This window comes from Choristoneura fumiferana, chromosome 8, assembly GCF_025370935.1.
Source record: "Choristoneura fumiferana chromosome 8, NRCan_CFum_1, whole genome shotgun sequence".
Lineage (NCBI taxonomy): Eukaryota > Metazoa > Arthropoda > Insecta > Lepidoptera > Tortricidae > Choristoneura > Choristoneura fumiferana.
The window spans coordinates 3,729,492-3,873,670 of NC_133479.1; the positions used below are offsets into that span (position 1 = coordinate 3,729,492).

The 144,179-nt window shown below is 38.8% G+C and overlaps 2 pseudogenes; one reads left to right on the plus strand and one right to left on the minus strand.

Annotated features, from left to right (window-relative positions):
- The first annotated feature begins 59,534 nt into the window (after nt 1–59,534).
- Nucleotides 59,535–120,049, plus strand: LOC141429990 (uncharacterized; annotated as a pseudogene).
- Nucleotides 120,050–123,586: 3,537 nt separating this feature from the next.
- On the minus strand, nt 123,587–140,261 carry LOC141430323 (senecionine N-oxygenase-like; annotated as a pseudogene).
- Nucleotides 140,262–144,179: the final 3,918 nt, after the last annotated feature.

Below are 144,179 nucleotides of genomic sequence, written 5' to 3' on the forward strand. Positions count from 1 at the left end.
TGTCCGTTTATACCTCATACTTTTTGCATATGTCTCAATCTACAAATTTATTATTTCTAATTTCTATGAGGAAATTATTTGTTTTTTCTTAAAATATTTAAACAAATAGATATATTACTTAACATTGGTTTCATACACTTGTTAGTTTTTTTTATTTAGACAGCAAATGAATTAAAATTCTTAACCTAAGTAAGTACTTAAGTTTCTATTGCTTGCAGCTTACCGCTTTTTGGAAACGACACGCCTGAACAGATTTTGACTGATGACGAGCAATCTGTTTTTTTCCTAATAGGTATATAAGTAGTAGGTAGAATATCGATTATACTATTCATCATCAGCCAATAGCAGTCCGGACATAGGCCTCCCCATAGACCGCCATTGCGCCCTGTCTTTGGCTAGACACATCCAGCTTTTACCACCAGCCTTTCGCAGATCGTCCCTCTACCTGAACGGAGGGCGTCTTGGACTACGTTTGCCGAGACGCGGTCTCCACTCAATATCTTCAGCGGTTGTCGGTGCTTCAACAGATATGACCCAGCCCACTGCCACTTCAAGTTGTTAATTCTATGAACTATGTCGATGACCTTAGTTCTGTGTCGGATAGTCTCGTTGCGGATTTTATCCTTCAGAAAAACTCCGAGCATAGCTCGTTCCATAGCTGGCAGAGCCGCGTTTCAGCTCCGTATGTCATGACGGGTAGGACGCACTGGTTAAAAAATTTCGTTTTCAGACATTACGGTATAATTGACGAAAAAACTCGACATAATTTTCCGAATGCTGCCCAGCCCAGCTGAATCCTTCTCTTGGCCTCCTTCTCAAAGTTGTGTTCTACCTAAGGCTACTGTTACATTATGCTCGTTATTAGCATGCTAATAAGCATGCTAGTACCTGCTGTACCTGTATGACACAGAAAAAGCATGCTTAATAGTAGCAAGCCGTGGTGGCCGAGTGGTTTGACCTATGGCCTCTCAAGCAGAGGATCGTGGGTTCAAACCCCGCTCGCACCTCTGAGTTTTTCGGAATTCATGTGCGTAATTACATTTGAAATTTACCACGAGCTTTACGGTGAAGAAAACATCGTGAGGAAACCTGCACAAACCTGCACAAACCTGCGAAGCGATTCAATGGTGTGTGTGAAGTTCCCAATCCGCACTGGGCCCGCGTGGGAACTACAGCCCAAGCCCTCTCATTCTGAGAGTAGGCCTGTGCCCAGCAGTGGGACGTATATAGGCTGGGATTATTATTATTATAATAGTAGCACGTCCCTATGCACACATTTCGTGCTAGTAACTAGCATGTGTTGGCTACCTTAACTGCAAAATCAGGCCGAGGTATGTGTACTCCGAAACAACATCAAGAAGATTTCCACTAACGATGACGGGCCTCTGATCCATGTGGCCATTGATGACAATTTTGGTATTATCCACATTCATTATAGCATTATATTGTTTATACTATTATAGTACATACATACTGTTTTATTTTACAGTTTATATTGTTTTGTTTTGGATATTTTGTACGTAATTTTATTACTTGTACCTACTGTTGATTTATTTAATTTATTAGTGTAAAACTATAAAAAATAACTTAGTTTTTGAGTACGTAAAAACAATTATGAGTAAACAAAAATAAAATAAAAAAATATTTTTTTTATTTAACACATATTTTGGGGGTTTTTAACGAAATAAATGAATTTATATGATAGACAGCGATGAGGTTGAGTGGTAGATAACTCATTTAATAATATGAATAAAATGATTAATGCAAAGTAAATAAAGACATCTACAACATTTTATCAAAAAAAGGGTGAATACTCGTTACATGTTGTTTAGATTATCTCTAAACACTCCTCTAAGTTTTACCGGAGATTCTTACCTTAGCTTATTCGTTTTTTATAACGGAAAAGGCGTTTGTTTCATTACAACGCATAAACGGATATCAGGCAGATGTCTTCCTCTACGTTTAAGCTCTTTCAAAGTAAAAAAAGACATCTACAATTTTTCATTAAAATAATGTTACAGAAATAAAATCTGTTGAACAATCACCAAAGAACATTATTTTAATGCATCATAGAAAATTTCATGGTAATCAGTCCATTAATCTCAAAGTAGTCATTATTTTTTACTAAATACGCTCTCCTGTAAAATAGCTATTTTGTAGATGTCTTCTTTTACTTTGCTGCCATCGATACTTACTTCGTTTTTAGCATTAAAAAAAAAACTTTATTTCAGACCAACAAAAGTCCATATTTTTTTGTTAGTGGAATTGTGATTAGAAAGAAGGTAAGCGATCTTGACGTGTCTTCTTATTGAAAAACACTTTTGATTATTTATATGCTTTTGATATCATAAGTATAATAGTTACTGTTTTTTACATAAAAACGGTTTTCAATAAAAATAATTATCAACATTGTTAACCCTTTTTCTAATGCTAAAAAGAACGAAGTTTATGCATGGCTATTTATTTATTAGGCAAGCGTGGTCCATCTTCGTCCACATCTTCGCTTTCCACCAGGCGTGATTGTGGTCAAACGCAAGCCTATAAGTATCTGTGAAAAAAAAATGTTTTGATTGTGAGTTAGAAATGAGGGCTACCGTTTTCGCGCTCACCAGTTGGCGCCACTGTAGACAAAGGTCCTGCCTGAAGTATAGTGGTTATATTGTTATTACGGGCGTACATTTAAATCATATTTATTACCTTAAAACCGTACCATAAAAATATCGAGCATGCCACAGTGTTGCGTAGTCCAGTTTTATTCGGAAAAAAGGGAGAACAAAGGTTTCCGAAAGACAAAACTGTCTCAAAACACAGACATTCATTGCCCCATAACGCATACAATTAATTTCAGGTATTCGGTACAAAATATTCACAATTTTTTTCTAATTATGAATAAACCCGCGTAGCTCACCCGAAAACAGTGACATTTGACATTTGGAGACCTCACGCTACACTAGCGCCTCTAGCGGCGAATTATCCATAACTTGTGAGTACCTAAGCGCTTCGCATCGGCAAAGCCACATGTTTTCAAAGAGACAAAAACTAGATCGATTGTTGTTGTAGGTACATCTATTTGCGATAACAATAACCGTGTTGGCGACTGATTGGCTACTCGTACCAACGCGCTTTCTGATTGGTTGAGCCCGTCTGCGCTCACGCAGGACGTAGTACGCGACGCGAAAACTAATTTCAAACTCCAAATTATCATTAACTTCCCTTTCTTACTTCAACTTAAATGTTAATTTTGCAAGTACAGTCAGCATCAAAAGTAGCTGGTTACTTTTCTACTCTGTCACATTAACACATTTGTCAATCTTGTATCGCGCTAAGTACGTGTCTGTAAAACGACAAAGTACAAAAGTAACGAGATACTTTTGACTGTACATGATCCGAATTTATGCTCTTCTATATTTTTTGCTCGTATCATGACCTCTAGTTTTTAAAGCAGTAAAAAGACTTTTGAAAACTTATGTAGGTACTTAATGCCCGATATATGTTATAGTTTCTGATGAAGATTATAATACTAAGGTCTAAGAAAAATCGGACAAGTGTGAATTAAACGCGCGTGAAGAGTATTCTATATTTTCCAGTGGTGGGTAAACTTTCTTCATTGTTGGCCAGAAAGTTAACGGAGAGCCAAAATTAGGTACTTATGCCAAAAGTCATTACGATTTTCATTGTAAATTAATGCGATGTCACTATGACGTTTACTGTGAAAAGGTTCCGTGGTGGCTCATGGATTAAAGTCCTTAACTGAGTCCGTACGGAGTCCACTCCGCTTGCAGTGAAAACTGGGCTTTTATCCCATCGCGGCCCAACTTTGCCCATCATTGATTTACGTCCTTCTTCCACGGTGCGATTTCTAACTGTCATTTTTGTCTTAAAATAAAAAAGACTCTAATGTAGACTATAATATTAGGTACAGTTTGAAATAAAGGTCCATAGCCACACTGACGCCATCGACTGACATCGTAATAGCGCTAATAACTACTTTCAAAAAATACTCGAATAGCGAGATGGCGCTGCACATTTAGTGCTACTCCTAGCTAGATTAATATACATATTCATCTAGGGAATAAATGTATTTTTTCACACCTCTCCTTCAGAAAAGTAACTTTTCCTCCCTGTCGAGAGGGAGCAAAGTGCAACTTTTCTGTTCAAGGCTTTTCTAAGTGTTTTATTGCAAATGGCATTTTTTGAAGTTGATAATTGTAAAGGCACGCCATTTTCTATGCTGGTTGTTTTTCAATTCTATTTAAAATTATTTTATTTTCAAGTTTCTTAATGCTCGGTGTGAAAAGTAGTATGAGCCACTCGGGAGCAAAATTATTTTCATCTTGGGCGTTAACACTTGAATCCCTCATTACGCTCAGGATTCTACTTTAGAATCCCTCGCTACGCTCAGGATTCTATTGTAGAATCCTTCGCTACATTCTGGATTCAATGTACGCCCTCGCCGTAAATACACCATTTTGCTCCCTTGTGACACAAATAACTATTCACTGTCATAACTCAGTGTACCCACTTTTACTGTTAGATTAGTCGCCATTAAATATATTGGATCTGCCAAGCAGTTTTATATTTATTTTATATTCATACTTTAAATATAAACAAACATTCATGCCAGTTTGATCATGTTATTCATGTTATAATTAAACAATGTATAAATACAAAACTGAAATGTCCTTGTTACTTGTCGTTATAAAGAATTGTCTATGCCGTGTATAAATAAATTATCTTAACAACATCACTACTAATAAAATTATAGGCTTTTACACATTATTTTTTGTCTGTTTGAAATAAATACAAATGGAAGTTGTGGTTTATTTTTCTTTACTTGTTTTGTGCTTGGAATGCATGTTATGTGTGTGTTTGAAATTCTTGTTTTCAGGTTACTTTTTGTTATGACCCCCGACGTAAAAGAGGGGTGTAATAACTTTGGCACAATGTCTGTTCTTCTATCTGTGGCATCGTAGCTCTCAAACTGATAAAGTGAAAGCGAGTTTCCTTACGGTAGTTTTAGCTTTGTTTGGCAAAAATCGGCTCAGCCATTTTTGAGCTATCGAACTTTGAAATGACAATGCCGAGTTTTATTCAATTTATCTTTTATTTTTTTATTTTTTAACTAGCGGGCCCGGCAGATGTTGTCCTACCCGAAAAAACACTACATCTAAATTATGATAACCAACAACAGTGCCATCTAGCGGGTCCAATTGCGTTTCCAAACCATCAACCAACGTTGTTTTGCCATATCAATTACTAACTTTTGCCCGTGGCTTCGCCCGCGTGAAATTCGGTTATCGCGCGCTGTTCCCTCGGGAACTGTCCATTTTTACGGGATAAAAAGTAGCCTATGTCACTCTCTGGCCCATAAACTATCTCTATGCCAAAAATCACGTCGATCCATTGCTCCGTTTCGACGTGAAAGACGGATACAAACATACAAACACACTCTTTCGCATTTATTATATTACCTAGTATGGATTGTAAGTGAATATTTTTCTAGGCAAATATAAAATAACTAACTTATTGTAGATAAGTGTCTGTAGGGATTGTATAACTGTCAGTTACGAAACCCATGAACATTTTGCATGGGAAAATGTTTTTCTTTTATTTTATTTTTTCGTCTATTTTCCAATGTTTTTAATAGTTATTGTGCTCTTCGGGACGAAGACAAATACAACAAATCAAAAATCATGAAAATTGGTCCAGCCGTTCTCGAGTTATAAGTGTTCGAACAAACCCGACTTTGTTTTATATATTAAGATTATCGTTTTATTCGCTTTATTACAATCACGTATTCGTATTAAAGTAACATATTAACCTTTATACCAGCGATATTAATAGTATATAAAAAGACAAGAGAATCCAGCGCCAATCACTAGTATTAAAACTAAATCACGTCAGTCACTGGCCATCAAGACAACCGTTACTCTCGGACGGCTTTTTAGGCGTTCCTTATTTGAAAATTCGTTCTGCTACAGTTCTATTTAAAAAAAAAACACCAACAGCTTTTTGTCTCCATGTCTACGGTCTGACATTTTGTGGGCGGTTGCACAGATTCGCTAGATTTCAAAAAAAAGTTTCGATCTACAATTTCTAACTTTCTGTTTGTCAAGCCTCTTCAATAGAAGAACATTAAACAAAAACTTAAAACCTATAATAAATATCTTTAGTGTCTGCACAGTGAGAGTAAATCGGCATTATCTTTACCACAAAACTAATAAAAAGAGAACAAAAAGAGAAGACCGACTTACTAATTCATCAACGCGCAGCCTAAACATTTGGGCCTTGAAAGTGTGTTTTTCACAGGAGTTGTTTTTAAGACGTAGGAATAAACCTCAAGGAAGTGAAAAGGGTGTTGAAAGTTTGTATGGAAGTCCGACATTTTTGAAGCTGGAAGCGTAAAACATTGTTTTAAAACTAGATATAAAGAAAACATGTATTTTAACATTTTCTAAAATTCCATCTCTGTAAGAGTGAAATACTAGCATATTAGGTATGAAACGGATGGACAGAATCCGGAACACCACGCTGCGCTCAAAAACACGCATAACCGACGTTGGGAAAAAGACTGCTAAGCTAAAATGGGACTGGGCTGGACACGTCTGTCGCATGCACCCAGAAAGGTGGGCTCGCACAGTTACTTGGTGGGTGCCGGAGAACGGCCAGCGACATCGAGGCAGACCGAGAAGGAGATGGCGGGACGATCTGGACACGTACGCAAAGGACTGGCCTGACATTGCGTCAGAACGAGAGTTGTGGAGGTCAAGAGGGGAGGCTTTTGCCCAGCAGTGGGACACTATACAGGCTACTTAAAAAAAAAAAAAGAGTGAAGTAGGGGTTCCAAGTTTGTACGGATTATGATCCGGTTGATTTTGGAATTTGATAATTCGCACCATCTATCTGTCTAAAACAATGTCTGTCTGTATCTGTATTTACATAATTATAAATCTGTTACCTACTCCAAATTAAACGCGAGCAAAGTTGCGATTAAAAACTAGTTTATATAGGTATATTATAAAAAATAAAAACCGGCCAAGAGCGTGTCGGACACCCCCAAAATAGGGTTCCGTAGCCATTACGAAAAAATAAAGTAATATTATTCTAATGATTTCGTATTTTATACGGAATCATCCAAGTTTAGGTAAATTTTATACCTTAGGCTGCTATTTACTTTTAAACTACTAATAATTTTCAAGAAAACTTAAGTTAACCGTTATAGTTTTCCTTGAAAGTTTGATATACGTAAACTATCATCCTGAATTTTTTCAATTTTTTCCACCCACCGGTTTAGATTTTAGAGGGGGGAGGGGGACGCTCGATTTTAATGAAAATTAGCACTTTAAAGTTGAATATTTTGCAAACACTTAAATGAATCAGTAGATGGTGGCAGCTTTATTGGTTTATGTAAATTGTAATTTGTTTATTTTTAAGAACCTGTACCGATTGTGCCCAAATAAACATTAAAACAAAACAAATCACTGAATCAAAAAATCGTCATAGCAACCCCTAATGGTTTTAAAAGACCTATCCAACGATACCCCACACTATAGGGTTGGATGAGAGAAAAAAATCACCCCCACTTTACGTCTATGGGAGGTACCCTAAAAAAATTTTTTTTTAATTTTTTATTGTACCATTTTGTCGGCATAGTTTTCATATGAAAAATTACAGCTTAATAGCATTGATAGTCCCTGAACAAAGCCGCGGACGGACAGACAGACAGACAGACAGACATGGCGAAACTATAAGGGTTCCATTTTTGCCATTTGGCTACGGAACTCTAAAAACGCAGTGTAACATTAAAAACCAAGCATTGTGAGACTAAGATTAGTTAATTTAATTCATTGTTGTCATGATAGAACATAGAATAGGTAGTTAGAAAGAAGTTTCAGGCCCTACACTACTTGTACTATTTTATTTTAGTTTAGCAAGTTACCTAACGTGATACAGTAACTTTGGGTTAGCTTACCTGTATACCTAGCCTAAAGATAAATCATGATTAATTACCAACTTATGGTTATGTGAGTGAATTCAACGGCAGTTAAACCTTAGTATGGTTTTGCTAGTTGCATTATTGTAAAATGTTAAATTGTTTTTCTATTTAGTAAATAAATGTAAAAAAAAAATCTATTCTGTACATAGGTAGAGACTACGAAGTGCAAAATTTGAACATCGTATCTTGCCGTCCTTAACGCTAATATTATTTAATATACAAGAGTAAAAAAAGCCGTGGTGGCCTAGTGGTTTGACCTATCGCCTCTCAAACAGAGGGTCGTGGGTTCAAACCCCGGCTCGCACCTCTGAGTTTTTTCAAATTCATGTGCGGAATTACATTTGAAATTTACCACGAGCTTTGCGGTGAAGGAAAACATCGTGAGGAAACCTGCACAAACCTGCGAAGCAATTCAATGGTGCGTGTGAAGTTCCCAATCCGCACTGGGCCCGCGTGGGAACTATAGCCCAAGCCCTCTTGTTCTGAGAGGAGGCCTGTGCCCAGCAGTGGGACGTATATAGGCTGGGATGATGATGATGAGAGGGACTGCACAATACAAACTTCGATCTTCGAATTTCGTAGTAGCCCCCCAGTTGTGGTACATGTAGTGGCCGTTTGAGCAATGGCGCGCAACTCTGGCGCAGCGCCAGCGTCGCTGACGAATTTATTCACTTATCCTGGAGCGGGGCTTTTTCACATGTCAATGTGCTAGGAGGCCGCGAACTGGACGCTTGCGGGCAGCGGGGGCGGAGAGCGGGGAGGGTAGCGGAGTCTCTTACACTACCAACGGAGAGGAATGTGCCTACCTACAAAGTCCTTTATATCCTTATCCTGTATGCCCTTTGGCGCAGCATAGTGATACAAGTCTATGATTATTGTACCAGTTTAATTTATGTTTGACATATAAATAATTTGTATTATTTTTTCGTCCCACTTTGTGGTCTTCCACACCGCGCTGCTTGAAAAACGGTGACGGTACGGAATCGCAGCGACGTCACATTTTTTTGGAACCTTGAACGCTTGCCTTTATTTGTCATAATATATCGGTAGATAGTAAAATAGGCTTGTACTAGTGTACATTCGGAGGAAGAGTAGCGGCATACATAATTGTTGAATTTTAAAACGAGTCGATGATAATGTCAGGTTTTGTTGGAACTAGAAATGTCACCGACCAAGGGTAATTAGTTATGGCATGCAAAAAGTTACATCATTTTGTAAGATTAACATGGATACATCTCTTTGTAGTTGACTGTACATCGCGAAACTATAACACAAGTGTTCTGTTTTTGGCATTATTCGGAATACTAAAAAGCCATTCATCCCTTTGTTTTGCATCATTGTCACTAATGCTTTGTTAGGCACGATCTGACAATAGCTGCTTACTCAGCCCCGTAAATCTGTCATGCGCTGGCGCACAGCCAGGGCGTGCTTAGCTCGGTTTATAAGGGATAGAGACAGGACATTGATTTTCTAGATTTCTAGATTTTTTGATTGATAGTCCAGTGTGTATTACACATACATACATATAATCACGCCTCTTTCCCGTAGGGGTAGGGGTATTAAGAACAGATAGCCGTTGGGGAAATAAAGTTCACGAGTGGCGACTACGAATCGGAAGACGAAGCGTTGGCAGGCCTCCCACCAGGTGTACTGACGACATCGTGGGAGTTACGGGAAACTGATGGATGGAAGTGGCGAGTTGTCGTTCATTGACACTTGCTTAATACTTGTTCATTTTGTGGTATCTAATTTGCGAAGTGCGAATAAACATTTCTATTTCTATTTCATTGTGGCGTTCTAAGGGGGAGGCTTTTGTTCAGCAGTGGACGTCTTCCGGCTGATGATGATGATGATGATGATGAGTCCAGTGTTGTTTTTTGGGTTGATTCGTCACGGCAAAAATATGGAAACAGCTTCCTGGGCCAGCATTCCTGGAGCGGTACAATTAAGAGATCATAGAAGAACGATCAGTCTCTCAAAGGGCAATGCAGCTGTGATACTCCTCTTGTTGCGGGTGTCCATGGTCATCGGTGATTGCTTCCCATCAGGTGACCACATGCTTGTTGCCCCTTTTTATATAAAAGGGGCAAAAAAGACACTAGATCCTTGCTTTATTTGCTTGTTTTTTGTTTATAGGATTTTGTATATGAGTATGAGGTGTTTTGAATAGGAGATGACGTCATGCAATCGGGAATTGTCCATTATGGACAATGAGGGCTATCGCGTATGAATTCGCCGCTAGAGGTCTCACAAATGTCACTGTTTTTGGGTAGCTACGCGGATTTATTTATAATTAGAATAATTTTGTGAATATTTTGCAGTACCTGAAATTGATATGGCAAATATGCGTTACGGGGCAATGAGTGTAGGTTTTGAGACAGTTTTGTCTTTCGGAAACCTTTGTCCTCCTTTTTTTCGAACAAATCGGTACTACGCGATACTGTGGCATGCTCGATATTTTTATGGCACGGTTTTAAGGTACTACCTAATATGATTTAACTGTAAATTTTGTTTTCCATCCGCCATCTAGCGGTCCAATTTATTTAAATACGTTCTTTAATTTGAGGGGAGAGTTTGCCGTATCGACGGGATGAACGTTAAATGTCAAACATTTACGAAACCAATGAACATTTTGTATGGGAAAATGTTTTTTCTTGAATTTTTTCGTCAATTTTCCAATGTTTTTAATACTTGTTATCTTATTCCCGACGAAGACAAATCCAAAAACACAAAAATCATAAAAATTGGTCCAGCCGTTCTTGAGTTATACGGTGTAACTAACACGACTTTGTTTTATACTATAAAAAATATAAAAGAAGGTAAGCAACCCTCCTCTTTTTGCGTCGTGGGTTAAAAAGCGCTTCTAAAATCAAACATAATGCCAAATAGTCCCTCCCAAACCATTTTCTTCTGCTTTCCACCCTAACTGTGTGTGAGTAATCATTGAGGTGTTGGATGTAAGAAGTATGGAGTGCATATATCTTGGATGGGACCTAGCGCCGTCTGGCCGGCTGCCAGTGACGAATTTATGGACGCTGGGGGATCCATGCTGGCTGTGCGGTGTGGGACAGTCCCTTAAGATGCGTTTCCACCAATAAAGTGCGAGGATGTGTTGCGAGGAATGTGTTTTTCACTAACCAATAGAAATGCTTCATTAACCTTGCCTCGCTCCGCTCAGCTGTTTCCACCAGAGATGTGCTGTGCGAAGCGAGGTTAATGAAGCGTTTCTATTGGTTAACAAAGAATACATTCCTCGCAAATTATTGGTGGAAACGCATCTTTAGGCTATATACGCACTATGTGGCTAACCATGTGGTTTTATCTCTACTTTGAAGAGGCTCTTGAAGAGGGACAGAGCGCCAAACGCGGGCTCACCGCATAGTGCAAACATAGCCTTAAGCCCAGTTTGAAACAGCAAGAAAGATCATGCAAGTTGTGTTTTTACTGTGTCTTTGTTGTGATGTAGTGTGTTTTATTATGTCAATAAATGTTGTGAGTTTGAGTTAGTAAAAATAATTATTTTGTGTTTTGTGTTGCCAAAGCAATAGGTATGATCAAAGTAAGTATGCGTGTATGTTCCGTTCAATATACTTTTGTCCTCAGTTTCCGCACCCCATGGTCACAGCGATGCGTGCTCGCCGCGTGCTAGGATTAGGTCGTAAACAGCACTGAAAGAAAATTCGCGTCGTGACGGACATTGGACTTATTTATTAGTACCTAAATAATAATAGTGGTAGTAGTCGTAATTAAAATAATTTTTAGCTAATTATTACCGCCCGTGTGACGTATATACAATGTCACATTTGTGAGTGAGTAAATATTTTAAATTATAATTTATGAGACAAAACATATTATTTTTATTTTACGAAAGTTGTCAATAGACACCATCAGCCAAATATGTGGTCTGCCACCTTAAAGTTAATAATCGTTTGGATGCCATAAAACAATAATGCCAATAGACGTGTCTGTCAACTTGAAAGTTCGACTTTAGCGACATATTCATTTGATAGGAATTTGTTTGAAAATTGATAGACTATCTACTATTATTTGGCTGATGGTACCTATCGTTGTTTTTTTATTGTTCCATAGTAGGTACACTGGTCACTGACATAGCTGGAAAAATATGCAAATTGAAGTGGCAATGGGCAGGCCACATCGCTCGAAGAACAGATAACCGTTGGGGGAGAAAAGTCCTCGAGTGGCGACCACGAACCGGAAGACGAAGCGTTCGCAGGCCTCCCAGCAGGTGGACTGACGACATCGTGAGATTAGCGGGAAACCGGTGGATGCAAGTGGCGAGTTGTCGTTCATTGTGGCGTTCTAAGGGGGAGGCCTTTGTCCAGATATGGACGTCTTCCGGCTGATGATGATGATGATAGTAGGTATGATACAAATGTTTCGTTTATAAACATACAACGCATCGCTGCATCATTAGTTATTCTTGTTTCCCCCACACTTTTAGAAATCTGTAGAATTTACAGTCACTATTTTTGTTAGCGTTTTACAATTCATACAATAACAACATAGGTATCTTGTTAGGGCCTGCAACACCATACATCTGACAGCTCATGCCAGGTTTCATTTTCGGCCGCAGCGAGCGCTGTGATCATTTCGGCTCCCACCCCTCCACTACCCGCTTTGCACGTTATCACCTAAGCATCAGCATGTCAAGCATGGCAAGCTATGCTCGGAGTTTCTCCGATTTATAGCATCTGCTACGAGACTATCCGCCACAAAACTAAAGTCAAGATTGGTTTTCAAATTTCAACTCCAAATTTTGTTACTTTTACGGTCATCCCGTAAAATCCATATCGAAAATAGCATTCCGTGCTGCGTGCTATACCCCACCAGTCCAGTCCAGTGTCCAGTGGTAGTGTAGGGGTATAGCACGCAGCACGGAATGCTGAGGACCTGGGTTCGATTCCCAGCGTTGGTCTCTTTTTCTGGTTTTTCTGTGCATCTATGTTTCAGTTTGTATTTTCGATAGAACTAAAGTCATCGACATAGCTCAGAGGATTAGCAAGTTAAAGTGGCATTGGGCTGGCTATGTCTGCCGAAGAACCACAACCGTATTTGATGCCCTGAGCAATCCAATCCTGTGGCAACAGCAGTGGACTATTGATGATAATGATGTCGAGCACTGGGACAACCTTACTCTCAGATGTTGTTAGTACTAAGTAGCGCCAGGAAATGCCTATAGCAGTGCTATAGTGGTCCCAGGTGAGCACTGGACAGCGATCGATCGAGTAATGTGTGAGTGTGCGTGTGCGACACAGCGCGGGCGGGGAAAAATGCGCGCGTCAAAATGGGCGCAAGTATAGTGCGGTCACAGAAACTTGGCTCGCAGTTAAGTTTTTTTATGTAGCCCGTAATATGGGCATGCACCTGCCAATTGAGCTGTAATGCGCTCAGGTCTTCCCGCCATCTTTTCTTGGGTCTGCTCCTTTGGCCATTCCTCGGATCTCGTTTGGTGGGGATTTGTGCCCATCGGTCCGGATGCATGCAGCAGACATGTCCAGCTCAGTCCCACCTCAGCTTGCAGTTAGAAAAAAAATACGCAATATAACTCAGGCTCAAGGCGGCAGGCCGCTTTCAAACGAAGCAACTGGAGGTTTAGTTCTAGGTCTATGTCCAACAGGGGACGTCTTACGGCTCATATGATGGTGGTGATGAACTTAGCCTCTGTGACAGTTATTGTTAAATATATGTAAATCAATATCTCGCTCTATCCCTCTCTGTCTAATTTAGATAAATGTCCTAGTGTTGGACAAGCCAGAGCCCACCCTGCTATACCTCTATTGCTAATGACCTAAAATAAAACATGACAACTACTGGGACAGTGACGAGCACACGGACGTCTACACTAATAATTTAATTTTAAAATCCTAGCATCAACCAAAGCACGCCGGCCGTGCTGTATCGGTGCAACCGTCACCCAAACAGTCTGCCCGGGAGTTGCCCCCTTAAAAAAACTGCACCTCCCCCGACATTGACGAGTTTCTGTTTACCCTTGTTTAAGGGTAATTGGGTCCGAGTGCGACATTTGATTCGGGATTAAGGCATTAGACGAGTGATTAGCTTAGGTTTGTGGTTATTTTTGAGGTTTTCACAATTCTCGAAGTACCTACAAAAAATTGGAGTACCTACTTATATAAAAACTAGCTTTTGCCCGCGGCTTCGCCCGCGTGAAATTCGGTTATCGCGCTCTGTTTCGTCGGGAAATGTGAATTTTTCCGGGGTAAAAAGTAGGCTATGTTATGTCACTCTCTGGCCCATAAACTATCTCCATGCCAAAAAGCACATCGATCCGTCGCTCCGTTTCCACGTGAAAGACGGACAAACATACAAACACACACACTTTCGCATTTATGATATTAGTATGGATTCCTTTGTAATGGTATGTATATCACCTTATTGATTCTAGGGCCGGTGTCCATACAAATCTGAATCCTGCTTTTCTTGCGCCGCACCTGCGTGGCAACGGCGGTTTTTCCGAAAGCGCTGGTACTTAGTAAAAAGTGACACTTAAAAGAGCCATTTGCGACATACTTACAGAATAACTTTTTTTTTACCCCCGACGCAAAAAGAGGGGTGTTAAAAATGTGTCACCAATGTCTGTCTAGCATAGTAGCTCAATTGATAGATCGATTCTTAATCATGTTCGATTAGCGATTGGTTCTTATGTTAGTCATGTTTCACTGAAATCAGTTCAGCCGTTTATGAGATTGATTAGAAACAACAAGTCTCTCAATCAAGTTGGTTAAGTTATTACTAGAAGTGGGCCAAAAACTAGCAATATAAAAAAAACTAGCAGGAAGACTACGAAATGTTAACAAAAAGCTTGTAAAAGCCATGCATATTCCCTTATAACTGAATAAATGATTGGACTGAGGACGCATCTCATAAAACACCCATACATCTGACCCGTGGACTGTAAATTAGCAATTAATGAATGCAGCAGGTCCTGCCCCCCCGTGGGGGGGATTTTTTGTTGCTCTATAGGTAGCCTGCACTGGACTAACGGGGGACGGCAAGATCTGACGGATATATCTGGAGATATCTGCTTTCGTTTCAATGGTGAAAATTTTTCTTAACTGAAATGGACCCACAATGCAATACAATACAATAAAATATGATAATACTTATTAATCAAAATAAGAGAGCTATTATCACTGAAATAACGGTTAATTTTATATAAGCGCAAAATTGTGGAGCTGTTTTCTGTTGCCCGGGCCTCACCTCTGAATTTTACGGAATTCATGTGAGAATTTACATTTAAAATTTAGATCACAAGACATTATGAGGAAACCTGCAAATTCAATGTTGTACGTGAACTTCACCATCCGCACTGAGCCTGCGATGGAACTAGTTACGAACATTTTTATTTTTATTATTTTACAACAAATATTTTTTTATTATATTATTATTATTTGTGATTACTTTGTATTGTTATTATGTCTATGTTATTATTTTCATGTTTCTTAATTTACCTACTTACAGCGCATTGGTATAAACTTTAATTTTGTGAAATATCCGCTCTATTGCTAATGACATAAGATTAAAGATGCCATCTATTGGGACAGTGACGAGCATTCGTACATTTACCTTATCCTGAGTGTGTGAGTTCCTGGCTTATAATCGTGAGTTGAACCGTTTAATCACAGATAATGATATTTTTTCATAGCTATAAAAGCGATTGCAACATTAATTTTTTCACCGAATTCGGAGAAAAACCGGTAAATCCCAGATAAACCTAAAAAACTGCAGCTATATCTTCAGAATGCATCTCCGCATCCCAACCACCCCCACGCCCGTAATTTTCAGCTTTTTTCGCAGCGAGCCCGCAGCACCCCCTCTCCCCCTTAACCCCCCGATAACCCCGCACGGAATTTGATTAATGCAATGTTCGCGATAATTATTCCTGTTACTATTTTTTGACAGGAAAAAAGTTTTTTTTTAATTCCTCTTTTTTGGCGCGATTGTTGATGGACGTGGAAATACAGGTTTAATGCTTTTTAGAGGGGTTTTGCGAGTCATGTTATAGCATTGTGCGTTTATTGGATACTTGCGTATACCCGCGGCATTGCTTGCGTAAACCAGAAAAATCAGGATATTAACAAATTTCCAAAATGTCATATGAAAAATATAAAACACTGCACTAAAAATTCAGGACTCTATATTTAGCGAATAGCTAACAACTCAATCGGGACTTATCACGCTAAACACACGAGTATATTACCTTGACGTTTCGACAACATTGCAGCGCGTATAGTGTAAAATACAATAAATTAAAAAAACGGGCAATTTAACCCTTGTCAGTAAAAAACATAAATCTAACCTATTTCAATTTAAACCTTCTTAAACTCGTTAAACCTTCTAGTTTAAGGTACACGTACGAGTGCTCGTCACTGACCCAATAGTTGGCATCTCATTACTTTAATCTTATGTCATTAGCAATAGAGATGACAGCAGGGTGTCGTCTATTGGGCATTAGCGTGTCGAGCACTCGGACGTTTACCTTATATTTTCAATATTAAACAACCTGGTAATTTTTGATACTTACTGTGTTTATTTTATATATTTGAATGATTATTCTCTGTTCTTTCTCACTTCATTCTTGTATATGTACCTACGTACAGTCGAAGGCATAAATATCTACACAGCCATAGCGTGAAAGATAAACCTCGACCTTATGGTAAATGGCATAAATGTGTACCTATAGATATTTTTGAAGCCTTGGTATTTATATTTATGACCTTGACTATACCTATCCGTTAACTCAGCAGTTACTTTTTCCCAGCAAGGCTCTAGTTTCCTTCAAGTCATTGAAATAGCCAACTCCATCTCGGCCTCAAAAATCACACAGACGCTAGTTAATTATTTTTAAGTAGGTAGTCCATTTAAATGGTAAACCAAAGAAACAAATTTCCTGCGCCAACCTAGCTAGCATTCAAAAAGAACCATCGCATGCAAAACGGAACCAAATCGAAATTCTTCAAATAAAACCGAAGGTGAATCAAAGTGCTATCTAAAACAATCTCCGTCGACAATATCCGGGATCTTCACTCTTGCATACACCGCTTCGAGCGGTTGCGATCTGCAACTCGAATAGCAAACCTAAGTTTAATATTACAGGGTTTAGTTTCATTTGAAACAGTAATACAATTGCACTAATAGATGCTTAAAACAAAAATAATAGTAAAAAGAAGAAACTAGTCGCTCTGTGGGCTGTAGACCCTGTGAAACGGCCCCATGGCTCCGCCATTTAGACAAATTTAAAATAACTGAATCTGCAATAAAAACAAAGTAATTATAGTATGATTGTCGCACCTCACAATATTTCACGAGAATTGGTTAAGAAAAAGTAACCTAAAAGGAGAACAACCGCACATCTTAGGCATTTTTGCACAAGCTTAAACGGAGACACTTCGCACGGGCATCGCGAAAAAGTTGAATAATAAATAAATAAATATCACAGTGCACTTAACCCCAATTGACCTAGTCCCAAAGTAACGATCCCCGGTCGGGACTGTGTCTCTATGAAAAATACGAATGTTTGGTCCCGAGTCTTGGTTATTTAATATGTATATAATTTAAGTATCTGTCTATATAAATATTAAAGCTTACCTTTGCCTAGTACAGTCGAATGCAAATATATATACAGCCATAGCGTTAAAATATGTATACATCGACCTTATTTTTAGTGGCATAGAAGTGTATAGATATTTTAGACGTCTTGGTTACGTATATATATTTATGACGCTGACTGTAACATAACACAAAATGAAATTCGAAAATCGAAGTTCATATCGTGCCATCCCTCTCACTCTCGTTTTAAATAATATAAGTGCCAGCGGGACAGCAAAACAGTGTTCGAAATTTGCACTTCGTAGTAAAGGGCCAGGTGCTCTAACCACTGGGCTATTCGTACGTCAAAGAATGTACGTGCGATGTCGTTCTACTTATTTTCGCCCTGGATCCTTCTTTTGAAGCTAGATCTATACGAGTATGTATAGGGTAGAGCCACGAGTGTTGAAGTGAATGATTAGATTATACACACAGCTACAAAAATAACTGATTGCATAAAAGGAGAATGAATGAATGTAATGAGTTAATGTCAAAATCCTGCTGTATTCACATGACATGTTCTCGTGTGCGTAGTGTGTGCGTGACCTCAACTCTGGCGGCACTACCTATATAATTTATAACAAAAGACAAACACACAATTATTAGTACCTTAATAAATTAAAAAACAAATATTCCTTTTTTAAAACGTGAAACAGCGGCCATTATCCGAGTGCAATAGGAAACAAAGTACCAGGCGAGCAGAGCGGGCGAGGCGCTGCACAAGATTGATGCGCCTCGTGATGGATGGGGCGAGGCGCTGTTACAACCAGTGCCACTGCAGCCCTTTTTAGGGCTCCGGAGCCAAAATGGCAAAAACGGAACCCTTATAGTTTCGTCAAGTCCGTCCGTCTGTCTGTCTGTCGGTACGTCCGTCCGTATGTCACAGGCATTTTACTCGAAAACTACAAGATGTTATTTCAATGAAATTTGGAGTACAGATGTCTTGTCAAAGCCGCTATATATTTTTTTAGTTAAATTACAAAAATAAATACTTATAGGGGGCACTCCATACACGTAACAGAAATTGAAAACATTTTTTAACTCGGATCAACGTGTGGCACATAGTTCGACAGCTCTTTTGAAAAGATAGTAAGGTTTCTCAAAAACTTTTTGATTAAGTGAAGATTTCCGGAAATAATCGCTCCCAAAGTAGCAAAAATTGTGTCCCACCCTCTATCTTGTAAACCGTTTGTTCAAAAAATATGCAAACAATATGGAAAGGTAACGCTTAATAAATACTTTCAACGATAATTGGTTTCAACATGATCGGATATACCGTTTTTGAGTTATTGCCGAAAAACTGCGCTTCTCAACAGAAGTAGTAAGTGTTTTAATTGTGCTATAACGCACATATTTAATATTACTTGTTTTTTTCGTAATGGCAACGGAACCGTATCTTGTGCGTGTCCGACACGCTCTTAGCCAATTTTTTAAACCTTTTCAATCCACAATTAGTAAACCAATAAATATTTACACACGAAAGTTGCAACTTGCAAGTTACAAGTTCATAGAAGAAAGCGTAGCCTAAAAAGAGGCGAAAAGTAGAAGTCTGCGTGACAAGTTCAAGGAAACTTGTAATATTATGTACAAATGTGTAAAATTACCTACACTGCATATATTTTGCTCTAATTTTTTTGGCGCTCAGTACTAACACAGTTTACCAATTTTTTTATATTTGAGGAAAAAAATATTCCGTTATCGGTATTCTAATTTCTTTTTTATCTCGCTACCAATAAGAGATCTCCCCCAAGCGCTTCTCCCACATCTTTTGCGTCGACTACAACCAAAGTTAACCAAATCGTGATTCGATCTTATAGGGGGTCGACCGCTTCCAGAGTCAAAGTCAAAGTCAAAATATATTTGTTCAATTTAAACTAAGTATAACAAGCACTTATGAATGTATGATGAATGTCAAAAAATCTACCGCCGGTTCGGAAAAACATGTGTTGAGGAAACTCCGGCAAAAAACTCGACGAGGCACGTATATATTTCTTTAAGCAGGTTTACAATGTTGTTTAATGATTTACATCACAAGTTCTTTATATTCAGGCTCAACCCCTACCGGCCTCGCTAATGCCTTTTATCGAACGTATTGGTCTGAACAGAGCTTCAACGCCACATGCTTGATATGGAATGTTGGAAAAAGCTTTAATTAGTCTAATATAATGTACTTAGAGTTGCATCAGTTATTCTAACGATAACCTACCTAAAATAGAACCAACAGAATATAATTAAAATCGTAAGGCTAGAATGCAACACAAATGTACCACTCATCCATACATGGGTCAGCAAGAATGCCTGCCCCCTGTACCACAAAAGTTACAAGTGCTACAATTCTACAATAGTTATTTGTGTCACAAGGGAGCAAATTGGTGTATTTACGGCGAGGGCGTACATTGAATCCAGAATGTAGCGAAGGATTCTATAGTAATGAGGGATTCAAGTGTTAAAGCCCAAGATGAAAATAATTTTGCTCCCGAGTGGCTCATACAACTTTTCACACCGAGCATTAAGAAACTTGAAAAAAAAATCTAATTATTATTAAAGAACAACCAGCATGGAAAATGGCGTGGCTTTACAATTATCAACTTAAAAAAATGGCATTTGCAATAAAACACTTAGAAAAGCCTTGAACAGAAAAGTTGCACTTTGCTCCCTCTCGTCAGAGAGGAAAAGTTACTTTTCTGAAGGAGAGGTGTGAAAAATAAATTGCTACATTTTACTATGAGAAACTTGTCAATTTTGTAGAATTGTAGCACTTGTAACTTTTGTGGTATGTACAGGGGGCTGGTCAGTACGGAAGTACAGCATCGCCGATTAGAACGTTCTGGCTGGTTACTGTGTGTGACTACGACGTGTGTAATGTGGTTCGTTACGTTCTTGTAAAAGAGAACAGAGTCGGCCAGACTTGAACCAACTGTACAACGAAGTGCAAAAATTGGAACTTCGTATGTTGCCGTCCCGTTGGCGCTTACGAGTAGGTATATTATTTAGCTGCTGAGCTGGCAACGTTGCATTTTTGTTAGTTATTCTCGATTATTCCATAAAAATTTAATGAAAATTAAAAATGTGGTCTGATAGAACTTTTCTTAATAATAATTATATAAGTTAATGTGTCTGCTCCAATAATTATTCGTTATAGACTTTTATTTTCTGTAAAAATCGTTAATAAACATTAATGCGTTTACATATTAAGAAGTGTTCTATCAGACCACATTTTTAATTTTCATTAATTTTTTATGGAATAATAGAGAAAAAATAATAAAAATGCAACGTTGCCAGCTCAGCAGGTACAAACGCTATAATAAGATTTAATACAAGAGTGAGAGGAACGGTACGACACGAACTTCGATTTTCGGATTTCGTGGTAGCCCCTCATGCCCTTGCATAGGGCAGCACAGTGCAAGAGGCCATATTGTTTAGCGACGCTGACGTTCGCAATTGCATTCAAAATCTCTTTTCGCTTCTCATGCTCTGAAAGTAGGTCAATATAGCCTTATGAGGGAGTAAAGTGAGTAATTTAGCCCCTAGGGAGTAAAAGTATTTGTTTTTTTTAATTTACTTCGAGTGACTTAGATTAACTTAAACAGGCAGTACTTGCTTAGTTTCTGGCATAATAAGATTGTGTGTGGACCATTTTCATGACGAAAATGTTACGTTCTTTGTCTACGTGGTCTTAGTTTCTATGCTTTTTCCGCATAGAAGGTGGGGCCATTCTATTTGTTCCAGTTTGTGTTTAACCATTTCGCCGATGCGATTTTGTTATATATCTGTCTGGTTGGAAAAAAATACTTACCGCGAAAATCTAGAAAGATTTATTTAAAAACCTATGAAAGTTTTATGGACCGGAGGAATAAGAAACGCATTAATTCTTTCACAGAAATGACTATTTTTTTCTCGCAATCGAAGTGAAAAATAGTGTTTTCACATCGAGACTAAAAGTCAATATAAACCCTCGGATAAATAGACACCCTCGCTAAAGCTCGGGTGGCTAACCACCTCGGTTATATATTGGCTTATTTTAGTCCCTCGATAAAAAAATACTATACTACCCTCGTCTTAAACCGTGTGACACAAAGAAGTGATGAAAACGAATCCAAGCGTGTTAGACAATAAGCCGAGTTTAGACTTGCAAGAAAAATCGTGCATGTTGCATTACATTGCGAGGCCGTAAAGCCGACGAGTTTGTAGTGGTCAATCGAGCACCGCAATGTAATGCAACTTGCACGATTTTTCCCAGGATGGCTGGCTATCCAAGTCGAAGTCGCGGGTAGCGAATTTTTACAAGTTTTTAACTTGCTCTGTTTGTGGGGTCAAATTTTGCAAGTTTATTTTGACCGACTTCCAGTTGTCAGATTGACTTAAAATTTGGTACGTTTGTAAGTTAAATGACAATGTAAGTGCAGTGAACAAAAAGTACAGCCAGCAAAAAAAGCTTGTATTAAAATTTTAATTTTTAACACAAAATTATTAATAATAAATAACAAAACAAACCTGACATTGTATAATCCGGCAAATAACAATTTTATCGCCTCCCGAACATTCTCAGGACATTAGACATGATGGGTCAAGTGGACGATTAAAATCAAAGAATTTATTTTATTCGCCCACAAAGCAAGAACAACCCAAACTGAATTAAAACAGAATACAATATTACTCAATATTATTGAACATCCTTACAATATCCTTGCTCTGAGATCGTGACTTAGAGCAGTTATTGAATAATAAACACTATGATTATTACTTATAGGGCTGGTTTTGTTAGCCAGGTGGTTGTGTGAGGGAGGAATCCAGCAAAAAGCCGTCCAACCGGTTTACCGTGCGGCGATTCCGAGAGTCATTCTGCTCTAAACGAATCAAATGCCCTAATAACATATTCATATTTTTTAGAGATTGATTTGAAATGAAATTTTGTGGTACACCCTCCTGGGAATGTAGCTACGGAATCAAAGAAGTTATATTATAGTATAGGGAACAAAAATGTTATCGTTATAAACGTATTTCTTTCAGAAATGATGATGTCTATTCCCCCTTTTCTTTTCTATTAATGAGCATACTTTACTGTGCTTTCATAATTTATAATTTTTTAATAACTTTGGAGCTTTCAGTCCATTTGATTACCTACGAAGCTACCGTATAGAACTTATTATCCTTAATAATAATAGCATACTAATGTCACTCTCTGGCCCTTAAACTATCTCTATGCCAAAAATCACGTCGATCGACCGCTTCGTTTCGACGTAAAAGACGGACAAACATACAAACACACTTTCGAATTTATAATATTACTAGATCAGAATATTATAATAGGATACCAGGTTTTGTGCTGGGTGGAAATATGGAAGCTTGGCGGGCCACATGCGGCCCGCAGTTCACTAAAGCTATTTTACAGAATCTTTCGTTATGTTCCTTACTTCAAACCCTTTTCCTTCAACACGATTTTATGGTTGAACTAAACAAAAAAACATTTAAAGCGACAAACTGGCTTGAAATAATGGATTTTTAATATGATTTCTAGCTTTGTAAGCATTTCGAATGGCAACATTCTGAAATAAAATAACTAAAAAAAAGTTCCAAATTTGTCTCAAGGCCAAATTTACACTGGTCGTGAGAGTGGTAAAATAAGAAATAAGTATAATGATTTTGTGTAAGTAAAAAAACTTCTTGGTCTGTTGTAAGTTTTAACAAAAGAAATAGATAAGTATTCTGTTTTAACTAACTTCAAAAAAGAAGAAAGTTATCAATTCGGTTGATAAGCATGTTTGTTTCTTCAGAATTCCATAATTTATGAATCGATTTGATTTTTTTTCCGATGGAATGAGAATACTTTCAATTAGCCCCGTGTTATCTTAAAATTAAGAAAGTAAGATTTGATTTTGTTTGTAAACTAATTACTTTAATGTTGTTGTAAATTCACTTGCATGATTTGAGGGAAATAAATAAAGCAAAGTTTATAAAAACCTAAACTGGACTGAAATTAACTAAAATAAAACTAATATTTGATGAAACGTCTGACGCGTCTCATGTGTTATAGTTTATGTTCAATCATTTTCACATTAGTATCGAAATTACAAATTAGCTCGAGACAGATGGAGGTCGAAATCACAAGTAAACCGTTAGTAAGTTTAATATAAATATAAGTAGGTATAACAACAAACTGTAAATGTTCGATCAAGTTCCTACAATTCGATATCGGTAGCTATTTCAAGACGTTATTTTAAGGAAGAGATCAACAACGCTCACAACAACGTAGTAAAGTTAAAAATATCTCTTGATTTTTTTGTCTGGAGTCTAAAAACGTACAATTAGTGAGTTCGTCGGTTAAATTTTCAACAAATAGGATCAGAAACGTATTTCTTCTTTTATCAATAAACAAAAAAATTATGGACATTATTACCATTATTACGAGTTTAATTCCGTGTGACGTAGCATTTACACTTTTTGCTGGTGACGTCACAGGCACCCACTCCGAAACTTTGGCGCGCTGCTTTTTCATTTTTTGTTCGATTGACAAAAGAAAAAATACCTGTCCTATCATGATCATCATCATCATCAGCCAACAGCAGTCCACTGCTAGACTGCGCCACAACACTCTGTCTTCAGCCTCTCGCATCCATCCGCCGCCAGCGACCCTCTTAAGGTCGTCCGTCCACCGTACCTCAGGACGCCCTACACTACGTTTTCCCGTCCGTGGTCTCCATTCGAGGACTCGTCTGCTCCACCGTTCACCATCCATTGATTAAATTTATTTGACGGATAAATATGATGCCGTCTCTGTTTGCTTTGTTAGAATAGACGGAGACGGCATCACATTTATCCGTTGACTAAAATTAATCCATGGAAGGTGAAACAGCCCCTAAACAGATTTCTTTTAGCTAGGAATCTACACAGTTGTTTCTAGCATGCCTACGCGCCGACGTCAACGGCCAGGGGCGACCTTCGCGCGTTCAATATCAATATCGCGGAAGTTCAGCCAGAGAACGTACGCGCATACCGAAACCGAACACGAGTAAAACAACGCACAACACGCTCATTAAGGTTCCATCCAATCGAAGACAGGAGCTTTTTAACACGCTTGTATAAGCTTCAGTCATCTATCTCTGTCTAACGGAATCTTTGAATTAGATTTTCACTCACTTCTTATTGCTGTATTGACACGAAACTTTGCAAATTGAGCTAGACTACAGTGCCCGGCCGCTAAGGGAAGTCCCGTCTGTCCCACAAGTCCCCCGTCTGTCCCACTAGTCCCATTGAGTTGTCCCATCATGGGACAACTGAGACGATTTACTCCCAGTAGTCCCATGGGACAAGTGGCACTGTCAAACCTGACACATGTTGCACAACTATGAAGTTCTTGATTATTGTTAATGTCAACCATCCCAGCCTATATACGTCCCACTGCTGGGCACAGGCCTCCTCTCAGAACAAGAGGGCTTGGGCCATAGTTCCCACGCGGGCCCAGTGCGGATTGGGAACCTCACATGCACCATTGAATTGCTTCGCAGGTTTGTACAGGTTTCCTCACGATGTTTTCCTCACCGCAAAGCTCATGGTAAATTTCAAATGTAATTCCGCACATGAATTTCGAAAAACTCAGAGGTGCGAGCCGGGGTTTGAACCCACGACCCTCTGCTTGAGAGGCAATAGGTCAAACCACTAGGCCACCACGGCTTTGTCAACCATTCATGTCAACCATTGAAAAAAAAAATGCTGTACTTGCTACTATGTCACACCGAGTCTCACGCAACAAATAAGCATTGTATTTATGTCTAGATATATTAAATGATATTGTACCGGATAACTCACATCTTAAATCGAGTTTAGCTCGACATGTTTCGGGCTAATTCGTAGCCTTTCTTCCTAGGAGCAACGCGAATCGGCGGCAGCCGCAACGCGCGCACCGCGTGGTCCCGGGTCGACCCCTGGCCGGGGCAGATATTTGTATGAATAACACGAATGTTTGTTCTCGCGTCTTGGATGTTTAATATGTATGTATTTATCTATATAAGTATGTTTATCCGTTGTCTAGTATCCATAGTACAAGCTTTGCTTGGTTTGTGACTAGGTCAATACGTGTCAAGTGTCCCATGATAATTATTATTATTATTATAATTAATTATGTTGTGTAGTCGCCTTAAGTTGCTAAAACAGTGAAGGGAACAATAAAACAGTTAAATACTCAATTAAAGTACTAGCTGTAAATAAAATATATCAGAACCCTTTCAAATGTGCTGACTATTTCCGTAATAAACACCAGTGTTCTTACTCGACACAAGAATACAATATGTACAATGACGTGGTAGCCTAGTAGTTTGGCCTTTGGTATTTCAAGTAGAGGGCCGTAGGTTCCAGCCTAGGCATGCTTAAGCTTTGCTTCCTTTGGGACAGGATCAACTAGGTAGATTCCTGCGGTTAAAAAAAAAACTACATAGATCGTTTATACTTGCTAAACGATCGTTACCAACGATGCATTTTTGTTAGTTTTTCTCGATTATTCCATAAAAATGAATGAAAATCAAAAATGTGGTCTGATAGAAACGAACAAAATGTTTACTAACGGTTTTTAAAGAAAACAAAAGAGTAGACACATTAACTTATACGAGTAAGAACAGTTCTATCAGACCACATTTTTAATTTTCATTCAATTTTTATGGAATAATCGAGAAACACTAAGAAAAATGCATCGTTGCCAGCTCAGCCGGTATTTAAACGCTCTTAAGGCCACTGATGGAAAAAAAATATTTGACAGATAAATGTGATGCCGTCTCCGTCTATTCGGACAAAACAAACAGAGACGGCACCACAGTTAATCTGTCACATAAAATTAATCAATGGATGGTGAAACAGGGGGTTAGTCCGTCAGTTAGATTATCAGCTAATATCGGACATGTACTTTTTCTGTGTCAATCAAACAAAAAATGACAGGGAAGAAGCGCGCCAAAGTCCGGGAGTGGTGACCCGTGACGTCACTGCTAAGTAAAAAGTGTACGCAGGTGTGACGTCACACGGAACATAACCGGCTATATGTCCATTTTTTATTTAATTGACAAAGGAAAAAATACAGTGTCCGATATTCTTTGAGACTAATTAAGTATAAGGTAAACGTCCGAGTGCTAATGCGAAATCGACGACACCCTGCTGTCATCTCTATTGCTAATCATCATCATCATCATCATCCCAGCCTATATACGTCCCACTGCTGGGCACAGGCCTCCTCTCAGAACAAGAGGGCTTGCTATTGCTAATGACATAAGATTAAAGATGTCAACTATTGGGTCAGTGACGAGCACTCGTACGTTTACTTTAGGAATATAACCTATTGGTGTCAAGGTCAAGTTGTCCCGTTGTGTATATTTATTACAGGGCGCGCAATGTAATTGACCACTATCATTAACGTGTAAGTGTAGGATGGGTTTTTACAATAAGACGTCTGGCATCCAGGCCCTATACCACGAATTCGTGTGTTGCCGTCCCGCTGACGCTTACGTCATTTAATACGCGAGTGAAAGGGACGGTGCTATACGAACTTCGATTTGCGAGTTTTGTAGCAGCCCATCTGGTGTTCCAAGCGATTCGTCTCAAAATTTACAACAGTCTTATTTAGAGAGCTGCGCCATTCCAGTCTGCTTCGCGAGGTCTTCCCAACTCTCGCATGGGATGTTACATGCGGCAAGGACAAGGTGGCGCTTTAGGACGGCCTTGTAACGCAAGAACTGGCCTCCCGGAGTCCGGTTTCCTTCTTTTAATTGAGAGTAAAAGACGGCCTCCCTAGAGTCTTTCATGTAATACTTAGGACCTTTAAGACTAAGTTTGGCTTTGCCAGCCATATTTGGGCATATAAAAAAGAAGCCTAAATAGGTTCGCCTTTGTCGGACATTATTATTATTATTATTATAGCTATTTACTTAAAATTGCATTTGAATCTTATTCGACCATTTTTCGTTTGTTTTGTAAGCATTTGACGTAATTTTGATGAAATCATCTATACCAACCGCGCTCGCGCGCTCGCCCACATCTAGTATTATTAGTGATCATTTAAAATCTAAAATGTCAGACCAATTTACGATTTATTTATCAGTGTTATCGACTAGTCCGGCAAGCTCGGCCTTAAAGACGACACAGACTAGCCAAGGTCATCCGGTGCATTCAGATGCACTGTAATTTGCATGATTAATTTTATACGTTAAAAAACTACCTCCAATTTGATTTTCAATCGTAGTTTTCAATATTGTCTCATGGACAGATTTGTCAGGTATTCAATAATTTATAGGACTATACATCGGCGTACCGATAGTGTCTTTTTCAAACTCGACATTGGCGGAATCATTGATACTAATGACGGAGCTAGTATATATATTTCGCCTTTGTTCTCCTCTCTGTGTATTTGTATTTTTATTTTTATGTGCAATAAAGAGTTTACATACATACATAGGTACATATATTTTTAAATTGAATAAGACCACCTTGAAAGATTATTTTGATGTACCTACTTAAGCGTCCGATTTCATTGCAACAGAGTGAGGATGTGCCGCGTAGGATAAAATAATGCGATTACCCGTTTCTGCACATCTCTTATACCTAATAACTTCAATGGGAGCATATCCTAATACATATTTTATAAATAATAAAAACTTATAAATAATAGAATGAAATTAAAATTGAATCGTAATTTTTAATCTAAAAAATCTTGGATATCTGGTAGATGGGCATTTCCATTTCTATCTACCGTTGTATTGTACCCTGAGTTTATCTCTCCGATTTCAACAAAATTTGGGAGCTAGACTCAGTAAATGATTCCGAGCTGGAAAAACAGGGTCTTCAGATGAGTCGGATCGGATAAATGGCGTCTTTGTTTACACTTTTCATAAATTGGATCGAAATACAATATAGCAACATTACGATACAGTGCTGTTATGGGGAATAGACAATATACTTTTCCAAAATCTTGTTAAGTATGCTGTTATATTACTGTTCGTGATTAAGTAAAACACAGATTACAGTATAGGAGTAGAAAAAAATATTTACACGGCGCCAACCTTTTATACTGTAGATACTTGTTAAAACACGAGCTAACGAGTTGCATGTTCCGACCTAATTATCTGACATCCTCAGGAGCCGAAACTGTGTCAAGCACTCCGCGGACTCGGCCCTTAGGGTCTGTGTGTTTAGGCCTTATTAATAAACACACAGCAGACTAAAGACAGTATTTGATAGTTGAATGACAAAAGAGACACTGAGTTCAGTGAATTAATGTGGGCTTGAAGGTGTGCTTATTATCAAAGCAAGACAAGCAGAATTCGACAAATGATGTTTATATAGAAATCCACATCAGTACCCTTAGTGTAAGTTTTCGGTTACAAAATACGTCTCGATGCGTTCGCGTTAAAATCTCAATTTGTATGGAAACACGAAAATCGCAAACGTTCCGCTAGAGGCGCTGTTCGTGTTTACATACAAATTGAGATTTTATAACGCGAACGCGATCGAGACGTATTTTGTAACCGAAAACTTACACTAAGGGCACAGAGGCCGTATATTATCTTAAAGTTTCTGACGCTCGCAATCGCAATCAAATGACAGATTTCGCATACAAAAACTGTCATTTGTTAGGCAATACGGCCTCTGGTCACATTACAAGGCAATTTTACCGATCTCTTTTCTTCTTAGCCCATATACGTTCCACTACAGGGCACAGGCCTCCTTTCAGAATGAGAGGGCTTAAGCTGTAGTTCCCACGCGGGCCTAGTGCGAATTAGGAACTTCACACAAGACAACAATAGGCACGCAGACAGAAAAAGCACGAATGCCACTCCATTGAGCCAGCGGCCGACGGAGTCGGGTGAGCTTCGCCATTGGCTGTGCCAAATGCGATCCGAAATTACAACGTTGTAAGTTTCGGGACGACCGAAATTTCGGTAGTTTTTTGGCCAAAACGGAAATTTCAGCCAAAACCAGCCGAATTCGGAAATTAGGTCGGTCACTAGTTCGAATGCAGTTCGTCTATACCGGTCCTTAGAATCACACATAATGTCCTTTAACTTCAAAACCTGAAACTGCACATGGCCAGGCTCGCTCTTAGCATATCTTAGAATATAATGCAGCAGACGGCCTTGCAAAATGGAAACGTCTGGCTTTTATAATAATTCATTTTAGCCAACGGGGAAGAGATTTTTCCGTTGCTTACGTCATTTTGTATTACGTCCACATTGAATAAATGCAAAAGGGTGTAACCGCCAGGTGCGCAAGGTGACTTGTGAACTGTCACTTCTAGAAGTTCTATAGGGTTCCCTATAGGGCCTATACAAACTCTCCCCAGACCTCTCTAATTTCAAATATAAAGTATATCGTGTGATCAAATGAATGAGCTTTTTGCGGTAAAATATATTAATTTAAAAATAAAAAGCTTGGAGATAACTTAACAAAATAGATGAAAATTTAACATCTCCATCTTAAATCATCATCGGAAAATACCTAAAATCTTTAGTATTTAAATTAACATCCGTAATGTTAAGGATAGTAGAGATAGTGCAAATCTGCGGAACCCTTCGTACTTATCCAGTTTTTCCAACATATTTTGTTAGATCTTTGGCAAGTGGCTCTACACAGCGGTACCGAAACTTAAGTGTGTAGTCTGACTAGGGCTTGGCTGTTTTTTAATATAGGTACCTGGAAATTAACTGTCTATTGGGATAGACTTGTATGTATCTGAGAACTGAATCTGTCAGGGAATTCCGCGTCTAGCTCTAGTTCATTGGACTGCCGACCTCACGAAGGTCGCAAACGCGATACTAGTCCCCGAATAAGGGCAGCGCTATACTTAGCGAGATCACTGAAACTTAACATTAATTAATATCGTAAAAGTTAGTTGTAAGTTAAAGGGTCATACTGAAAACCAGCGCTGGAGCTTGCCGTGGCAACATGCTGAGTATGGCCCTTTTTGCTTCTTTCGGCACAATGTCTTTTTTTTTCTTTTTTAGTATTTAAGAGCATGTAAAAGGTTGTCTTATTTTTAATTGTGATTTTTGTTTGCTGTGCCGAAGTTTGGCAAATAAATTTATTCTTTCTCTCTTTCTAAAAGATAGAGAAAATCTGCGTATGTACCCTATAAGAGTGAGCAAATGAGAATGCCGTGATAGACCACCCGAATGGTAGCAAGTCGAGCCCATGAATACCCGTGGTATTACGACGTGAGTGTTGTCGATCCTTTGAGAGGCTGATAAGCCCGATTTTAAAGATCCTTAAGTTGTCCCGGAAATGCTGTCCCAGGAAGAAGGGATATTTTTGTCGTGCGTGGGAAAAAGTTCCGCAAACTGCGACCCCAACCTATCCTAACTTTAGGCTGCGTTCCCATCAGAGATGTGGAAGAATGCATTGCAAGTAATGTGTTTGTAAGGAACCGACAGAAATGCTTCATTTACGCATCCTCGCTCAATGCGGCTCTAGTAGAAACAGCAGAGCGAGTTTTTGAATGCACAAAACAAGGGTAGGATGTGTGCAAGGAACGCGTTGTGAGGGAATGTGTTGCGAGGTACACAGTCCGCAAGATCCGAATATCGGATCAGATAATCTGAAAATGCTCTTACCGCACCTCGCTTGCTTATTTGAAAAGAGCCTTAAAATGAACTAAACTAATTTATTTGCTCACCCGCGACCTTATGATAGCTAAGTTTATGCAAGAACTATGCTAAGTGTTCAAGCAGTTCCTCCACCGTCACACTGTAAGAACACACACACACAAATTAATCTATCACCACCACCACAATACTCTGATGCATTTCGAACTCAACCAGAGCTCATCTTCTGAGCAACACAACCGTACACCATACTACCAGATTTTTTAATGTTTTAATGTTTATTTGGGTACAAACGGTACAATATGGCTGATTACAAATGAAAACTTAGCTAATACACCAACCAGTAAAGTTACCACAGGTTAATATTACATATTACTAACCTTAGGAATAAAGTAATAACTAATAAAGTAAAGTAATAATTTAAAACCACGAAACCACGACATCGTGTCGTGTAGACATCTGGTAGTATGGTGTACGGTTCTGTTGCTCTGGAGATGAGCTCTGGCCAGTTCATTGATATGGACCTCCGCAAAGTAACGCCTGATTCAATAAATTATTGAAAAGAGTCTGCTACCCGCCCTCGCTACGCGTCCTCGCAACGCTCAGCTACCCCGCACATTTCTGATGGAAACAGGCCCTATACTACGAAGTGCAAAACTCGAACTTCGTATATTGCCGTCCCGTTGACGCTTATGTCATTTAATACGCGAGTGAAAGGGACGGTGCGATACGAACTTCGAGTATCGAGTTTCGTAGTAGCCCCTCAGTCACAACGTTCCACATCCTAGCTACAAATCCTCACGCCGCTCGGCTACCTTCTACGTCTCTGGTGGAAACGCAACCATATCCCTAATAATTTTCTTTTAAGCTTGTCAAAATCCTTAAAAAACTACCCCAGTGTACACCGGCTTAAGCCCCACGTGATAGTTGACGTAAATGTTGTTGCGAGACACGGCAAGTTCGTATCCATATTAATGGTGAAGGGCACAGACTGCCGCGGCTGCCTCATTGTGAAAAAAATAGACCGAAGGTAAGATGTTAATTAGATAACTGACCAATGAACTAAAAAGAATTTCTTTGCTCACATGCGACCTTATGATAGCTAAGTTTACGCAGATATGCGTGTTTATGCAGTTCCTCCGCCTCCACACTGTAAGAATACACACAAATTACACAAACCCATTTATCGCCACTACCACCACACTACGCTGACGTTTCGAAGTTAACCAGAGCTCATCTTAAGAGCAACACAATTCTTTTTAGTTAATTGATATGGACCTCCGCAAAGTAACGCCTGATTCAATAAATTATTTAAATAACTGACAACCTCAGACACCTCAACTGTTTTTTATTTTATTTTAAGTTAATTCAATGCATATGTTAATAAACACGTTAACTATGTTAAAAATATTTATGTGCGTTTTTGTAAGTCCGCAATTTATACTTGATTTCTAACTCTACTCTCGAAATAAGGAGCGCCTTGACGTATTTAAACGAAAGAAAAAGTTACAGAAAAGTGGCCAGTATTAAATAATTAAAAATTATCTAAATAATAATATATGCAACCTCGATAAGACGAGGGTAGGTCAAGGAAGAATCCAATGGGAATATCAACATAAAAAGTCTAACATTCATAAACGAGTTAAAATGCCGCTAAAATTCGTTTGTCCTTATCTGTCACTTCGACATTTGTACAAAGCCATAGGCTTGTTAAGTTTTATGAATAAGGGGGTAACACTATGACTACCCTTTGACATGACCATCATGTCATATGACGTCATAGTCTAAGTCGGCTCTGTATTGACAATTTAAAACGTTCGTATCTTCGAATTTCTTCAATATATTTCAAAAATCCTTCCGCAACTCGGTTACAACACTAACGCAAAAGCAAATTTCAACTTTTAGAAATAAACTCAAAAAAACATTTTTGCTTCTATTTCTGACCGTTCACTATTATTTTTTTGGAAAGAGTTGCAAATACGTAATTTTTTGGGTTCCACGTTTATTTTTTATTGTTAGCTTTAGTCTTATTACTGTAAAGTGGTGGTGCTGATGGAACCAAATACTTCTTATTCTTCTTAAATCGCTTTCCTTCTTTCTTTTCATTCGATGTTTGAGTAAGTGGACTCCCTAATGTGACAGGATTTGTGAGCCATCTGCGCCGCCGTCTGCGCCTGCGTCGTAACTGACCTTGCCCAACTCTCTTCGCGTTGCCTAGCCGCCACGCATTTATATTCTACGCGCTCGCCGACTTCCTCTTACGTGTTGGACTCCGGCTGAAACATATGAAACTTGCAAAATTCGCAAAATTGAAACAAAGAACCCGCGCTTTGATCATCATCATTATAACTGTATCAGCCGTAGGACGTCCACTGTTGGACATAGGCCTCCCCCGTAAACCTGTCCAGTTGCTTCGCTTGGAGTGACCTGCATCCACCATTAACCCGTGGCTTTAACCAGGTCATCCATCCATCTCGTTGGTGGACGTCCTTCCTGATCCGCAGTCTCCATTCGTGAACTTTCTGGCCCAACGGCCAGTTGTTCTCCATGCTATATGGTCTGCCGACTGCCACTTAACGAGTTAATTACCCAATCACGAGTTGATGGTGACGTATTTTAGAAGATGTACAAAAATAAGTGGATGCAAGTGGCGAGTTGTCGTTCATTGTGGCGTTCTAAGGGGGAGGCCTTTGTCCAGCAGTGGACGTCTTCGGGCTGATGATGATGATGATGATGATGACAAAAATAAGTTCGTAAAAAGAAAGGAAATCTTTATTCGTGACACTATGGAAAAAATACGCATATCACGAAATGCGTTACACAAAACTGGACAGTAAAATGAATGGCGTAAAATCATCAATATCTGTTGAAAAATAAAAAAGACATGAGCGAATGCAGTTTACGATCCATTTCATTCTATAATAAAAACCGGCCAAGAGCGTGTCGGACACGCCCGAAATAGGGTTCCGTAGCCATTACGAAAAAAATAAGTAATATTTTTCTAAGGATTTCGTATTTTGCACGGAATATTCCAAGTTTAGGTATATTTTATACCTTAGGCTGCTATTTACCTACTCTTAAAGTACTAATAAATATATTATTACTATTAATTGTGTTTTGTTTCTTTTCTTTTGTACAATAAAGAGTTTACATACATACGTACATACAATTCTCAAGAAACCTTAACCGTTATAGTTTTCCTTTTTTTCCACATTTTTCCACCCACCGGTTTAGATTTTAGAGGGGGGGGGGCGCTCGATTTTAATGAAAATTTGCACTTTAAAGTTGAATATTTTGCAAACACATCACTGAATCGAAAAATCGTTTTAGCGACCAGCTAATGGTTTTAAAAGACCTATCCAACGACACCCCACACTACAAGATTTGATGAGAAAAAAATTCAACCCCACTTTACGTCTATGGGAGATACTCTAAAAAAATATATTTTTGAAGTTTTTATTGTACTATTTTGTCGGCATAGCTTACATACATATATATTCGTGCAGAATTACAGCTTTCTAGCATTGATAGTCCCTGAGCAAAGCCGCGGACGGACAGACAGACAGACAGACATGGCGAAACTATAAGGGTTCCGTTTTTGCCATTTTGGCCAGGGAACCCTAATAATTTAGTAGAATTTTCTATGATCATCATGGCACGTGACGTCATAGTCTATATCGGATCGCTTTTTCGCGACAATTTAAAACGTCCATAATATAAATATATTCCTATTTTTTTAAGATATTTAAATAATCCTTCCACAACTCTGTTTGTCAAACAATAAAGATATTAGTTAAAAAAAGGCATATTTCCCATTCGTCTTTACGTCTTTATTACGTTGAAACCTTATTGAATTGTCCGTAAGTGTACCGCTTAGTTTTCTTTCCCCGATGCGCTGTCGGCACCTGCAAGTTCGGCTCAGTTGCGGCTCTCCATAAATTAGCTGGTGGCGTGCAGTCGCCGCTGGGTACACTGGCGTGCAAATTGTGGCTCTATAACAAATTTAATAAAAAATGAAAAAAAAATCTTTGCAGCAATGTGGTTATTTTTTGGATTACTGATGCTATAAATTCGGTTTAGTTTCAATTTCAATATAAATAAAATCAGCCAAGTGAAGTGAAAACTCGTGCACCGATGGTCCAGTGCAAATGTGTAGGTGTCTTAAAATATAGTGTTAGTAGAGTCCCCCTCCTAAGTAAAATGTAGGCAGTGTGACTGTGACGTCATTTTAGATGGTTACTGACATAAACGTACAGATATAAAAAATAAAGATTTTCAGACTTTTCTAATTGGTTGTGCTAAGACCAAATTTCAAGTTCCAAGGACAACTGGAAGTACCTACCCTATAGGTTTAGATTAGTAGGCAACTTGTATGGAAACATATTTTTTAATGGTGACATTGACTTAGCAGTTTAATTTTTTCACTGCTCCAAAGGTAGCAGATCTAAATATTTGGTACTGGCTGTTACCCGCTACTCCGTCCGCGTACCTCTATGCATCCCTGGGAAAAAGGGTATCGACAGACGGACATAAAATGGGCAACAGTTTGGTCCTGATTTCGTTTTTGCCGATTGAATCACAAAACCCTAAAGCTAGTGCAACCTCTGTAATGTGATATTTTTCATGTATTTTTCGCACTGTCCCGCAGTGCACCGATCCGTCAGTAACTTTTCCCATGCATCCCTCGAAGACGGATGACGGAAGTTGGGAGCCGAGCAAAAACTGCACCCCCCTTACTTCCACTCTCTGATGCAAACCGCAAAAATTCTGGAGCACTGCCTTTTCTTTTTCAGAAGCTGATTTGTTGCTTTTGGGATGTTGATTACAACTAACAAGCTACAAGAGACAAAGGACGACCTAGTGAAGAGAGAAAAAGAAAAATGGAACTCACTCGCGTGTCTGTCTGTCTCTGTCACAGAAAATTTACTCTGAAATCGAAACACTTACATAAGTCGGTCGCCCAAAGATGGACGCGTAACGTAAATTCAATCCTAAACATGGGGGCTAATTTGAGAGGTGAAGTATAAAATTAAAGGGTTTCTTGTGAGAATCTCAAACATATGTTTTTGACGAAAATACAAACTGAAATATAGATGCACAGAAAAACCAGAAAAATAAGACCAGCGCTGGGAATCGAACCGAGGTCCTCGTCATTCCGTGCCGTGTGCTATAACCGCTACACCACCGCTGGACAACGATACAGACACGAATTTCTCCTATACACCTCATATCTCAGCTTGTGTTGTTCCTTATTTAGCCACTTAAGCAGAGACACTAGCGACATCTATGCCGTAGCCCTCATCGAGAAACTTTTCGGCACTCCATCGGAACTAACCGCTCACCCGGACAAGAGATATCTTTATTAAGCAATCATATTAAGATTGTTTTTTTGGAATCTCTTTGTATTTTTTTATTTCAATTGCAATTTTAATATGTTTTTTGTGTTTTGTAGTCATTTCAAAAATAAGCGGAAATTGATTATCCCCCAATAAGTAGTTTTTACTCTTAAAGATTACCTATAAGAAAATCTATAAGAAGTCTATGATATTTAAGGTTACAGTAATATTCCGTACCTATCTATTCAAAGCGAATATTCCGTATATCTAAATCGGTTTTTTTGTGTAACGAGATAACCAATTTTGGTAGCCATTGCTCTGTGCTGTCTACAGTTTTATATTTTACTAGCAGTTTTCGGGATAAAACGTATCCCATTATTCATTCTGGTCCTCTAATACGATGCGGGTACTTATATAAAATTTCGTGGCAATCGGTTCAGTATTTAAGAACGTGAAAACGGAACATACTCACTTTCACGTTTATAATAACAGTAAGGATAATACAATTGATTTGTTTTTTTACAACACTAAACACTACACTAGCTAATAATTGACAATTAACAGTAACTAACGTCCCTGATGTGTTCCCAAAATATATGCAGAAACATATGCAGTACATGAACAGAGGAAATAAATTGGGAAAAGCTCATCCCAAATTCAATTCAACTTCATTTGCTTTATTTGGGAGAGCCAATCAATTGCCGAAAAAAATAGGCAAGCGGTGAAACAGCGGAAGCAAGTGGGGCCCGTACAATAATTCTTTCGTTGGCACGTATTTTCGGGTTCATTTTTTTTAGAAGGAAAAAAACCCTTAAAGAATGTCTTCGTCGTATGTTTGTTTGACAAAACCTTTTTTCAGGGAGTCATGGAGGTATTGAGTTGAAATCTATGTGAAATACTTACTTAGGTTGTATCCCTTGGAGCGTAAAGAAATGAAGTTTGTAAGTATTCGCGTATTTTTATAAATATACAACAAATACAAGTTCGGAATTAAATGTATCTTTGCCTGTTTTAAAATTTCGCGCAAATCTAACATTCACGGGGCTGATTATTTATGTAGTAACCAATAACTTCAACAATTATGTATGTATATCTATAACGCGCAGACACAGGCCTCCTCTTAGAATCAGAGCTTGCGAGCTATAAATCCCACGCGTTCTTGTACGGATTGGAAATTTAACACACAAAATAAATATAAATCTTATCTTATTTTATATAAATAAAACAAAAACAATAATTTTACTTTCGTAGGTCGCTGATGAGCTAAGTAATTGTTTTTTCACCTCAGCACCTCAAACAGGCAGGTTTTGCTATGAGAAATCAGTGAGCAAAATCGCATTTTGCTCACTCCGTGAGACAAAGTAACTTTCTAATTATTTTTTTAAATGCTGAGTACAGTGTTGGGTCTACTCACTGAATTCCAAATATTTGAACTTTACTTTGATCTGTCATTTCACTTCAACTCGAAAAAAGCAAGAGATAGGATCAAATTTGTCGATTACAAACTTAAATTAAAAATACCAAACCAAGGTATTAAAAATATATCGAAATATTTCCAAAATGTAAATTTTCCCGATCTTTTAATAAAGTATGCAACCTCGTTCTACGAAAGCCGCTTCTCTTGTTTTTTTTTTATAAAAGAATTCCGTATACTGCCTCTACAGTATAATTATTATTTGTTAAATTGAATGATTTTTTAAACAAATCTATTTATGTTTATGTAATAGAAATCTTAATAAAAAATCATATTTAAAGGTTCAAGGTTCAAAGGTTTCAAGGTTGTTCAACCTTTTCAATTACCCCGAGATGAGGCTTTTTGCAGTATTAAAAAATAAGTGTGACATTAGTACAAGAAGTTAAGATTGCATGTTATGAGTATGCGATTTGTATTGTAGCTACTGGACTCTTTTTATGGTTTTAAATGTAATTATTATATATGATAATAATCGGATTCCATTTTAAAAAAATGTGTTTGTTTTGTAAACACAACATACCTAATGTGGTTTTATTCTTATGTTACATTTAAATTATTTTCTCGCTGCTGAGGTGAAAAATTGTATGTGTCACACGAGACCAAAGTTTTTTTGCATCTCGTGTATTTCAATCCCTTGCTGATCTCAGGATTCTAACCTAGAATCACTCGCTAACGCTCGTGATTCAATTATAGAATCCTTCGCTTACTCGGGATTCAAAATCAACACTCGCAACAAAAAACAACTTTGCTCTCTTGTTGCACAAATAACTATTAATTCATTGATATATGAACCTCCGCAAAGTAACGCCTGATTCAATAAATTGTTTTATGTCCTAACGGCACCTTAAGCAGTTTCCCCAGAATTTGGGTTCTCACCCCGCTGCCTACGGAACCCAGCCCGTACAATAGTCAGACGGTCCGCATTGCGCTTAATCTGAAAAATCAACATGGACTCCCAACAGCAATAATGTCTGTCTGTCCGTTCGAGTTAATTGGACACTCACATAGGCTCACTAATTATCAGTGATTGGTAAATTAATGATCAGATTTTTATACTTTACAATACCTACAATAACTCTTTATTGCACACCAATACAGTAAGCAGTTCAGAAACATAGGTAGAGATATACATAGAGATTTTTCTAAGGTAAGCAATAGGCGGCCTTATCGCTTCAGAGCGATCTCTTCCAACCTTTACAATGGACAAAAGTACGGAATAAATTTTATCAGGTGGTGCAATTTACAGTACATTAGAGCAATATCAAGAATACATAAAACTAACACATACAATACGCATACGTAGATAGATACCATAACAACATATAAATTAGCTAATTATAACTAACATTCATATGCAAGATGACTGATAGTGCTCTCTAAGCATAGACACACACTTTACTACAGGCCTAACGCTTAACTGAGTCTTTTCATACTCACTCACTCACAAACTTTTGCATTTATAATATTAGTAGTATTACACGCTCATGTAAACAATCAAATAACTGTGACTCATCTACGGTTTTGTACATTAACTACCGCACATAAATAGACAATTTGAAAGGTGAGGCAGGTCGGGGCGCCAGAAGGTCGGCCATATACGGCGACAAACTCGTTTGCGGAGTGTTTAAGTATACAAAATTAAAGTGTAAATTAATACGAGCAAGGATTTAAAATATTTTTATGAGGGGCACGCGATACAGTGCTTTATAATGTACAGTCACCAGCACCAATATCTGAAACAACAAGCGTGCATAAATATCTGATACGACTCTATTTCTGGGGCCGGAAGGACGTGTCAGATATTTATGCACGCTTCGCTGTGGCAGATATTAATGCTAGTGACTGTACTACCAACTCTTATTATACTCTTTTTGGATAGGTATAGGTATTTAACTAAATGTAAACAAAACAACGTCAATTGGTGTCTTAAATTAACATATGAATACAACTATCTAAACATTTACATTTCTGTATTAAAATACCTACACTAGTCTAGTTTGTATTACAATGATAGATAAGTAAAATGTTTTTTCATCACACTTGCTCGTAAACAGTGTCATAACATGCAGGCTACCTTGGTTGCAACCCCCCAAATAAAACCCTCGACCTTAATGTGCTTGTCATGAAACCCTTGGTCGGCAAATGAGTCATTGCGCGTACACATTTTCTTGCCATGAAGCCCAAGGTCGGTAAATGAGTCCGTGCCCGTACTGATGGCGCTGCGCCGTGCGCGCGCTGCTGCTGCAGTACTACATGGTCTACATGCACACGCACGGTGCGGCGCATGCTGCGGGAGGGGGAGGTTGAGGGCGACGCTGCCAAGAGCACAGCCTAAGGTATCGCTAATATTTGGAAGAACTATATTTTTTCTTTTACAAATATAAAATTTTACTTGCAAATGTGATGAAAAACATTGTATGTCGCATGGGCGGTACTAGAATTACGAACATCGACTCATTAAAGCCCTCAGTCTTCGACTTCGGGCTTCTAATAGACTCTCGTTCGTAATTCCTTATTTACCGCCCTTAAGACACAATGTACTAAAAATCCTTGAATGTACCAACTCTGGCAGCTGAAGTTTGTTTACATTTACCTAGTTAAATAAATACCTATCCGAACCAAGTATAGGTAGATAGCAGAACCACTTCAACACTACAGTTCGTTTCTTGCGGAACTTTTTGTCAAGCAAGGTGAAAATTTGGAATCAGCTTGCAGCGGCAGTATTTCCGGACCGGTACAGTCGAGTTCATAAACTTGTGAGCAAAAATTTGATCAAAAATATCTGAACACGACTCTATTGTTAACGGCGTAGAAGCGTGTTCAGATATTTTTGATCAAATTTTTGCTTACAAGTTATGAACTCGACTGTACAACTTGGGGTTCTTCAAAAAACGAGCTTCTCAAAGGGCCGGCAATGCATCCGTAACTAAGCTTATGTTATGGATGTCCGTGGACGGCGATAATTGCTTTCCATCAGGTGACCCGCCTGCTCGTTTGTTCCGTATCACGGCTTAACCGATTTTTGTGATTTTTATGTGTATATTCGGTAGGTCTGAGAATAGGATTTAAACCACATATTTATTCATACTTCTACGCGAACGGAGTCGCGGGCAACAGCTAGTCTTCTTATAATAGGTATAAGAAACTGGTGTCATGCTGTTTGTGATCGTATTCTTCTGAAAATTGTATATATACCTCTATTAGGTATGAGAATAGTTCCTGGAGTATTTTTCACCTACCCGTCTGTTATTTCACGCTTAAACCGCTGAATCGATTAAGATAAAATTTGGTATAGAAGTAGTTTAAGACTCTAAAAAGGGAAGACAATATTTGTACCCGACTGCCCGAAGGAGGGTTATGTTTTTCGAGCGTATGTGAGCATGTATGTATGTAAGTATATATGTATGTAAGTATGTATGTATGTATGTATGTATGTATGTATGTATGTCCTCGCTGCAGCCTAAACGCCAGGACGGATTGTAACATATGAGGTATCATTGGATTCGTCATAATTGTCGGAGTGATATAGGGTATATAATATTTCAATATGGCGTCTGCGAAAAAAAAAATGGCGAAGGAATAAAAATATATAATTAGTATTGTAACAATATGGGAATCAAATGAAAGCTAATAATTAGCTCATTCAAAATATGTATGGGTTATAATACTTTTAATCTACTATTTTCACATAAATATCAAAGAAGTATAAAATAAAAAACATTAAATTTAAAAAATCAAAAAACCCGACTGCCTTAAAAACTAAAAGGAAGAAAATAAGTCTAGTGGTCTAGAACTCTGACAAGAAGTTCATTTAAGGTTCAACAGTCGGGACCCATTCAAATCGTAACCAGCTCAAAAAATCTTGGTAAACAATGGGTCCCGACTGTTGAACCTTAAATAAACTTCTTGACAGAGTTCTAGACCACTAGACTATTATTTTCTTCCTTTTAGTTTTTAAGGCAGTCGGGTTTTTTGATTTTTTAAATTTAATGTTCTTTTATTGCACATTTTCCACGTGAAAGCGACAAACAAATTCTTCCCAGACGGAATCGCGGGCAAAAGTTAGCAATAATGTCCAAAGAACCCATGTCCCTTCTTTCCTATGCTAACCCTTCCATGGGCGAGGAAATTCAAAAGAGTGAAGTTGTGACCCAGCCCGGACCGAACCCGCGACCATTTGTTAAGCATCCGTCCGCCGCAAGCAAGGATTAATGCATCATGCAGCCTGCGCGCGCAAGTGACAGACTTATACCTACTTTTAACTAATAACCGAACCAAAAAAAAGTTGCAAAACAACAACAAGTTGCAACTTTGTCACTTCAAAGTTCGATATCTCAAAAACGGCTAAACCGTACCCGTTCAAGAGCCACGGTGCCACAGACAGACACATGGACATACAGACACACATAGCGGTCAAACTTATAACACCCCTCTTTTTGCGTGGGGGGTTAAAAATAGAACGGACTGAGTGACCGAAGTACCAAGCTTATAATCCTACCTACTTCCTAATTATTATAAGTATTAAAACAAGAGCGTTTTAGCGAGTATTCTAGTGAGCGTTCTAGCGAACCATTTAAGCTAAATTCAATTAATATATGACTGTATATGTTCCTCTATAACAAAAATCTACACAGTAGATAACTACTCGTTAGTAGCCAAGTAACCCATAACGGCAAGTAATGTAAATCTCAACGGCTCCCAAAGCTCAACGGATCTCAAGATCAATTTTTTTTTAATCCCAGGAACACCTCACAACCTCGTATCTTACCGAAATAAAAAATAACGCGTTGTATACTAGTCCGCTGTCTGCTCGTGACCTGGCCGGCCGTCGCGCTGCACGGTCGTGAAGTAGATGGATTAGTCTCCTCCGTTACGGCTGGTATCTATACGATCCACTAACAACCCGCATTACAATATCCACGGACAACCCGCCGCCATTACGGTCTTACGAACTCTTATTAAGAGTTAAGTACCTGGGAGAAGATTCGTATTTAAATAAGCTTTGAAATTAAACGTAAGAAAATATATTTAAATAAAGATAAATAACTTTACCAACAAAAAGTTGGAAAACTCCCGACTTTGTCACTTGAAAGTTCAATATCTCAAAAACGGCTATACCGTGATAAAACATGTTTAAAAACCATCGCTAGAAAACCTGCTATCAAATAAAAAACCGCATTCAAATCGGTCCACCCGTTTAAGAGCTACGGTGCCACCGACAGACAGACACACACACAGACACAGACACTTAGACACACAGACACATATAGCGGTTAAACTTATAACACCCCTCTTTTTGCGTCGGGGGTTAAAAATAAAAATAAAACCGGCCAAGAGCGTGTCGGACACGCCCAAGATAGGTTCCGTAGTAATATTATGTGCGTTATAACACAATTAAAACACTTATTTACAGTCTTAAAATCTATTACCAGAAAAAGAGCGTATCTTCACGGCACTTACGTCCTTTTGTTGAGAAGCGCAGTTTTTCGGCAATAACTCAAAAACGGTATATCCGATCATGTTGAAACCAATTTTAAGCGTTACCTTTCCAATTATGATCATCTCTTTTTCTGGTTTTTCTGCGCATCCATGTCTCAGTTTGTATTTTCGATAATTATATAATAATGCATGAAAAATAAAAGGTAGGTACATAGAAAGTGAAAAATTGTTTCCACTGTTGCTATTTAATTTCCTCGCAATCGAAATGAAAAGCAAAGTGTAAAACTCGAGCGTTAAACCCATTTTCCCCTCGACGTGTCTATCCACCCTCGCCTTTCCGGCTCGGGTGGCTATATGAACGTCTCGGGTAAAATGGCTCGTTTTATGCTCTTGTTGTACAACTACTATTTATGATGTCGAAAAGGAACTTGACAACATTATGCTGGTAGGTAGCAGACCTGAGTATTTTGACAATTTTAGCTTGTTACCTCCACGAGTTAATGAGACAATAGGACTTGACAGATGGACAGATAGACGGACAACAAAGTAATCCTATGAAAGTCCTAAAAAGTAAAAAAAAAAAAAAAAAAAAAAAAAACACTAAATCTCAACGCTCAAATGAAGTTACTTGCGTTGGGATCCCACTACAATGGTTAGATTAGGCAATAATCTAAATAAACCAAATATATCGACATAATGTTTTTAAACAACAATGTAAAAACCAACAACAATAACAAGTAAAGATAATACAAGCAAACGCAATTCCACAGGCTAATAAGAAATGTGAAACGACATTATACACTTATTAATAACATGTGACGATATAAATGAACACAAACCAATTGCTGATGGTACAAAAAGCATGCAAGGAAGATTGCTGCACTCTCTATTAACACTTGCTTCGTAAATTCAATTCATTTCTACGAACATTCAATATAAAACCTTTCGATTACACAGTTACAATTCAAAATGCCGTAGTCTGTTTTGAAGTTACGCCGTTCGGAAAGCTAAAAATCGCTGAATCATTTCACTGTCAAACAAAGACAGACTCGTACAAGAACTAATAGTTTTCTTTGTGGTAGAGCGAGATGAGAGTAGTTGGTCAGTTAGGTCTGCTATAGTCTCGCTAATGCAGTGTGTCTGGCTGGTGACGAAGATGGATGGGACTCCTGCTTAGCAGTTGAATGAGTAACCGACAGAATTAAAAAGAACATTGTTTCGAAATTCGAACGCACGCGCGATTTTAGAAGTGATTCGTTTGGACAAGGCTCTTTGCGTTCTTACATGCCTGGTACTTTTTTGTGCAGTTTCTTAACCTCCTGGAAAAAGAGGGATTTTAAGTTTGACGCCAACGTCTGTTTGTCTACCCATTGATTTCGATATGTTTTTTTACATAAAAGCGAATTTTCTTGCCGTTCTTCTTAGTTATGTTTGATAAAAATCGGTTCGTTTGTTTTTGAGATGTTGAACTTTGAAATGAAAATGTCGGTGAATTTCAACTTTTTTTAGTTGGTTACGTGGTAATCATTTGGCGCGCTAATAACATATCTACCTATTTTTATATGTATGTATAATATCGTCGGAGAATGGAAATCAACTTGCGTTTTGATAAAGAAAAATGGCCTTTTTTGCGTCGTATCTCGCCGTCTCGCTGACTCTAATATATTTAATACGAGAGTGAGAGGGACGGTACGATACGAATTTCGATTTTCGAATTTCGTAGTAGCCCAATGGACTGAACTTTAAACAAAGGAGCTTGAACAGGCTCATTCTTCGCAAGTAAACTCTATATTTACGTGCATCTCACTTTCCTCAGAAGAAAACTAGTTTCGGAGAAGAATGTATGCAAACGATGCATCGGCCGCAGAACGCGGCCGGCACAAATCCTAAAGAACCTGATGCCGGCGCCGGTGCAAGGCACAAGCTACGGAAGCTCATCTATACTGCGTTTAATTTAAGGTTTGAATTAACGGTCAAATTGTAACACACATTTCTCGGTATTTCGAACACAAATGGAGTAAAATTACTTACATGTAGGTACATTTATTAGCGGTATTTATTATGTTTTTACTATAGAAGTTAACACAATTTTAAATAGTTTCGTTGTCTCAATTAAAAACGTGTGCAAATTTTACCGTTAAATTTCAAATGTTAAAATAAATGGAGTATAGGTTAGGGTTGCCATAAGTGTGGGGACTCAGACCGGAATATTTAAAGAAAAATAACCTAGTACCTACAGGTTTTAAAAAAAAGATCTTTTATTACAACAATAAGTAACTTAAAAGGTTTAGTCCTTGCCTAAACACAAAACAACTTTTAATACAGTCATTTAATGCCAGCAATCCGCCAGTCAGGTTCTCTGGTCGTAGGTGCTTTTCGCTACAAAGCACAAAATGCACGTTATCAGCTATATTATAGCTTAGCAATTTAGTCGTGTCTATTGTAGCTATATTGTTTTCTACCAAGTCCAGCCCCCTAATAAATAACTATGATTTTTAAACCGGGACAATTTGCTTATCGGCGGGGACGCCGGGACACCATGCTTCAAACCGGGACATATCCCGGCGTACCGGGACGTATGGCAACCCTAATCTAGGTACATGCTGTTAAAAAAATTCTGTACGATAGTTTAACCCACATTAAGGCTACTGATTACTAATTTAAATGAAAAAATACACATATTAATTTGGAAAAAAGTTTTGTGTATGAATTGGGTCACAAGAAGACTGTATCATAGTACAATTTTATTTTTTTTCGAATTTGGATGTTCCACTTGTATCGTATTAGTAATATAATATGGGTTAAATTATCGTGCAGGATTTTTTTTAACACCATGTATTAGGTACAATAATTTTTTTTGGCTGACTATACAATGCGACCACTGGAAGTGGGTCAAAATGAACTTCCAAGATTGGATCCAATAACGATATCAAAGTCAAGTAACAAAGTCGCGTTGCTCTTAGGAAGAAGGGCTACGAATTAGCCAGAAACATGTCGAGCTAAACTCGATTTAAGACGTGAGTTATCCGTTACAATGTCATTTAATAAGTCTGTAACCATTCCACTTCCGAGTTTATCCCGGGTAATGTGTTTCTTCGAGTTAAAATTGCAGTTTAGCCATATACAATATTCATTATTTTTCAAACCGCTTCAGCCTATGTTTTGCGCAGCTTGTAGTGTAGGCTCTAGCGAGGGACACCGGTCGTCCTTGCGGCGACCACTTTCCGTTTCTACAGCTACGGGCGGCTCCGCCAGGGTTCCGTAGGCAGGGTTAAGTTCAACTACAATTTTACGGTCCGTAAACTCACGTGCAAGACAACTATAACTACGCGACATATATTTTCTATGACATGCCCAGATGCACCTGTCTTACACGTTGTAATAATACGGAAATAAACCTTTTACATAAAGCTAGGCTTTATTCAATTAGAAATTATACATGACACAACTTGACAGTTTGACAATTCATAGTAGTAATAATATAAAGTACATAGAGTTCAACGATGAGCATAAGGACTCTTTGAATCAGCAAAGAGTCGATATCATATCATTCTCCGCGGCTCTGAGAAGATTCCTCCACAATTACCAGAACAGCACACGCTCATGCTGTAATCCTTGAGATAGTGCGGCAGTTTTCGAGCCCTGGCAGGTCTCCTCAACGTTTCTGGCTCTGGCAGTGGAGCCACTTCAGACTGTGTCTGTTCAACATCTTGAGGAGGTGTAAAGCTGTCTTTTCCGGACACAGATTGGTGCTCGGGGCTGATATCTTGGGTAATTATTGGGGATTCTCGCGTATTAGAATCAGGTTCTGTTTCTTGGGCAATAATTTCTCCCTGACCTCCAATCGGGGCTAGGTGCCTATTTGACACGGTTGTTTCACGGCCATCAGGGAGCCGAATATATGAATAATCTGCGTTTGCTTCTAGCAGATCCACTTCTTCCACTAGGGGCTGATATTTGCTGGCTCGGTCACAGCGGCGTAGAAGAACCTGCCCTGTTCCAGTCAACCATGTAGGCATCGAGGTTCCGTTAGGAGAGCGTCTGCTGTGCCGGAACATCCTCTCGTGTGGTGAACAATTAATTGCCGTACACAGCAGTGAGCGTATGGAATGTAGAGCGAATGGAAGGACTTTCTCCCACTCTTCCTTCGGCAAATTGTGGGTCCGTAGAGCCAATTGAACTGTTTTCCATAGTGTTGAATTTAATTTTTCCACCTGGCCATTCCCTTGGGGGTTGTAGGCGGTAGTGCGGCTCGTAGCGATACCTCGTGAGTGAAGAAATTCTTTAACTTCTGAGGACATAAACGACGATCCCCGGTCGGAGTGTATATACGCCGGCATACCAAATATCATGAAAAGCGAATTCAGATGCATGGTTACAGTCCTCGCACTTACATCAGTACATGGAAAGGCGAATGGAAAACGTGAATATTCGTCGATGACAGTAAGTATAAACCGATTCTTGGTATTTGTTGGGACCGGGCCCTTAAAATCTATACTAAGACGCTCAAAAGGTGAAGTGGCCTTTATAAGCTCAGGGAGCGGGTCTTGATTTCTGAAAAAGTTTGGCTTTATCTCTGCGCAAGTTCGGCAATTGCTTGTCATGGCCCTTATCTCTTCGATCGTATAAACCAGATTTTTAGTTTTGAGCCAATGATGCATTCTTGTCACACCGGGGTGACAGAGATGATTGTGCAACTCCTTTAGTTTAAGACTTCGTGATTGTAGACTCATGCTAGCAGAGACTCTGGACAGTGCATCAGCGACGTGGTTTTCTCGCCCAGGCCTGTAAATTATGTCGTACTTGAACGGAGCCAGTTCAAGTCGCCATCTCTGAATTTTCTCATTCTTTATCTTGCTTGGCAGCTTAGCATTGAACATGAAACTGACAGACCTTTGATCAGTAATAAGATTGAAAGATTTTCCGATCAGGAAATGTCGCCATTTTTTTAAAGACTCAACGATGGCGTAGGCCTCTTTTTCTATGGCAGAGTGTTTTTGTTCGCAGTGATTTAATGTTCTAGAATAGAAAGCAACTGGCCTAGAGTTTTGAGATAGAGTAGCCGCGATCGAATGTTCAGAGGCATCTGTTTCGACTGTGAAACCCACGTTGTTATCAATAGTATTTACGGAAGACTTGGCGATTATCGATTTCAAGATTTCAAAAGCTTTTACCGCTTCTTCGCTTAAAGGAAACTGCGAGGCGTGAGCTAGAGCATGAATTCTCTCAGAAAAATTGGGTATCCATTTGGAGTAATGTGCGAACATTCCCAAAGTTCTGCGGAGTGATGCAATATCATTGGGCGGAGGTAAGTCGAGCAGAGGTTGCAATCTATTGTTATCAGGCTTGATAATGTGGTTGTCAATAGAGTATCCCAGTATGTTGATCGATTTGAGGCTGAACTTACTTTTCTCCTTATTTATTGTAAGCCCGTACTTATTGAGTGCATTGAGAGACTTTTCGAGATTTGCATCATGATCTTCTTGTGTTTTACCGCAAACGGTAATATCGTCGAGGTAGGCGTACGTCCCTGTTAATCCTTCTTTCCGGATCACCCAGTCGATAGTTCTTTGGAACGCAGATACGCCGTTTGTGACGCCGAAAGGAATTCTAGTAAATTGGTAAAGATTTCCTGCAGCTTCGAATGCAGTGTAGATTTTCTCCTGAGGAAGTATCGGCACTTGGTGATAAGCACTTTGAAGATCGATAGCACTGAATATATTGTAATTAGAGATCTTAGTAACAGTTTCTTCTATATTTGGCAGAGGGTAAGCGTCTAACTGTGTATATCGATTAATAGTCTGCGAGTAATCAATCACCATTCTTTTCTTGTGATTGGCGTTCTTAGTAATCAAGACCTGCGCTCTCCACGGCGATTGGCTCTCTTCGATTATACCGTCTCGTAACAATTTTTCTACTTCGGACGTGATAAACTGTTGATCTTCAGATGAGTACTTGCGAGATCTTATGGCGATCGGTTTGCAGTCTAGAGTAAGGTTCGGAAACAACGGCACCGCAGGTACGGTTGCTTCAGCTACAGAGCAAACTTTGAGCGCTTGCTTCGATCCACCAAATTCAAACTCCAGGGTCGAGTGCAGTTTCAATATGTCGTGACCGATAATCATGTCAGCGCACAAATTCTTTACGATTAGGAGTTCAATATTTTCGTAAGAGTACTTCCCTATGCGAATAGTTTGGCGGGTGAGGCCATTTACTTGTGATGTCAAAGACAGTGAAGCCATCGTCACTGTTTGTTGACAGTTAAGCTTTCTTAGCTTTAGCAGATTTGCGAATTCTTCGTTTATGAAACTTATGCTGCTTCCCGTGTCAATTAAAGCGTCAGCACGAACACCTTTGATGTAAGCTTCAGCCATAGCTTTTTGAAGTGAAGTAGGTGAAGCAGCTGTTATGCAAGCGGTGCAGTGCTTACAGCCATCATCAGTACTTGAGGTGGCGGCGCTGTTTTGACCTTTGCTACGACAAACAGTCGAAAAATGACCCTTCTTACCACAAGCATGGCATTCAACATCAACTGCCGGGCAGGTTTTGCGAGCATGAAGAGGGCCGCCACAGAAAAAGCACTTGCGCCGATAAGATTTTGTTTCCGTGGATCTAGGTGCTGCAGCTACTGTTTCAAGAGATCTAGAAGTAGATGGAGTGGTAGTTTCATTGATTTTTGAAGAATGAGATATAGAGTTGACAATTGGAGATTGGCTATTAAATAGCACCGAGTTAGCTTCAGCTGTTTCCATAGATAGCGCTAGATTGTAGGCTTGCTCTAAGGTCAGCGTCAAATTTTCTAACAGTCTCTGACGAATGTTAGATGAATTGATCCCGGCTATAAAAGCTCCACGTATGCTATCACTTCTATTCGTTTCAGCGTCCACGGAATTGAATTGGCATTCTTTAGATAGTTGTCTGAGTGCCTGAAGATATGTGTCGATAGATTCTCCTGACTGCTGGCGCCTCGTCGCGAGTACATGTCTAGCGTATATTATATTCTTAGGTTTTACATACAAGGCATCCAGGATGGCGATGGCATCAGCATACGTTGTGCAATCACTGATGTATGCAAAAACTCGCGGCGAAACATAGTTCACTAGCAGTTGTAGCTTGACGGCGTCAAGAAGACGAGCAGGAGCAGCAGGTGCGCCAGCATCCGTTGCAGCGGGGGCGGACGCGGCTTCACGAGCGGTCAAAAAGTTTCCGAAGGTCCGCTTCCAGTGTTCCCACTCAGGCGCGGTGGTATTTAATGATGGGTCACCATCAAAACGTTCGGGTCGTAAGAATCTATCCATTTTACTAATTGAATAAATTGTAATAATACGGAAATAAACCTTTTACATAAAGCTAGGCTTTATTCAATTAGAAATTATACATGACACAACTTGACAGTTTGACAATTCATAGTAGTAATAATATAAAGTACATAGAGTTCAACGATGAGCATATGGACTCTTTGAATCAGCAAAGAGTCGATATCATATCACACGTGTAGCTTGGTTAATAATGAAGTATGTTAAAAAAGAGCTTGACAGTGATATCATCATCCCAGCCTATATACGTCCCACTGCTGGGCACAGGCCTCCTCTCAGAACAAGAGGGCTTGGGCCATAGTTCCCACGCGGGCCCAGTGCGGATTGGGAACTTCACACGCACCATTGAATTGCTTCGCAGGTTTGTGCAGGTTTCCTCTCGACGTTTTCCTTCACCGCAAAGCTCGTGGTAAATTTCAAATGTAATTCCGCACATGAATTTAGAAAAACTCAGAGGTGCGAGCCGGGGTTTGAACCCACGACCCTCTGTTTGAGAGGCGATAGGTCAAACCACTAGGCCACCACGGCTTTTTTTTTTGACAGTGATATAATGAGGAGCAAATAAGGTCACTTTGTATGAAACTGACAGTTATTTTTGCTAATAACGGTTAAAAGTATTGCTCTAATTTGTTGTAAATTGTACCTGCTAAAATCTATTCCTTACTATTTTCTATTGTAGATTGCCTGGAAGAGATCGCTCTGTGTGTTATAAGGCCGCCGATTGCTATTTTTTTCTGTTTAGCTCTGTTTTCTGTACTGCTTAACTATGATGATGATGATGATGATGTGATCCTGTTATCCCTCACTAGGGACATAGGGCTCGTAGAAGAGTTTTCCATTTGGCTCGATCTTGCGCGGCTTCTTCCAGCTCTTCCCAGCCGAGACCAATTGAGCCAGCCTCCTTCTCAACTGATCGCCTCCACGTGGTCCGAGGACGTCCTGGCCGTCTTCTGCCAGTAGATTGCCAACGGAGACCCTGCTTGGGCAGGTGATCATTCGACCCTCGAAGCCAAACAAAATTATAATTGCCAAAAATGTATAAAAAAATCGACAAGTAATAACTTTTTACACTTGTCAATTTACTTTGCAGTACATTGCTGGCAATTATAATTTTGTTAGAAAGTTAACAGTCTGAATTTTAGTTTATTAATTGAATTAATGTCATGGTTAAGTTACAGAAATACGTTACCTCAACCTGCCTTAAAAAAAGCTTGGATGCCGGTAACACACTGTATATTGTAGTGTTCAATATAGAGTCGAATTGTCAATTGCATACATACGAGTATGTATGTAAACTCTTTATTGTACAATAATAAAGATGCAAACACTATTTACAAATGTGGATATACATACGCAAAGGCGAAATCTCTACCTTTTTTAATTGTCTCAGGGAAGTCTATCTATGAACTGAAATAGATTTTAAACTCATGTTCAACGCGCGAGTAATTTTTCATACAAACGGGTTATATTCAACTTGTATTTAACTGAACCCTAATAATATTCCTTTCTTATTCTTACATTATAATTACGATCCAAGATTTCTATCTCAGTAATGGAGAAATTGTTGAGGAAACTACTGATTCTAGTTTATAGCTATACAAGTTATACTTAGGGGCTGTTTCACCACCCATTGATTTGTGTTAACCGACGGTTAAATGTGATGCCGTCTCCGTCTATTCGAACAAAACAAATAGAGACGGCATCACACCTAACCGCCAGTTAACACTAATCAATGGATGGTGAGACAACCCCTTAGTATTCTTTTATAACGAGAATAATTATCTGGAGTCACCCTGAAGCCACGGCCAGATTGTAGCGATCATCCCACTCCTTAGCTGTCCGGGTAATAAAGGACGAGCGAAAACGCTTTGACGCCAATGTCTGTCTGTCCATCTTTCTGTTTGTCTGTTGCATCGTAGCTTTCAAACGAATGGACCGATTTCAATGCGGTTTTTTACATGAAAATAAGTTTACTTGCGGGAGTTTTTAACAATGTTTCATTAAAATCAGTTTGGCTGTATTTGAGATATTAAACTTTGAAATTACAATGTCGAATTTAATGGGTACTTTTGCGTCAGGGACAACTCGAGGGGGCATTTTTGATTGCGCTTAAGCTCTTCTTAAATTAAGAACGTTTTTTATATGTGTATTGTTTTCTTGACATTAATAAGTTAAAGGATTTTTCGTCGAGGGGATTTGCAGTTTCGAAGTTTTTTAAGTTATATTCTGATAATTTATAGGCAGAATAAAGTTTGCCAAGTCAGCTAGTTCCTTTAAGATGACTCGGGAGGACGAAAGTCCGCCTTTGTACTTAGTACTTTTTTGTAACCATTTTTGGAACCGTTTTGTTACCATTATGCATAAGTATCTTGTTTAGGATTTCTTACAAAGTGTACTTAAAGATTTTAGTACTGGTGTGCAATCGAACAAAGTGATTCATTTATTTATTTATTTGCCACAAAAAAATGCAGCATTACAGAAAAACCAATGCGCTGTAAAAATTTAAATTATACAAAAAAGACATCAAAAACACAAATAAGACGTACAAAAATCATCATGGCCATGTACCAGGGTGGAACCTTTTAATAATCAATCAACACTACGACTTCCTTAACAAAAGTATGGTGTGTCAACATGACATTAGTAGCGCAAAGGTTTCATGTAAATGATTCAGTTAATCCGACAGTACGAGTTAAGTATCCAACAGGTGCTCAACGACTCACTGTAAAGAGTTAGTTGAGTGCACTAATTGAACTAATTGAGCCGGTAGTCAATAATGACGCTTTTTGGGAGCTGCGTCGACGATGTAATTACAACGCTGGCTTTGGAAACAGGGAGATACGACGAGTGCAGTTTGTGAAACAGGAAAGTAGGCGAAAGGGAAGTTTTTGCTGATTTAAGACCATTTCGTGACATGCACATACCTAATGTATGTACTTATTTTGAATTTTAATTTCTTTTTTTTCCATGTCTGGCACAATATCTAAGATAATCCCTCAAATCCTCGGCATACGCGACCAATCGTCGTTAATTGATACCTATTTAAAGTAATTTTAATTAAGTACATAAGATAATACCACAACAAAATGAGCCAATCGCAAGCAAGACTAACATCAAATGGATCTCTCACACTAACGCCATCTAGTGATGTTTCGCTTGTCTTGAAACTTTATGCATCGCCGTAGATGAACAAGACGCACGCGAAAGACGAAATACTTCCAATTTCAAACTTTATAAGTAAACTATGATGTAATTTTATACTGAATGAATAAATAATCTAATCTAAGCTCAAACAAATAGATTACAGTCGGTTTAACTTTTTAACTTACTTTTTATTTAAATTAAATTAAATAATTCGTTTTTATATAACCTATCTACAATACCATACAATGACTCTTTATTGAACACCATAAAAAGTAAGCGGAAGGTATATAAAATAGAGATTAACATAATAATATCCATATACATACCTTTTAGTTTAATTACAGTCGAGTTCATATACTTCTGAGCAAAAATTTGATCAAAAATTTGTGAACGCGACTCATTGTCAACAGTATAGAAATGTCCGGGTATTCTGATTGAATTTTTGCTCAAAAAAGTATAACTCGACTGTAATGTAGGCTTAGAAAGCTTAATTCTAAAATGCTTAGTTTTAAGTTAGTCTTATCCTCACTAATATAGCGGGCCCGGCCGGCGTCTTGATCGCACACTATTTACAGATGTGAGTGAGCTAAGTACGCGCACATGCGCAAGAGCCGCTGGCTACAGACGACACGTAACACAATTTTGAACATGAAACTACCGTGAGACTCGCTCATATTAAATACTAGCTTAAGCCCGCGACTTCGTCTGCGCGGATCTAGGTTATCGCGCGGTGGCGCCCTCTACCGGAATAAAAGGTATCCTATGTTGATCCTTGGGGTTCAAAATATCTATATACCAAATTTCATCAAAATCGGTTCAGTGGTTTCGACGTGAAAGCGTAACAGACAGACAGACAGACAGAGTTACTTTCGCATTTATAATATTAGTAGGGAAGTAGGGATATTGACCCAGATAACTCACGTCTTATATCGAGTTTAGCTCGACATGTTTCGGGCTAATCCGTGGCCCTTCATCTTCGGAGCAACGCGACTCGGCGGCTGCTGCGACACTCGATTTAAGACGTGAGTTATCCGGGTCAATATATTTAATACGTAACACAATGTTTAATATAATACAAAAAATGTGTACTGTACACTAAAAAGAACGTAGTAGTAGGTACTTAGGTACCCACTACTGACGGACATGGTAAAAACCCTGAAATCGTAAAACTATGAGAGTTAAGGAACCGTTATAGGTAATCCCTAAAAGGGTTAACTTTCGTTCGTTTCAGGGCTACGGAACCCTAAAAATGTGAATTTGTGTGTGTTACAAAGTAAAACGAACGAGTTACCCTCGCCGCGTGCTTCTGTACCTCCAAGCTCGTACTCTCGATCCAGTTAGTGACCTCTTTCACTTCTTTTTGTCCATTTCTCTAATAACGTAGTATTTGGAAGATTAATACACCATCGCCTAATGCATATCATTATTATGAGTGGTTTTTCATAAATGTGTTTTGATGTATGTGTATTTGGATGGAGAAGACTAGCATGATTTGATTCATGGCAATTTTACTTTAAGCTGGTTTAGTTAATTTCGGTTTTATATTCTAATTAATTTATTCCTCTTTCATGCCCAGCAGTGCGAGACGTAAAAAGTCATTCGAAATGGGGCTTAGGTAACCCATATAGGCTGTAATAAAGTATATAGCGGTTTTATTTTATATAAATTCTTGTTTTATAGGGTCGTTAATTAATATTTAATCAATCGCTAGTAACGACATAAGAATCTAATACTATGTTTGACAAATAATCCCATATCTGTTCATATTGTAAAACCCTAACCGCTGTCAAGTGACAGTTTTAATTTTACAAACAGTTGCTAGTAGGTAAATGAAATAAGTGCTAGGTATAAAAGACTATCTATAAAAGCCTATAAAAAAAACCTTAATGTCAGACCAACTCATCCGTATAATTGTTAGTACATAAGTAATAATTGTAAGTACTTACACGTTCATTACTACCCTCCTGTGACTGCCCTTAAAATAAAGAGATACGTCATCAACTTAGACCTCTCAAAAGGAAGAAAGGAAGGAAAAGAAGAAAAGAAGGAAGAAAGGGAAAGGAAGAGAGGAGGAGGGAAGGGGGGGGAAAGGAAGTTTGTCAGTTGTATTTTATTAATTTTCTTTTGTACAATAAAGAGTTTACATACATACATACATACCTCTAGGTTGGCAACTCATTTGCAATCCCCCTGGTGTTGCAGGTGTCTATGGGCGGTGGTGATCTCTTACTATCAGGAGTGAGGAGGAAGTGGGTAGTTGCTCGTTTGCCATCCAGTTGAATAAAAAAAATACAATGAAGAATAGTAGAGCCATGATCACAGCAGTTGTGACAAATGAAAAAAAAAAGAATAAAAAACTCTCTCACGTTTTATTTTATTTCAATAAAAATCGTATCGTGCTAGCAATTTTGCATTTCTTTCATTTCAATCTGGGTGAAACTGGATACTTTGCATAAGTATTGAAATGGAATTAGAATCGGTGAATGTGTTAAGTGCAATGCGTTCTTCCTTCCGTAAGTTCGTATTAGAAATTTACGTATGTTCTATGTTTTGCACAAATCATTTCTAAGGGGCTGTTTCACCACCCATTTATTAATTTTATTTGACAGATAAATGTGATGCCGTCTCCGTCTATTCGAACAAAACAAACAGAGACGGCATCACATTCATCCGTCAAATAAATTTCAACAATGGATGGCGAAACAGGGGGTAAATTTATTACAAACTTTTATTTAACTTGCAACGTTCGTATATTTGAACGTGCTTTCAAATATTGCAAACCAATTTTCCACCTCTTTCTGTTATCTGAAAAAGCTGGAACATGGCATCTTTCGGTAACTTATACAATAATCTGGTGGTCCAGCCAGGATCGTCTCCGCAGGAGGGAACTCTTCATCGGTTTATGGTATCGAATTGAAACTTCTGTTATACGTAGTTTGGACGGCAACACAAGTATAGTACAGTAAGCAAAATTTGCAGCCAGCAAAAGTTTGAAGAATGAAAGTTTTTACAAATAGTACATTGTACAACAAGAGCATAAAACGCGTCGTTTTACGCAGGCGAGGGTGCGTTGGGTGAATGCAAGTGGCCTTTGTTCTGCCTGATGATGATGAATGACGATGATGTAATTAGTTGTTTGTTTTTAATTTATGAAATAAAATCTCGATCAACTGCGTAATTTAATAAAATTAATTATTGAAGCAATTTTTCCCATAGAACGTCTATGAAGATTAAAAAGTAATTTGTGGAAATTCCCATGGGAATTTAAAAAAAGTACTGAAATTTCAATTCAACTTTTAGCTGACGTAATGGTTCACACGAGCAAACTCACTTAATGTTACACAATTGTAGGCATTTTTTTACAAATAATAAAAAAAAACCATACAATTACAAATGCCCAAAAACGTACTCGTTACTTGACCTGAAATGTATATTTCAGATTTTTTTTTTATTCATGACGGTGGAAGCATTCTACACTTCCACTGAACGTAGATATAGTTAGTGTTTAGTTTTGTAACTAAGGGACCCCATTCATCCCTGTATTATTATTATTATTTTGTATTTTTTTCTTTAATTGTATACTGTAGTTTTTAAGTATTTTAATTGTAATTATTTTATTTTGAAAAAATGATTTTCTGCCAAGTTTCTTCTGGCGCATTCTTTTTGGCAATGATGGTCTTTCCGAAAGAGCTGGTAGTTTAAAAAATGACGTGTAAAAGTGCCCATTGAGGCCTATTTATTGAATAAAAGATTTTGATTTTTAATATAAGCATTGAAAAGTTTAAATTTTAAATTGTACGAAACATTACGATTTTACTGTACAAGTAAATTAAAATCGCCGTCAAACTAAAACCAACAAAATTTGTGGCAAAAAAACATGTACCAGTCTGATTTTTCGTATTCGTTTTCGTTTCCTCAAAACACTGGTTTCCGATGCATTCGAAAATTCATCACAAATCATAAATCGAACTAAAAGAGGGAATATGCAAATCCCGTGTCATTAGAACGTACGTAGCTTGAAGCCTTCGTATCTATCATTCATTAGCACAGCTAGAACTAACGTAACCAACAAAAACGACGTAACTCCCTTCACTTACATGTGCACTTACGCCCTTTTTGCATACCCCAGTGGAATCGAACACGACATTTTTTACAATCCCCGGCACAAAGAACGCCCCACAAGCAAACCGTACAAACACGCTCTATGTGTGAGTGAAAAAATCCGACTGACCTGCACACATTCACAGCGCCGCGAAAAAATCACCGACACAAAGAAAGTCTACCGAAAACTTCCATACGAACTTTTACACGCACACTCGCAACAAACCCACATGCATGCAATATCTACAAGGACGCTGCGCTAGTGGGTGTAGATGCAACGTGTCGCGACGCGGGCTAAACTTAGATGCGGATGTGTGTGTGCTCACAGTTGCAAGATCCGAAAACTTGCTTCGGACGCAGTTGCATACAAGATTCGACTTTTGCATCAACGCAAACCCAACTCTATAGTAATGCTTATACAGTAACGATTGTTTTATTAGAGGAGGGAGGTTACGTCTTTTTAGGTTAGGTGCAGGCTGCGCGAGCGGGTAGTTTTCATATAAAACTTGGTGGCGCGAGATGCAATGAGTGAAACGGCAATGCAGCTTGCCCGCTCCCTCCGCCCCCGCCCGCGGCGCAGGGGGAGGGGGGCAGTGTCGCGTTGATGAACATTTCTCCCATTTTTTCTTTTTACGCGAATCGTTTTTAAAGGGTTTCGTCATAATTGCGAAGGCATTATGTTGACAGGGTGATGAGGACGTGTTATACTTAAACAAATAATAGGATTCTGCCACAGATTTTACTTTTTGGACATTTTTTTAATAAAATAGCTTTGAGAATTGTGACATATTAGATTTAGAGATTTATATTCAAGCTCTGAATTCCATGTAGAGGTTATTTCCGAAAAAGTATACTCGTCGAAGTTCAATTTTTTTTCTACAAACTTGTATATATTTTTTTGTAAAACAACGCCATAATCTTTGTCATAATCATCTATCCATTTAATTAAGAATAGATTTCCAATCAGCAATATACATGAAAAGCCACGCCATTTTCATAAATTTTAATTAAAAAAAAAGCTTACGTAACTCGACGCACATTTATGAAATAACAAAACGGAACAAAAAAGTGAAGTAAACAAAAACCCCACCTACGTTGCGGAAGGCGGGAAAATGTTTCCCGCCTTTTCTCTGAGACGTTTTGCGCGCGATTTCTAATGCGAATCTTATAAGAAATAGAAAATATTCCATAAAAACTTAAGTTCACATATTCCTGTTAGAAAGTAATGCAAATTATTTAAAGGAAATAAAACTGTTGAAAGAAACTAACTTTATCAATAAAAAAAATAGGCTGCGATGTGTTTTGTAATTGTTCTTAAAAATTCAGAATCACCGTTAAAATTCAAAACTTTTTTTAAAGCATGACTTTTTAAATACGGAGAATATTTTTGTTTTGCTTATACAATGATTGCATTCAGCCAGCACTTCAAATTCGGAAAACCTATGTGCTTAGGCATATTTCAGGCGCATCCATGGCGCGGGGAAGCAAAAAAAAAGCATCGCCGGACGCCAGTCAGCCAGTTGTCGCGGCGCGCGCCGGCCGCGTCCAATCTTCATATTATTTTACATTACGTGTTTGATTTCGCGTAGCCTTTGGACAGCGCTTCTTGCGGCGCAACGTGAAAATTGTGACTTTGGACCCTAAAAAAATGGAACCGCACTCGAAAAACAAAAATTATTCACCCTCGGCAAAATTGTTAAAAACCGCAAATAAACGCAGTTCAAACTAGGTTTTCGTTTCTATATTTTATTTTGACACAAACTACAGTTAACAAAGTTTTTTGTTGTTTTTTTTTTACAAACTGAAGAGATGATACTGTAATACACGGACAAGCGTTGAGAAGATGGCACTCGCTTCATCTGTGAGCCTCTACTACTCGATCGTGCAGCGGGCGGCAAGGCACTACTTAGAAGACTACTGTCATACAGGTAAGGTTATACTTCATTCAGGTTAAAAAAAAACGACGCAGCTGAATTTTTTTAAGCTTTTTTTTATGAAAAAAAGCCTGCTATACGTACGCACGCATTGCAAGTGCACTGAATCAGGTGCTGCCTTTTCCTTCTGCTGTATGTACCTACGTCGCGCGTCTTTTGTAAAGTTGTTGAAAAAATCTTTTGATTTTTTTGTAAACGTATATCTAATTTTTTTGTTTGGAAATCTTATTTACAGTTTTTTTATTGAATGCTCAAAAAAAATATAACATAATTACTTATTAGAAAAATATTATTTTTTTTAATTGAAATTGTCCAAACAGAACACGAACACTGACAAATAAAAAAAGTAACAAAATTTTATTATTTTTAAATAACACATTCAGATAATATTTGAAACAATATAACAAGCTTGAATTTATTCAAACATAATAACCAACAAGTAAAAAAGTGACCTAGACTAAAACTAGAACTTAACCTGCCGTCGGTTCGGTACTCTTAATTAACTGTATTTAGTTACGATAACTATATAACGTAATATATCATACTTGTATGAATATGTATGAGAGCTCCGGACCGACAGCTCATGCTGATGGATTAAAAGTAAAACTAGCTGTTCAATGTTAAGCGTTAAAGAGGCCAATCATCTTTAAATAAATATATAAATGATCCCAATGCCGCCGGTTCCGGTTACGCTACGGTAATGCTGCAACAAGTATGCTATACAAGTTTAGCTATTGGACATTTTTTTTAAAAGTACATACAGTCGAACATAGAACCTCCTCCTTTTTTGAAGACTGTTAAAACTGATCTTCAGTAGGGAATGAAAATTTGTCAAATATTAGGTAAAATGTACAAACAATAATAACGCTGCAACAAGTATGCTACACAAGTTTAGCTATTGGACATTTAAAAAAAAAGTAGGTACATACAGTCGAACATACTATATTACTTGCATTCAGAAGTCGTAGTCAGTAAGTAAATACTTAGGTACTTAAAAACATGAGATGACGTCATGTTGCATTAATTCATATTATTCAAAAACTTCCAAGTAAATTAGATAAATAATAACCCTACCTTTGTGTTTAATATTTTCAACAGAGAGCAACAAAGATCAAAGCATAAAAATGTCTAATTGTCTACTTGAAGAAAAGTTTATTTAAGTACTTACTTCAACTTTTAAGATTGCATTGTTTAGTGCATGTTGTACTTCGTGCCGCGTCCAATATATATGTATGACAATGAACAGCGGGCTTTATAATAAATAATATATTATAACGTGATTCTTGAAAAAGTCTTATCCGAGACACAGACAATAAAGGTAAAAGTAATTGCTTTTTATATCAAGCTATTTTACCACCGAAAATATAGTTAATTTTCTATACTGCCTACTGAAAGAAATTCAATAGGTGATTTTTTTTCGTCTACGCTTAATTTTAAATTGAAGGTACTTGCGTCTTGCACCCTCGTGATTTAATAACTATTTATTCCCCGTTTTCAACATACTGTGGCACCACAATTTTCATAAGTAGAAAAAAATTGACTGTCTATGACATCTGTCATCTCCGGTTTCAAATTCATTTCTGGTACGTGCATGATATTGCTACCGCCTTTTTAAAGGAGGAGGTTCGATGTTTGACTGTATTTATGTTTTTTTTTGTTTGGTTCAAATTTTTTCATCGTTTGTTTTAACTGCCAGTTGGAGCTGGCTGGCATGTTCATTGGTCTAAGTTCTAAATAAATGAAAACATTAAAACTACGTAAGAAGTTGACTTCAGATGAAATCCGAACTCGTTGTTGACCCTTATAACAAGAAAAAGTAACTAGGAATAATAAGATAATTATACTATCATCTTGTTTAATTCGTTTGTAAGTTTTTCTTTCAAATTTCTAATAATTTACCTACTTATTTCCCTAGACGTGAAAAATATTATTGTAGAATCAATGTGACATTGTATTCAACTTTAGCCTCTTACTCTATTATTCATAAACGCTTGTCAATGTTAAATAAATATTCATTCTGTCACTTTGACATTTGCCTTTGTCAGATAGAGGCAAAAACGTAAATTTAGTTGTAACAGGTTTACTGCTTTTATAAATAAGGGGTATTTACCTAAGTCATATGCCTTTCTGATTTTAAATACCATAAATAACGTATTTTCAATTAGCTTATCGATTAAATAAAAAATCCATTAAATGGCAAAAATACTAAAACATTTTCTTCATTCTATATATATATATATATATATATATATATACATATATATATATATATATATATATATATATATATATATATATATATATATATATATATATATATATATATATATATATATATACATATACTATGCTCAAAACATTCACTCTTAAAGAAATATCCTTACCGATATTTTAAATGCGAAAGTGTTTAAGTAATTGTACGAGTGCCTGTCACTGACCCAATAGTTTTCATTTTTAATCTTGTCATTAGCAATAAAGATGACAGCTCGGTGTCGTCTATTGGGCATTAGCGTGTCGAGCATTGGGACTACTTACCTAATGATTGTTTATTACGCTTTGACTTTGATTATTGTGATGACATTTGGTATGGAGATAATTTGAAACCTAAAGGAGCGGCCACACCGCTGCTAAAAAAACGGTGACGGTATGGAATCGCAGTGACGCGTCGTATGCGCACCGTTTTTATCGCGCATGCTCTTCAAACCGCTGCTTAAAATACGCAATCGCATTGACGTGCCGTAAACGTCAGTACCCTTAGTGTAAGTTTTCGGTTACAAAATACGTCTCGATCGCGTTCGCGTTAAAATCTCAATTTGTATGGAAACACGAACATCGCAAACGTTCCGCTAGAGGCGCTGTTCGTGTTTGCATACAAATTAAGATTATAACGCGAACGCGATCGAGACGTATTTTGTAACCGAAAACTTACACTAAGGGCACAGGACTTTACCGAACAAAAGTCGTGACATTTACGGCACGTCACTGCGATTCCGCACCGTTTGCGTATTTTAAGCAGCGGTGTGGATAGCATGCAATAAAAACGGTGCGCATACGATGCGTCACTGCGATTCCGTACCGTCACCGTTTTTAAGCAGCGGTGTGGCGGCTCCTTAAAAACTCCCCAACGTTGTCACTTTGAAGTGACAAAGTCGGGGGTTTCCAACTTTTTGTTGGTTAGGTTATTTTCGATATTTTGAACATTCACATTTTACCCGTAGGCATTTTAATTTTCGATATTCAAATATGTAACCTTAAGAAGGACATCGGATAGTTTTATTCCGGAAAATTTCATAGCTCCCTCGGACGCGACGAACGAATTATTCGCATACAGAGTCGCAGGCAACAGCCAGTTGTAAAATAAATTTTAATTGCAAAAAAAATCGCTCTCTGTAAAGCAAAAAACTAGCCCTTCTTCTTCCCTTCTTAAAATATGAGAAGCTGGGTATTGATTGTACAAATTTTCATGGTGTTAACTTGTGTAAAAAAATATTATCGGTCCCTTTAATTTAAAAAAAAACTTTTAAAAATCTGTTTTTCATATATTTTTCATGATAAAAAAAACAGTATAAGGTTCACATCTTGTGGTTGTTTAAACTCGTGGGCTCGACAAGCCAAGCACGCTAGATTCCATCATAAAAACATACATTCGTCATTATTTCTGGCTTCTATATATCTCACTGTTGGATACAGGCCTTCGCTCAGAAGAAAATGGTTTAGACCGAAGTCTTCACGCGAGCCTAATCTAGATTAGTACTATAGAATTGGTTTGTAGGTCTATATACGTTTACTTGCAATGTTTTTCTTCAACTAACTAAAACTCTAGCGTGCTTTTGGACTAAATCGTACAACCCGTCCTTTTCTAACCAGAAGAAGTATGCATTTCTAAGCAGAGCGCAGATGTTTTTAATCGACTAAACCAATTTTATCCAATCTGAATGTCTCGATGAAAGTGTACCCTAAAACGCCATGTTTTTGTGTCCACAAAGCACTTATTTTTCTTTGTATAATTCGATCTTATTCTACTTTTTAAAATATTTGATACTTAAACATAAATATCAATAACACAAATAAACAATCATGTAGCGTCGGGACGCCAATATTTTAAATATATTAAAGGCTAAATTAACATTTTATTCTAAGCTTACGATAATGCCTCTTCGCCACCAAAAGTACGCATAAGCCCAAAAGTGCTAAAACTTTCGAATATTTGAACATAAAAACCCATCCGGCAATCCTTAAATCTTTGTCGTTTTTCATACATACATTTTAGATAGAGTGAGAGAACTCACATAAATCCTATTTTATCCAAATTATGAGAATCTTTTTCAGAACTGTGATCATTCAAATAAACAACAGATTTTTTGACAAGGAACAAAAATAATTATAACTATTTGTATTGTTATTTTTAATTACCTATTATTATTGTACAAAATAATTATAACTTTGTACTCGTAGGCGCCTCAATTTAAAATTTTAGTTCATCTTTATTTTTATACTTAAGTTTTGTTGAAACTAATGCAAACCAAAAGAAATACAAAATATATACTTTAAATTGATGTGTTGACGGAAGATCGATTTTAATGCAATATTAATTGCATCACGTACAATATTGAATAAATTAATGAAGTTAATAGAAGCTTAGAATGGCTGACCTTAAAAAAGCACAATGCGAGATCGTGGTTACACGAAATAGAGTCGCATAAAACTATTTTGTCGAACAAATGTTTATTTCTTTTTCGTTTTCACCACACTTTAAAACGAATTTTAACTAAAGGTTGTAAATATAGATAACAAAATATAGAAGTTACAAAGTTTTTGAATGTTTATTTACGTATTAAAAACACATTGCCTTACTCAATTGATCCTTTAATACATAGCTTTAGACAAATAAAATTATTTAATTTTATAAGGTTCCATGCTGGCATAGGAATCAAATTGGTTGACTTCACCTCATGTAACATCGTCAGAGGCCCAAAACCACTTTTTTGGTTATTAAGTTAAAACCCTAATTCACTACTTTTTTTACCCACTTTCTATCAGCACGCACCGTGTTTATCCAAGTTTAAAGTGTACTTCCAAACTTACAATTTCTAACTATGAATGTCTTAATTAAAGAACTTTCGAGCGCGATACTCCCGCCGTGCGTTAATATGCTAATGCAGTGCATCTCCAAATGTCAAGGTCGCTTGTGCGGGCGACTGTACACCGGGCGGGTGGTGCTCCGAAGATTTCATTATTGTTGATCATTTTGTTTTGACAAGATGTTTATAGTGTAATAGTGTCTTGGCTTCATAGGTTCTATAGGGGATAATGACTTTTAAGGTATCTACCTACCCACTACACCGTGTCGTACCAGAGAGAACGTAACGGGTCAGGCAAAAATATCGTCACTACCCAGCCCTAAAAAGGCTTAAGTCTTTACAATTCAGTGCGGCTAAAGGTCTAAAAGACCCCATATTTTTAATTTGTTTTTTTATAATAGTTCTAAAAGTCCGAGACCGGGGCGAAGCCAGTACCATCCATACTTCCATACTAATGTTATAAATGCGAAAGTGTGTGTGTTTGTGTGTATGTTTGTCCGTCTTTCACGTCGAAACGGAGCGACGGATTGACGTGATTTTTGGCATAGAGATAGTTTATGGGTCAGAGAGTGACATAGGCTACTTTTTATCCCGGAAAAATGCACAGTTCCTGAGGGAACAGCGCGCGATAACCGAATCCCACGCGGGCGAAGCCCTAAATCTATATACAGTGCGGCGAACCTCCACGGAAAAATATCCAGTTTTGTTTTTCTTTCGTGGTGGGGCACAATAGACCTAGTGCCGCACTGAAGTTTAAGTAGGGTAGGGCTCTTTAAACCTATATCATGGACAGGGATATTTGGAAATAATTCCCATCCGCATTAGCGATCCCTTCAAATAGCGAACCTACTGTGTTAAAAATAAAGTTGTGTTAAATACTTGTGATGTATACATATCATTTAATAATATTGTAAATCTGTTTTAAAAAGATATATATACCTCGTTGAGTTTCTTCCCGGATTCTTCTCAGCAGAGGTTTTTCCGAACCGGTGGTAGTTTTTTTGACATTCATAAGTGCTTGTTATAGCCTAAATTGAATAAAAATATTTTGACTTTGACTTTGACTTTATTAACGCACCAGAATAACAAACATGTAAATCAGTCCCGCAGCCAACGTGTTAATGTCTTCTTGATTTGAATTTTGTATCTGTTTGATTGTACCCAAACCCATACCCCAATTCTGCGGCGGCGCTCGCGCAGCAATCTCACGCGCCGCCGCGCGCGCCGCAAAAACCGACGCGTCACCCAGCCCAGCGCGCCCCTTAATCACTCCAAACTTAATCCGAATCGGCCCTCCACTTAACAGGGTATTTAACTTTAACAGGTCGAGAAAAGTTAACTTTCCTGTCACCAAGAGTCAACACTGGGCCTTCGAAGTGCAAAATACGAACTTTATAACTTGCTGTCCCGCTGACGTTATATTAATACAAGAGCGAGGGACGGTACCTATACGAACTTCGATTTTCGAATTTCGTACTAGCCTCCCCCCCCCCGGGCCCTATTTCACCAACAAGACAATTGTCAGTGCAATATGTCGAGTGACAAGCTATTTATTTAAGATTTATTTATACGACATTAATTTGTTTTTCACACCTCTCCTTCAGAAAAGTTACTTAGTTAAGGGAGCAAAGTGCAACTTTTCTGTTCAAGGCTTTTCTAAGCGTTTTATTGCAAATGTCATTTTTTTATTGTAAAGCCACGCCATTTTCTATGCTGGTTGTTCTTTAATAATATTTAGATTTTTTTTTTTCAAGTTTCTTAATGCTCGGTGTGAAAAGTTGTATGAGCCACTCGGGAGCAAAATTATTTTCATCTTGGGCGTTAACACTTGAATCCCTCATTACGCTCAGGATTCTACTTTAGAATCCCTCGCTACACTCAGGATTCTATTGCAGAATCCTTCGCTACATTCTGGATTCAATGTACGCCCTCGCCGTAAATACACCATTTTGCTCCCTTGTGACACAAATAACTATTATTTTGTGAGATTAAGGGGCTGTTTCACCATCCATTGATTAGTGTTAACTGGCGGTTAGGTGTGATGCCGTCTCTATTTGTTTTGTTCGAATAGACGGAGACGGCATCACATTTAACCGTCAGTTAACACTAATCAATGGATGGTGAAACAGCCCCTAAAGCTGTCAAGTTTGCGTTATAATTCTAATGTTTCGTGATTATTTATTTTCAAAGTGGCTCTGGCGCTCTAGCTGCAGAAAAGTAATAAAATACCAGGGTCTTTATTCAGCACACTCGTACTTTCGTTGCTGTCGGTTTTAAGATCGTGGGTCCATGAGGTCCGGCGCACACAAACTTATAATATAAAAATGCTAAAGGGCCATCTCGCCACCATTGGAGACTAAAGAGCTGGTAGACTCTCAACGAATTTTCATCGCTATTCAATGAGAGAATGCTGCTAGCCTGTTGGGCACCAAGTCACGGAGGCATTTTTAGGGTTCCGGACCCAAAGGGTAAAAAAAGGGACCCGAATACTAAGACTTCACTGTCCGTGTCACCTGTCACCAGGCTGTATCTCGTGAACCGTGATAGCTAGACAGTTGAAATTTTCACAGATGATGTATTTCTGTTGCCGCTATAAATCAAATACAAAAAACAAATTAAATAAATATTTAACACCGCAGCTGAGGGCCAACTCCGAAATTCAAAAATCGAAGTTCGTATCGTCCCGTCCCTCTCGCTCTCGTATTAAATAGTGTAAGTGTAAGAGATACGGAGCGACACGAAAGGACACTGCTGCTGCAGTCAGAAGTTCGTAGTTGGCAGTAGGGAGCTGCGCAGTCTTGCATCAGGTCCCTTAGTCGTCTTTTACGACACCCCCGAGAAGAGATCGGCCCGTCTTATTCTAAAACTAGGCACGGCAATGACTAATGTAAAATTAAAGTACTATAAACTACCTATTAATTATACGCGGACAACGTCGTGGACTGAAGCTACTTTTCCTCTGCCGGTGTGTTGTAAAACTCAAAAAAAAAACATTTATTTGGTATCATCAAAATGTTACACAATATTTATATTCGGCCCCTCCTGGTACCTATGACAATAATTATGTTAGAAGGTTCCTCTCCTCTCTTCCGGAGTTGTTTTACAATTTAACAGATACAGTATTAAAGTAAAACTAACATCCTAAATTCACACAAAGTGACCAATTTGTTCTGGTTGCCTCCCCGTTCACTTTCAGCGTAGAACCAGGTTAGGTTGACCACAATTACGGTGACGACCGCGGACAGTCTGCTCGAGTGCCTCATCTGATGTGACGCCAATTTGTGGCCAGCGATTGCTAATTTGGTTTTGCCTAGGTTCTAGCGCTAGCTTTTAACCGTATTCATTTCATAGACGATAGTTTAGCTTTTTTTATGATTGTTTACCAACCTCAAAAGAAAACAAATAGGTAGGTAATGAAAAGGAAAATCATTAACTAGAAAACTAAAACAAAAATTGTTTATTGACGGTCCCATGCGAATGAAGTTAGCATTTAAACTCTTTCTATTATATTTTTTACTATAATTTCTTTATAGAAAAAAATAATATAATATAATATAGGCTGAGATTTAATATGTCACGTGGCTGATCGCTCTGCTTAATTGATAAGTTCATTTTCTCCTTTTTTTTTAAACATTTCAGAAATTTATTTGTCAAAGAATAAATAGGTAAAAATTTAACAAATAAAAAAAACTTGCAAATCTATTCCCTATTTTACATAATATATTTTTCTATATAACAATAACAACACACACACAAACATCACGCCTGTATTCCCAAATGGGGTAGGCAGAGCACACGAATCGTGACCGCTTCGGAGCCACTTTTAGCAATTTTAGGTTTAACAATTAAATAGAATAAATCAAATAAAATTAAATTTTAATTAAATTATGAATACAATCAAACAAAACCGGTCAACGAGCATGTCGGGCCATGCTGTGTAGGGTTCCGTAGTTTCCGACCTTGCCTTAACTTTGCCTCAGCAATCATTTCTTACAAAAACTTAAAAACTGCTCAACTTATTTAGTTGAAAATAACTTTCCTAGAAAGTTTTTATGAAGCAATGACACATACTTTCCTACTTGTTGTCTATTTGTACTTAATACATACTATTGTTGTGTCTTGTGTTGTGAATAAATATATTTTCTGTCTTTCTTTAAGCTTAGCTTAACATAAATTGTATATATATTTTGTGTAATTAAATAAAATAAAAAATAATGACGACTATTAATTACTTACGACTATTAATTACTATGAATATTAATTACTTACTTAAATAATGATTACTTTTTTGTACGAAATTATGTCGATCTGCGCTCATAATTTTTCCAGTACATCACAAGGCATCGCAGCCTCCGCGCAGGCTCACGTGGCCTGCGCGCGCGCGCAGTTTACAAACACGGCCGCCGTGTCCGGTCCCGATAGTCTTAACGACCTGATTACGGCTTATTGACGTTAGTACTCCACACCGGATGCTGATTACTTTGAGAGTAATTAGGTGGCTCTATGGGATTTATTACACCCTTATTGAAATTTAAATTATTTATTAAAAGTAAATTGTTTTACACGAAAAGTCTTTAGTAAGCGCTGAAATTGTGTCTATGTGTAGTCTATCTTCTGTCTATTTATATTAATACAAATTAATCGTAAAATGTGTTGCTAAGCGCAAAACTCAGGAACGGCCGGACCGATTTCGCTAATTCTTTTTTTGTTGTGCTCTTTATTGTCGGGATATTTTTTTCTGGAAGAAATTTTTAAAAAATTACAACAGTGTTGAAGCCGTGGGCAACAGCTAGTGTACAATATATCCATATACTATACTAATGAATGGTAATACAAATAGACCGGAGGGAAACGTTCTACCTAAATATTAATACAATACCGTGCTAATTCATAAATGCCTAAACAAGGATACTAAACTTAGCTTTATACAGCCTGTATATGTCCCAATACTGGGTATAGGCCTCCTCTCGGAATGAGAGAACTTGCCCGAGAGGCCCGTGCGGGTTGGGAACTTCTATCTACAACATTTTTTGATTTTGACATTTTGCAAGCGCTAATCCCGATCCCGTGAGAATATCGGAATAAGAGTGATATATTCGTTACTTTTGACATCCGGCAGCGCGTGGACAATCTGGTGCTGCGGGTGTCCAAAGGTACTCACCAACAGGGTGACCTTCTTGTTCATTCGATCTTATAAAAAAAAAATGTTGATACCAACATTAGACGCGATGCGTCCAAGGGAAAGCTACATTGCTACTCGTTAAACTGGCTGTCTGTCTGTCCGCCTGTCAGAACATTAGATTATAACGTGCATTAGTTCATATAGTTACTGACGTGTAAAGACAGCTTCTAAGAGTGTACTAAGGGAATATTTATAACCGGTTTTGTAACGTAGTTTTTAGGGTTCCGTAAGCGAACAACTTTTAAATCTAAACCTTTCTATCGTCTGGTTCAAAATTTGCGTATGTTTGTTACTCCTTCACGCTATAACGGCTGAACGGATTTAAATGAAATTTGGTAAGTAGATAGCTGCAGATCTGTAATGACACATAGGCTATTTATTTATAGGGATTATTATTTAATTAATTTTCATTTTTTGTGATTAGATAGATAAATTAGCATTATAATTATTTTGACTTACGAACTAATTGCAATTTTTAGTAGCCTATTAGAGCGATATTTCTAACAGGTCTAAACTGTGCTTTACAATATTCTCTATTTATAGCTATCGTAGTTTGTGCGTTATCAGGGCAGGCGACGTCGCGTGGCAACGCGTGTTTTGTAAACACTGTACTCGTTTGAGTTTGGTTGTGAATGAATTCAAAATTTACGGGTATTTTCTATCCGACTACGAAGAAGCAAAAGAAGGGTCATTGATCTCCCTATTACAGTTTTCCCGCATCCCGCATTCCCGTCATTGCTATCCCGCGAGAACTACGCAATTTTTCGGGATAAAAACTACCTTAAGTCCTTCCCCGGGACTCAAACTATCTGTATACTGAATTTCATCTGCAAGGCTAATACGAAACTCAAAACTCGAAGTTCGTATCGTACCGTTCCTTTCGCTCTCGTATTAAATAGTATAAGTGTCAGAGGGACCGCATGACACGAACTTCGAGTTTCGAGTTGCGTAGTAGCCCTGCTGAATCGGTTCAGCGGTTTAGAAGTGATAAGGTAACAAACAAATAAGCATACTAACACTAACTTTGCATTTATAATATAAGTGGGATTTGAGGCTGTGGTAGTATATAAAAATGAGCAATTCTCTCATTTACTCAATGAAATGTAAAATTTTACAAGAACGAAATAGTTTTTGAAATAGATACGCCCGACACGAGCTGCGTCTCTTAGCCGTACGCGCGAAGTGTACCAACGAACTACACGACGACCAGCAGATGCGGAAATTCTTTTCATTTCCGTTACATACATAAATAGATAGTTACAAAATAAACTAAAGGCTAGCACACTGCGTTTTTTAGACGCGCCGGCGACGCGTGTTTAAATCGATACAAACTCGATACCCACGCAAGTTGTATGACTTCTTTATGAAAAGAAAAACGCGGTGACCAAAAGCTAAATTAAACCGATTTATAATAACAAAGTCTAATCTATGGCTGCGTAGAGGTCGAGAAAGCGCTACGAGTTTACGTAGGCCCTGCTACGATGGACCTACGACATAGGCAGGTACTATACGAATAACCTGCGGCTTTTTTGCGGGTGAACTATTGGATCTCGCTGTTAAAAAGTTAAAAAAAGTCACTAAATTCGCACCGGAGTTCCCAAGAATTACATGGTGGTAAGATTTTGTCTGTAGATTTAGCGGTTGAGATTTTAGGAATTCCGATCCATTGAGAAAATCAGAGTAATATACCGTTTATATTATTGTTTATGCATGCACTATATATTATTCTCGAATATCAATAGAATTTTCCTCGTCTGTTTGTCGTTTCTGTAATTAATTGTCTTTAAGTCACTGTCACGAATGAATGTATTTACTTTCTTTTAAACAGAAGACAAAAAATAACTGACCTAATTTCTTCTTCCAAATTTTATCCAAATCCATACACACGTTTTAGCGTAAAAGAGTAGCAAACACACACGAACTTCCGCATTTAACAACGTTCATAGGATAACAGATATTCAGTTACGTGACTGATATTTTTACCAGCTTTTATTATATTAACTCTCTCGGGTTACCAGCATAATCATACATTTAGACGTACTTTAATCATCCTGCTACAAATCCACAAGTATACAAAAAAACTTCGGCATTTATAATACTTAGAAAACTGCATTCTTCGTACCTATAGACGCGTGCAAATGCCACCTGACGCACTGAGTCGCAATTGTAAGCGAACCAGTATTTCCACCTTACGCACTCTTGAATACAATCTGCGTTCTTTATTGCTAAAGCAACCGCCACCTTACGCACTGGGTTACCACCATAATCAAACCAGAGTTTCGCCGCCTTACCCACCCTTAACCCTAACAATACAATAAATATAAAAATATTCCTTATTGCACGCCACAAAGGAGTACAGTGATATAACAAAAACACAAAAAGTGCGGCAGACAATAGGCGTTCTTATCGCTTAAAAGCGATCTCTTGCAGACAACCATTTTTATAACGAAACTAACATAAATAATTTGTAGTACGTGACTTAAACACAAAACAAAACCTGCATTCTTTATTCCAAAAGACCCATCAACCAACAGCCACCTTACGCACTGGGTCGCCACTATAAACAAACCAGTGTTGCCACCTTACGCACCCTTGACCCTGACCTTGGGCGCCCTCGCGGGTCAATACGCAGCCGTATTATTATTTCATGCCGTGTGCACCCTCCTTATGGGGAGAGTTATACGGTTTTTTTAAAGGTCATTTATTTGTTGACAGTGTTTTTCAATGTTTTTTTGCTAACCCTCGAGGGATTGTTTTTGTATATGTGCGTGTGGACGATGGAAGTTATAATTAGGTAAACATATCGTGGCTATGATTACATTTTTGATCTGTGTAAGATAGAGATTTACGAGCGAGACGTTAAATTATTCACAAGTTGCAGAATTAACTATCACACTGAAATTTCACGTAATACAATATGTTTCTTTCATACAATATTTTAATATTGAAACTTTCTTTATTTAAAATTTTATTGCATGAAAAATCTCACATTTAACTTATAAATTTATTCAGGCAAGTTGTTAACGAAATTTAAATAATAAAGCAGTTGTTGTGCTTTCTCGATATTATTAACAAAAAAAAAAGTTTGCAACATGTTAGCACAATAATAGATTTAAATAAATAGCACGTGAGTACCTGAGAAGCCATTAAATTCAATGCCGTCTTCATGGTCCGTCTACCATCAAACCTAACACGAATAATATAACTTGTCATTTTGTTAGAAATCTTCTATATAAATAAAAATTAATCGTAAAATTTGTTGCTAAGGACAAAACTCGGGAACGACTGGTCCGATTTCGCTAATTCTTTTTTTGTTGTGTTCGTTACTGTCAGGAGAAGGTTTTTATGGAAGAAAATACAGAAAAAATACAACGGGGGTACAATAAAAATTTGCTCCTTTGTATAATTTTGACATTCCATAGGTACATCTGCCAAAGAAATCATAGTGAAAATTAGAAGATATTGTGTTAAATATTACATTTGTAAGTTTGTTTGTTACCTTTTCACGTCTATAACGGTAAACCAATTTAAATGAAATTCGGTATACAATTAGTTTCAGTCCCGGAGATAGGATATAGCTTTTTATCCTGGAAAATTGCATACTTAGTTCCCGCAGGATAGCGATAAACGATAAAAAAATCTACGCGGACTGAGTCACAGGCAACAGCTAATTTGTTTTTTGTTTTATCAACAGAGGTTCTTTTAGAACCGTTGTTATCTACTTTTCGACGTTAAATTGAATAAAAATATTTTGACTGTGACTTTGAACCATTAACCGTATAAAGTCAAAGTCAAAATATCTTTATTCAATTTAGGCTGTAACAAGCACTTATGAATGACAAAAAAAAATCTACCACCGGTTCGGAAAACCTCTGTTGAAAAGAATCCGGCAAGAAACTATATTCTAACGACCGAGCGCTCGCAATCGCCCGCAATCGTAATCACTATTTCTTTCTACCCTCATCATATACCGTCCCACCAAAAGAAGTAGTGAAAATGATTATAATTCCCAGTGCATTAACAATAAGGCCTGAGATCAACAAATTTAGTCCCTGGTAACAATTTGCATAGACACTTTATTCATTTTTATGACCAAAACTATAACCTTCTTTTACGCCACTAATCTAATTCAAACGAGGCATTAAAATTACTATTACGTGCTCACAAAGCGTGATGGAACAAATTGGCCCGACATATGCTCAATATATATTTAACCGGTCCAACATATGCATTGGTGTTAAAGTGACCCTAACTATGCAACCTTGTCGCTGTAACTGTGGACAGTATGAATTTAGTGAGAGATACGTTTCGTGAATGTGACATGGGACTATTTCCTAGACCCTTTGTTTGGCAACATAGTAGATAGGGTGGGAATTGGCTTAGGTTAGCTATTTAGGCGAATGATCTGTTTTACTGAGTGGGCTCATCCCCTATTTTTGCAGGGCCAGTGATCTTTTTAGGGTTCCGTACCTTAAATCTACCAAAACGGCCTTGTTGCTAAGTTTCCGCTGTCTGTCAGTTCATCCATTCTTTAAACCGCTGTATCGCTTTAAAAATCACATGTTTATACGTATGTCTTCTATTACTTATCTAAAATATACGTGTAGTTTTCTAAGAATGTGTCTCTAAAAGTTAAGCTTCAAATTGATAGGTTCGTCTCGAAGGAAAGGAAACGTTTTTACGATCACAAAAAATCCCGAGATATTACAGATACACGCCCCAAACCCTCCCTGGGAACTACGGCCCAAGCCCTCTTGTTCTGAGAGGGGGCCTGTGCCCAGCAGTGGGACGTATATAGGCTGGGATGAATACAGATAATTTTCTTATGGTAATTTTTTTATATGGTATAAAGACAAAAAATGGACTCTCCAAACAACAAAATGGCCTGGCCCAGTAGGAAAAAGAAGTGTTGGAAGGCAGAGAAAAAGATGGATTGATGACCTCATAAAAATAGCAGGAAAAGAATGGATGAATATTGCTATGGATAAGGAAAAATGGAAAAAGATGGAGGAGGCTTTTACCCTTGGAGACCACTAGTGTGGAGAAAAAGATATAATAATAATAATATTTTTTTTATGACTACAAACGATATTCAGTTTTGAGGTAGCACTGACAGACCACTTATTTCGCTGACTGTATTGCTGGTGGCAAAAGCTCTTATTACATCCGGATGTAAAGGATGACGTCATTTCCTTGTTTATTACCAGTTTCCGCTGTGCGTGACTGTACCAGCTTACAAAGAAAGAATTGATTAAAATATTATTAAACCCATTGATGCCTAAAGGGCTGTTTAGACTGTGCAAGATTACAAAACTTTTTGGAACTTTTTAAAATAATGTTTTAATGTGTATGATCTGTCATTCATTATACTTTTGCTTTCACGTCCGTAAATCAGTGCCTTACTATTTAATCCTAAATAGGTACGGTCCGGGCCCAAACCTCTTTTCTTAATGAGAGAGCTTTATGTACAGTAAAGAGTTATTGTCATTAATTTTATTACCTTAAAAGGGAGCTGAACCAATTTTATTGCAATTTATACTAAATTTATCACGATTGAATCACCTTCTATTTAAAAAACTGTTTCGATACTTTGAAACCCCAGCACACTATGTAGGTACTTGGTACAACCTTTAAACTTATAAAATCCCTCATACGAGTGTCAAGGGTTAAAAAATGATGTGGATATCTATTCCTATTCCTAGTTAAATCTATTACACACTTGTCAAATCGTCCCCTAAACGCGGATAATAATTATCCGCGTGTAGACCAGCCTTTATAATCCAATTAGAAACGCTTACCTACTTACATTACCCACTGGTGTGTGTGAAGCAAATCCGTAATGGGCCCGCGTGGGAACTACTGCCCAAGCCCTCTCATTCTGAGAGGAGGCCCTGCAGTGGGACGTATATAGGCTGGGATGATGATGAGTTAGGAATCTGGAGCGTTTGGAAAGAGTTCAAATTTGCATGGTTGTCTGAATAGTTAGGTCTTGAGTTGGGGGTTAAAGTCGAGTTTAAAAAGGGCATGTTGCAAGTGAAGGAATTCCATGTATTGGAATGGTGAATCATCTGTTGTAGGTATTAAGTGGAGTCCGAGATCCGAGCAAAAATAGTAAATACGAAAATGAAAGTTTTTTGTAACAAAAACAATTAACATTAACCAGAAATCACCAAAACTTAACTACACACGAATTGAAGGTAAGATTGGTTTAAAATGTGGAAAAAAATACAAACAGAATTATTTTTAAATTCGAATTTCATTTTAGAGGCCCTCGTAGTGTTTGCGGCCAGTATTTTTTTTTTTTTATTAAACTTGAAACTTGTTAAGTTTGCAATCTTACATTCCGACACCCAAATTAGCAGGGCTACTACGAAACTCGAAACTCGAAGTTCGTGTCGTATCGTTCCTCTCGCTCTCGTACTAGTGTCAGAGGGACCGAACGACACGAACTTCGAGTTTCGTAGTAGCCCTGTAGGTATTGACCTATGTCTTCAACAGCGCTTTGAGTTCTCCGATATCTACGATCTATCCTCTTATAGTATGTAGTGTGTACTACACAGCCCTGTATATTTTAGGCACACCCATAAAAAGCGATAGAGCTAAACATATAGACTCATGGAGCCATTGAATCGACACGGCATGAACCATAAGATCGCGTGCCGCTGGCGCAGCAATATCACGATTGTCTGGGTGAAACGAAGCGCCACTGAGAGCGATTTAAGAACAGAGTTAATAATTTTACGTTATGGGCACTTTTGTACCGGGAATATCAAGGGGCGGGTTATTTTACTAGGTTAGTTTTGTAATAATTGCTTATTGATAGAAAATAAATGATTTATTAATAATTCTTCTTCTTCTTAAAGGGCCACTCCATTACTACAGGATTGGCTGTTAGTTCTGAAAATTTATCTCTGTCTTGAGCCATCCAGACCAGTTGCTCTGCACCTTCGATTCAGGTCCATTCCTCATAATCCGCAACAACGACATCTTTTGGCTAATTAATAATAATAATGGCTCATACAATACTTTACAGACTAAAGTTACTAATAATTCCCAGCGCTGGTCTTATTTTTCTAGTTTTTCTGTGCATCTATATTTCAGTTTGTATTTTCCATATGGGTTTTACGGGATGACCGTAAAAGTAACCAAATTTGGAGTTGAAATAAATAATACAAAAAGACTCCAAAAATCAATCTTACTAATAATTTGTAAAATAGGTCGCATTATAAAACCACCAGCCGCCTATACGGTTTTCTAGCCACTTGTTTATTCTCCCAGCACAGTCAATAAATGTCAGACGAGAAATTTTAATCCGATGTAAACACATGTTAATAGAAGGAGAGACCACAAAATAATGAGATCAGTTCTAGAAGAAAATACCCACAATAACATTCATCCCGATAAGTCCCGGATGTTGTAACAGTCGTGAGCTTTTTGGAAGCTTAAAATCGCTCCCGCTCCCGCTCACAGTGGCGCCGCACCGCTCATCGTTACGCTGTAAGTTTAGTGATGTGATATCGGCGCTTGCGTTGATTTACGACCCGTTTGACACGAAACCAAGCAATTCAATAAATAAAGTATGGAGTGAACAGTGAGGCACACGGTGACATTGCCAAGAAATATAAGAGGCTGTATAGCGCCTGTATTAATGGCTCTGAAATGTAATCGTATTACATGGTTCAAATAATGAATGGTTGACACAGCAACCAGGGGATTGTTACTTGTTGTGCTGACGAACTGAATATTATTTCTATTACAGTTCTACATAATTTTATTTAAAATGTCTTTTGCAAGTTTGTTTCTCACTTGGACAATCGGCACACGATTCGCAGGTTATGCGGGTTTCCTCACGATATTTTCCTTTACCGTAAAGCTCATAGTTAACTTCAAATGTACCTCATTTCGCACATGAATTTCGAAAACTCATAGGTGCGAGTCAGGATTAAATCCACTAGATCAAACACAGATCAAACCTCAGAAACGGCTTTTTTAGACACGCACTCAAAAACTTAAGAATAAATATTCGTATTTTTTAGAAATGTCTGCCCTCAGTTATCGTCTTATTCTCGGTTATCCAACTCTTAATGGAAACTTGGAAAAATCCCTGAATTACTATTAAACAGTCTGTTTAACCCGAGCAAAACCGCGTGGAACAGCTAGACTTTAATAAAGACTAGTCTGCAATTGCCAATATCCGACAAACCTCTAAGTGGGTGCTTGTAAATTGTTCGGACTGCAGCCAAATTACGTATTCGAACTGCACTTGGAACAATATACGTCGCATGTTTTACTTAAAATTTTAAACAAATCGGTTTCAAATTAATGCTGTTAATTTTTAACATTTACCAAAAAGGTATTTGACTATTTTTTATTTATTTAATAAATCAAAGCTTGACAATGCGTGTTATCGATTATAAAAGCTATCTTTAAATATTTGTGTTATAAAGGTTTGGGATTCACGATTAGAAAGAGAAAGACGACGTCACACGCAAGTAGCGCTATACTTTCTGCATAGAGAAAAGCGTTTTAGAAAGAGACAAATGCAGATTTTTCAAAAAATCGCTATATATCCAATTTTCAACCGAATAAATTTTTCTCCTCTGTTTCTGATTTTTTTTATAATAATATACAGCATATGGCAAATTAAACAGTTGTCAAATACCGTATTAGGTTCTGGTGTATTATTGGCGTAATAAATACAAATTTAAGCAACACAGATAAAATTACATTAAAATTAAGAAATTAAAATAGCATTAGGTATTTTAGTCAAAATACCACAAACATGAGTTATCATCTTATCAAGCCCTCGTGTGTTTTAGCGTGATAAGTCCCAATTGTGGTATTTTGTATATGAGCATTCTTTTTCCTGTATGCCAACTAATAGAAGTTAAGTTTTTAAATTAAAATTCTCATTCCACATCCAACATTTATTTGTAATTATATTTTTATGAAAAAATGACTTTCTGCCAAGTTTCTTGCGGCGCATTCTTCTTGGCAATGATGGTCTTTCCGAAAGCGCTGGTAGTTTAAAAAAATGACGTGTAAAAGTGCCCATTGCGGCCTATTTACTGAATAAATCATTTGAATTTGAATTTTTGAAAACAATATCTTTGTCATTGTTTCTTAAAAAAAAAAGCTTTTTCCACTTGATAAAAAAACATATATTTGCTTGGTCACAGCAAGTGTCATTAGCAGCATGACGCGTCAGGCAATGCATTGAACCTGCGCGGGCGCGTCTGTGCGTCCGTCTGGCCGTAATTGCATAACCGGGCCAATGTCGGGGACAGTGCAAGCGCAGTGTATGAGTATACTACTATAGCACTGACTAATACTGTACAGTCGATTCCATAAATTTGTGAGCAAAAATTTGATCAAAAATATCTGAACACGCTTCTATACCTAGTGCCATCCACGAAGACGCGTGATTTTGCCAAAATTATGACATGACAAAATGACATTTTAATAAGAACCACGGCACGCGTCATCGTGAATGACTCTACCATACGCCGTTAAGAATAGAGTCGTGTTCAGATATTTTTGATCAAATTATTGCTCACAAGCTTATGAACTCGACTGTACAATGAACTAAAACAATTAATTTGCTCACCCGCGAACAAGCACGTAAGTTTAGGTTAGGTTAAGGCTAACGGTGTGTTAAGGATCTCCGCAAAGTAACGCCTGATTCAGTAAATTATCTGAAAACATTGTCTTTTTATGTATAACCTATCTAAAATTACCCCACAATGCGAACATTTTGCTTACAAGCAGGGCTCTGCTAACACTAGATATTTATGGAATAATAAGAAAATTGGTTTTAATCCATGCATAAACAGTTCTCCGAATTGTCTTTAGTGATGGTTGGATTTGTCTTTAATTTTATATTTGTTTCACTCGCACGCGCTGGTCCGTCGCCCCTTAGCCCTGACCTCTCAATTGGCGGACGTGACGTCACGCTTCCGTCCGCTAATCGCTGCGCCCGCGCAGATCTATATTGGCGACGAGACACTGCGATATGGTCATGTATCTACATATGTATGTATACCGGGTGTGGCCTGTGAGAGGAGCAAATCATTAAAACATAGATCGTACTCGTCAGAATGGACGATATTATTTCAGCGGCTTTTAAAAATAATGGAATCTTTAGATTTTCCTTTTTTTCATACAAATTAGTGTTGTCAGTGTACGCCATCCTTAAGCCCAATTGGCGTCGCCCGTCATGTTACAAACAATAAACATTTTGCTTTACATTGCTTTTTCGAATAAACTAAAAGTGTAATAGAAATAATAAAAAAATATACTTGGTTTGGATAGGTATTAACTAAATGTATACAAAACAACGTCATTTGTTGTCTTAAATATTAAAATTCCCCCATTAAAATATCTAAACATTTACATTTCTGTATTGAAATATACTAGTCTAGTTTGTATTACAATTTAATCTGGCAGCTGAAGTTTGTTTACATTTAGATAAATACCTATCCAAACCAATTATAGGTACGATTGGTTTTTTTTGGAGTCTTTTTGTATTTTTTATTTCAACTCCAAATTTGTTACTTTTACGGGTATCCCGTGAAACCATATCGAAAATACAAACTCTGTCCAGCAGTGGTGTAGGGGTTATAGCACGCAGCACGGAATGCTGAGGACCTAGGTTCGATTCCCAGTGCTGGTCTCTTTTTCTGGTTTTTCTGTGCATCCATGTCTCAATTTGTATTTTCGATAATTATAGGTACCTTTTTTTTAAAGTCGCTGAACTAATGTCGTTCATATTGAGGAGTACGAATGTTTTAATTGTTTTCTCCTGATCAGGCCACACCCGGTATGTACCTCCTAATCCTTTAGTCATATTGTTAGGAGGCGTAGGGTTCGGTAGATAAGAAATAGTCGTTCATTTAATGTTACTAATTTTTTTGAACAAAAAGGGATCATTTTAAACACTTATCCGCTTGTAATCAATCTGCTGAAAACGAGTACAAATGAGACTAATAAAAAAAAATGACAGTCTTCCTCTTTGACCCATTTCCGTTACAATATTCCGTTTAATCACACTAAAGCCGAGTTTAGACTTGCAAGAGAAATCGTGCAAGTTGCATTACATTGCGAGGCCGTAAAGCCAACGAGTTTGTAGTGGTCAATCGAGCGCCGCAATGTAATGCAACTTGCACGATTTTTCTTGTAAGTCTAAACTCGGATTTAGTGTCAGTAACCGTTTGAACCGTAACCGTAACCCTGCTACGTCGTAGCACGTAGCATGCCATATCGTAGCAAAGCACTTCGCGCCTTCGCTCACTTTACCTGAACTATAATATAGCGGCAAGTTCAAGTACAAGATCCTATTGATCCTATCCTACTTATTATAAAAACGAAAGTTTATAAGTCTCTTTGTTTGTTTGTCACCTGATGACGTCTAAACTACTGAACCGATTTAGACGAAATTCGGTATAGTTTGAGTCCCGGGGAAGGACATAACATAGTTTTTATACCGGAAAATTGCATAGATCCCGCGGGATAGTGACTAGTTGACCATAATACTAAAAGCGGCACAGTGTTCAAGCCTGCTTATAAGTGAATAACTTTTCTATCCATAAATCATCGCTGGAAAAACTGGAATAGAAAAACAAGGGAAAATAGCATCTCAACGAGACACGTTGATCCCATAAGTTCAACTGAACATAGTTACGTATTTGATAATTCAAGTAGAATCCGGTGGATCCGTAGCCCAGCGAACGAAAAAATTTACCACGAGCTTTGCAGTGAAGGTAAAACATCGTGAAGAACCCTGCACAAACCTGCGAAGCAATTCAATGGTGTGTGTGAAGTTCCCAATCCGCACTGGGCCCGCGTGGGTACTACGGCCCAATCCCTCTTTGTGCTTTTCTCGTTCGCTGCCGTAGCAACGTAATAGTCGTGTTGAATCTTAATATTTCACGTAGAGTTCACTTTACAATGCAATATTTCCGGGACATCTATTGGGTTATAGTTAAAAAAATGTAAACTAATTAATAGTAAGAGAAGCGAAAAACGTTTACCAATAAAAAAAGAATATAAGAATATTTATGAATAGTCTTTAACGGTGAAGGCGTACAACTGACATTAAAAGTTAGGATAAAAGAATTCCTAAGTGGTTTATTAGTACACTTATACTATTTCCACTTAAAAATTAAGCTTCTTGTGGGTATGGATAATATTAACTAATTTTGTTAGCTTCAATTCTAACAAACAATGTTATTGCATCGAGATTATAAAGTTCAAGACAAATAAATTTTTGAAACAATAAGTTAACAACACTACAATCCATATCTATAGTTTTTTTTTATTCGACTGGACGGCAAACGAGCAAGTGGGTCTCCTGATGGTAAGAGGTCACCACCGCCCATAAACATCTGCAACACCAGGGGTATAGTTTAGAAACTTAATCCTTTCTTTTTAATTTATAAACATACCTATTATTTTACATCGAATATTAAAACAGCGGGCTAAGACTCAGCAGAATTTATCTGGCACTGCGCTCTTTTACATAAAATAGGTACAGCTTTGACATTTTTCATTCCGTAAATTCCAATGGGTTTCAATTATAAGAGACGAATAGAGAGTGGAGCGTATGTGTTAGGCTCCCATTGGCCTTCCGGCACAGAACTAAATGTACCATCAGCCAAATAAGTGGTCTATCAATTTTAAACAAGTTCCTATCAAATGAATATGTCGCTAAAGTTCAACTTTCACGTTGACAGACACGTCTGTTAACATTATTGTTTTATGACATGCAAACGATTATCAACTTTAGGCTGGTAGACCACATATCTGGCTGATGGTACAATTTCGACCATTAACTCTCATCTCAAGACAACGAAGTTAAAAACTCTTACAAGTTTCCAAAGCTAAAGGCGTACCAAACAATACAGTGTAGTGTATTACTTCGACAGATATTGTACGCAATAGAACAAAAACTGTATACAATGAATTCTCCTAAGTGTAATTCCAAATTTGCGGGATACTGTGCTGCAATGAAAACTACTCAATCTAATGGGTTGTCGAAAAGCTTCATTATAAAGCCTAACCGCGACTGCATTCGACAAAAGGGGGTTATTAAGACCCAGGATTAGCCCTATTGACACTACGTTACCAATTAAAAAGGGTGGGGCGCCTTTTCGTCTCGGTTTTTTCAGCAGACGGTTTTTCAGCCCACAGACCCCCCTTTCCCCCCACTGGCTGTAGAGAAAAATCAATAACGCAGCACTTTTTTCCGCGTAAAGCATGCACCGACAGTGCGCGCGTGTGTGCGTGGCCAACACACGCGCGCTTTTTTCCTACGGCATTAAAATTTCTTATTAGACGGATGACTTTACTCTACACCTGAGGGTCGCGGCTCGCGGATCAGCGGAAATACTACGGATAGTTCATTCTGGATTAGGTCGGGGTTTTAAAACAATTGAAGATCGTTGATTCGATCTTTGAATAGGTTTTTGTGAAATCGTTATCGACATGACAAAACGAGATCGGGTTCTTTCCCTTTGCGTGTATGTGTATGGCGACCTTGCGGAGTGAATGCCACTTCCGCGATCTGCTCCAGTCATTCAGTACAATAACGCCATTCAGAGCAATAAAAGCTTTTAGAAACCCCAGCGGGCCCAGTCCCATTTGCATAGATTCATAATGCCCAATACGCGCGACAACCACACAGCACTAATTGCAAACGCAGACTAACGTAAAAAAAGCATAACATTTTAAAAAAGGAGCTCTGCATTTTTATTTCGCGGCAGACCTGACAGCGTTATTCTGTCCCGTTCCTGCAGCATTGTTCGCCTGCAGCGCGCGAAACTCGTCAGCAGTCCATCTTTGTCTGTCGCACTTTTTTTAAATGTGCAAAAATATAAAAACGCCGATTCGGGTGGGGTGGTGTCGTGCCTGCGTCGGTGTGGGTGCGCGTTAATGGATGTTTTAGGGCTTTGCCCCGATCATAAGTCAATATTTAAGTTCAGGCAACCCGAGGCCAAAACAGGAAAATACTTACGTGCCCAACGATACAAATATACAAATGCACACACTCATGCTGAAGAATGCCTCAACTTAGTTGAGACGAGAGTTAAAGCAAATTTTAAAACCCCCATTCAGTTTAATACCCGCCGTCAAAATTCCAAATCACAAAAAGTTCAGCCGCAATTTTTTATGTGATTTAAAAAAACATTTCATATTTTACTGCCACTAAAAAAAAAACAACAACCTTGAAACCTGGTTTGTGATTGGCAGTGTCTTACATTTTGATAACTATAATAGGTAGTAGGTAATCAAGTTAAATGCTAAAACCATATTTAATTTTTTGGTGATGGATCTGTTCAGTCCTGTTGATATAAAGTTGTCGAGTTGCAGTAATTAAATTTATTATATTCTACAATGCCTGAATTTTGATTTCCGTTAACTTTAAGGGAGCATTCAACAAGTGGTTTTTTTTACAGTCTTTTTTTCAATTTGGCTGAGAAATTAATTATGAGGATGGTTTATCAATGAACTGGGTCGTCTGCCGAAGTTAACAGAAATCAAGAAAAACACGTCGAACTGATGTTACTACCTAATAAAAATAACCTAAAAATGTGAAGTGAGAGTGAGAAGTGTCTATGTCAGCTCCACGGTCAGCTCAGTATTAAACAGGGATCGCATTACATAAGTCAATCAAATCAAATCTCGTTTGTCACTGCACTAGGTCCAAGATAGAGCGGGATAGCGAGAAGCAGAGTCAGAACTTGTACAAGCACAAACATCGTCATAAATTTATAGCTGTCATAATTTACGACTTACAAGAACCTAATTAAAACTAGTCAAAGTTGGTCCTGTTTAAACCATCTCGACCTGGACTTAAAGCAATTTTTACCTTCTAATAGTCTATTTTTTTTAGTCTATGTAATTGTCCCATCACTGGTCAAAGACCTTCATTTCTTTCTGCCACTCGAAATTAACGAGTCTAGTTATCAATAAATAAAACTACTTTAATTATTTAATAGAATATTAGCACCAATTTCCATTCGTGAACATTAAACCAGTTTAGGATACAGCATGTAACGTGACATTTCTGAATGAGATGGGACAGTGCGATTATTTTGTTGCTTAGGTCAGCCTCCTAGCCTGCAAATAAAGTAATTGCCCCAACAAAATGACACAAAATCAAACCAATCTATTTTGGTCGCACAAAAAAGTTGCACACCTTTCTCTGCACCTTTCACCTGTCCATGATTAGCGCTCTGTTAATCACGAGCCAACAAGTGATCCGGGCTAGTTTTTGTTCCGAATTGAACATAACAACATAACGTAACGCGATCAATTTGGAGTGACGCGCGCCAAAACTGACCGTTTGTCTGTCCGCCATATTTGGAAGTATTCTGAATGCCACGTTTGTTTTTGAAATTAGAACGCTTCTGAATTCGAAGTTGTAACGGTTGAATTCTAAATACCTGAGGTACTTAGTGATAGTAATTAAATTAAGAGTTTGTTTAAGTTTTAGTTTTATTAGTTTAGCAATAATACACGATTTATTTAAAAGGAACGAAATAATTTGCAGAGTTCCATTACGTGTGTTAAGTTTCACAAAAAAAAAATAACTTAATAAAGTAGAGCTACTCTTTAATGGATATTTTAACGTTTAACAATTGTTTCAAAAGTTCATTAAACTGAACTAAAAGTTGAGTGAAACGCTCACTATTGAGCTGGCAAAAAAAACAGTTTTTTTTTAGTTTCTTGAAGTTAATAATATTACTACTATATTATTATTACTTAATATTATTCTAATTGTTTTTTTATCTTTTCAGGTAATCCATCAAAAATCGAAGCTAAAGATTAAAAAACCGGCCAAGTGCGAGTCGGACTCGCGCACCGAGGGTTCCGTATAAATATTTTTATTATATGATGTAACTAAAAATTTACGGTTTTCGCAATTTTTCCTTTATCTGTGCTATAAGACGTTGCTTCGTACCAAATTTCAAGATTCTGAGTTCACGGGAAGTACCCTGTAGGTTTTGATTCCCTTGCGAGTTTCGAAAATTTGCGGAAATTTGCGGCATAAACGGCTGTATCTTTTGATTGCGTTGGCTTAGAAGTTTGATTTTTTCACAGCTCCAAGGCACAGTAGACTTGAGTATTTGATGTAAATTTCAGCTTGATACCACAACGCATTCCTGAGAAAAAGGGTCTTGACAGACGGACGGACAGATGGACAGCAAAGTGATCCTATAAGGGTTCCATTTTTTCCTTTCGAGGTACGGAACCCTAAAAACTGTAAGGTAAAAATTTCACAGGAATAAGTAAAAGCATTTTCTCATTTTATATTTTTTTCCATGTCTAAATACTAAACATGAGACTTCGACATCTCCCTTTCGTTTCATCCAATAAAATCAAAGCACATATAAGTGACCTTGAACCCAAGAGTCCATTTCAAGACCCATTACATTCCCCTATCCCATCAACCCTAAAACTGCGTAAGAAACTCCCTCTTAAAACCCCCACAAAAAGTTGCGCCGGCCTTACGCGTCGTTTTATTCTCGTGCCCGTGGCTTTCTTACCTCATAACACAGTTTCTCTGCTTCTTTTTACTCTTTCTTTTTTGCCTCCCTACACAGGTGTAGAAAAACTTTGCCGTCATAAAGTCCATGGGACGAAGTTTTTAACCGTTGCCCTAGGTTCAGTGTTTTGCAATGTTTTAGCAATCTTTTCGCAGGTTTAAAAGATAGTTAGCTTTTGCTCGTGGCAATGGCAATGGTGTATACCTAATTTTAAAAAAAAATTATAAGTATCTGTATATACGTATTAATTATCCTCAAAGTTTATGTTCAAACTTTCGAAGAATGTAGAGTTTATTTACCTTTTTTTGTATTTTTTTAGCGCAGTCAATTAAGAAATACTTACCAGTAGACCGGTGGACCAGTTCGTTTTATGTATTTTAGTGTCTTATTTTTGTATTTTTATTTCGCCGTTCTTCTTATCTATATTCTTAGTTGAGGTGTGTATTTTTTGCTTCCTATTTATGTTTTAATATTAAAAAAAACTTTCCAGTTCTAATGTTGACTCCTTATTAAACGAGTCTTACGGAAAATTTCTAGAACCTAAAGCGGCGTATTAAAAAATCATTAAAATGCAACGCTTTTTAAACTCGTTTTCAGGCACACGTCATGACTTCAAAGTGTCTAGCTATCTCATCAAGCCACATCTCAAATGTAATCCTTTCAAACGTAACATAAATTTATACGATTCCAGGCGTACCAACATTACAAGATAAATGTGAATTTTTCTATTCATAAGCAATTTCCACCAGCAAATAGTACGTTCATTAAATTTTAAAAAGAGGTCAGATTTCTTCGCTATTAAACATAGTCATTAAAGTCCACATACTTTGCTGGGCAAAGTGAAAAGTCTTGGTTTCACATTTTATTCAGCAAAAATAATCCGGAGTGTCGCGATCTGAGCGAATTTGTTTAGGTTTTAGAATTTGTTTTGAATTCCGGTAGTGAATGAGGCTTTGACGCCAATTGAAACCAGAGTTCAGCTTTGGGCTGTATGTTCTTTTTTTACTTTACTTTCTAATGGGGTATTTACAACAAATCTTATGTTACTAATTAATTTAAACTAATTACGAATCATTACTTTTAATTCAACATCTTGAAGATAATGGAACATCACCTAAATCAGAATAAGAATAGATGAATTGTTTTATATGGTACATCTAAAACCTGGCATAAGACATTTATATTTTTCTTGTTAGCAACCCGTAATACGTAGCACCTGTCAATGAAAGTGCGTGAAAAGGGACACCACAGTCTATATCCACGTTCATTAAGAACCTTCCAGATTACGTATCTGTCCCGATCAAATCCCAATTTCCCGCGCATTTGGTTCCCAACAAAGCCCGGAACATAGACAGGCATTCTTTCGAATTTCAAACTGGATACATGATACATGACAGCGGAGGGGGGCCCGCATGCCTTTATCTACTCCCCTCTAACCCAACAAACCTAAAAAGATCCCTGGTGAAAAACGCGGGCGCGTTGCTTTCGTCTTTTTGTTTGGACGGCGCGGGGGGGTGGGAGGTCATTTTTTGTTGGTGTTGGTGTATAATGCACATTTTTGCACGGAGCTTTGCACGCGATCGAGCTCGAGCTCTGCAAGCGTTAGCACACACACAGCGACGCGTCGGTGTGTGTAAACAATAGCCGGTGGACGTCGATTTTTATGTGGATGGTATTTTTATGTCCGTATATAACGATGACAATGTACAGGTGGGGAAGATAATCGCAAGTAAGACTATAGTATAAAGATCACATAATATAAAATTACGTCATCATGAACCTTATAATTATAATTTACTAGCTTTTGCCCGCGGCTCCGCCCGCGTGGAATCCGGTTATCGCGCGCTGTTCCCTCGGGAACTCTGCATTTTTCCGGGATAAAAAGTAGCCTAAATCATCTCTATGCTAAAAACCACGTCGATCCGTCGCTCTGTTTCGACGTGAAGTACGGACAAACATACAAACACACTCAGTACGCATTTATAATATTAGTATGGATTGCAGATAACCTAAGCAGTATCAAAAAGGAATTTAATGTTTATCATGGGGTTGTAAGCCAACCCGAAAGCATACTTGTCCGCAGGCCTGTTCGGTGTAGGAACCAATGCTAAGTGCCTTTGCGAGCCGTTTGTTCGATTCGAAGAACTTTTTAATTTGTGCAATTTAAGACGCTTGTCATTCCAGCTATAAACAGAGATGTTGAATACTTGCATACGCACAAACATAGTTCTATTTATTAATAACCTTCAACAATCTTCCTGTTTCGGCTCGCATCGTGTCCCTAGTCTTTGCACTTTACGCTAAATCTAACCTAACATTGATGACGTAAACCTGATCTACATCACTTGTTAAGGTCACTAACACCAACACAAAGTTGGATAGTAGTAGTTGGCTTGTGTGTTTTTGAAAATACTAAAACATGTACGCAGATTAACTCTTCACTCATTACTAAGTCGATACCTTCTCTCCTACGCCCCAACAAACTAAACTATTCGGTAAGAAACAGAAATTCAAAAAAGTCAAAGACTGTAAAATCTTTTGAACAATTTCGGACATCCACTTTTACCAATCGAATAAATACATGGTCCAAAAGTACATAGAGCGGAGTGACGTTCGAAAAAATCACACCCCATTCAGACGGGGAGGGGGTGGTGTTCCCAGTGTTTTTATTTTTCCGATTGGCGGATTGCAGCCAGCAATGATCGATGGAATTAACGTGCCTCGGCCACGGACCAATTTGAATCAAACATGAAATTAAAAAGTAAGCCTCGTATTTGCCACAACTAAGAATATAGATACACCTACGCGTAAGAAGGCAGTCAATATTGTTTATTGCAAGAACGTGAACAGATAAGAAAGATGTTAAAATTGAAAGATTTGCTAATGTATGTTCACATACAGACATTTTGTTTTACAAAATATGTATTGTGATTGTTCTCTGTACATCTGGACTTCTGATAGTATGGTGGTGAAATTAAAATGATGGCATAAGTTTATGCAATTCCTGCGCACAATTCCTAGTGAAAAAGAAATAGCATAAATTTATTATAACTTTCTGCAACATTATTTAGTTGTAGAGTCACATACGAAAAAAGAAAAGCCGGGTAGCCTAGTGATTTGACCTATGGCCTCTCAAGCAGAGGGTCGTGGGTTGAAGCTTGGGCTTCCACCTCTGATTTTATCGAAATTTACAATGGGATTTACCTGCTCAAACCTAAAACCTGCAAAGAGATTCAATGGGGAATAGTGGTGAAGTTCCCAATATTCACTGGACCCGCGTGGGAGCTACTGCCCAAGCCCTCTCACTCCGAGAGGAGACTTGTGCCCTGTAGTGGGAAGCATAGGATGAGATGAGATGATAATAATAATAAATGTAACGGGACACTTGACACCAATTGACTTAGTCCCAAAGTAAGCAAAGCTGGTGCTATGGGTACTAGGCAACGGATAAACATTCTTAAATAGATGTAAATAAATATCACGAGGCAATTTACACCAATTGACCTATTCCCAAAGTAAGCTTAGCAAAGCTTGTGTTATGGGTACTAAGCAACGGATAAATATAATTATATAGATATAGATGCATACTTAAATACATATTAAACACCCAAGACCCGAGAACAAACATTCGTATTTTTCATACAAATATCTGCCCCGACACGGGAATAGAACCCGGGACCACAAGCTTCGTAGTCAGGTTCTCTAACCACTGGGCTAATCCGGTCGTCTAAATGTCATTATGCGAATGAAAAAAAAAAGGAAAATATGTTCCTAATTCTAAAACAGAAGTAGATTTCTTTCATATTGGAGATAAAAGAGAACAGCCACGAAAAACAAGTGCTAGTATGGTGCAGACGAGAAAACTGAATCGCATTCCACGGTGGAACCTTTTCATAATCAATTTCGCTTTGGCTTCTTTAGCAGATGTATGGAATGTCAATATGACATAAGAAGCAAAAAGGTTCCACCTTGGTACTTTCAGCTTCTTTGACGTAACTGACTAGTCACTGGTGTGTTGTACTTAAAATTAAATATCTCATATTCCAACTGTAGTGGTTATCATATGCCCCAAAATCACATATTAATTTGCCATATGTGACAGTTGAAACATTATTGTTCAGGGCACCTGCAATGCGCTATCACATTTATACATCCCTGTAACATTTAAAAGGGATATATTAAAAACGTTCGCCAGACAGAAAACGACGTGCTACGCCAAAAATGCATTACACAGGCGCACGTCCATCAAAAATTCAATACAGTCCACTCACATTTCATAAAAAAACCGCGTTGAGTTCATAAAAAAAATCATAGCAACGCATAAAAATCTTTGCGTAATTCGTTTTTTATATTGCCGTGCATTCCTGCCGTGTATTGGTAAGCTTTATCGTATATATTTCGATCCGTTTCCCGTTTACAAATTAAACACACCCTGTGGGGTGGCTGCCACCCCGTTTATGCATTTACAGCCAGTATTTACGAGTATATGATTTACGCCATACATTTGGCATAATTGAAAATGAAAAATGGTGGACGGTAATGGCGCTGGACAAAACAAATAATTCGCTTTGGGGGTCGCGATTGACGTAGAGGGACGGTTCTCGACGTCGTGTTGGTTTATTTACGTTTGATTGGAAGAAAAAGTTGTAAAACAGGAAAAAAATGAGTGCACTATAGAATATTCTGTATTTACAGATGAACTAGAGACATAAGAACTAAAACTAGGGACAATAAAGCCGAACATTGGACTGTTCTGGTACCATCAGCAAAATATGTGGTCTACCACCCTAAAGTTGATAATCGTTTGCATGTCATAAAACAATAATGCCAATAGACGTGTCTGTCAACTTGAAAGTTCGACTTTAGCGACATATATATTCATTTGATAGGAACTTGTTTATAAATTGATATACCACTTATTTGGCTGATTACCTATGACAAAGACAAAGATCGGAATGGGTGTATGAATAATGAAATGTGTATACCTAGGTAAGTCCCTCCCAATATTTGAAGGAAATGTTTGACGATAACATCAAATGGTAATCCTTATATAAATTGGACAATTTCTTATGGAGCATTTGCTTCAAATATTAGAAGTAAAAGCTCAAACTTTCCTTTATTCACGCGAGCCCATGAATATTTACTAGCAAAATGTATTTGAAAATTTTAAGTACGTTATGTTATGTATCTGTGTTTTCATAGTGATATTCAATTAGGCTAAGCTAAGTAAAGTTACATTACGTTACGTAGGTACCTATATAATATGTTTTATCCGTTACCAAAAATTTCTTAAATGTAAATTGCCGCACTGAAATCTATAATTCCATGCAACCCACCCAACCATCATCACCTCAGCACATGCATTGTTAACATACCACAAGTAGACTAGCATGGGGCTAATGAGTGCTGCAAAGTTGTGGAAGTTATGCGGAAAGCGAAAGTTCGCATCTGCTTGCATGTGGTAAACGTGTCGCTAAGGGTTATGTATTAGGTCTTGTGCTTTTCTATCAATACCAATTTTTTTACTTGTAAAAAATAAAAATATAATTAGGAAAAAAAGTAAGTAATGTTATGTCTTCCAATGCAACAGTTCAAAGTGCCTTTGCCATAGCTTACCTCACGTAAAAAATTTAGGCAACCCTCGACGGCACTAAGCACTAGTGCTAAAGTTCGAACTATTCTTAAACTTGTAAAACACCTACATCACAGAGCTCACAAACCATTATTTTACGCACGCTAAGTTAAGAGTTCCTTCGACTTTAAGTTACGAGTAATAAACACTTCTAAAATAAACTTATATGGTACCTGCTTGGTGCCAACGCACTCGATCCTCAACTTATGCTAGCTTGGGCAATACCTAAAGTCTTGAGAACGTTTTTAGATCGTTTTTCTACCTGTGGATCTTGTTTTGACCCCTCGTAAGTCGCGTAGGCAGCCTCTTTGGTCTCTCAGGTCCTCCAAAGCTCATTTTAATTATGATAATTTGATTTTTAGGGTCCCGCAACTCAAAAATGAAGTTGCTTTAAAGGATCATTTCGTTGTCCATCTACCTGTCAAGACTTTTTTTTCTGGAGTGTTTGAAGATATAATACAGCGTGTATTTTTGATACTACCTCAAACTTTAAGGGTAGTTATTGAAGGCCCTAATTATCACATTTTATGTTTTAGTAAAACTAAGAACTTTTGAACTTTTGTAGAACTAAGGTTACCGACATAGCCCGAAGAATTGCGAAACTAAAGTGGCAGTGGGCGGGGCACATTGCTCGCAGGACTGATGGCCGATGGGGTCAGAAGGTTCTCGAATGGCGTCCGCGGACCGGGAGACGAGCTGTCGGTAGGCCTCCAACAAGATGGAGCGACGACTTGGTTAAGATCGCGGGATCGCGGTGGATGCGGAAAGCACAAGACCGGTCTGAGTGGAGAGCCTTGGGGAGGCCTATGTCCAGCAGTGTCTTTCGGCTGACATGATGATGATGATGTTTTAGTAAAAAAATTAGACTTGTTATTTTCCTTATAAAATTAATTAGCACGCAATGTATCACTACGTGATAATACTTTGTTTTTGTTCAAAACGTCGCACTCGTTGAAATGACAGCTGTCACAGAACGCTTCTCCCTAGTATCAAATTATTGTACGCATTACATTGCTGCTCTAAAATATTTCAAAAATTAATTACGCTCTGGTAGTTAATTCTAAATTAAAAATTTGTTTTGATATCGGTTCACAGCACTTAAATCTTCGTCTAGTTACAGTTTGAGGGTTTAAAGTTGAAATTAATCTGAAACTCTTCTAAGTTGCTACACTCTTGACTCTGGTAGTGGTCGTCGTTTGTGCCTACTGATGCTTCGGATGCTCCATCGGTAAGCATACTGACGACCAATGACCTTTATTACGATTTTCTATAAAAGTTCGTGACACCTTATTTCTAATGTATGTAATGTAATGTATGTACTTATTTGTAATGTGTGTAATGTATGTGTAATGTAAATTTAACTGATTCATCATCAACATCGTCATGTCAGTCGAAAGACGTCCACTGCTGGACATAGGCCTTCCCCAAGGCTCTCCACTCAGACCGGTCTTGTGCTTTCCGCATCCACCGCGATCCCGCGATCTTAACCAGGTCGTCGCTCCATCTTGTTGGAGGCCTACGGTCTCCGGGTCCGCGGACGCCATTCGATAACTTTCTGACCCCATCGGCCATCAGTCCTGCGACCAATGTGCCCCGCCCACTGCCACTTAATTGATTACTTAATTGTTTATAGTTCATTGATATGGATCTCCGCAAAGTAACGCCTGATTCATTAAATTATTAATACTGATTTAATTGCATGTACCTATACTAAAATAAACATCCCAGTTGAACAAATACAAATAATGTATATTAGAAACTTTTAAAAGTATTTATGCAAAAAATCCCAAAACATAGACAAACGGAAGTGTCGGCATGTTTCAAACTTCAGCCAGCTTTCAGGGGTCATTCACCCCACGACAAGCTTCTCAGCACCTACAAACACCTTACACGTCTCGTAATAAAGTCCTATTCCCCTCACCCTGGCTATTCATTAACTTTGCCCCGAGACTTTTTGACTGACGTTTTTCAGGTCATGTGACGTTTATTATATCGGTCTAGAGTTCATTTTTGCGCGCTTTTCTTGTTTTCAGGAAGATTTTTTCCTTTTCAGCGCTAGGATGTTTTCAATTTAAAAGCGAAGTTGTTTAAGAATGTACGAAATTTTAGTATGTAGGTACAGTTGAACTCATTTGGAGCACAATATGCCTAAATTTTTCTGAAATAGAGTTTAAATTATCTTATTCAGAGTGTAATATTTGGAGATGAGTTAGAGAACGTACCTCCAGCTGTAATGTTCAGAAATACCAAAAAAAAATGGCTTTAAGCAGCAGAAATAAACTGTTGTGGCCTAGTGGTTTGACCTATACCTCTGAAGCAGTGGATCGGGTTTCGAGCCCCGCCTCGAAACTCTGAGTTTTTCGAAATTCATGCGCAAAATTATATTACAATTTTACCATGGGGTTTACGATGAAGGAAAACATTGTGAGGAAACTTGTAGAAATCTGCGAAGCTATTTAATGGTGTGCGAATAAAGTTCCCAGTCAGTACTGGGCCCGCATTCCGCAAATAGGCTTTATGTAAAGCTGAAATTAATTTTGCGACCAGTTGACTCTTTAGTTAGATCTGTAATTTTCCATCTCGTATTCTACTCGTATTTAAAATTCAATACAATTTTTAATTGCTTTAGAAGAGTATTTTCAAGTAATGTGAAAAAATCAGTTCCAATATGACCGACTTGCTCTTTATTTACCCCATTAAAATATAGCTTTTAAAACCGATTATCATCGTCAACTGGAACCACGTCCATTGTAGAAAACGTCTTTTTTTTATTCTTCTGGATGGCAAACGAGTAAGTGGGTCTCCTGATGGTAAGAGATCACCACCGCCCATAGACACTTACAACACCAGGGGGATTGCAGATGCGTTGCCAACCTAGAGGCCTAAGATGGGATACCTCAAGTGCCAGTAATTTCACCGGCTGTCTTGCTCTCCACGCCGAAACACAACAGTGCAAGCACTGCTGCTTCACGGCAGGATTAGCGAGCAAGATGGTGGTAGCAATCCGGGCGGACCTTGCACAAGGTCCTACCACTTGCAAACCCCCGACCGAACGACAAAGTGCCACTTTTAACCTGCGTTTCCACCAGCGATGTGCAACCACGTGTTACGAAGAATGTTTTTGTCATAAACCAATCGAATCGCTTTACTTACTATCCTCGCTCAGCACAGCTCCAGTGGAAACAGTTGAGCGGAGCGAGGATGTGTAAATGAAGCGTTGTTATTGGTGCTTGAAAAATACATTCTCGCACATCTCTAGTTAAAATTCAGTCTAATCCTTGCCTGAAACTATCTTTTTAACCCCTTAGGGTCCACGTCATTAATCTCTAATCCCAATCAAACTTATTGATCGCAAAGCTCCCATGTCATTGTAAAGTCATTAAACCAAATCAGCAGCGCGATAAATAAGGGGGCAATGAACCCGTGTTTCTTTCTCATTTATTTTTCGACGGTCGTTAGCAGAAGCGCACGCAAACCTTTGGTTTCCACACAGGCATCAATTAAGGAGAAATTTTAGCGGATCTCGGTTGAAAATCTTAATGGTTCACAACGGGAGAATTGGAACTACCTGGTTGGAGTCTTTTCACCTTAAAACAAAAGCAAAAGACAGCCTAGCCGCCAGACTTAGACTTAGACTTCCATGTCTTCGGCAATTTTGGCGTTTAAATTATTAGGCAGTTGTAAGAATTTACTACACCTCATAAAAAGTAGGTACATGCAAAAAAATACAAATAAAGCACTAAGTGACCATATCGTGCCCAAAGCGATGCCTTCCATTTTACGAGAATGAAAATTGAAGGAAAAACATTGAATTGGGTAGACTTTTAGAATTAACTCTAATTTAATTTCCCATATAATAATATTTAATGTTAAATACAATTATAACAATAACCCTCCTTTGAGTAGTCCGGTAAAAATAACCTCAATCTATAATGCAACTATTACAAAATTAATCACGTCATAGATAATTTTCTCTACAGCGGACGTGGCTAAATTACATTAACCAAGATGCAGCACGTTAAAAACTTCATGCTAAATTAGTATGCTTAATCAGGCCTGCCAACCTTTTTTTAAAAAACACACACACTTAACCTGTATCGTCGAGCAAGTCTGCACGCTCTGACGGGAATAGAAGAGTACTTGGTGCATAATCTGGTAAAAATAGCGACTCTTGTCTGTGGTTGAGTGTCGTTGTCTATGCTCATATTTTTTTTTTCGTCTCAATGATGCATTATTGCGTGCCAGCCAGGCTTCGCTCAAGTATGCCGAGTTTGATGATATTTTTTATAATTTTTAGTAGCGAGAAGAGTTACACATTGTGTATTACATGTATGAAGTAAACCAAACCGCATATTTACAATGCGTTTATTCTGTCTTACTTTTTGTTATTATTGGTATAGTATAGGATTTAATTCAAGTAAAAACTTATTGTTGTGCACACATAAATACGCACACATTTGAAACTAGTATTTCCTTAAAGAAAAACATACTTGTGTAGTGTACCTGTATATTATCTACACACTGTCTTAACTTTTTTTGTGAATTGGGGTGAAGCAAGTGGGTCACATGATAATAAGCAAGCATCACCACCCGTAGACACCCGCAGTGCCAAACGGATTACAAATGCGTTGCCAGCCTAGAGAATTAAGACTGAATACTTCATGAGGTAGTTTATTCCCCCGGATTCTTACTCGCCGAAAAGTGTTTGCCAAACAAAAGTAATTGCACTGCACCTGCACTAGTTTACTGTACTAATTAGCATTTGTTTCTTGGCAACAGAATTAGCTAGTAAGATGGTCATAGCGGTTGAACCCTACAAAAATTCCTACTTAGGTACCACACTTTTTGGAGGAAAACACCAATGAACTAAAATTATTTCTTTGCTCACCCGCGACCTCTTCTTTTTGTTTTCTTTTTTTTTTAACTTTTTTTCTTTATTTTGTTTTTTCTTTTCTTCTTTTTGCGCGAAGGTCGCGGATGAGCAAAGAAATTCTTTTAGTTCATTGATATGGACCTCCGCAAAGTAACGCCTGATTCAATAAATTAGGAAAAAAGCCAATCAAACAATGTTAATCCTACTAATATTACAAATGCGAATGTTTGTAAGTATGTGCCTATGTGTATGTTACTTCTTCACGCTAAAATGACTTCACGGATTTGGATGAAATTTGATGTGTAGATAGCTGGACGTATGGTATAGCACATAGGCTACTTTTATCCCTATATTCCGACGGGGATGGCACTGGGTTTAGCCATGAAAGCCATGAAATTTAGCACGATTGTTTTTAATGCAACATCAATGAAAACCACGATATACCTCGTTGAGTTTCTTGCCGGATTCTTCTCAGCAGAGGTTTTTCCGAACCGGTGGTAGATTTTTTTTGACATTCATAAGTGCTTGTTATAGCCTAAATTGAATAAAGATATTTTGTCTTTGACTTTGATTTAGAAATTCCCACAGGAATTAAACAAATTCTCGTAATTTAAATTCAACTATTGGATCTCATAAGATTACGCATGCGAAGCCGTGGTTAACTACAAGCAATTATACGTTGACTATAGAAAATGAAATATTGTAAGGACAACCGGCAGTAAATTGAAAAAATAAAAAAACAGCTGCATATATTAACGAAACTGTTATTTAACACATAAAAGTATTCAGCTTTTCATAAAGCGGTTAAGCTCGTAAGCTCGCCCGCAGCCGCTTATCTGAAGAAATGAGCTTTACGATTGGCAAATAGAGGCCAAGGAGTTTTCGAGATTACACTACGAAATTGCAAGCAAGAATATTTTGTCGTCAAGAATCAACTGCGAGTTTTAATTTTGCTTTTTTGGAGACTTTTGTAAGTATCCGATAGGATATTTAGATTTTACTTACTATCGTATTTTACTTATTTGAGCGTTTTCTTTTTCAAATATTAGAGTAGTCGGAACTTTTGAATTTATTTGAAAAAAAAACATCAATAATCATCTCGACTTATATACGTCCCACTACTGGGCACAGACCTTACCTCCTCTCAAAATCAGATGGCTTGGGCCATAGTTGCCACGCGGGTCCAGTGTGGATTGGGACCTGATAGACAGCTTCGCAGGTTTGTGCAGTTTTCCTCACCTTAAAGTTCGTGATAAAAGTGTAAGCCCGGATTTGAACCTAAGATACTCTGCTTGAGAGACCACCATTTATCATTTGTTTACCACATATTTTTAGCGCTCTACCTATTTAATTACATTAATAGTGAAATAAATTAAACCGACATAATTCAATTGTGAAGTCTCATTTATTCGCATCAAACATTTTTTTACGATTCGATGAAACGTTTCAGAATAAGAATACAAACAATCCAACATTAAGTTAACATTCCCCTGTTTCCGAAGCAAGTGTTTTGCTACTGTTTCTAAAAGAGCTTTAATACTCCAAATGCGTCATAACTTATGGCATTTTAGACCGCTATGGATGCATCCATAATTAGCCGAAAATAAACTTGTCTTTCTTCGCTTACGAACTGTTTGGAACACACCCATCCTCTCACAGATAATAATCAAAGATCATAGACTAACAGTTTTGTTTTTTAACGGCGCCAAAAGTGAAAATGTCAAGACATTTAAAATGGACGTTCAAAAATATTGAATAAATCAACGTAATTATAAGGTTATTATATAAAGCATAAATGCGTTTGGTGTTCTTTTGAACATTTACTTTATACTATAAATAAATGATTAATTATAATGTGAAGGACTTGCCGAAAATATAAGAATGTAATTAAAAAAGCTTTAGATTGTTCGCTGTTGGGATGATTTCATCGGAATCGCAACGAATCTATCCTTCCGAGAATGTCGATTGACCTCCACACACTTGAGTCACTATAAGTAAAAAATATAACATAAAGAGTTAGATACCTATTGATGATAAAATCACATAGCAACAGCCAAACAACATGCTGGTTATTTTGATAGCATTGTTAATGTATTGTCTAGAATATAATAAATTAAAAAAGGTGAAATCCTTCCAAATCAATCATGACTGGATAATGCGACAAAGGAATAACCTAAGCCCCATCTTTATTTATGAGGGGCTTATTTTAGTCTTTGTGAGTACTGAGAAGTAATTAATAAACAGAAGACCAGTTTAAATGCAATATCAGTGCTTTATTAGTTACAAGCCGTAAAACACAGATATTTCTGGCTCGCAAATGACACTGGCCACCTATCACGATGTTACTATACGCGATGCTCGTAAAAAAGCCACAAATCGTAGACTTATTAAGGGAATGACAGGTCAGTCATCAACGTAAGTCCTTTGTGCGGTGAATTTTTAAAATTCAAAATCAGAACTCTACGTTTTATGGCGTGGATTCTTTGACACCTGTGTCGCTGCCAGTCTTTTCGAACATTGAAATGGAAACGTGAGAGCATCGAGTGTCCCGCTGGAGCCCTAGAGGACATTAGCATTTGTCGAGGGGCGTCGTGGACTGAAATAACGCGGGCGGCGCGTCACCAATGCGCTTCGTTTGCTTTATGGCCAGTTATTGCAAGCCTTTAATTAGAGCGCCGCCATTTTGAAGATTTGTAACGTCAAATTTTGGCGCGGAATTTTCGAGCGACGGCACTCTTTTTTTTGTCAGCCAGTTTGTTAAAAAGATTTTTTATTTAAATATTTTTGTACAATACAGAAGAGGACATTAACAATACAAAACTTTGTTCTAATTGCTATAGGTAATTACGGATCCTCTTACGCGACTTTGTACGGAAACGTTTACTACTTCAATCCTACTAATATTATAAATGTGAAAGTTTGTGAGTGAGTATGTGAGTGAGTGAGTGAGTATGTTTGTTACTTCTTCACGCTGAAACGGCTGGACGGATTTGGATGAAATTTGGCGAAAAGTTAGTTTATAACCTGGATTAAAACATAGAATACTTTTTATCCCGGTATTCCCACGGGATAGGGATAAAATCTCGAAATAACAACCTCTGGGCTTAGAGTCATGAAATTTTTGTATGTAGGTAGTTGGAAGTTTGGAATAACAGATAGGTGACTTTTTGACCCGATATTCCCACGGGATACCTAGGGATAAAATATTGAAATAACAACCGCAGGGCTTAGAGCCATGAAATTTAGTACGTAGGTAGGTAGCTGGACCTCTGGAATAACACATAGGCTACTTTTTATCCCGTAATAGGGTAAAATCTTGAAATAATAACCGCTCGGCTTAGAGTCATGAAATTTGGTACGTAGGTAACTGGACGTCTGGAATAACACGTAAGGGACTTTTTGACTCGATATTCCCACGGGATACCTAGGGATAAAATCTCGAAATAACAACCACTGGGCTTAGAGCCATGAAATTTGGTATGTAGGTAGCTGGACCTCTGGATTAACACACAGGCTAATTTTCATCCCGATATTCCAACGGGATAGGGATAAAATCTTGAAATAATAACCGCTGGGCTTAGAGTCATGAAATTTGGTATGTAGGTAGCTGGACCTCTGGAATAACACATAATCTATATTTTACCCCGATATTCCCACGGGATAAGGATTAAATCTTGAAATATTAACCGCTGAGCTTAGAGTCATTAAATTCGGTATGTAGGAAGCTGGATGTCTAGAAAAACACATAGACGACTTTTTGACCCGATATTACCACGGGATAACTAGGAATAAAATGTCGAAATAACAACCGCTAGGCTTAGAGGCATGAAATTTGGATGTAGGTAGCCGTATGTCTGGAATAACACATAAGTACTTACGCTACTTTTTATCCCGATATTCCCACGGTATAGTTTTGTAACTAAGGGACCCATACATCCTGTATTATTATTATTATTATTTCGTATTTTTTTCTTTAATTGTATACTGTAGTTTTTAAGTATTTTATTTGAAATTATTTTATTTTGAAAAAAATGACTTTCTGCCAAGTTTCTTGCGGCGCATTCTTCTTAGCAATGATGGTCTTTCCGAAAGCGCTGGTAGTATAAAAAATGACGTGTAAAAGTGCCCTTTGCCGCCTATTTACTGAATAAATGATTTGAATTTGAATTGAATTTTGAATTTTGCACACCGAATAGTTTACGCGTGCGAAGCTGCGGGTAAAAGCTAGTATAACATAAAACAAAACTTTAAAAAATCAATACATAACAATCACGAAACTATAAGGGTTCCTTGTAGGACCACAAAATCCAAAAAAGTTTAGTGGTGATAGTGATAGTAATCCATAGCAAAGAAACATGTCACACTTGTCAATGATGTAAGCGGCCTGGAGTTGGCTATAAAATGTATTAATTTATTGAATTGCGCTGTTAAGTGCATACCGCGAACCGAATGCATTAGTTATTTGAGTGAGACAGTTTATTTCGCGTTATTAGCATAGCTCTTTAAATTGCTTTTCCGTGTTCTGTGATTTTAAAGTTCCAACTGACCATACAAGTCAGCTGGTCGCGGAACAAAAGAACTTTGTATTACGAGCCATTACGTGACTTATTGTTGTTCATGAAGCATTTAAAATAATTTATTTTTTCTATTTTTAGTGAGTGGCGTACATGCGTTAACTTCTTTTCGTTTTCACCTCTATTCATTTTTAGGTGCTATTTTCAGCCATATTTTTTTAAACTACATTAAATATTAAGAAATTTTTGCTTAGTGCGGCGGGTCGACAAACAAATTTTGTTGAGACACTGTAAATTTGTAATAAAATTATTCCGTAGCATCAAACCAATAATGTCTAAGCTGACCAAAAGAATACACTTAGGTACCTAATAGTTAAGTAAGACTAAGTTTCTTCAACTAGATACCGACACCACAAGCACTAAAATAACATAAAATTACTCAAAGCAAACTTGCTGTATAATCTAGCATTTATTTAGTTAAAATCAATTGTTATAAAATTATCATCGCCCAAACAAAACAAGAACAAATTTTATTTCAGGAATAACGCACCGTTGTTCTATTAACCGCTTGCATTCACACTCAATGCCATTCTGTTGTCTGCACCCGAAGCGTGTACGGTGTACCATCCCATTAATTGCATCTAAAACCATTAACAAGATTTATTACGTACACTGAAATAAACGTCAAATTTGCAAGCTTCGAAATTCGGCTTGTAAAAGTACCTACTAAAGTACCTACTATAGTAGGGCTATTCAAGCTACGCGAAAAGCTGAAGGGCGCTGGAGTTGCGTTCATTAGCCAAAAGCAGTGCAAGCACCTAGCCCTTCACTCGCAGTTAGCTCTTACTATATTTAACAGCCTTGATTTGTCGCCGTCTACGCTTTATTTTTTCCCTTCGTTTCATGTTTACTCTCGTTTATTCGCCGCGGATCTCAGGGCTGCGTGTGCAGTGCAATGCCCCGTACCGAAATAAATTGTCGCGACGCAGTGTCGTGCGTACAACCGGTACCGATGGCGGGTGGATAAAGAACCCAATGGCAGACATGTTGGTTCGCGTTCCCGCCAAAAGGAGCTGTCACTTTCGCGACGGTGCGCTCCGTTCCACGCTCGGTTCTCGAGTAACTTGAAACGGTCCAAACTGAGGTGGCGATGAAGATCACGCGGGTATGGATCGTCGCTCGCAATACTCACGTACGATTGACGATTACACAAACTTTTTATCATGTCCTTTAAAAATTTCATTCACTTGTCTTTTGCTTCAGGCTGATTCATTGCTTTTTACTTACGGACAAAGGAGGATTCATACGTTCTCGCGACATCGATAATTTAATTAGCACGACGTTAAAATATAACTCTTTATTTCTGTTATTTGTTGTTATTTTAGCTTTGTGATTTAGGTATTTGAAGGTTGGTTATGTGGTTTAAAGCATCGATACCGATTACGAGTTATATCGAATTAGACCGATACCTAAAAAAAAGTAGTTGAAAAAACTTTATGAATTAAAAAGTTGCTTCAAATTATAGGAAAAAATCGACAATAGGTACATTATACTATAATTACAAGTTAAAAGTAAGAAGAGTAAGTCATAATTATCAAAAACATATTTCTGGAACACAATGGAAAGCACAAAGTAATTACAGTAAAAACAAAAGCTTAAACATCACGTTCACTTTTATTTACTGTTTAACATAACTTGTTCATAAATTGTCACATTGTTTCATGTCACACAAGAAAAAAGGCGGTTATACATAAATATATTACAAGATATAGGCAACTAAGTACTTTGTAACAATAGTCGATCGTACCTACAACCAGTGCATAAAATAAACTTTAATTTACAAACTTTTTCATGAACTAAAAGAATTTCTTTGCTCACCGGCGACGCGACCTTATGATAGCTAAGTTTATGCAAGATATGCGTGTTCATGCAGTTACTCCACCTCCACACTGTAAGAACACACGCAAATCACACAAACCTATCTGAACCACCACAATACACTGACGCGTTTCGAACTCAACCAGAGCTCATCTTCAGAGCAACACAACCGTACACCATGTCTAACATTTGTGGTGGTGGTGATGGATGGGTTTGTGTGATTTGTGTGTGTTCTTACAGTGTGGAGGTGGAGGAACTGCATGAACACGCATATCTTGCATAAACTTAGCTGTCATAAGGTCGCGGGTGAGCAAAGAAATTCTTTTAGTTCATTGATATGGACCTCCGCAAAGTAACGCCTGATTTTGCTATTTCATAAAAGGAATTAGTAAATTTAAAAAAATAATGGTGGACTTTGTGTTTGTAAGTATAGGGGTAAACTTTAAACTACTGAATAAGCATTTCCGACATACAAGCCGAAGTAATATGGTAAGCCGAAGGTCCAGAAGTGTCCGGCAAACCCCGTCGGATGGTGACGCTGTGAGTAATCTACCCGTTTTCTTTGTCGGTGTATGTGAATCAGACACTATATACAGCGTAACATTGTTCGCGGAATCGATTCCACGCGTCTACGAGCCTAACTACTGTTACACATTTTATTGCTAGACTGTGTAAAAGTGACCGGTTTTTACAATGTGCTATACTAAGTGAGTTTTGATAATTTGAGTTTTTTTGTGATCTCATCGAAAGTAGTTAGCGATGCCGATGTTAAATTGGCTGCATGACGATCTCAAATGTGAGATTTATTGTAAGAGACGATCTCGTTAATGTAAAGGTATAAATTAATTTTAATTAATATGGTGGAAATGTTATGGGCAGAGCCTTGGGGGTTTTGGGGTTTGAAACCCCCACAAAATGTTCAAAATGTTAAATTAATGTTCGTTTTGTCTACATAGCCAACGCCATATCCATTAAATAGTGTATTTACCATATTTTTGATCCACAGGTGTGGATTGCTTAGGGCACCATATAGTCTTAGACCAAGGTCCTTAGAAGAGTAAAACAATACAAAGATTAGAGACATTATCGACAAATACCTACCTAAATAGCAGCTGAACTAGAATCCACTAACCAACCACTTAAAAATCTAACCACTTTCGTTCTACACTTACCATTATTGTGATAATCAAACATAATTGTCCAAAAATCTTAACACGACACAAAAACTTATAAAGATCGTATCTCAATTCTTATTTCATACCGACTCTCGATTGAACAATGACAAAGTTAACTTTACGGTTGGTAATGCTAGAGTTGTTCGATTCTGGGTCTAATGGAGATGGGGTAAAGATGTAGGGATCCGTGGTGCTTAATCCAGTGCCGGACAAGTGACGGCTCCGACCAACCGTGAACCCTGTACTGGTAGCAGAAACATTTTTGGTTCGAAAAAAACCGTCAGATTTCTAAGTAAGGTTAATTATTCTACATATTAGTTATATATTACCTACATAATACAAGCCTTTATCTGCATCTTCGTTCGGGTACTAAAGTCATAAAAGCTGCAAGTTGAATTGAACTTCCGGGATTTTGATAATTTTTCATGAGAATTCTCAAAACTTACCATGGTCTTCCTTTACATTCCTTTACAATATATGAAGAATACGTATGTAAAATTTCAGTCGTCTAGACCGAGGTTATGATTTTGGAATTTTCATTTAGCATTAACTGAAGAGCACTAATTCTGTATGATCCTGGTCACATCACCACGGCGCGGCGTCGTAACGTGACATTTATTTGCCTTAAATTTCTAAGAAGAACATTTGAAATTTACCACGAGCTTTACATATAGTGGAGTAAGTTTACATTGTAAGGAAACCTGTATAACCTCTGAAGCAATTCGATGTTGTGTGACTGTGAAGTTCTCAATCCACACTGGGCCCGAGTGGAAACTATGGCCCAAGCCCTCTCATTCTGAGAAAAGGCCTTTGCCTCGCAGTGGGACGTATGTAGGCTGACATGATGATGATGATTTGAATTTGACTGCCGTATTAGTTCGAATCATATTTAGACGATTTTAACCCACTTTTTTTTTATTTGAAATACATTGTAAGTTGGATAAGTAGATGACCAGATGGCCTAGTGGTTAGAGAACCTGACTACGAAGCTTGAGGTCCCGGGTTCGATTCCCGTGTCGGGGCAGATATTTGTATGAAAAATACGAATGTTTGTTCTCGGGTCTTGGGTGTTTAATATGTATTTAAGTATGTATCTATATCTATATAATTATATTTATCCATTGCTTAGTACCCATAACACAAGCTTTGCTAAGCTTACTTTGGGACTAGGTCAATTGGTGTGAATTGTCCCGTGATATTTTTTTTTATAACTCCGAAAGTAGGTACAGTCAGGAAAAATACAGTCGGCAAACATTTTTGTGTTTTTCTTTAACTAAAATAGCGTAAATAACTTACAAACTTGTTTTGTTGGCGGTGCGCAGGGCGCAGGAAGGGGCGGGCCGCTGGACCAGTTTGTGCGCCCGCGCCGGGATCATCCACTCGCGGCCCTCCGCGCGCACTCAAGAATCGATTATGATTTACTTGTTCCTTAAATTTGTAGTTTTACGAGGTTAACTAACGCACTCAACAATCGAAGATTTATTTCTTCCTTAAATTTTGTAGAGTAAACTAACGCACTAAAAAAACAATTATAATGTGCTTGTTGCTTAAATTTGTAGAGCTTGAAACAAAAATATTTTATTTACAGCTGATCAGCATTTATTAAAACAGTTACATATGTGTTAGCAAGGGTGGGAAGTTACTGTTTTTCGCGAATGATTATATTGAAACCCGAGCAAGCGAAGGATTCTAAGATTGAACCACGAGCGAAGCGAGTACAACAAACACAGCCTTTTTGAGCTAGTGAGGTGAAAAATAAACGGGAAAATTGACACCAACTGACCTAGTCCCAAAATAAAGCTTAAGCATCCCTGAGTTCAAACCCAGGTAAAGAGAATCTTCAGTCATGGACTCGAATAGGCGATTTTTTTTTCCTTCTAGTAACGTTGTCCACGAGGAACGACATAATGCAACGGTTGTTTCCGGTTGTAATTTCTAAACGAAAATAATTAGTAGGCAACACTGATCTTTTTAATTTTGAGGGTAGTAATTTTGTCTTTACGTTGACAGCCAATCAGTTTCTGTGCAGTGGTGTCTGTTAAACCGTTATCTTATTTATTACTCACGAATTACTTTTCTATTTCGTAAATAAAAGTCCAATATTCAAAAGTTAACGGTGAAGTAGGTTCTTACCCAGATGCTGAATATGTTTACTAGTACGTCAGATCGGCAGATTATAGTTTTTTTGCGTCTATTCCGATGTAAGTTTCACTCTTACTGTTTTGATCACAAAGCCACTGAATTTAGGATAAAGCAATTATTTAATTTTATTAAAATTTCGCAGAAATATTTACTGTTGTTGTTTACTTGGCGAAGGTTGCCAGTCTATAAATAGTAATTAGGATACTTAAATAGATAGACACAATTAAATACTACCACCTAAACATCAAAGACTCGAGAAAAATAACATTCGTATTTTTCATAGATAATATCTGCCCCGACCGATGTTCCAACCCGGGACCTTAGATTTGTAGTCAGGTGCTTTAGCTATCCAGTCTGATAAGGCCGAGAATGTAGCTCACTGATCACTAAAAACCTATTCATTCTGGCCTTGAGTAACCCTAGTGCAAGAAAAAACCGACGACGGAATCAAATGCCAATCTAATAATAATGCAGCAATCGACAGTGTACTTTTGGGAATTATACCTGTAATTTTTGCCAAATCACTGCTAGCTAGTTTACACGTGCGAAGCCGCGGTTGAAGGCTTGTATGACATAAACAAAACCTGTCAGCTTATTGAAAAGTCATCATAAATCCAGTATTAACTAACTCCTAATGAACTCCCCAATACAATTAGTCACCACCCCCATCCATCATCCAAACCCTTTCTTAAAACCTCAGACATATATTTATAACATAAATATATACCCCTTACACTTGTCGGAAATAAAACGTGGTAAAACGCAGGGAGCACATTCCCATACATGTGTTGTAATACAAGTCTGATTGCTTAATACTTGTACGGTGTTGGGCTGTAAAAATATGACTTCCTGGACTTTTTATTTCAAGTAAAATATTAACTACTAGTTTTCCGACACTTTGTTGATATCCCGCGGAAACTTAGCCTTTTCCCGACATAAAATAGCCTATCTTAATTAGAGGTAGTAAAGCTCTCTTCACCAATTGACCTAGTCACAAACTAAGCAAAGCTTGTAATAGATAGGTAACGCATAAACATACATACTTAATTACATATTAAACATCCAAGACCCGAGAACAAACATTCGTATTCATCATCATGTTAACCGAAAGAGGTCCACTGCTGGACAAAGGCCTCTCCCAAGGCTCTCCACTCAGACCGGTCTTGTGCTTTCCGCATCCACCGCGATCCCTCGATCTTAACCAGACCGTCGCTCCATCTTGTTGGAGGCCTACTGACAGCTCGTCTCCCGGTCCGCGTATTAATACCATTCGTATTATTCATACAAATATCTGCTCCGGCCGGGAATCGAACCCGGGACCACAAGCTTCATAATCAGGTTCTTTAACCACTTGGCCATCCGGTCGTCAAATTCTACGAAAGTTTGTGTATATATGTGTGTTTGTGTATGTTGTTAGGTACACTCATTTACACCAAAACGGCGGGTTGGATATGGATGAAATATGGAACGCATAAATAGTCAGATCTCGGGAATAACTTATTAGTTAATCCGATATTTCCACGGGATCCGCGATTAAGAATAAGGACATGAAAAGTTTAATACAACGTAAATGAAGTCCATGTTGTAATTTTTGGGAATACCCAAACGAATGCTACACGTAAAGATTTACGTGAGCAAAACTGCACGTAAATGCTACTAAGACAAACAATAATAGATATTATATTTTAATTTTACTTCACTGTATAAGACCCTCATCTTTGTTACGAAAACAAATTCGAACTTAGACATTCCCATACGCATCCCACTATAATTTAAAAAGGGTTAAGACAAAAAAGTTAATTCGAAGTGACACCCCACATGCTAAGCCATCCGGCACAGATAAAAAACGGCCACAGATAAAATACAAACGTCATTATAAAAGACGTTACAGACGTGACAGCGTCGGACGTTTCCTCTACATCGAACGATTACAAACAGATGTTATTCGACAATAAATCTCTGTCGGAACCTGACATATGAAAAGTACTTTAGTTACAAGATTTGCGGAGCTAAATTGATGGTAAAGAAATGGTAAAAGGCATTGTTTTCGCATAATACTTGACTAATTTAATAACTTTGTATAACTTTGTCTATCTAAAAAGCTTTTGACATTACAGTCTTCATTATAATCACCTACAGATTTAAATGAAGCAGAAACTTATTTGGCATATAGTGTATCTAGTCCGTGCCGTGCCTGGTTTTGGAATACGACGGCCCATCACTTCCTGTGCTAGCTCTTTATTTATTTTAATTTTAGTTTTTATTCTGACGAGTTATAAGAGGCTTTTAAAAATGATAGTAAACTGATATAATAAGTTGTGCAAGAGCACCCAAAATTGTCTAAAACATAAAAAGAAGAGAATACTGTTAATTTCTCTAAAATACTGTTTATTTTCCTTCTCAGACCTAAATATACTTTATTTCTTGTAAAAAAAAGTTGCCAACCCTATTCACTACACTGATCCTCGGTCGACCATCACGACCACTGTGTAAGAGTGTAGCTACTTAGAAGAGAGAAGTATTCTTAAGGCTAAAAATTTGCTAGCCCGAAACTTAAGTCGCATTTACCATGAACACTCGGTTAGGTTAGAACTGCGACCCCAGCAGAAACGAACAGATAATTCTGCAATACTCCTATTAATATTATAAAAGTGAAAGTTTGTGAGTGAGTGAGTGAGTGAGTATGTTTGTTACTTCTTCGCGCCGAAACGGCTAGACGGATTTAGATAAAATTTGGTATAAAGTTAATTTATAACCTGGATTAAACGTAGGATACTTTTTATCCTGATATGCCCACGGGATAGGGATAAAATCTTTAAATAACAACCGCTGGGCTTAGAGTCATGAAATTTGGTATGTAGATAGCAGGACATCTGGGATAACACATAGGCTACTTTTTATCCCGATATTCCCACGGGATAGGGATAAAATCTCGAAATAACAACCGCTGTGTTTAGACTCATGAAATTTGGCATGGGTGTTTTAATTTAACGTCAATGAAAATCACGATATAATTTTAGGGAATTCCCACGAGAATTTATTAAAATCCCGGAATTTCAATTCAACTGCTGTATCTAATGATTTACGCGTGCGAAGCCGCGGGTAAACTTTAGTCATACATAAATATTCGGACCAATAAAAATATACGAACAGTTTATGAATAAAGTCAATAAAATTATGCAAACATAGATCATACCTATCTTTAGCATTGACTTTATGTATAAATTTACAGTTGTATTTACAAAACGACGAAAGCGAACGATTGAAACACAAATAATATGTTCTAAATCAAAACAAGTGACCAAAAAAAAACTTTTAATTCGTATTTTGTTCCATCGCATTCCAATTTTAAACCGGAGCACAGACCATAGAGTCGTAGAGCGATTGAATGTAGCGATGGTGGCCGATAATTTTAATAGTAGCACGATTTTATCGTCATTTAACCGACTAACTAAGTTAGAGGCGATACCAAGATAGATCGGGTCCTTAACAATGCTTTTAAAATGATACTGGTTTCTTTTTTAAAGATGGCTGATTACACTGTGGTTGAGGACTTGCAATTTTATAATAAGTATTTAAACAAACTTCTTTTTTTTTCTACCAAATGTATTATACAGATAATACAACTAGCTTTTCCGCGTCTTCAATGCGGCACAAAACTATAAGACACCTTGTGTCGCAAACTGTACCTAAACCTAATGTCAATATTTTTTTTTATTTATTACTTTTGAATTTTAGATCTCTCACGTGGGAATTTGTAAAAATCCCTTCTTAGTGCACTTCTATGAGTCTCGAGGACTACGTCGGCCCGGCCAGAAGTCGCTATCTACAGTGGTTTAGGGCGTCCTATACGTCTGTCAATCAGTTATACACTTTTATAGGTTCAATCGGAACTTCAGATGTAGAATTTTTATTGGCAGATTCAAAGTCAAAGTCAAAATATCATTATTCAATTTAGGCTATAACAAGCACTTATGAATGACAAAAAAAATCTTCCACCGGTTCGGAAAAACCTCTGTTGAGAAGAATCCGGCAAGAAACTCAACGAGGTATATTTTTTTTAAACAGATTTCACAATTGCGACGACTTGTTAGTGAGAACCTAGCGGAAAAACCAAAAAACACAAACTTTTGCGAACTTTCAGGAAGCATAGAGCGTTACATATGCCTTATGTTATGTATTGATTGATAATTCCCATCCTATGTTACTTCATGTGATCATATTATCACCATTATATGAGCCGTAGGACGCCTACTGTTGGCCATAGGCCTCACCCATAATATCGTTCACACACAATTTTGAACAAGTTAAAACACTTTTCAAGGCATCAATTCATCGATTTGGGTACATAGGACATAACTCAGCTGCCTCGCTGTCCGCTCCAATATTTAAGCAGCTTTGGACCTTAGGTAGAATATACAAGAAACTGTCATTATCGAGGAAATCTGATCTAGCTGTCAAAAATGTTGACCGCGAAGTCAACGTAACCACAAGCTACCATTACTCATTCGTTTGTACGACACGTGTAACACAGGTATAAAAAACCGACCAAGCGCGAGTTAGATTCGCGTACTGAGGATTCCGTAGTTACCTACATTAATATCTGCTACAGCGGAGCGTGCAAAAATATCTGACATGTCCTGCCGGCCTTAGAAATAGAGTCTTATCAGATATTTATGCACGCTTTGTTGTGTCAGATATTTGTGCTGGTGACTGTATTTATATAAAAGGAAGCTAAAAAAAAGTGAGTACTTAATAGTATTTCTATGAAAAACAAAGTTGCTCTTTGCGAATCGAGGACTCCAACGTAAATCTCTCGTGCTCTAAAACCACTTCTAGTCTAGATTTTGCAGGTGGTAGGACCTTGTGCAAGGTCCGCCCGGATTGCTACCACCATCTTGCTCACTAATCCTGCCGTGAAGCAGCAGTGCTTGCACTGTTGTGTTTCGGCGTGGAGAGTAAGACAGCCGGTGAAATTACTGGCACTTGAGGTATCCCATCTTAGGCCTCTAGGTTGGCAACGCATCTGCAATACCCCTGGTGTTGCAGATGTTTATGGGCGGTGGTGATCTCTTACCATCAGGAGACCCACTTGCTCGTTTGCCATCCAGTCGAATAAAAAAAAATATATATATATAATTCTATACCAACGGAAAGTACAGTGTAAAAGGTTATCTTCATTGTTTTACAATTAAAAAAGACCATAATCCATAAGATTAAGTAAGTATAACATAATAATTTCAACTCTATCCTACCGTTTTCTACACGCGTTTTATATTCTCTACGCGCATTTTTAAGAAAAAGTGTCTCATGACAGATAATCAGATGGCCAACGAAGTAATCCTATAAGGTTTCCATTTTCTTTTTAAGGTATGGAACCCTAAAAAGTGTATTTAGTCTGTAGCTTTGGTTTTTTGTTACTTCGATAACGGATGAAACCGTTAAGAAATATATATAAAGTAAATTAGCTACTTATTTATAAACGTATCTTCGAAAACAAAAGTGAACAGATTCATATATATACATATATATATAAGTACGCAACATTAAGTTGCGTTGTCCGCCATTTGCATTTCCTTATGGGCGGGAAATGTAATCGGACGCGTTTTCCCGCGTTTTTGCAATAGACAATTCATTCAGTCATTAGAAAATGGCGATTCAAGATGGCACGCGTCTCTCTTTAAAAAAAAGTAATACTTTCTTCCTGCAATTCACTTTTACTTTATTTTTAAATGACTTCGAAAAAATAAGGCATAATAGGTACTTCACACTTTTTTATTCAAATATTTCTTTATGTTATTTATTTTTCTATATTTTCTAATTTCACTTAATTTTTTCTTGCGTTTAATATCCACTTGTAGATAGAGAAAGCAACAACAACCTACCATTAAATGACAGAGTATGTCCATATTATGCAAATTCTCAAAATAAGTAGGTAGCTCTCCCTTTCCGAGCTCTGAATAACCCTGCTGCTTTGGTTGGCTCGTTAGTTATAGTATCGTCTACGGGACTAAGACATGATTAAAGATGTCATGACCAGTCAGCTTCAATGAGGGCTATCGTTTTTTGTCTTTCTAGATGGCGCCACTGTTGCGTGAGGGTTTTAAGTGTAGCATTCAAAGTCTGTTATTACGGGCGAGAAAACAAAGTTTAGATTAAAATCATATTTAATACACCTTAAAACCGTACCATAAAAATATCGAGCAACCACAGTGTTGCTTAGTCCCGTTTTGTTTGGAAAAAAGGGACGACAAAACACAGACATTCATTGCCCCGTAACGCATATTTGCCATAATTAATATCAGGTAATGCAAAATATTCACAAAATTATTCTAATTATAAATAGATTTGACATTTCGTACACCTCACGCTACACTCATCATCATAATTATCATCATTCCCAGCCTATATACGTCCCACTGCTGGGCACAGGCCTCCTCTCGGAACAAGAGGGCTTGGGCCATAGTTCCCACGCGGGCCCAGTGCGGATTGGGAACTTCACACACACCATTGAATTGCTTCGGAGGTTTGTGCAGGTTTCCTCACGATGTTTTCCTTCACCGCAAAGCTCGTGGTAAATTTTAAATGCAATTCCGCACATGAATTTCGAAAAACTCAGAGGTGCGAGCCGGGGTTTGAACCCACGACCCTCTGTTTGAGAGGCGATTGGTCAAACCACTAGGCCACCTCGGCTTTTTCACGCTACACTAGTGACACTCATTTATGGTCTTTTTTTCCAAACGCTAACCTAAATATGTATCGGCAACGCTCTGTTCAAACCCGTTTTCAATATGTTACATACTGTATGCAACTCAAAACTTCGTCGTGACATTTTATTAAATTCTCTGCTGAGCCGTGCCTCACGCTACCATCACGGCATATCTAGCACGCCAGCCGAAATTCGTCGAATTTATTGCATTATTTTGCATTGTTGCAATTGCCAAAGTTTTGGCTTTCGTGATAAGAAGCACGCTATGTGTCGCTGCTAAGTGGTTTATGGTGGGGTTTAGGCAGTTGTCTCACCGCCGGCGAGGAAACGATTGGCTATCGACTATTTTCTCGCTAAAGAAACGAACAAAAGATATAAGATCCTGTGTGAGTAAAAGAGACATATATATTAATAGTTGATCGCTGGCGGTTCACACTGCCGGCGAGAATTCGCTCTTACATCATTTGTCGCAGCGACAAGAGCTATAAGACTCGCTGAGCTATAAAACTAGCTCAGCGATACTCGCTCAGCGCTGTTAGCTTGGCGGCCACCCGGCTCGAGCGAGTAGAGCGAGTAATCGCCCGTCGTGCTTGAACACTCGCTTCTCGCTGCTCGCCCACTCGTTTCTAGTTACTCGCTCTGCTCGCTTCTCGCTCATCGTCGGCGGTGGGACAAGTGCCTTACTTTGCCTAGGTTTTTGACGTGGCATGACTAGGGTTTGAGTTATAGTAGACACTAGACAGTGAACTATTTGGGGATACCGATAGAAGTTGGATGTTAAATTGATGTCTGGTTGGTGAAGGGGTCTAGGGGTAGATACACTTAAACTACTTCGCCAATGTCGTTCGGAACTCGAAATAAACGATCGGTATCATTTTCCTTTCTCATTTGAATCTTCAGAAAAACGAAGAAATCCGATGACTCCTGAGCGACGTTGAGATTCTCGTTGTACTGTACTCGGTTTACCCCCTGTTTCACCATCCATTGATAAATGTGATGCCGTCTTTGTTGGTTTTGTTCGAATAGACGGAGACGGCATCACATTTATCCGTCAATTAAAATTAATCAATGGGTGGCGAAACAGCCCCTTAGACTTGTGGACTAGTAATTACAGATACCTGTGGCATTTGGTTTGGCAAGCTTGCGGTATTGTGCTCTATTGTGTCATGTCATATCCACGAGGTATAGGTATCCAGTGCGGTGTACTGCCGTTTCGGCAAAATATTTTTCGCCAAATTTCCCTTCCCAAAAAAAAACTTATCGCAGTAGTTTCATTTCCCAAACGAATCTTTAGCATATTAACATTTCGCATTTTATTAATTTGGTTAAATTATCATTTGACATAATTTTACATTGTCAAGTTTTATTATGACAAACGTTTTCTTTTGGCTAATATAATATTTCAAAAAAATGTTTATTCAAAATGACACTTCGCACACGAACCAACCACAGAAACCAACTGCTACCAGAAAAGTAGTTCAGGTTAGGTTAGAACTGCGTCCCCCACAGAAACGAACTGCTATCAGAAAAGTAGGTTATTATGCCATGCAATATTTTGGGAACGATATATTTGACTAAATACTACTTGGTAAATATGAAACATGACTAAGTAATCATTTTGGAAACAATAATTTGCCAAAAAAAATGACTAACTGTAAAATTGCGATACTTAAGTTGTTTTAGCAAATGATTTTTTGCCAAATGATAATTTGAGTAAAATATTTTGGGATACATTCGGAAAAGTTTTTTGCCCATACAATAGTAATACATTCAGTGCGCTTCATATTTTAAAAGCCTACGATAGTCGGGATACCGGACGATTGTTACAAGAATTAGCACACCACATAACAGATAGACAAAATTTAGGTATTTTGGCATTTACAAGTCTTCAAAAAACAAAAAAGAAAGAAATTTCGAAACAACATTTAACAACTTGTTTCAGATTGTTTTGAAGATACGACCTCACTACTTTCAAATTTGGAATTCCCCACCGCACCCAGTGGGGAGGCGGCGTCCTGGACGGAGGATACCAGCGATGCAGCACCAGAGCCCCGGCGGGCCATCTCCGCAGCCCAGCCGCAGCTGGCGTCCCCGCCAACCCCATACCCGGCGCAGCCGCCCCCGACCAGTCCGCAGAAGAAGCAGACAACTCGCACAACAGTTAGCGCAACAACAGGCTTGCCCATGTTCAGACTTAGGCCAACTATGCAGGTCGAACACAGCTGAGGTCGCAGCCGAGCATAGCCACCTGACAGGGGACCCTGTTCTCCGCAGCCAGATCTACAACAGCAATACGGCCTTATTTCAAAGGACGAGACCTGCCAGCCACATGCTAGGCGGAGAGGCTTCGCTACATTATTTGAGCCAGAACGGAGGAGTTCTTTCCTGGAAGGCCCGCTGGATCAGTACGGCGCCCCTGAGCTCCGGCATTTGCCTGATATCGTGCTCCCCGCTGCAGAGGAAGGCTTCGGAGCTCGGGTCATGTAATGCGGCACGGACATCAGTGGCGACTTGTACAGCACGAGCGTATTCAAACACTCTGCGGCCGATATTCCGGAGTCACGCACCGCTGGAGCAGCCTGCATCACAGCCCAAGTCTCGATCGAATCGAAGGCTTTCTCGTAGTCCACAAATGCAAGGCAAATGGGGAAGTTATACCCTCGGTCTTCCGCCAAGCCGCAACGTACATGCGGTCTACGGTATTATAGGTTTCGAAGCCGGCACGTTCGAGCTGGAAATCGTCAAACCTGCTTGCGAGACAATTTGGATGACGCCTGAAAACAAAGCTTGTAAACATGGCTCAGAAGTGAGATGGGTCTATAATTCTTCGGCAAGGTGTTATCACCTTTTTGAAAATGACTCCGACGAACTGTCTTCTGTTTCATGCTTTCGGATGTTCCCCCTGGTGGAGGACGGAACTAAACGGCGTCTTAAGGTCCTTAAGGACTGGTTTACCACCCGCCACAAGAGTTCGGCTGTAATTTCATCGTCACCCGGGGCTTTGTCATTCTTAAGCTATTTGAGGGCCATACTAATCTCGTACAGGCTGACGTCTGGGATGTCTTCGTGATAGTGTCGGGTTAATCTAGCCCTCGGTCTTTAGCTAGATTTTCGACGGGTGTTCGGGTTGTCGTGTCGCTATCCATAAACCTCCGTTTTCCGAACAGTCAGGTTCAATGAAATCGATTCTGCTCGTCGTCTTCATTCACATAACCGGCTTTACTTACCCGACAGATCCGGCAAACGGTTCCTTAGAGCCATCTGACGCTCAATCTCCTCATTCAATGAATGAGAAGTATTAAATCTGCGTTACATCGCGCTTCAGAGATTTTGAGATCTGCCTATTGAACTGCTGCTATAGCGACAATTAAGCCGTCACCAGAAGACTGTAGCAGCATCTTACGCCTCACCTCCATGAGCCTAAGCCAGAGCGCGAGAGCTTATTGGTTCCAGTACGGCGGGTTTTGAGGATTAGATCGATCGTATGGACAGCTTCACAAACCCGTCGTTGTAATCGTCCACGTCGCTACCTAGGCATTCGAAATGGCTTTGAAGCTTGAGCTGAAAGCTCTCGGGGTTTGGAGCTGAGCTGAAAGCTCTCGGGGTTTTGGAGCTGAGCTGGTTCCGATCGGAGCGAAGATTTCATCAGTAGAGACCTTTCAAGCTTGAAGTGGATATTAATGAGCCTCGTACAAGCGAAAGAAATTATGCGAAAATTTGGTTGGGAACTAATAATCGGTAAAACAATTTTCACCGAAGAATTAGAGAATCCAATTCCATATTCTATAAGTATTAGTTAACAATTAACAACTTAAGTTTTTATTTTAATACTTGCTCATTAAAGGGAAGTTTATTAATTGCTTTTCATGTATATTGGTTATATTTCAACAAAAAACAGACTTATACAGAGAAAGAAAAAATAAGGGAAAATATGGAAAATAACCGAAAATTACCGAAATACCGGGATACCGTTTTCCAAAATTTGAATACCGGAATAATACCGGTATTGCCATCAAGCCCAATACCGCATAGCCCTAGTAACATTCAGTGCGCTTCATATTTTAAAAGCCTACGATAGTCGAATGGATACTTGACGATTGTTACAAGAATATGAGCACACCACATAACAGATAGAGAAACATTTAGGTATTTGTGGCATTTACAAGTCTTCAAAAAACAAGGAAAAGAAAGAAATACGCGAGCTAACAACATATTTTCGTTGTTTCCAGATACGACAGCACCTACGTCCTGTATAAGGATGGAGTGGAACGCGCCCCACCCGGCACCCAGTGGGGAGCGGCGTCCTGGACGGAGGATACCAGCCGATGCAACACCAGAGCCCCGGCGGGCCATCTCCGCAGCCCGAGCCGCAGCTGGCGTCCCCCGCGCCCTCCCCATACCCGCCCGCCCCGCCGCCCCCCGACCAGTCCGCAGAAGAAGCAGCCCAGCAACTCGCACAACAACAAGCGCAACAACAGGCCCAGCAACAACAACACCAGACTTCCCCGGAACATATGCAGGTCGAACAGCAGCTCCAGGCGCAGTCGCAGCCGCAGCCAACGCAGGACCACCTCGACAGGACCCTGTTTCATACCGCAGCCAGATCTACAACAGCAATACACGCCTTATTTCAAAGAGACGAGACCTGCCAGCCACATGCTAGGCGGAGGAGGCTTCCCGCTACATTATTTGAAGCAGAACGGAGGAGTTCTTTCGCTGGAAGGCCCGCTGGACCAGTACGGCGCCCCTGAGCTCCGGCATTTGCCTGATATCGTGCAGCCCGAGGCGCCCAAGCCACGCAAAGCACAACCCAACTCGGAGCTGCGGCTGTTCAAGTGCCTGACGTGCGGCAAGGACTTCAAGCAGAAGTCGACTCTGCTCCAGCACGAGCGTATTCACACGGACTCGCGGCCGTACGGCTGCCCGGAGTGCGGCAAGCGCTTCCGGCAGCAGTCGCACCTGACGCAGCACCTACGCATCCACGCCAACGAGAAGCCCTATGCCTGCGTGTACTGCCGCGCGCTCCTTCCGCCAGCGCGCCATCCTCAACAGCACCTGCGCATCCATTCCGGTGAGAAGCCCTATACGTGCGGCGAGTGCGGCAAACATTTCCGCAGAAGGCATCCTGAACCAGCACGTCGCACACACCAAGGCGAGCGCTATTCACACATATATGCCCCTCCCGCTCCCCGCGCGCGCCGCCCGCACTGACCCGAGCCGCTCGCGTCACTGCCGGCGCCGCGAGCGCTCCCGCCGCCCCTGCACGTTCGACTCGGTCTCGCATCCATTGGCTTCCTATCAGACAAATTCTCGGTCCCCTCGTCGCCCACCTAGCCGAGGGCGCGCGCGAGACGCGGAACCGATCTCCGGACGCTCCTGTAACCGTCCAGTTCGATTAACCCACTCGTCGATTACCCCAACCGGACTCTCCGACGATCTGACTGACCAAACTGTTCGATTTTTGCAGATGTTTCGCCCCATCTGATCTTCAAAAACGGGACACGCCGACGCTGTGGCCGCAGGACGTACCGTTCCCCCGGACGAGGGCAAAGGGAGGTGCAGTCGACGTATGGCGACGCGGACGCCAAAACGGGGAGATGCGCGATCCTGCTTCTCGCCCGCGATACGGCGCAGTATCCGGCGTATTTTAAGGATACGAAAGGGCTTAATCATACGGTGTTCAGCTCCGGGCTCTCATTACAGTATCTGAAAGGAGGCAAGTTACCCGACGTGCTCGGCGGCGTGCGATGCCTCTGTACGTCCGCTGTCCGATCTGTCAGAAGGAGTTCAAGCAGAAATCGACTCTGCTCCAGCACGGCTGCATCCACATAGAGTCGCGGCGTACCCGTGCCCGGAATGCGGCAAGCGGTTCCGGCAGCAGTCGCATTTGACGCAGCATCTCCGCATTCACACGAATGAGAAGCCCATGGCTGCGTGTACTGCCGCGCTTCTTCGGCGGCAGCGGACCATCCTCAACCAGCACCTGCGCATCCATACCGGCGAGAAGCCATATAAATGTACCAATGCGGAAAAGACTTCCGACAGAAGGCGATCCTCGATCAGCACACGCGGACGCACCAGGGCGACCGTCCATTCTGCTGCCCGATGCCGAACTGCCGGCGGAGGTTCGCCACCGAGCCCGAGGTAAAGAACACATCGATAACCATATGAACCCGCACGCGGCGAAGGCGCGGCGCGCGGACGCCAATAAGACACCGCGGCCGCTGCGCCGGCCTCCGCCGTGGTGAAGCCCGAGCTGTACTTCCCGCAGTGCTACGCGCCGCCGTTCCAGCAGTTCCCGCCGCCAGCGGCGCGGGCGAGTTCAAGCCGGTTGTGGGGCCGGGCGCGCCGCTGGCCTGCCTGCCGGCGCAGTGACCCGCGCCGCCGCCGCGGTGGCCCCCCGCGCCTGCCGCGCCCCACGCGACCCACGCGTCCCACGTGCCCACGGGCCCACGACCTCTACCCCGTTGACCGCCTCTATAACTAGAGCGCACAGTATACGACTCGCGGCGCGAGCTGCGAGCTTACCATAGTACGATACCGGTCCGCTGTACACGAGCTTCGATCTGTAAATACACCAGTGTTTATATTAATAGGAAACGACGCAGTGTACAGGAGTTCATCACGAATAGTGTTACCGTTGAACAAGCGAGTACAGATAGCGTTTTTGCTCCGTAATAATAAGTTACCACGTAAGAGTTAGGTTTGTCGGTGATTCTTCGAGCTCGAAATGTTCATTAAGATCTAAGCAGATCAAACCAGAGATTAGAGATTAACTCTTCTTTTAAATCTAAAGTAAGATTTGAATCTTTTACCAGAAGCATATTTCGCGATGAATGTCGTAGGTACGCGTCGTGTGCCTATTTGTAAGAATTTACATTCTAGACTTGTTAGGTTAATTTATTTACGAGTTTTAAGAGATAAAATCTGGCAAAAAGAGGAAAGTAATGCTCAAAATATTTAAAAGTTAGGTAAAGTATAAGTTCAGGAAGCACTTTAGATAAATCAGAAGCTTTTCGGGAGAAAACAGCAGCACAGATGAGTAAGAAACCAAAACGTAGGTTACCTTTTGCCATCAAGACATTAAGTTTTAGTGAATACAAAATTTCTGTTAAATTTATTTGAGTGCATAAATGAACTAGACGAGATTACTGCGATATCTTCGTAACACATAGTGCCAAATAAAGTAATACTTTTAAACTTTTCTACAAGCTTCTATTATAGTTGGCCTAGTTTAGGTTGTTACCAGTTTTTTCAACGATGTGACAATTGAGATGCATTTAAGTGGAAGGGTCAGACTGAGAAAGGACTGTGATAGCTAGGTAGGTTAGGGACTATTCGCTCACTTAGCGTTAAATCGAGCACGCGATGTGCGTGTTGGGCGACCGCTGTCTAAAGGGCGGTCGCCGCATTTACACTTCGTTTGTGTAGGATTTCACTTCTTTGTGATTGGGAATTTCTCGTCGTGACGTAGCAACAGCAACCGTTCCGTTGTCAATTTTTCAAAATTGTGCATTTATTTCGCGCCGCGACTTTTGCGGCGGCTCTTGACTGATTTGATAGTAATTTCGAAGAGTGAGATTAGCGAATTTTACCAATTAGGTATTGTGTGTGATGTCGCCAAGTGCTTTGTCGTAGTTTGATCCGCGGAGTCGGACTCGGGACGAGGGATGCCAGAGTAATCTTATTACTAATTTTAGCTTAGATTAACGACTTTCGAATTACCAAGCAATTCGATCATTCATCGCGCGCGAGAATTTTTAGGAAAATAAAGATATATATGAATTTAAAGGACGTCGTGAACATTCTGGTGTGTGAAAAGATGCGTCCTTGATTATTTCGCGTCCAAGTTAGTTACAGGTAGCGTTAGTAGTTTGCAGATTTACTCGACATTGTACATGTACCTATTAGTTACAGACAGAAGATATATTGAGATATATCAGCTTGTTCCGGCGGCGCCCGTCGCCAGTCCCGCAGACTCTAAACCGCCAGCACCAGGATGTCTGGACGCGCCTGCGCGTTTTCATCTGTGTTTGTCTATAGACGAGTTAGCTTATGTTACGATAATGTGATGGGTTCGTTTCCTACAGCATAATATGAACTGTTACGTACCTACTAATATTGTTTAATGGTGTGTGAATCGGGAGTCACATTACATTTGGCTGCATTATTATAATTTACCACTTCACAAATTGAATGCATTAGGTACGTTTAGTGAGTTATGTCAATTTCATGATGAATTATCGCCCGTGGACAGTTTAAGGAAATTGTAAGCGCGGCTGCGACGGGCTGCGCCCGCGCCGCCGCGCCGCCAAGCGTTGTGTTTACTCGTTCATTTTCCTATCAATTTTGGAGGTTACTATGAAATACATCATGTCGAAGTAAATGTGAGATCTTCCTAAGAGTCGCCCCGCCGCGACCCTCCAGGCCGCGCGCCCCCCTGCCGCTCAATAGTTACTCTAGGGTTCTGTTTCGATATATTTTGTAGGACACACTATTTTNAACCAATTTGGTATTGAAGTCTATCAACAAATCAAATCAATGTCAATCAAAACACAATATCTGATGGCCAGTACAATGAGGTTTTCAACACTCCCCCTGCATTCAGATCAGGCTTACTCACCAGTCCTAGTTGAGGCTCGTGCTCGCTAAGAAAGCTTTCCTTTGGTAGGGCTTTCGTAAACGTATCTGCTACTTGTTCTCTAGAAGGTACGTAGAGGACATTGACCTTTTTCTCTTGATGAAGCTCTCGCAAAAACTTATAGCGCGTATCTATATGCTTTGTCTTAAAATGAAACACTGGGTTCTTGACAAGCTTAATAGCACTTTGGTTGTCCACATAAACGGTAGGTATGACCTCGATTCTCGAACTTCCTTGTAAAGTCGATTGAGCCATATAACCGTCTGGGCTGCAAGGCTGGCCGCCACAAACTTCGCCTCAGTGGTTGAAAGAAGTCACACATCTCTGTGTCTTTAAGACCAGGACACCGCTCCCCCTGCGGCCAGACATACGTAACCAGAAGTCGACTCTTCTTGTGTCTTTATCTCCGGCGTAGTCGGCATCGCTATATGGTACGAAGGAATTTTCTTCAGCTGACGAAAATTTCTTAACCATTATTTTGTTTTGGCGACAGAGTCTCTTATGCCAAATCTGTAGGCTTGTTCCTTCTTTGACAACACAAGCATTAACAGTCCTTACTCTCATCAAAAGTTTATATAGATTACCATCTCTAATACTGACAGCTTTGACTTGGCCGCTCTTATCTTTGAAGACACGCTTATCCTTGTCAGCTATCTCCATATATCCATGGTCCAATGCTGAACCGGCTGAGAATAGGTTTTGTCCTGCTTGAGGCTACATACCAAACATTATTCAGATGAGCACGTTTCCATTTACCTTGTACCGACATTTCAACATCAATAATTCCTTGGCCATATGCATACATATTTCGATCATCTCCCAGTCGTAAAAGCTCTTGGGTTATCGAATGGTGTGTAGCTTCTAAACCAATTGGCGCTTGACGTAATATGGTGAGATGCTCCTGAGTCAACTATCCAGTTTGAATTTGAATTATCAAGTCGAGATAGAAATGCATCACCATCATTCGAATGGCTTCGTTACCCTTATTCCGCTTCTTAAGCTTCTTCAGCAAAAAGCATTGTTTGTGAGTATGTCCAATTTTGTTGCAATGTGAACACTTGACTTTGTCTTTCTTCTTATATTGATAAAAGAGCATTTTCAGACGTAAAAGTGGAAGTAGAAGGTCTGGTATCCAAGTCTCCAAGACGTTGTTCATGAAGACGAAGACGCTCCATAAAAGTAGAAATACTTCTGTTCTCCTTAGGTACGGACTCCCAAGCATTCTTGAACTCAAGATATGGCTGAAGGCAATGTGTTAAGAATCCTGTTCATCAACAATGATTGCGGGAGAATCCTTCTTCCTTTAATTCGTCATTGAGTTGTTGCCACAATGCCTGCAGCTTAGAGACGTGCGTGGCAATGTCGTCAGCTTCATCTTTAGTGTAAGTGAACAGCTGGCAATACAACAAGTCTAGTCTTCTATCATTCTTCTGCTCGTATACTGAGTGAAGTATATCCCACATTTCCTTACCGGATTTAGCAGTGAGTATATGACGTTTAGGTTCTGCGGAGACGCTACAGCCGATGATAATTGGAGTAATGCGTCGCGTTCTTCATACTGGGTAAGTTTCCTTTGATAACTTGCAGTTTCGTCAGCCGACGCGTCTTTCTTTAGGGGTACAGAAGAGTTTCGACGCCTTTCACAACATCTTGCAATTTATGCATAGTTTAGTTGAAGGTTTATATCGAATTTCCATACCAACCAGTTTTCCAGTCCGCGTAGCTTTTCAATATTAAAGCGATCCAATTTTTGGACACTCATATTTGCAAAACACAAATTAAAAAGGTAAACTAATCCCAAAATAGAAGAATATTACTTATAAAAGGAATATTTGTAAAATTCCATAACCTAATGAAACAAATATTCTCAGAACCAAAATTTTGTATTGAAGTCTATCAACAAATCAAATCAATGTCAATCAAAACACAATATCTGATGGCCAGTTACAATGAGTTTCAACATTTCTGAATTTTAACCAATCAACAAGCACGTCTTTTGCAACCTCGAAATTTATTCGTATTTGAACCATAAGTCGTTTGGTTTTAGGTATGGCCACTTTTAGTGTGGAATTTGCTGTGAGCTACACTACGCTTCCCGACTTATTATTTGTTCGTGTAGCCGGGCTTTAAAAGTGTGCCAATTAATATCCTGACAGCATTTGATCATTTAATCTTTTCTTCTTGCAGGTGGTAGGACCTTGTGCAAGGTCCGCCCGGATTGCTACCACCAACTTGCTCTCTAATCCTGCCGTGAAGCAGCAGTGCTTGCGCTGTTCTGTTTCGGCGTGAAGAGTAAGAAAGCCGGTGAAATTACTGGCACTTGAGGAATCCCATCTTAGGCCTCTAGGTTGGCAACGCATCTGCAATACCCCTGGTGTTGCAGATATTTATGGGCGGTGGTCATCTTTTACTATCAGGAGACCCACTTGCTCGTTTGCCATCCAGTCGAATAAAAAAAAACTATTATAATTTTTGTTACAGCGAAATTAAAGCTTCATCGACACTATCAAAGATTCTGCCAGTGCTAGAAAAAGTAGAATAGAATATCGCCTACTAATTTGATTATTACGTTTCTACTTAACTGTCAAAAGTCGATTTCACACTGAAATCGCAACCACACGTGCTTGTGCACGACAGCGCTTCCACAAAGTAACACCTGGTTCGATAAATTAGGTGAAATTGGATGCACAAGATCAATTTCAAACGCAAGGCTTATAATTACCTGATCAGTCCCATCATATGGGTCTGCCGCTTGGTGTACCCCTCGCCAAGCGATCCAGCTTCTCCTGCTCCCAGTGCCTCGTCATCACCTCGCGGGACGGCAGCTTGAAGGTGCCGTTCATTGATCGTACGTAGTAGCGGACCTGAGGACACAGGGATGACTTTAATAATGACCAATCATCTTGCTTCAAGCCGTGGTGGCCGAGTGGTTTGACCTATGGCTCTCAAGCAGAGGATCTCTGGGTTTATCAAAATTCATGTGCGGAATTACATTTAATATTTACTACGAGCTTTACGGTGAAGGAAAACATCGTGAGGAAACCTGCACAAACCTGAGAAGCAATTCAATGGTGCGTGTGAAGTTCCCAATCCGCACTGGGCCCGCGTGGGAACTACTGCCCAAGCTCTCTCATCTAAGAGGAGGCCTGTGCCCAGCAGTGGGACGTGTATAGGCTGGGATGATCTTGCTTCTCTGTGGCAGCTAACTATCTTTTAGGGCCTACCCTACGCTAGCTGACTCGTTTGCTCGGCGCGGGTGGACGGCTATTGAATGACTCAACTTCCCATAACCTAACCAACAAAAAGTTGGATAACCTAACCTAACCAAAAAAGTTGGAAAACCCCCAACTTTGTCACTTCAAAGTTAAATATCTCAAAAACGGCTACACCGACATTGATGGAACATGTCTAAGAACCACCGTTAGAAAACCTGATTTCAAATTAAAAAAAAACCGCACTCAAATCGGTCCACCCGTTTACGAGCTACGGTGCCATAAACAGACAGACACAACACACACAGAGACACACAGACATACATAGCGGTCAAACTTATAACACCCCTCTTTTTGCGTCGGGGGTTAAAAAAAGATTCGTGTTGAGACACCGGCACCGGTTGATGGAAATATTATTTTCACCGTTTTTTGCAGTACTTAGGGTTTTTGTTACAATTTTTTTGAAGCCGGTCCAGGATATCATCTCATCACATCTGGTAAAACTAGCACTTCCAGTTTCTTACCTGAAGATCGAACATGGAGAACGCGCACACATAGTACGGCACCCCCACGAAGCACATGGAGGGGTGTTGTATGTTGACGAGATGCTTGTAGAGGGGCTCCACGCAGTTGTCGTCGACGACCACTCCGCACGACGCGTGGAGGAACGGGAAGTTGTAGAGGTAGCCTGGTGTACAAGGGAAGCATTTAATTATTGGTCCTTGGAAACTATGCAAATTAATTCAGGAGCCATTTTCTTTGTCGAAAAGTTTACCATTTAGGAGATTATCACCAGGGTTCGTAAAATACGAGTACTTAAAATATTTTTTTGTCAGTTGTCATAATTTATCATACGTCTTTTAGGTAAACGATTTTGCTCGCATTTTATAATCCCTGGCCATTGTACGGTACCTGAAGTTTATTTAAAGCTCTTTATTGTACATAAAAATACATAAATTTAACAGTTATTATGATAATAAGATGTACAAAGGCGAACTTATCTCTTAAGGGATATCCCTTGCCTAAGAGGTTCTCACGCAATAAGCTAGATTCCTAAAAATATTTATATGTAAATAGTTCGTTAGTAATATTTTCAACCAATATGGCCACGAGGCCCAAGAGGAAGAAAGAAAGAAAGAAAGAAAGAAAGAAAAGTTTATTTTGGCTCCAAAAATGTACCACCTAAAACTAAGACTAGAACTAGCACTAAAACTATGTGATAGGAGATGGCGGGACGACCTGAGCGCTTTTCAGCTCGATTGGCAGGTGCATGCTCATGATAGGGAAGAGTGGCGAAAGAAAGGGGAGGCCTTTGCCCAGCAGTGGGGCATATTACAGGCTACATATAAAAACTAATGGCCACGATTTGAATTTTTTGTCAATCAAATAAAAAATATGGACACATATAGCCGGTCTAAGCAGCGTTTCCACCAGAGATGTGAGAGGCTGTGTTACAAGGAATATGTTTTCCATTAACCAATAGAAACGCTTCATTTACCTCGCCTCGCTCCGCTCAGCTGTTTCCACTAGATTGTGCTGTGCGAGGACGTGTAAGTGAAGCATTCCTCGCAACACATCCCCGCGCATTATTGGTGAAAACGCTGCTTAAAGTTCCTTGTAAGGTCATAACTAGAAGCACTAGAACACTTTTCACTAAGGGCGACGTCACACTCAAATTTTGACGCGCTCTATCTTTGTATTTTTTTGTTTGATTGACAAATAATAAAATACGTGTCTATTATCACCAGTCCGTCAATAAAATATATTTTTTTACGTGCGGAACTACCAAATTAATTACAACTTAAATTGCTAATCTTGTACTTCAACCAATTTTGTACTTCATTGATATAAGGACTTCTACAAATAAAGCCTATATTAATCGATTATTCATTTACAATTAATCACTAACCGGTGCATAGGAACACCACATCAACTTCCTCTTCACTTCCATCAAGGAACACCGCCTGGTTTCCCTCCAGCCGCTCCACGTCTGGCTTCTGCACCAAGTTGTCCGGAAACACAGTCTTAGGCTGTTCCTTGAGGTGGTGGCTCAAGATAACCCTGGAAGCTACGGTGGTGACTTCCAGCGCGATGTCCATCCCTGAAGGTCCAGCGCCCACCACCAGGACTCGCTTGTTGGTGAAGATATCGGGGACCCGGTAGTCGTGGCTGTGCATGATGTCACCTGCGAAAGAGATAACAGCGTTTTGTGTGAAGTTAGGATTTTGTTACTTATTACTATTTTCAATTCAAGTATCATGTTTTCAAGTAACTATAAGTTCTGTAGGTAGGTACCATCAGCCGAATATGTGGTCCACCACGGTAAAGTTGATAATCGTTTGCATGTCATAAAACAATAATGCCAATAGACGTATCTGTTAACTTGAAAGTTCGACCTTAGCGACATATTCATTTCATAGGAACTTGTTTAAAAATTGATAGACCACTTATTTGGCTGATTGTACACAGGATTGCTTAGCTTGCGATATGGCTAGCTACGAGTATACTGTCAGTAGCCTCAGTAGTCTCTCGCAGCTGTTAGTAATAAACGGAGTCAAGTTTCAAGACTTTCTCATTTGACTCAGAAGTAACTACAATAAAAAGATCAACCCTAAAGTTCTCTGAACCGCATTTTTTAGTTTTGTTATTCATAATTGACCGTAGCGGCGTAAAATGTGTTAAACTTTCGCGATTCTCATTGCAGAAAGACGACCACTGCTGAAAGGCCTTCCTCGTTTACTAATATTACAAGTGAGATAATCGCGACTATATGTTGGGAGAATTACCTCGCTGCTCGATTACATTGCTGAATGTCCGAGAAATAAGTTGTCGGTGCTGGAACATCAAGTGCGGCTGAACGAATGTGATACCCCACACTTCAGTCTACACGTGATCACGGCCAAATAAGATGGGAGTGATATTAGTTATTATTCAAAAACATTTTTAGCAGTTCAGGAAAACAATGTTTCATTTTACCTCTTGTCCAAAAAATACAACGACATATCCAGAATTTTCACAGCTTGTCAGTATAATCACCTTGGAACTCCTTAAGCCCTGGTATGTTCGGGATGAACGGTGTATTGTAGTGACCGTTGCAGACGAACACGTAGTCATACTCCCTGGTCTCTGAGACCCCGGTCTCCAGACTCTTGAAGGTGACGTCCCAGACCTCACCGGTGGCAGTGGCTCGGGGCTTGACGAATTGGACGTGGTGCTTGAACTGTGAAAGGCAAAGTTGGAGTCAGTGGAGGAAGGAGTGAGATAAAAGGGCTGAGATTTAAGACAAGCCATAAAAGGTTTCCTTATTAAGAACTGGTCATCCTTATCATCATATCAGCCGTAGGACGTCCACTGTTGGACATAGGGCTGCGCCATAGACCTCCAGTTGCTTCGGTAGGAAGCGGCATGTATCTACTGAGGTTGCGAAAGTTTCTGTAGATATACGGATTTTAGGCCTTATGCCCTACGGGAATGATTGGCTAATCTACTTAGGTAATCCTTTATCTATTGAAGATAACAAAATCAACAATTCACATTTAGTTATTTATTCAATTAACTGGGCTAAAGTGTAGAACGTAAATAGTGACAGAATTTCGTTAAATAAAAAAAATTGAATGCCAATCTTTTTTTAAATTTGCCTTCGTTTTTTACTGCCATTGCGCCCTGTCCTCGGCTAGACGCATCCAGCTTCTACCAGTTTCCTTTTTCGCAGATCGTCACTCCACCTGGCCGGAGGGCGTCCTACGCTGATCAGACTCTATCTAACTTTGAATAACATTTAAAGATTTAGGTGCAGCCGAATAAACCTTTATAAGTTTTTTTTTATTAGACTGGATGGAAAACGAGCATCCTTCCTGATGGTAAGAGATCACCACCGCCTATAAACATCTACAACACCAGGGGTAATGCAGATGCGTTGCCAACCTAGAGGCCTAAGATGATGCCAGTAATTTCACCGGCTATCTTACTCTCCACGCCGAAACACAACAGTACAAGCACTGCTGCTTCACGGCAGGATTAACTAGCAAGATGGTGGTAGCAATCCGGGCGGACCTTGCACAAGGTCCTACCACCTGCAAAATAAGTGTAGAACTGTGGATTTTTCTTCAGATTATTTACGGATTTCAACGGATTTTTTGTCTCAAGATTTACATGAAATAGATCTGGCAACAGCGGTGTAGCCTTTACCTATCTGAAGGGTCCACGGAAAGAACATGCCTAGTCACATTTTTTTAAAATTGAGATTTTAATCTCAAAATGTAGAGCTCACAAAGTACTATGACTTACCATAGAATTAAATAATCTGAAAACAATCAAAAATCTATTTTTTGATCTTTTAAATAAATGGTAACCATATTAATTGTTCGTGATGACTAACTTTCAAACCGCTACAACTCAAAAAGTTGCTTAGGTGACTAGACACGTTCTTTCCGTGGACCCTTCATCTATAATTAACTTACTTTAATGTGTTGTGTGACTCCATGTTTGTCCGCATAGAGCTGGAGGAAGGCGAGCATGTCCTTCGCAGGGAGGTAGGACTTGTCGCTCTCTGGGATCGGGAAGTCAGGGAACCCCATGATCTCCTTGGGCAGGTTCGTCCTGGAATAAAAAATTGCAACATTGGGTCAGAGAGTCAGAGACGATGTTGTAACGTTTTTTCGTTGGCCTGAAACACGCCATCTTTGATCTTGGTCAAAGTATATAATGGTTCCTGACCACAATGACTTTCGTACTCATGTCATGGAGACATTTTCTGTGAAATAGAATGTACAATGGATCGTGATTGAGTTGGTTTGTGACGTGATATATCAGACAAAACAAAAGGTACTTATTTAAATTGCTAAATATTTTTTATTTCAAATATCGGAATAGACGAGACAAAGAATTGATCATCGGTATAGGAATGAAGCCGTGGTGGCCTAGTGGTTTGACCTATCGCCTCTCAAGCAGTGGGTTCAAACCCCGGCTCGCACCTCTGTTTTCGAAATTGCATTTGAAATTTACCACGAGCTTTGCGGTGAAGGAAAACATCGTGAGGAAACCTGCATAACCTACGAAGCAATTCAATGGTGCGTGTGAAGTTCCCAATCCGCACTGGGTCGGCGTGGGAACTATGGCCCAAGCCCTCTTGTTCTGAGAGGAGGCCTGTGCCCAGCAGTGGAACGTATATAGGCTGGGATGAGCCTTTGCTCTTTAGCTGTAGTCGTTGTATTTTTATGACTAGTAACAACGTCAGTCATGAGACTGATGCCTAGCCCAGTGGCTAATTCAATCAAACAGCACGGACGGCCGACAGTTGATACCTGCTACTACATTATCCTATTCTGCCCCATGTTTTCGGCATATAGCTATAATAATAATAATAATAATAAATCGTTTATTTACTCCACCACATTCCAGTAATACAATTGATAAATTTACACATTACAGTTGCAATTAGATATAAGACTTGTGCGGTGGAGACTGGTGCCTGAACTAGGGGAAACCTGTATGTCAGATCACCAGGCCTCCGAACCCCAGATGTCTGCAGCTACAGAGGTTATGTTATAGTTAGAACTTAGGAGAATTATTTAACATGTGAAGTATACAAATAAAAAAACGAAATAAAAAAGTAAGTACAAAAATAATAATAATAAAAAAGTGTGTGCGTGTGTGTGTGCGTATGCGTGTGATGTGTGTGTGTGTGTGTGTGTGTGTGTGTGTGTGTGTGTGTGTGTGTGTGTGTGTGTGTGTGTGTGTGTGTGTGTGTGTGTGTGTGTGTGTGCGTACTCTATTTGTTAGGTTATGGACTAAATTATACAATTGGAACCAAAAGTTTTTCAGTTGCACTGTAATCAAGCGTGAGGAGCCAGTTTTTAACAGTATTTTTGCAGGATAATTTTGCCAAGGGATAAATATTTAATGCCGAATTTACTCTATTGTACAGAAAACTGCCAAGGTAACAGAAAAATCTATGCGTAAAACGAGTGTTAAATTTTTTTATTGGACAGGTAAGGCACCTTTTACGTTTGTTAGAGATTAGGCCTGAGTCATAGGGTAGTAGCGAGTGTTTTCTTAGAATAATATGTAAAATGAACAATTGCCGAACTGTTAGAACTTTGCAATTCTTGTAGAGGTCAATAGTCGGATAAAGAAACGGTAGGAAAGAACTCACTTTGAGGATAGCTCTTTGGGCCCTTTCCAGTTGCAATAAATAAGTTTTATGTGCACCACCCCAGGAAGAGATACAATACGATAGAATAGACTGGACTAGGGCAAAGTAAACAGTCTTTAGTACATTTTTGTCTGCTATATGACGGAGGTTTTTAAAAATGTATATTAATTTTCGTGTTCTTGCTGAGAGTTGTTTAATATGTTCTTGAAAGTTTAGTTTGTCGTCGATAATGACGCCGAGGTATTTAATATTCGATGTTTTTTCAATCCTCAAACAATCACAGCAAGTTAGCCGGGGGTTAAGGCAGGTATGAGCTATGATGTAGAATGGCGATAGGTCCATATGAATATCAGCCTTCATAGAAAATGTCATGAATTTAGTCTTCTCAATATTAAGTGAAAGTATGTTTTGATTCAACCAATCAGTTACTACATCGAATCCACTCTGTGCATGCTGAAAGACCTCACTCCATGTGCTTCCCCGAAAAATCAGGGCAGTATCATCTGCGAAGGTAATAACTTCTCCGTTCTTCAGCTGTAACTGGCACAGGTCGTTAATATATGTCAGGAAGAGAGTTGGACCAAGGATACTACCCTGGGGGACGCCGAAGGTCACATGCATCCCCTCACTAGCATATTCTCCAACCTTAACATACTGCGTGCGATCAGACAAGTAGTCCTTGAAGAGTTGCAGTTGGAGACCTCGGACACCTATTCTTTCCAGCTTCGTTATAAGGAGGGGGATCGAGACCGTGTCAAAGGCTTTGGCGAGATCCAAAAATATAGCTATAGATTTTTGTTTCTTATCTAGGTTGTTTACTATATGGTCAGTCAACTGATGTACAGCGTCTGAGGTTGATTTGCCTGCTCTAAAGCCAAATTGAGAAGGTGAGACTAAGTTATTGTTTTCCAGATAATTAACTAGTCGGGAATTCATGATGCGTTCTAATATTTTAGAGAGCGCGGGAAGAATGGAAATAGGCCTATAGTTATTGACACAGTCTCGGTCACCCTTCTTATGAACCGGAACTATTTGAGCTTTTTTAAAAAGTCGCGGAAAAACTCCACTTGACAATGCTAGATTGCATACATGAGTAATAGATGGAATAAGGAAGTTTTTGTATTTTTTAATAAACTGTCCAGAGATTTTATCCCATCCCACGGCACAGTCCGATCGCAGGTTACGTATAACAATGTCAATTTCATTTTCATCGACGGGGAGCATTCCCATGGAAAAAGGGCATTTTTGAGCTTCAGTGCTATTAGGTACGTCAGTCAACCTATTTGGGATTTTTTCAGCGAGAGATTTACCGACATTTGCAAAAAAACTGTTCACCTTATTTATCGAAGTTAGCGGGTTGGCTGTAGCGATTAGTTCAAAAGGTATGTCTTTTTGCTTTGAGGTGTAAGTGATATCTTTGATGGTCTCCCAAAGCTTTTTAAGATTTGACCCTGCTTTACTTATCTCACTTTTTTCATATTCTCTTTTAAGTTTTTTTAATAGCGAATTACAAAAATTTCGATATCTTCTGTAAGTCGCCTTTAATATTTCGTTATCTGGCGTTATTTTCAATTTTTTATGTAAGTTATCGCGATTTCTTATGCATTTAAGCAAACCTGGTGAGATCCATGGCTTTTTAATTCTTTTCCGATTTGAAATATTTACTACTCTGGTATTAGTTTCAATAATCTTAGTCAATGAATTAACTAGGTAACAGGTCGCGGCGTTTACATCCTGCATGTTCAATATTGGTTTTAGGTCTAATTTTTGCATATCCTGATCCATTTTTATGTCATCAGTTCGCTGAATTACTGATTTACCCCGTTTATTGCATGATACACTGTGTAGAAACAAGATGACACATTCATGGTCAGTAATAGACGAGTTCACGACACAGCAATGAGCAGTTTGCTTAGTCTTGAGCATTATGTGGTCAAGACAGGTTTTGCTACGAGTTGGAAGGTTGTGGGCTGGTAGGAGGCCATGCGAAACAATTAGATTTAGATAGGTCGGAGCTCGTGTGTCTGAGCTACATTCAGTAATATCAATATTTAAGTCCCCAGCTAGAATGATATTCTGGTAAGTTGAGTATTTAACAAGAAGTGAATTTAGAGATTCTACAAAATTAGCTATATTTCTTTGGCTGGGAGGGCGATAGATGGCGAAAATTATTGTGTTATTGTTTATTTTTATTAGTAAACAATTTGCATCTAAGAGTTGAGGTTCATCTACAGATACTGTTACATTTTTCTTGCAATATACCACGACTCCCTCATTTTGGGTTTTGTTATTTTTTGTGCTGTAGTAGTTGTAGTCGCCCAAGGTGGGAATTTGTCGAGTAGAGGGCAACCAGCATTCTGTCAAGATAATAGCATCCCATGATATTTCAGATCTAGATAGTAAGGTAAGCAAACCTGAAAAATTGCAGGAAATACTTCTAATATTTTGTGAGAGTATTTTGAGACTTTGTTCGGGTTTTTGCAAAAGTGAGTTACAGTCTTCTAAGTCACACGTCATCGAATGGGCTACCATTATCGAATCTAAATCGTTACTTAATAAGTTTTGATTATCCACAATAAACAGATTGGATCAAGTGGGTGTTGTAGGTAGTCGAAAAATGACGTTTTAATTTGGTAGGATAATAATACGGTGTTATAATAATTGAGATTGTTTTGAGGTGTTTGGGTTGTTGTAGGAAGAAAATAAACATTACATATTCCAATTGGTGTCTTGTTGTGTTGCAACATGGGAATTTAAACGTGACCAACATTGTTTTATATTTAGTTTTAGTGACGAGATTTGTATAGCAGTGAGACAATTGTTTTGGTGTATAAAAGTGTGTTGTGATTTCCTTTGAAAGGTATAGGTAAGTGTTTATGTGAATATGTTGTGCATGTATATTATGTATTATTTTTAGTGTTTCTGTACACATGTGTTTATGATTTTGTATGGAGTAACGAGTGAAATCCAATTTTACAGCAACCAGATATATAGCATAGTTGTGTGCAAATTGTATTGTGCCACTTATTAAATAAAAACAGTAATAAAAAACAAATTTTAACATGCAAACGTAACATAGTCACTTCAGTTTACCAATGTCTTTATCAGATTCGATCAGTATAGCTGGCGCGCCATCTCTTAGACGAATGTACACTTTTCCATATGAAGTCCAGCTGGTGGCATATTCATGGGTTTTCTTGTACTGCCTGGCTAGGTAAAATAAATGTTGCGCCTTAGGTGTTAGGAATTCTGCAATGTAGATCGGTTTGCTAGGGCCTGGCAATTCGATGAGGGATGTATTAAGTTTAGGTCTCCCTTGGGCCTTATTAAAATTAATACAGGATCGCAATAAATTGTCCTTCATAAATGTAGTGAATTCACTATTACGGAACAGTTTGATTCGTTTTTGGATTTGAGGCGGAAAGTATTTCGTATATCCGAGTTCTGTATGGGTTGCTGAAGTGAAGCGGCTAATTTTATTACCAGATTTGTTAAAGAGTGTTTGTTTTCACCCTGTATTTTTGGTATATTCCTGATTTCAAGAGAGGTTGCTCTCGACTTCCTTTCAGAGTATTCAATTTGTTGTTCAAGCGATGTGATTTTGTCTTTAAATGATTTATTTTCCTGTTGTAAGTCGGCTAATTTACTGACTAGTTCATCGTATTTATGGGATATAAACTCCATTGATTTTTTTATTTCAGTGTTTTGGGATATGACTGAAGCTAAGGACGTTGTCAGTGCATCAAATTTGGCATCTTGCTTTTGACAATAATCGGAGAATAATTGTTTTATTTCCGGCAGAAATGGAGTCATTGCCGTCCAAGGCTGGCACGTCAGTTTTCTTTTAACACGCCTTGTAATCTTGTTTAAATTGTCAGCAGAGTTTATTTCCGATTCGACAGAGTCATGCATAGTGGGATCAGAAGCATAGTGCTGCAGGTGAGATGAAGAGAGAGATTCTCTGTTGATTTAGTCGGTGTATCTTAGCTGTATCTTATCTATGATATTATAAGGGGCTGTTTCACCATCCATTGATTAGTGTTAACTGGCGGTTAGGTGTGATGCCGTCTCTATTTGTTTTGTTCGAATAGACGGAGACGGCATCACATTTAACCGTCGGTTAACACTAATCCATGGATGGTGAAACAGCCCCTAAATGTGCGTATCGGATGGTACCAACAGTGACTATGGACGCGTTCGTGTAACGTTAAACTTAGTTGCAGAAAAGTGTATAAAGATTTTTATGAATGTGTTTTACTTATAATGTATCAACAGATGTTGAAACGAGAAGGGCTGACCGTAGGACTAAAGTGATGGGAGAAAGCACGGAAGAAGAAGAAAAACAGATTTCAAGCTTATTATTGCTTGCGGCTTCAAGCTATAGATAGACTATGCCTTGAACTCAATGTCCAACTTGAACTACCTTCACAGTTCGATCTCCATTTCAATGCCAGTTCTTATCGACAGTTTATGAGCTTCAGGGTTCAAGGGTTTGTATATCGATTGTTGTAAACCTATACATTATGCTGGGATAAATAAAAATACCTTGTGAAAGATTGCCTTTGCACCGTCGTGTTTAGTAAAAAAAAAACAAGATGCCAGAGACTATTACTGTTTTGTCGGACAGGTCACTTAAAAGTGGGGACGACTTTATAGTTAAAGACCCAGTGTGTTTTCTGCATGAATATTCTACACGAAGTTCCAAAGTTTTAAATAGTAAACTATCGTGACACCAGTTTACACACCGGATGATCCTTTGACATCATCATGTCAGCTGAAAGACATCCACTGCTGGACATAGGCCTCCCCCAATTAAGGCTCGTCAAATCGTTTGACAGTTTCAGGTCTATTCGAGATCCTAAGCCATCAGAGGACCGCAAGGCGCAAAGCTCTTTGTACGTGAGTAATCTGGTGGCTTGCATTAATAAATCGAGTTTAGCTCGACATGTTTCGGGCTAATCCATAGCCCTTCGTCTTCGGAGCAACGCGACTCAGCGGCTGCTGCAACACGCGCACTGCGCGCCGCCGCTCTGCACGCGCGACTACCCGACGAAACTGACACCGGCACACAACTACCCGCGTTTTCATCATCATCCGGGTGAGTTATCCGGGTCATTATATTTAATATGAGTGAGTCTCACGGTAGTTTCTGGTTCAAAATTGCATTAATAAAGTCTTAAAAGTAAACAGGATGATGATGGAGAAAAGGGTAAAGCGTAGATAAAAGACGAAATAATAGAGTTAAGAAAGTTAGTTACTTATAGGACTGATGATGAACTTAATTGAATTATAGTAAAACAGTAAAATATAATTGAGACGATACCTAGGCCCTGATACACTAGGCATTTATCACACCAAATTAAAAGCCAAATTTTAAACCAAATCAAACATTTTAAACAAATGAAGGTAAATAGAAGTTTTCAAAAAGCGACTCTAGCAGATCCTCGTGGGGACATAACAACATTACAGTAACGTTATTAACAGGCAGAGTTACAACGAGACAAAGTACCTAGTCCTAAAATATCGACCAGATATTCCTTAGACTTTTTGCCTGGATATTATTGTCCTGACAAGTCTTAGGTAAGACAATAATCTTTATGCATCGACTATAGACCACTGGCCACCTAATGTCAGACCTGTGGAAGAAAACGTTTTGATCACACCTGCGCTGCGGTTATAGCAGCGATCTTTAAGGCGTTAAACTTAAACATCGCTTCCGAATGGAATGGGAAGTGGTCGAAACTGATAGACGTTGAGTGGCAGCGTTAATGATTTTGATCTTTATGGCCAGCCACTGGAAACCCTTTTGTATAACTGACATAATTCTTGTTGATGTTCTAGAACATTTCGCTAGAAAAGCGTGCGAATTTTATTTATTAAACAGGAACTAAAGATGGTTGAAGTACTTATCCCGTCTATGATGACACAATGCAAGTTTTTCTCATGTCTGATTACTTCATGCGGTAAAAAGTCGTATCGCGATAGCCTTCGACCTTGGAACGTCTATTGCTTACAAATGTCTTCGAGAATGTTCGGATAATGCGTGTGAGTGAACTCCGGGTGACAATAACGTAGCACACTAGCATTTGAATTTAAAACAGACATCGATCATTTTTAGGGTTCTGTACCCAAAGGGTGCCAACAGAACCCTATTACTGAGACTCCGCTGTCTGTCTGTCCGTCCGTCTGTCACAGGGCTCTATCTAGTGAGTCGTAATAGTAGACACTTGAAATTGTCACAGATTATGTACTACTGTGGCCGCTATAACAACAAATACTAAAAACAGAATAAAAAAATATTTAAGGGGTTCCCATACAACAAACGTGATTGTTTTGCCGTTTTTTGCTTGATATTAATAACGGCAACAGGTAGATTCTTTCCCAGAACCTTTAGTTATATAATCACTTTAAAAATAAATAATTAAATTTAAATAAAATAAATATTCAAGGGCGGCTCCCATACTTACAACAAACTTTATTTTATGCCGTTTTTTGCTAATGTCTAATGTTGTATAGATATTATAGATAATGGTATGGAACCCATCGTGCGCGAGTGCGACTCGAACTTGGACGGTTTTTTTATAATAAACTGATCAGCTATTAACCCTTATCTTATCTAATGGAAAGTTCAGATGAGGGCAGTAACGGCTTTTTTCTAGCCTTGAAGAGTCCTAGGTTTGTATCTATCTGGCAACATCGTCGATGTCTCACGCTTCATCATCATTATCTCAGCCTATATATGTCCCACTGCTGGGCACAGGCCTCCTCTCAGAAGAAGAGGGCTTGGGCCATAGTTCCCACGCGGGCCCAGTGCCAATTGGGAACTTCACACGCACCATTGAATTGCTTCGCAGGTTTGTGCAGGTTTATGTCTCACGCTTAGTAAGTGTAAAGAAAGGGATGCTAAGTGTCCTGCCAACGACAAGAATAGAGATAGAACGGTAGCGGAAACAGAATCAGCAAAGATCAATCAGAATCAGAAATTATAAGAACACATCTTAGGCTCACAGCAAAAAACAAAGCAAGCAGGAACAAAAGAAACTTAGCTATGACTTATAATTTACTTTTACTGCGCCTTGTCTTGTGTAAGGTGTATATAGTGTATAGTATACTAAAGGGCTTTCCTAAATCTTATCTAGTTAAAACATTGTTCACGTAGCACGTATAAATCTCGTGTAATATTTATCTCACTATTTCTGCATTATGACTACTATATTTAAGTGCTCACAACTAGAGTGGTTGATGTACACTTGACCCAGCATATGGTAGTTTAGTTGGGTTCTTATCGGCTACTTTCTGTATAATAGGTACAATTCGTTACATAAACTAACAAAAGATGACTGGAAAATGCTTGATTCTTACAATATGGGAGACGCCATTACGCAATAATTGTTAATAGTAAGCACATAAATACCTACTTTTGTCTTAAAGCTATATACTTACAGTCGGCTATGTGCACCCGCGCGCACGTCTCAGTAGCAAACAGCCTAAAAAGCAACGTTCCTAACCTATTTGCGGCAGAAATTTGAAAAATATATACTTATAGGTTTGGTTAAGTTAGAGTTGCGTCAAGGCGCGAAGCGGAATAGGAGCTCCGCGAAGCGTCGACGCTCCATCGACACTGGCCGCATTACCTGTCTGAACCGCTATTCTTACTCTTTGAAAGAGGTAAGTACAGTCACAAGCATTAATATCTGCCACAGCGGAGCGTGCAAAAATATCTGACACGTCCTTCCGGCCCTGCTAGAAACAGAGTTGTACTTTATTGCTCTGGGTCCCTTTGAGGCGAGACCAGAACCACACAAGCAGTTAAATATTCAACAGAATACCTGCTGAGCTGGCAACGTTGCATTTTTGTTAGTTTTTCTCAACTATCCCATAAAAATTGAATGAAAATTAAAAATGTGGTCTGTTAGATACAACTGTAATTTAAAAGTTAATGTGTCTACTGCAATAATTATTCGTGAATTTCGTGATAGACTTTTATATTCTTTAAAAACGATCAAATGTTTATTAACGGTTTTTAAAGAAAATAAAAGTATCACGAATAATTATAATTATTACTCCTATAAATAGGAGTAGACACATTAACTTATATATTAAGAACAGTTCTAACGGACCACATTTTTAATTTTCATTAAATTTTTATGGAATAATCGAGAAACACTAACAAAAATGCAACGTTGCCAGCTCAGCAGGTATAAACGCTCTTAAGGGATTACAACAAAGTAATGCGTGGTCCGGCTACACGCTTAATCATACTTGTGAAAATTCCAATTTGCACAAGCAAGCATGTGCGTTAAGTCGGCAAAACGGTATACCATCAATCAAGCGATACAAACTTGTATGCTCAGACGTACCTCAAACTCTTATACATGCTGGTATGTATGGGCAGCCCGAAGTCGTCGTACCCCGTGTCCTCAGTGTAGACCCAGGTGCCGCCGACCTGTCCGGCCTGTTCCAGCACGTCTACCGCGCTAACGCTCGGCTCGGCGAGCAGGTGCCGCGCGGCGCATAAACCGGCGGCGCCGGCGCCGATCACGCAGGCTCGGGACATCGCTGGAATTAACAAGAGGGGGGAATTACTATGAAGCCTGTCAATTTTACTACCGGAGAAGGGACGTGCTATGAAACCGAAAACTTCGTTAGGTGCTGTAAACCCACATGTGCGGTTGGTTATATGCCTGAAAAAATATTACATCAAAACTGTGCGACAGTCACGAAACTATAAGAACAATATGGCAACGCTTGGGTTGGTGTATCATAAAAAAAACACGCACCACGGAATCTTGAGGAATGGGACTTTGAGACATTGAGAGTTCCCGCAGGATAGGAGTTAAGCAAATTCTTCACAGACGGAGTCGCGGGCAAATAAAGGTACAGTTTTATTCCGTTTGAGGTACGGAATCCTCGTAAATTAGATGAAGATGATAAACATTTTCACCATATTTCGTCGTGTCCAGTTTGTTTTGACTTCCAAATGATTAAGTTTCATTCACACGATACATACTCACATCGCTATCGTGCCTAACTCAAAATATTTATATTAGACTGAATCTTTCCGTTGTGTAATTAATACTATGTTTTCTAAATATTTCCCGAACCATCTAATTTGCTATAATTAAGCAACAATATCTGATAATGGTTACTAGGACGACAGCATTGAGCAAGATGTTATCGGTTATGGACTTGAGGTCAGTCTATTGTGTGCCAAGACATGAGGAGATGACGCGGAACTTCTGTTTATTATATACAGTCATGTACGTACATGGCTAACTAGGTATACAGTCGTATGAATAAACGTGTGTGAGTAATGTTGAAAGATTAGAGGTTATAGAGAGAGAGAGAGAGAGAGAGAGAGAGAGTAGGATAGGATGGAAGTGCGAATTTCTTCTTCTAGGCTTCGCTCTTGGTAGAGTCGTGGTCATCGTTTAGCCTAGTGGTTAAAGATGATTATGCCAAGTAGCGGATGTTTGGAGGTGAAGGAAAATGAATCTTTGTGCACCTGCAAAGTATTTTACTCAAAAATGTCCGTAAAAGTTGACATTATTTTTCACATATCAGACAGAAGGGGAAGTGCATAGTTTATGGTCAGCAAAAAATTTAAAAGTTATAAAAGATGACAGGCTCGCTAGCTCGACATAATGTCGCATACAAATTTCATTATTGTCGAGTCGCAAACTTTTTAAAAAGTTGTAAGGGTCATAGAAATGTTGGCATAAGTCGTATGCAGCCGACTCAAATGACCGGTACAGTTATTGTGTTAGAATTCCGGACTTTTTTTATTTGGTCTGAAACAGCTTGTGGTGTTTTCGGTGGAAAAATACACCTGCAGTTTTTTTTATCAAAAAAGGCGGGAAAGCATAAACATTTTATTGGAATAAAATTAAATATCATAATATATTTTGCGGAAAAGTTTTTTCTACTTTAGTTTTTTTCCTTCACCATTTTTGAGAAAAGCTTTATGTTAGTCTCGGCTGGAATAGCAATTACTGGCTTCGTATTACTCGTAGTTAAACGGACTCGCAAGCTAATCCATTTAGTACTCATACTCAGCCAGCAATTGCCTACTTCCAGGCCACGACAATAATCTACTATAATGATGTTTGTGCAGCGCGTGCTCTGAGGTAGAGCAAGAAGAGCGGTCGCTCGAGACGCCAGATAGCAAGGGGCCCCATTTTCACAATATCGCTCTGCCAAGGCAAGTTCTATCAGTGTGTGTGTGTGTGTGTGTATGTGTGTGTGTGTGTGTGTGTGCATTTGAAGTTCCCAAATCCGTATTGGGACGATCGACACCAACAACCTAAAATCTTTCATTTTGAAAGAAATCTGTGCCCAGCAATGGACGTAGTTATGTAGGACGAAGATAATGAGTGAGATGAGATTGTGGGCATAGGACATATAAGAAAGATTTCCAAATAAATAAGTATGAATGAATTAATGAATGAAAAAAGTGTATTCAACACATACATAATAGTTACCTACACACAAAAGTTACAAAAATAAATAGTAAATATCTCTCTCCAGGCAGATGTTATTGTGCTTGGGGATCAAAGCCCGAAGGCAACAGTTTGGATTTTATTTTGGCGCATCCAAGATCAGAAACTTCGACAGTGCGATGTAGAATGTAGGAGTTTCTCTAATTGACGAATAGATAGCGCTAGGGGTCGCTTATAAAAAAGTTTTGTCAGAGTTTAGCAACAAAGTTAAAGTTAGCGTACACAAACACGAGTGCATCGCGTGGACGACGTCCAAAAAAAGAGCTAATAAAATTCATTTATAAGATGCAATAAACACCTGGCTTCTTGCTGATCTATGGTAAAAGAGCGAAAGTAAATAGAGTGTAAAACTAGTATTAAACTCATTTTCCCCTCGACGTGTCTATCCACCCTCGCCGCACCGGCTTGGGTCAGGTGGCTATCCATATGAACGTGTCGGTTAAAATGGCTCGTTTTATGCTCTCGTTGTACAATCCACTATTTGTAGTGCGGTGTACAAAAATAACGATTGTACTTTTGTACTTATTAAAAACAAATAGGACCTTGAAATACAGAAAGTTGTTATTTTCCGTATTAACAAATGTTACATTACGATTGTATGTACCAGGAAGACATAAAACTGTGGCAGATTTACAGTAAAGCTGGTTGAATGGTATTTTTTCTACAAAAGTTATGGTATTGAATGATTGAACAAGTTATTATAGGAAGGTAGGTGTAGCCTGCCTTGCAAGGAAAGGGAAAATTAAATGACACAGCAAAAAAAACTGTAGACTTAAATGGTCGGTATTAAGCCTTGCCTTATAAGTAAAGGAAAACATTATTCATACTCTTGATTAGTTTCCACTAGGCAGTATAAAGATTAAAACTAGCTTTTTTTATTGTTAAATACACAACTGTTTTTATCAGACTTCAAAATAAGGAGGTTATCAATTTAGTTTTGTTTTAGGGCTCCTTACCTCAAACGAAAAAAAAAACAGACACCTTATAGATCACGTTCACGTTTTGTCGTTCATCTGTCTGTCTGTCCGTTAGTCAAATCCTTTTTCTCAAGAACGGGCGGAGTATTTTTGTTATTGCTCTAACATTGCACCATCTTCTAAAACTATTCCTTACTTCTTTCAATTTGTTAAGGTTGCTTGGAAGAGATCGTTATTATCTGTAATGCTTATTACTCGTATTACGAGTATGTGTTGTTGTTAGTTATCATTAAATAATAATAATAATAAAATAAATAAATATCAGGGGACAATTCACACCCATTTACCTAGTCCCAAAGTAAGCTTAGCAAAGCTTGTGTTATGGGTACTAAGCAACGGATAAATATAATTATATAGATAGATACATACTTAAATACATATTAAACACCCAAGACCCGAGAACAAACATTCGTATTTTTCATACAAATATCTGCCCCGACACGGGAATCGAACCCGGGACCTCAAGCTTCGTAGTCAGGTTCTCTAACCACTAGTACCATTATTATTGTGTTATACATATAAATAATAAATTAATCTTACACTAAACTAACTTAATCGAAGATGTTTACTCCAAACGGTTAGGACAAACAAACACGAGATAAAGCAGTATCATTCCGGATTCTACCAGCTGCTACATGCTTATCAGCTACTGAGTCCCCATTGATTCTAATGAGAAAAACAAGCCAAGCGTAAGTCGGGTAAGGCGGCACTGTTTTATGATTTTTTTAACCCCCGAGGCCCTGACGCACAGAGGGGGATATAACTTATCAGTCTGACGCCAATGTATGTCTGTCTGTTCTGTCGTGATATCGTGGCTATCAAACGAAAGGATCGATTTCGATGCGAGTTTCCTTGAGATACCACCACCACCACCTCACCGCCACCTCTACGTCTACCAATGTGCAAACACACATTTAAATTAAAGCTAAAGAAGCATCTTTTGAATACCAAAAAAACAACCTGTTGGTGGCCGAGTTGTTCCAACTTACGAGGCGTCCCTAATTTTATTTTACTTATTATTG